The sequence below is a fragment of the Pecten maximus genome, chromosome 14 (genome assembly GCF_902652985.1).
Source record: "Pecten maximus chromosome 14, xPecMax1.1, whole genome shotgun sequence".
NCBI lineage: Eukaryota > Metazoa > Mollusca > Bivalvia > Pectinida > Pectinidae > Pecten > Pecten maximus.
Window position 1 is genome coordinate 3,749,606 of NC_047028.1, and position 127,203 is coordinate 3,876,808.

The 127,203-nt window shown below is 39.6% G+C and overlaps 3 protein-coding genes across 8 annotated transcripts in view; 1 reads left to right on the forward strand and 2 right to left on the reverse strand.

Annotated features, from left to right (window-relative positions):
- Positions 1-9,412, forward strand: part of LOC117342060 — a 13,909-nt gene extending 4,497 nt beyond the window's left edge. The window contains exons 3-7 of one of the 2 annotated variants that reach the window (XR_004535742.1): positions 2,497-2,605; positions 3,077-3,147; positions 3,609-3,680; positions 5,073-9,214; positions 9,290-9,390. Coding sequence is in view for 1 of the 2 variants with exons in the window: in XM_033904034.1 (XP_033759925.1) it covers positions 2,497-2,605; positions 3,077-3,147; positions 3,609-3,680; positions 5,073-5,383 (563 nt within the window). In the remaining variant the exon portion in view is untranslated. Of the gene's footprint in view, positions 1-2,496; positions 2,606-3,076; positions 3,148-3,608; positions 3,681-5,072 lie in introns of both variants that reach the window. The other variant, XM_033904034.1, reaches the window with a different exon arrangement.
- A 12,637-nt stretch (positions 9,413-22,049) lies between these two features.
- On the reverse strand, positions 22,050-83,249 carry LOC117341965 (nucleolar protein dao-5-like). The gene is made up of 11 exons (XM_033903862.1): positions 81,326-83,249; positions 78,431-78,523; positions 69,183-69,249; positions 67,428-67,541; positions 66,625-67,178; positions 66,194-66,412; positions 64,493-64,659; positions 41,315-41,460; positions 36,454-36,525; positions 34,468-34,618; positions 22,050-23,773 (listed from the first exon to the last, which is right to left on the reverse strand). The coding sequence occupies exons 1-11, from the start codon at positions 83,225-83,227 to the stop codon at positions 23,119-23,121; spliced, it is 4,140 nt and encodes a 1,379-aa protein (XP_033759753.1). The 5' UTR covers positions 83,228-83,249; the 3' UTR covers positions 22,050-23,118.
- Positions 83,250-83,258: 9 nt separating this feature from the next.
- LOC117341966 (bromodomain-containing protein DDB_G0280777-like) lies at positions 83,259-106,441 on the reverse strand. Of its 5 annotated transcripts, none has more exons than XM_033903863.1 (3): positions 106,301-106,441; positions 99,615-99,677; positions 83,259-85,052 (listed from the first exon to the last, which is right to left on the reverse strand). In XM_033903863.1, exon 3 carries the CDS (start codon positions 85,050-85,052, stop codon positions 83,283-83,285), a length of 1,770 nt encoding a protein of 589 aa, XP_033759754.1. In that variant the 5' UTR covers positions 99,615-99,677; positions 106,301-106,441; the 3' UTR covers positions 83,259-83,282. The 5 variants fall into 5 exon arrangements, with proteins under 5 accessions (XP_033759754.1, XP_033759757.1, XP_033759756.1 ...); XM_033903866.1 differs by lacking the exon at positions 106,301-106,441 and adding an exon at positions 105,450-106,109; XM_033903865.1 differs by lacking the exon at positions 106,301-106,441 and adding an exon at positions 105,236-105,253.
- Positions 106,442-127,203: the final 20,762 nt, after the last annotated feature.

Here is a 127,203-nt window from a genome sequence, read left to right on the forward strand (position 1 = left end):
CAGCAGGAAGGGAGAGTGGGTCGGAGTTAGTCTAGATGTTCCGGGTGTGTAAGGGTCAACAGGAAGGGAGAGTGGGTCGGAGTTAGTCTGGATGTTCCAGGTAAGTAAGGGTCAGCAGGAAGGGAGAGTGGGTCGGAGTTAGTCTGGATGTTCCAGGTGTGTAATGGTCAGCTGGAGGGGTCATTAATTTTGATATAATATTTTTGGTATCAAGGTAAGTTAGTACATTCATCTGTTGACACTTCTCTCATCTCTGTTTGCTGGGACAATGTGTCAGAGCTGTACTGTGTACATCCATGTCCTTTAGTGTCTTATATCCCAGTCGATGAGATAATCTAAAACATTATTACCTGTATTGTAATAATTACTAGTATTATATAATATTCCAGTAATTATTACCTGTATTATATAATATACCAGTAATTATTACCTGTTATATATAATATTCCAGTAATTATTACCTGTATTATATAATATTCCAGTAATTATTACCTGTATTATATATAATATACCAGTAATTATTACCTGTAGTATATAATATACCAGTAATTGTTACCTGTTATATATAATATTCCAGTAATTATTACCTGTATTATATAATATTCCAGTAATTATTACCTGTTTTATATAATATTCCAGTAATTATTACCTGTATTATATAATATACCAGTAACCATTACCTGTTTTGTATAATATACCAGTAATTATAACCTGTAGTATATAATATTCCAGTAATTATTACCTGTTTTATATAATATACCAGTAATTATTACCTGTATTATATAATATACCAGTAATTATTACCTGTATTATATAATATACCAGTAATTATTACCTGTATTATATAATATTCCAGTAATTATTACCTGTATTATATAATATACCAGTAATTATTACCTGTTATATATAATATACCAGTAATTATTACCTGTATTATATAATATTCCAGTTATTATTACCTATAGTATATAATATACCAGTAATTATTACCTGTAGTATATTATATACCAGTAATTATTACCTGTATTATATAATATACCAGTAATTATTACCTGTATTATATAATATTCCAGTAATTATTACCTGTTATATATAATAATCCAATAATTATTACCTGTATTATATAATAATCCAATAATTATTACCTGTTATATATAATATTCCAGTAATTATTACATGTATTATATAATATTCCAGTAATTATTACCTGTTTTATATAATATTCCAGTAATTATTACCTGTATTATATAATATACCAGTAATTATTACCTGTTTTATATAATTTTCCAGTAATTATTACCTGTTTTATATAATATTCCAGTAATCATTACCTGTAGTATATAATATACCAGTAATTATTGCCTGTATTATATAATATACCAGTAATTATTACCTGTAATATATAATATACCAGTAATTATTACCTGTTATATATAATATTCCAGTAATTATTACCTGTATTATATAATATTCCAGTAATTATTACCTGTTATATATAATATTCCAGTAATTATTACCTGTATTATATATATTATTCCAGTAATTATCACCTGTATTATATAATATTCCAGTAATTATTACCTGTAGTATATAATATACCAGTAATTATTACCTGTATTATATAATATTCTAGTAATTATTACCTGTATTATATAATATACCAGTAATTATTACCTGTAATATATAATATACCAGTAATTATTACCTGTTTTATATAATATTCCAGTAATTATTACCTGTATTATATAATATACCAGTAATTATTACCTGTATTATATAATATACCAGTAATTATTATCTGTTATATATAATATACCAGTAATTATTACCTGTATTATATAATATACCAGTAATTATTACTTGTATTATATAATATTCCAGTAATTATTACCTGTATTATATAAAATAACTGTAATTATTACCTGTATTATATAATATACCAGTAATTATTACCTGTTATATATAATATTCCAGTAATTATTACCTGTATTATATAATATACCAGTAATTATTACCTGTTATATATAATATACCAGTAATTATTACCTGTATTATATAATATACCAGTAATTATTACCTGTTATATATAATATTCCAGTAATTATTACCTTTATTTTTTTTTCTATTTTAACGTATTTTATTGGAAATCAAATGGATTGAACATCAGGCTAAGCCTATATTAAAGTTCTCTCCATAACATATTACATTTATTTCAAATAATTTGTATCCGGTTATTAGTCAAGAATGGAAAGTATAGTATATATATAGAAAGAGTATTTGTGAATAATATATAATGATAATCTTATGTATTTACTTTTTTTTATGATATTTTACAAATCGTTGTTAAATATATATTAGAACTCGTTTACTACGCAGGAGAGAGACATGTGCCTGATCAACAACAGAGTTTCCGATTATAAATTATTACCTTTATTCTATATACAATGTTATACAGCTTTCTGTAAATTTAAAATCTTGTGGTCAACCTACTTACAGCTGGAGACAATGATGGTATGGTGCTGGGGCGAAGATATTTCACCTGTAACAAGGACCAAGGCGTGTTTGTGAGGGCCAACTGTGTTCGTTTTATCCCTGTGGTACGGAGGTAGGTAAATCATGTTGACTTACTGATGTTCAATATAGTACACAAAAAGAACACAAACACATCAATAGAAATGTTCCTTTTCAGTGGTGTTCATATGTTATAAAAAGGAAACCGTAGCAAAAAATTACCTATCAAAAATTATAATAATAAAAAAATTTAGAGACTTTATTTCAGGTTGATAATAATTTGAGTCAGAGACCATTCTAACATGACATATATGTCACCATGAATACTGATCTTATACATGAATACCATATATATGGTCATAAAAGAGGTTTTTTTTTTTTACATTTTTGTTGCTTTGATCCATGGCTGATAATGTTACGTGCTAACATGAATTTGATTCTGTTTTTAAATTTCAACGTTTACAGTCAATTTAACATAAGGCCAGAATAGTTTACAAAAGGCGTGTCTTTACCTTGTGAGATTTTCATCAGTTAAGTATGTTAAGTGATAAAATTTTCATTGTAGATTATTTAACAAATACCACAAAGTACGAGAGAACTCCTACGTTGAAGAGCCTCTCTTTGGTCCATCTCCAGGTATGGATTCATTACATACTAACATTTAATTAATACCATAATTTAAAATAATTTCCATAATGGTATGCATAGTAAGGGGAAATAACCACACTTTCTATGTACAATAAGTGATGCTAAGAGTGCCAACTCCTCAGTTCTTTTCTTGACAGTGATTAATTTTGTTAATAAATATTCAAATTATTTATTATGCTGGTTCTTCCCTAATGACATAGGTTAGTAAAACTGCAGTCTAAATTCTACAAATGAATTATATATTATCAGAACACAATTTTTTTTTATTATTATCAGTATATTGTGTTAATTTCAGTTATCATAATCCGAAGGATTCTGACTATCCATCCCCTTAAATAATCTGTTGGCAGCGGATCATCTACTTACCAGTTGAATCTAAATGCACTCTTGTCACTTCATATAAATATGAGTGTATTGTATTGATCATCAATGTCTGAAATCTATTTCAGTCGCTTGTCAAGAACCTCCGAGAATTTCAAATCGTTATCAAGACCAGTTACAAGGCCGCCATTCTTTTGATGGTAAGACATTATTTTGTTTCCAGTTTATACACAGGTACATGTATGACATTAGTTTGTATTAGTTTATACACAGGTACATCATACAGGTACATAATACAGGTACATCATACAGGTACATCATACCAATACACCATACAGGTACATCATACAGGTACATCACACAGGTACATCATACAGGTACATCACACAGGTACGTCATACAGGTACATCATACTGGTACATCATACAGGTACATAATACAGGTACATCATACAGGTACATCATACCAATACACCATACAGGTACATCACACAGGTACATCACACAGGTACATCACACAGGTACATCACACAGGTACGTCATACAGGTACGTCATACAGGTACGTCACACAGGTACGTCATACAGGTATGTCATACAGGTACGTCATACAAGTATGTCATACAGATACATGTACATCATACAGGTACATCATATAGGTACATAATACAGGTACATCATACAGATACATCATACAGGTACATCATACAGGTATATCATACAGGTACATCATACAGATACATCATACAGATACTTCATACAGGTACATAATACAGGTACATCATACAGGTACATCATACCAATACACCATACAGGTACATCATACAGGTACATCATACAGGTGCATCATACAGGTACATCATACAGGTACACCATACAGGTACATCATACAGATACATCACACAGGTACATCATACAGGTACATAATACAGGTACACCATACAGATACATCATACAGGTACATCATACAGGTACATCATACAGGTACATAATACAGGTACACCATACATATACATTTGTACATCATACAGGTACATCATACAGTCACATCATACAAGTACATCATGCAGATAGGGACAACACAATATTTTTGCAAATAGTGTTGTCCCTACCTGCATCTCTATTCAATACTGATCTCTGTAAAAACCCTATAGACATTTATTACCATGATATATACATTTTGTAGTTATATTTCCTTAAGCAGCACTTAGATTTAATATTTTTTAATTTGACGTACATTGTCATATTTATGCATTTAAAAAAAGATTCTATGTCATGAGTTTCAGTATGAGCATTTATTTTCACATCCCATGGTGTTCTTGTGTCCCTTGGTTGTTTACCATTAACCCATAACATAACTATGAAGCTGATGCTAATTCCATGTTGTATTTCAGAGCATGTAAGGGGCATAACTCTTTTACACAACACTGTAGTTTTAAAGCTGTTCAAATGAATACAACATTTACTTTATTTCAGTGTTTTATCTTTTTAAAAAGATATTTTTTGCTTGCCCTTCACAAACCTGGTATTTTGTTGGTTGCCATGTACATGTATTTATTATTTCCTTGACCTTTATCTCCTTCTTTCTTGAACAGACCTGATGACCGGTCCAAAAAGCTACTCTCTGCGTCACTCGGTCAGTAGTAAAATTCCAGCTGCCACCATGCGACGCCCGAAAACTGCCATGTCACAGTTCTCCTACAGATCTTCACCAATCCATCGTGAATACATACCTGAGGGCGAATTCATATCCTCACCCACCATTCCAAAGACTCACATGCCTCAATCGGCTCTCCGTAACCAGGTACGGCGGGGTTGGGACGGTACTCACTACGTACGCGAGATGTCTGTTGGAACTGGTAGGGACTCCATGAAACTGTCCCAGTGGAATGATATATCGTACTGATTAGAGAAGGCCGGTATGTAGGTCTGATAGATAGTGAAGAAAGGAAAAACGATCGCACAAATCCTATATATTTATTTATTGGATATGTTAATAATTTATCTTTTACTGGTATTGTTTTCCCTTTGGAAATGATTCCAAATCTAAGGTAAATTTTTACAAGGAGTGCCTTGTAAACCTCTGTAACATTAACGAGATATTGAATCATCTAGAATTATTTTCTTGACACTATGAAAAATGCTTTTTACAAAAATTAATTTGTTGACATTATGAAATATATAGATTATAAAGGACCTTGTACTGGTATAAGTTATATTGAAGGCTTAATAACGTAGAATACTTTTTATGTAGATTAAGTTACATTGTATTATATATAGCTTTTTTGTATAGATACACAAGAAATACTATATGCTTATCATATTGGTAAGCTAGATATATACATGTTACATACAAACAAATGTATGTTTACTTATTGGAGAACAAAATCGTCAGATGTACAAAAGTGAGTAGAGTATGTTTAACATCTTATGTATTGTGAAAACACCTGTTAGGGATAGATTTTATATCCCAGAATGGATGCTCGTTAAAATCAACAGCAAATGATAACTTTATTGTCAATGCTTTGCTTTAAATATATTTGACTCTGATGTCATTTCCTGCCAGGTAATTAACATGGCCATATGTGATGGTTGTTCAGGTTATATCATGATGTATTGAGAACTGCTGTTTGAAGATGCTTGGCAATATAGAAACTATAAAAATGGTCATATTTTGCTTAAATATCTCTGAATAATTAACAAGACAACATGCATAGTGTACTTTATGTAATATATCAATAAGAGAGAGGAAATGATTTAAAATCTAATTTATTAGTGGCCTGTTGTATTTCTCAATGATTGTAGGGTGGTCTGGTGGCTGGGTAGATAGCAAACTTACCTCTCACCATGGTGACAAGGACTTGATTCCCCAAATAAATGTAAATAGGTTTTGGGTCACCTGCTGGACCACCTGGGTTTTTGTCTGGATACCCCCATTTCCTTCCACAGTAAGAATCTTTACACACTTCCATCCGGGTCAACAAAAGTGATTCATGCAAGTTTATATGACTTGTTCCTCAATTGCTTTAAACTAAATCAAGTTTGTTGGTAAACATAATTATCAAAATTAAGATCATCTACCATTTGTATAAGGTGATAACTGATACCGGAGACACAAGGCATTATTTAACCAGAAAATATCCACCTAAATTATTTTGTGATTTTTGAATTATTTCAAGTTCCTTACAAATAGATTGCTCAATTCTGTAATCATTAATGAAAATACACTTATTTTCTATTTGAAGAACTTAACATAGATAAAATGATTTTAATACACAGTGATGTATATATTTCTTATTATTTATTAAAGTTAATATACATGCCTAACAAAGAAAAATCTTTCATAGAATGTATCTTATTTCATTTATTTCTAATGCAGTTGATTTTCATATGATATTTATTTATTTTTTATTTAAATTCATATTCAACAATTATTCTACACATAGTCATTACTAGAAAGTTTCAAATATAATTGATTTTAATATATGATACCATTTACTATAAAAGAGTGGTCAATTTCTAACTAATGAGCTTGGAGTATCCCACGTTGATATATACAGGAATGTTTTGTGATAATTGCTTTAAATAATTTATTACAGAGATTGATTTTCGTAAAAACAATATGAAGAATCTTTTTAGATGCTCTATTGATTAGAGATTTATTTTTTGCTGCCATAATTTTGGTGAGTACCTGGGAAGAATTTCACTCCAGCAAATCAGAAGAGTCGAAATGCACAAATTAAAATCCAATATTTCCTCTTCTGAAATTTATTTGTCTTCAATAATTTAGAAACCTTGATTCCAAATACAGAAGACTGTGTAATGTGTGTTATGTGAAATTCTGTGTCATGATTTAGAACTTTTGTTTGTAACATTTTCATGACTGTATTGCGAACAAAACTTTTAAATACTTTTAAAGTAATAATAAGGTTAAGAGTGTTTGTGGACCAAGGTCAAGGTCGGTATATAACAGGTTATTGACCTTTATAATGTGGACGAGATTTAATTTAGCTTTGTATATTTACATATTGGTGAGATGTGTTCGGTGATGGGTGACAAACGATTGTTTTGATCCTCTTAAATATCTATGCATTAATAAATTCTGTATTTGATTTATTTTAACTTAAGTCTGTGCCACCTGTCTTGTCTGTTGTAATACTGGGCAAGTCTAACACAGGTCAATTAAAAACAGATATTTGAAACTAATCAAAACCTGCTGAACTTTTAATCTAAATTTTCCTAAATTCAATGATTTCTCTTTCATATTGTAACAGTATGTAAATGAGGGTTAAAACAGAAGAAATGTTTGATTGACACCATTAGTTTACACAAGATCAACTCTAATATGATTCACTATATACATTGTATAGTTATTCAAGAAATAGATTTCTCAGCTGCATTTTACTCCTCTATCTACATATTATCTTATATACAATGTATTATGTACTTTATATTTAGTATACAGTCATCATATCTAAGGTAGAAAAGAATTCTGTTTTTCTGACCATAGAAATCAGGGGATCACCAGACTAAAGTGATGATACACGTATAAGAAAGCTGATTGGTCAATAAAGCTGTTTTCACTAGTCTGTAACTTTAGCTGATTGGTCGATACAGCTGTTTTCACCAGACCGTTACTTGATTGGTTCAGGAGTTGGAAAGCTGATTGGTCAGTACAGCCATTACTCCTAAAGCTATGTGGTCGGTCGGTACAGCCATTTTTACCAGGTCCTAACTTAGTCGGTTTAAGAGTCATGGTGTTTTATATTAAGTTATGAAATGTGTGGCTTCCTTCTATAGTATAGAAGTTTAGTCTTTTTTTAGATACCATTATATTTATCACAAAGTGACAAATATAGTTTCACTTATTCTAATGCCATAGTTAATAGATTGTAAACAAACGGAAACTAAGCCAATGTCTCATATATACCTGTTTGTATAATGCAGTTAAATAATTCATAAGTAGACAGTTGACCTCAGATACCAAAGTTTTTCTATTTTAACCTGTTTTTACCCCAGTAAATGTAGTGTCGGTCATGTTACAGTTGATCTTATTGAAAGTCTTTGACTTGTTTATCACAGAATTAAAAAGTGATTTACATTAGTATGTGATACAAATCGGATGTCATCAGATTAAGTAATAAATTCATTAACACCTACTGTAGTATTTAAACAGACACTGTCTTGTGAAGAATGGTGGACTTCTGTACAGTATGGTGTAAATATTGTTTTCAATGGTTTCATGGTTTTAAATTTAAAGCAATAAGATTCATATTATATTAAAATTATGAAATGAACCATGTTTTTTTCATCAAAATCTGATTAAATTCATCTATTCATGTTGTTTTTCACAACATGTATAAATGAAGTAAAGAATGGATGATTTTAATCAAATTGATTGTTCTACCAATTTTACTTTCAAGGCGTCTATTATTCACGAGTCTATACTATCCTTAAAGTAAAAGAGAAAAAATAATCAGCTTGAAAATACACGTTTTCCTATAGCCCTGTAATGATGCGTATATTGTCAAAGTTAATTTTTACGCGAATCTTTCTCCTGTTGACTTGATATATAAACTGTTATATTTATTACTTTTACACTTTCATACACAAATTGTATCTGTGATACTCTTGTTTATCTGCTTATATATAACTGTGTTTTATCTGCTTGTAGTTAACTGTTGTTAAATTACTTGTAGTTAACCGTTTTTTTTATCTACTTGTAGTTTACTTGTAGGTAACTGCTGTTAATTTACTTGTAATTTACTGTTGTTTATCTACTTGTAATTTACTGTTGTTTATCTACTTGTAGTTAACTGTTGTTTATCTACTTGTAGTTAACTGTTGTTTATCTACTTGTAGTTTACTGTTGTTTATCTACTTGTAATTTACTGTTGTTTATCTACTTGTAATTTACTGTTGTTTATCTACTTGTAGTTTAACTGTTGTTAATTTACTTGTAATTACTGTTGTTTATCTACTTGTTAACTTGTAACTACTGTTTATCTCCTTGTAGTTAAGTACTGTTTATCTACTTGTAATTAACTGTTGTTTATCTACTTGTAATTAACTGTTGTTTATCTACTTGTAGTTAACTGCTGTTTATCTACTTGTAATTAACTGTTGTTTATCTACTTGTAGTTAACTGTTGTTTATCTACTTGTAGTTAACTGCTGTTTATCTCCTTGTAGTTAACTGCTGTTTATCTCCTTGTAGTTAACTACTGTTTATCTACTTGTAATTACTGTTGTATATCTACTTGTAGTTAACTGCTGTTTATCTACTTGTAGTTTACTGTTGTTTATCTACTTGTAATTAACTGTTGTTTATCTACTTGTAGTTTACTGTTGTTTACTTGTAGTTTATATAAAATTATGTAATAATTTAGTCATTTTTATACACAAAATATATCATGTACTGTTACTATTTATTATTCAGGAATTATTTGTATTCATAGAGACTTTTTGATGAATGTCTTATTTGTAATTATTGTTAACTCCCGGCATGTGGTTGGAAGACATTTTTTGGCATTCTGAGGGTCATTGATAATAAGATCTTGTGATCTATATTGGATTCCATGTCCCATCAGGTAATTAAACAATAACAACATTTTCGGTAAATATGATATAAGCCTAGTATGTAAATCCCACCACAGTTGAATTCATCATCAATCTAATATTACTGCTGTTTATGATTATCATTTGCCACTAATTTCATCATCCTGATGTCGATCAGTGTACTAGTCTGTCATGTCCAGTCTGTGCTTTAGGGGTCATCACAAATCACAACATCCCAATGTCCAGTCAGTGCTTTATTGGACATCACTGGAATGAATTTGATCTGATGGTTCATTCTTTCATTTGAATTACATTAAAAATGAATAAGAACACAGTCCTTTATTGAGGATAACATATTGTAGTTAATTAAATCTTAAAGTTTATTTATTAATTAGTAAGAAGTGGGTTTTTTAACTGTGACATACCAATAACTACCAACTCTGTTTTCTAGTTTTGCATTTCATTTCCATTGTTTGTCATATAGTGTACTTAGAGTGTACTTGTGTACTGAGTGTACATGTACTTAGTGTACTGAGTGCACATGTACTTAGTGTACTGACGGTGTACTTAGAGTGTACTTAGTCACCACATTGTTGTATAGTAACAACACAGCTTTGATGTATATTCATACCCAGAGACCTAGTAAATAATTTAATACGGTCCTGGTAGATAGATACTTGGTAGAGGAATGACTGTATCTGTCGTTCTGTGTTTTTGAGGGAACTGAACCTAGATACTATAAAATAGTCAATCTCGGGTTTCCGTTTTCTCGACTTGTGTTTTTGGGATCGGAATATCTACAACGGATGCCGTCACTATCTAGCGTCATTAGCAGCTGATTAGGCTTTACGATTATGTCTTTTTCTGTTTACGTGTACTTAAGATTGTCGATATAAAGTTCTGGTCACAGCATTAACTGGTAGAGGTAAATGTTATTGTTGTTTGCCTTTGTGATAGGTTCAGGGCCAACTTGTTTCAAATAAATATTTATTATTCTCCATAAAACCTTTCGTTCCATTCATTTGTTAAATCTGCGCTTACAACGATTGTTATTTTCTTCTAATCTCAAAAAGTCTCTTTTAGAAGGGACTTAACTCTGTATCAACATACCAAATTGGTAATATACCAGGAGTTGCTCCCCTTTGAACAAGCGAAGTATGTTATATGATAAATATGGGCGCCTTATTACCACAGGTCTTTTTATTAAAACAAAAAAAAACCCACACGAATCGTATTGAATTAATAGTAAAACGGCGCCTAATAAACCTGACCTTCATAGAGAAAAGAACGACCTCTGTACACGTGCCACCTTACTCCATGGGTTTTAAAAACAACAGGATGGGATTCAATCTCAAAATAAGCAGGGGAACCTATTCCCAGTGTCCTTGGGTGGGAGGTTAACCCCCAGCAACCTCCAGGCTTCATTTCATAAAATTTCTCTCATCGATCATATCCGAGTTGCTCTGATGAGAGAGAAATTATATTTCCATTCAGCATTGCGGCTGTTCAGGTAATTAACTTACACTGTTCCTGAAAATTGTACCATTACTAATGTACACTAGATTTAACTAAATACGTTCAATCCGTATTCCTGTTCTCATGATCAGCAACACACTACTTCCCAAATAACCGAGGTGTGAAAAACAATGGCCGCATGATAAGCCTTCTCTTGTTGAAAAGGACTGGTCAACAAGGACTAAGTCAATACAGAGAGAACGGTATATTTCTTTAAACTGAGGGTCCATACAGAGAGAACGGTACCTTTCTTTAAACTGAGGATCCATACAGAGAGAACGGTATATTTCTTTAAACTGAGGATCCATACAGAGAGAACGGTACCTTTCTTTAAACTGAGGGTCCATACAGAAAGAACGGTATATTTCTTTAAACTGAGGGTCCATACAGAGAGAACGGTACCTTTCTTTAAACTGAGGGTCCATACAGAGAGAACGGTATATTTCTTTAAACTGAGGGTCCATATAGAGAGAACGGTACCTTTCTTTAAACTGAGGGTCCATACAGAGAGAACGGTATATTTCTTTAAACTGAGGGTCCATACAGAGAGAACGGTATATTTCTTTAAACTGAGGGTCCATACAGAGAGAACGGTACCTTTCTTTAAACTGAGGGGCCATACAGAGAGAACGGTATTTTTCTTTAAACTGAGGGTCCATCCAGAGAGAACGGTACCTTTCTTTAAAATGAGGGTCAAACATAGAGGTCCATACAGAGAGAACGGTACTTTTTTTTAAACTGAGGGTCCACACAGAGAGAACGGTACCTTTCTTTAAACTGAGGGTCCATACAGAGAGAACGGTACCTTTCTTTAAACTGAGGGTCCACACAGAGAGAACGGTACCTTTCTTTAAACTGAGGGTCCATACAGAGAGAACGATACCTTTCTTTAAACTGAGGGTCCATACAGAGAGAACGGTATTTTTCTTTAAACTGAGGGTCCATCCAGAGAGAACGGTATTTTTCTTTAAAATGAGGGTCCACACAGAGAGACCGGTACCTTTCTTTAAACTGAGGGTCCATACAGAGAAAACGGTACCTTTCTTTAAACTGAGGGTCCACACAGAGAGAACGATATATTTCTTTAAACTGAGGGTCCACACAGAGACCGGTACCTTTCTTTAAACTGAGGGTCCATACAGAGAGAACGATATATTTCTTTAAACTGAGGTTTCATACTGAGAGAACGGTATATTTCTTTAAACTGAGGTTCCATACAGAGAGAACGGTACCTTTCTTTAAACTGAGGGTCCATACAGAGAGAATGGTATAATTCGTTAAATTGAGAGTCCATACAGAGAGAATGGCATATTTCTTTAAACTGAAGGTCTAACATCAAGGTCCACACAGAGAGTACGGTACCTTTCTTTAAACTGAGGGTCCATACAGAGAGAACGGTATATTTCTTTAAACTGAGGGTCCATACAGAGAGAACGGTATATTTCGTTAAACTGAGGTTCCATACCGAGAGAACGGTATATTTCGTTAAACTGAGGGTCCATACAGAGAGAACGGTACCTTTCTTTAAACTGTGGGTCCAACATCAAGGTCCACACAGAGAGAACGTTACCTTTATTCAAACTGAAGGTCAAACATAAAGGTCGACACAGAGAGAACGGTACCTTAATTTAAACTGAGGGTCCAACATAAAGGTCCATACAGAGGGTACGATACCTTTCTTTAAACTTAGGGCTCGACATCGAGGTATCTGCTTACTCCAGATTGTAGCTGTATATTGAGCTTGGCCCTACATCTAGAGAAACCCGTACACTTTTTCATGTATTTTTTCCTCCATTTTACCCAAAATGACAAAGATGAATGTATTGCTTTGTTCTGCATTCCCGATAAACGTTTAACACCCGCATCTGTAGCAGCGTCCTGAACGAGTCTCTGATTTTACCAATTAGTGGAACAGTTATCTTCCGTCGAATCAAAGTCGTGTTTTAAAAATTAGTGAAGCGGCGGTCATAAATGGAAACCATTTCGACTATTTCGGATAAAAGGTATACAAACCTTTTTTTTTTCGTTTGATACAAGACTTATAATGTTCGACCGATGTTGAAGAAGCCTTGAATGGACGGAGGAATTGAATTACTCCCGTCCGGTGTCAAATCTTCCTTTCCTACCCAATATCTTGGAGAGGTTGTGTCCCGCTCAAAGGCAAGTCAAGGTTATGAACGTTTAGAAGCTAACCCCATGAAAACCGTCTCCATGACCTCTTGCACTCAGCCCTCATATGTGTCCGCACAAGTGTAGAGTGCACGTGGTTCGGATGCTTGATCTGTCCGCTTCATCCAACTTCATTCACCATCGCATACTTTCCAAACGTCTAGAGTAATGTTATTGTGTGACTAACGATAAACTACGCTCAATTCAATCCTATTTTGGAGACTTTGGAGTTTCTTTGTGAGGTCGTATTGTAAACAAGAAAATATTGTCACAAATCAATGTTATCAGACCACAAGACAGCTGGGACACAATCTCAGAAAGCCTGCCTGGCAGACATCAGTACCCGGATGAACTCTAACATGTTAAAGTTTAATCAAGAAAAGACTGAACTGATCGTTTTTACCCATTAGAGTAGGCAGCCAAGGCTCTCCAGCTAAAGAGCGATTCCCGAGCTACTGAGGCAGACCAAGATGTGAGAAACCCAGGATTACACTTCGAACATGAAGGAACACTTTATCATTATAGCAAGTTCCTGTCGTCGCCAAATCAGAAACATTGGATATATTGGAGTTCCTCAACACAGATGCACGTAAGACACTGCTTCCTTTATTGTTACTTTGTTTGTAAGATTTCAACAGACTTTATTTACGATAACAGGTTTACAACAACTAAACAAGTCTACAAATGTACGTAACATTTAGCACAGAAAGGGTCACACAGATCCCTGTTGTAGTCGTCCCCGCTCACCAAGACCCAGAGAGGCCACCAAACGCTCCAATTCGACGTAGTTTATGACAGGGGGATTACCGCACGTCCTGCTGGTTCATAGCTTGGGTCGAAGAGCGCGAATCGCATCTCCCGCCACAGGAAAGTCCACACAGGGGGAGGTAACACTTCCGAGATCCCCAACATGTTCAAGACTTAGTTAATGCAGTTCTCTTTGTTATTTCTAGTAAGGATGAAGCACGTACTCGAAAGAAGGAGCACAGCGGTACGTCATTGCATGGTCAGTGTGATTCAGGTCACAGTGCACGATTTCTATACAAACACACAGCGTATTACTGTAAACAGATCCTCTGTAGTTTACAAGAACTTGTCACCCTCCAGCAGCCGTCACGATCACTGCGATCGGGGAAAGCATCCTTGTTACGTGCATGTTCTAAGATCCTGGCTATATGTACAAACTCTGAACTCGTTCTCCACTTTGTAATTTCTATTGCTGTTCACGTATATTACGACTTTGTATATTATAACATGTGCTAATGGGCAATATGGCCCACAGTTAATAAAGAAATGGAATTGAATGTTGAAACTCCCACACGGTGACTTATGGTAACAAGTGTTTCACAAAGGTAGGAGTTAGATTGCGAAATAGCTTCACATCTGCCAGATTCAAGGAGATTTAATCTCACTTGTTAGCACCTGCTTTATAGACTCTCACGCGGAGTTCTGTATCTATTACCGACTAATTATTGGTGTATATATAATTCTATACATTGTGTAGATATAGTTCTATACATTGTATATATAATTCTATACATTGTGTATATATAGTTCTATACATTGTGTATATATAGTTATGTACATTGTGTATATAGTTCTGTACATTGTGTATATATAATTCTATACATTGTGTATATATAGTTCTATACATTGTGTATATATAGTTCTGTACATTGTGTAAATATATCTTCTATACATTGTGTAGATATAGTTCTATACATTGTGTATATATAGTTCTGTACATTGTGTAGATATAGTTCTGTACATTGTGTATATATATGTTCTGTACATTGTGTATATATAGTTCTGTACATTGTGTATATATAGTTCTATACATTGTGTATATATAGTTCTGTACATTGTGTATATATAGTTCTGTACATTGTGTATATATCGTTCTATACATTGTATATATAGTTCTGTACATTGTGTATATATAGTTCTGTACATTGTGTATATATAGTTCTGTACATTGTGTATATATAGTTCTGTACATTGTGTATATATATGTTCTGTACATTGTGTATATATAGTTCTGTACATTGTGTATATATAGTTCTGTACATTGTGTATATATAGTTCTGTACATTGTGTATATATAGTTCTATACATTGTGTATATATAGTTCTGTACATTGTGTATATATAGTTCTATACATTGTGTATATATAGTTCTGTACATTGTGTATATATAGTTCTGTACATTGTGTATATATAGTTCTGTACATTGTGTAGATATAGTTCTGTACATTGTGTATATATAGTTCTATACATTGTGTATATATAGTTCTATACATTGTGTATATATCGTTCTATACATTGTGTATATATAGTTATGTACATTGTGTATATAGTTCTGTACATTGTGTATATATAGTTCTGTACATTGTGTATATATAGTTCTATACATTGTGTATATATAGTTCTGTACATTGTGTATATATAGTTCTATACATTGTGTATATATAGTTCTATACATTGTGTAGATATAGTTCTGTACATTGTGTATATATAGTTCTGTACATTGTGTAGATATAGTTCTGTACATTGTGTATATATAGTTCTGTACATTGTGTATATATAGTTCTGTACATTGTGTATATATAGTTCTGTACATTGTGTATATATAGTTCTATACATTGTGTATATATAGTTCTATACATTGTGTATATATAGTGATGTATATTGTGTATATATAGTTCTGTACATTGTGTATACATACTTCTATACATTGTGTATATATAGTTCTGTACATTGTGTATATATAGTTCTGTACATTGTGTAGATATAGTTCTGTACATTGTGTATATATAGTTCTGTACATTGTGTATATATAGTTCTGTACATTGTGTATATATAGTTCTGTACATTGTGTATATATAGTTCTGTACATTGTGTATATATAGTTCTATACATTGTGTATATATAGTTCTGTACATTGTGTATATATAGTTCTGTACATTGTGTATATAAAGTTCTATACATTGTGTATATATAGTTCTGTACATTGTGTATATATAGTTCTATACATTGTGTATATATAGTTCTGTACATTGTGTATATAGTTCTATACATTGTGTATATATAGTTCTGTACATTGTGTATATATAGTTCTGTACATTGTGTATATATAGTTCTGTACATTGTGTATATATAGTTCTATACATTGTGTATATATAGTTCTATACATTGTGTATATATAGTTCTGTACATTGTGTATATATAGTTCTGTACATTGTGTATATATAGTTCTGTACATTGTGTATATATAGTTCTGTACATTGTGTATATATAGTTCTATACATTGTGTATATATAGTTCTGTACATTGTGTATATATAGTTCTGTACATTGTGTATATATAGTTCTATACATTGTGTATATATAGTTCTATACATTGTGTATATATAGTTCTGTACATTGTGTATATATAGTTCTATACATTGTGTATATATAGTTCTGTACATTGTGTATATATAGTTCTGTACATTGTGTATATATAGTTCTGTACATTGTGTATATATAGTTCTGTACATTGTGTATATATAGTTCTGTACATTGTGTATATATAGTTCTGTACATTGTGTATATATAGTTCTGTACATTGTGTATATATAGTTCTGTACATTGTGTATATATAGTTCTGTACATTGTGTATATATAGTTCTGTACATTGTGTATATATAGTTCTGTACATTGTGTATATATAGTTCTGTACATTGTGTATATATAGTTCTGTACATTGTGTATATATAGTTCTATACATTGTGTATATATAGTTCTGTACATTGTGTATATATAGTTCTGTACATTGTGTATATATAGTTCTGTACATTGTGTATATATAGTTCTGTACATTGTGTATATATAGTTCTGTACATTGTGTATATATAGTTCTGTACATTGTGTATATATAGTTATATACATTGTGTATATATAGTTCTATACATTGTGTATATATAGTTCTATACATTGTGTATATATAGTTCTGTACATTGTGTATATATAGTTCTGTACATTGTGTATATATAGTTCTGTACATTGTGTATATATAGTTCTGTACATTGTGTATATATAGTTCTGTACATTGTGTATATATAGTTCTGTACATTGTGTATATATAGTTCTGTACATTGTGTATATATAGTTCTATACATTGTGTATATATAGTTCTGTACATTGTGTAACATTTTACTTCCATTACTTAGTAAACATACAATGTAAAGCTCATTAGAGTGATTTGATAATGCGTTACAATTATGTTGTATATCATTTTATTTGTATTATTATAACAACATGATCTTTCTTCTGTGTTTCAAACACCATTTAAAACAAATTTTAAAGAACTACAAATTGATTTGCTGTGACCTTACAATACAATTAATTGTAGTTATGTTGAAATACAGTTGCAACTCATTTGATATTCGCTGAATAAAATGTCTCGGCATAGAAGATTGCTATAGCTGTTAACCTTATCTAGAACCGTAAGCCATGAATGCTGGTTCACTGTATCCATGACAACCCCATTCCAATTATGGGCCGATTTTCGTTGTTTCGATTGTTGTTGTTTAACAATTATCACCTTCCCACTTCCTATTATGTTTACATGTCTGGCAAACTATACTTGTGTCATTATGGTGGTAGATATCGCCGTTTAGATTTACGTGTTATGAATTTTGCCAGTGCTCGACATTTCGTCATCTTATAATATACACTTCACTCGTCACTCTGTCCCCTGTTACACCTTTCAAACAAAACTCATCTTAAAGTTGAATATTGCGTTTTCTTCTCTCGATACTTTCATTATGTATTATTCGTCTATCCTCGGTAGTTTCTCTGGGTTACTGAAGAGAAAGACAGAGTCTTTGGCTGTATAGCATTTATGTTGACCATGAGAATTATCTTGACAATCTGTAAAATATGTTAAAATGGTTATTTGGAGGAACGAATAATGTTTTAACATGTTACATACACGGTGTATACTTGTGTTGTCAAAGTATGGTCATATTTCACTCAGTCCGCAGTTTAATGTACATGTCAACTGTAAGTTTAATCAGCGTCCATTCAAAACTAGAACTGTCGCCAGGATGGCTGACTAATACCCCCGCAATCTACACGAGTCAATGGTGAATTGGAACTGTTAATTAGAGGCCAGCTAAGATAACCCAGTAATAAAGAGACCAGTTGCCATAGCAACCATAATTTTGAGAAAAAGAAAGTGGTATGCACATCTGCACATGGTCCTCTATATTCGTGTGAAGTTTCATTGAAATCGGCCCTTCGGTTTAGGAGGAGTTGTCCGGACAAACTTTAAGTTATGCTTCTTATCAGAAAACCTGTTTAAAGTGACCAGTTGCCATAGCAACCATAATTTTGAGAAAAAGAAAGTGGCATGCACATCTGCATATGGTCCTCTATATTTGTGTGAAGTTTCATTGAAATCGGCCCTTCGGTTTAGGAGGAGTTGTCCGGACAAAATGCGTCTACAGACAGACGGACGGACGGACGGACGGACGACCTGATTCCAGTATACCCCCCTAACTTCGTTGCGTGGGTATAATAAGTTATAAATGTTCCGAACAGGAAGTTTTAACAAAGGACCATAACTCTGTCAGAACACGAAGTGTAAACAAAGGACAGCTACTCCGTAACTGAGGAGTGAAGACACGGACTTCGGTACGTCGCTCATGGTATTAGTATGACCAACGTATTCACCAAGTTTCATTAACCTAGTTTAAATGCAAGCAAAGGCATGCTCCGGACAGAAAATTTTAACAAAGGGCAATAACTCTGCTAATAAGGGGTTGCGGGCCTTCAACACTTCCGAGGAGCATCACAAGATTAACAGACAGACTGTTTCATAACATCATTTATTTCTTTAAAATTACGTCCTGAACATCTTATAACCAATCATAATTTCAACAATACATAGTACATACCCAACATAACAAGCACACATCACATTTCGCTATCACATCCGTAAACTACACTACTGTATATTAAAACGTGTTAACGTCATCAAACCAATCAATATTACATAAAATTTCTAGTGACATCATCATATCTAACGTCATCCTATGACGATCTACACACATTTCGATGACCTCATTTAACAAACTATGCAATGACGAAGCATTTTGAGCACCTTTAGAAGTGAATCTATATGCTATTCACAACAGAATAATGTTTATCTTAAACGTACAGATAACTTGTTAGCATTTTATGCAACATAAAGGTTTTTTTCTATTCAAACCTTTTTGGATCATCATTTTGTCGGTAGACAACTTATCATTGTTTATGCCACTAAATAACTATTTTAATCAAAACAAGATAAAGTAGAGAATTTGTTACACGTCTTGGCTTAGACTTGATTGTTTCACATCCCAAGAAATATTATATAACATACGAGTAATTAACATCAAATGACGCAGGCGACCGAAGCACCATACTCATCACAAGAACACCCGGTCACGTGGTTCTTACATCACAGGTCACGTGATACAATTTACATTACAATCGTAAGAAAACAATATAACAATTAACTATATAATTACACGTATTACATATGAATACGTCATACGACCCTTGTCGAAAATCACGATAAAAACACACTCCCTGGTGTGGTATCTAACTACGATAAGCATCCCAAGAAACAAGGGGCATAAACAGTATTTAACAAATTTGAATTATTACCAACACATTTCTTCAGCAATATACTGTTAATCTAGGGTACTAGGTATATATAATATTATAATATCACCACGGTCATATATCTGATTGACACAAGGACATTTACATACCCATAACATAATCCATATATAGTTCCAACACAGTAACCATAACAGTTAGGAATTCCCGAATATATATAAACAAACTGAATAAAATGTATATCCGATATATATATATATAATTATATCTGTTTATTTACTTTGTTGACTTTTAAATTGTTCATAAGAGCCTACACAGATTATTTCGATCTGGGATAACCAATCGACATGTACATGTAGACAGTGACCATACAGTATTTGATATATATATATAGACAGTGACCATACAGTCTTTGATATATATATATATAGACGGTGACCATACAGTCTTTGATATATATATATATAGACGGTGACCATACAGTCTTTGATATATATATATAGACGGTGACCATACAGTCTTTGATATATATATATAGTCAGTGACCATACAGTCTTTGATATATACATGTAGACAGTGACCATACAGTCTTTGATATATACATGTAGACAGCGACCATACAGTCTTTGATATATACATGTAGACAGCGACCATACAGTCTTTGATATATACATGTAGACAGTGACCATACAGTCTTTGATATATACATGTAGACAGCGACCATACAGTCTTTGATATATACATGTAGACAGTGACCAAACAGTCTTTGATATATACATGTAGACAGTGACCATACAGTCTTTGATATATACATGTAGACAGCGACCATACAGTCTTTGAGATATACATGTAGACAGTGACCATACAGTCTTTGATATATATATATAGACAGAGACCATACAGTCTTTGATATATACATGTAGACAGGGACCATACATTCTTTGATATATACATGTAGACAGTGACCATACAGTCTTTGATATATACATGTAGACAGTGACCATACAGTCTTTGATATATACATGTAGACAGTGACCATACAGTCTTTGATATATACATGTAGACAGTGACCATACAGTCTTTGATATATACACGTACACAGTGACCATACAGTCTTTGATATATATATATATAGACAGAGACCATACAGTCTTTGATATATACATGTAGACAGTGACCATACCGTCTTTGATATATACATGTAGACAGTGATCATACAGTCTTTGATATATACATGTAGACAGTGATCATACAGTCTTTGATATATACATGTAGACAGTGATCATACAGTCTTTGATATATACATGTAGACAGAGACCATTCAGCCTTTGATATATACATGTAGACTGTGACCATACAGTCTTTGATATATACATGTAGACAGTGACCATACAGTCTTTGATATATACATGTAGACAGTGATCATACAGTCTTTGATATATACATGTAGACGGTGACCATACAGTCTTTGATATATATATATAGACAGTGACCATACAGTCTTTGATATATACATGTAGACAGTGACCATACAGTCTTTGATATATACATGTAGACAGTGACCATACAGCCTTTGATATATACATGTAGACAGTGACCATACAGTCTTTGATATATACATGTAGACAGTGACCATACAGTCTTTGATATATACATGTAGACAGTGACCATACAGTCTTTGATATATACATGTAGACAGTGACCATACAGCCTTTGATATATACATGTAGACAGTGACCATACAGTCTTTGATATATACATGTAGACAGTGGCCATACAGTCTTTGATATATACATGAATAGCGGAGATCTATCATACGGGTACTACACAATTGACCAATCAATATAATCGTTATATACTTCCTCCATTCACGACACAAGCACTATATAGCTGAGATCATTTATGTAAAACAATGTAAAACGCACAAAACTTACATAAAACATTTACACACGACGCTGTTTAAAATCCTAAGTACGGCATTTACTTAATCACGTGACCGTATCTTATTGTCCAATGAAATTCGACAATATATTCTCAACAACCCATTCCGCTAAAATTTAAAATTTAGATACCTTGGGTACTGCAAGCACCCCGACATGGATACTGGACGTTCCTAGACTGTGTGATGTTACATGTGTACATCACACATCTTAAAACACTTTGTAAACCTCGAAAAAATTAATATCGACATCAGCCTATAATATAGTTTACACGTACCATCATCCAATAAAAAAAATCGGGACCTGTTGAAATCACTAAAACAAGCGTTGCTTCATCAAATACGATCCTTCATACCGCCGCCAAACAAAATTAAAAGTTTAATTATCCAATAATTAAAAACGTATCGTTATCTATCATTTAAAATGACGATTCCACATATCTGCTATATATCTCTCAAAATGGACTTATGATGTATAGGGCATACCATCTGTATGTGACACATCATTTAAATACAATTAAATGCTGCTTCCGCATGGGGTCTCATAATGGTCGCAGAATAAATAGGTTCCATGTAAATTTGTCAACCTATGACCAGGGTCGGTTAAACCTCCGACCATATATATATTGGCCCTGAAGCCAGTTTTGTTTTAATTATTCTTATTTCGCACTTCCAGATGGTCGTTCTGTTCCAATGACGTTTTCAACCTTCTGCACTAGTGACCAAAACGTGATATGTTTCCTAAACGGACAGTCTGAAAAATGGACTCGTCCATCCGTTTTGTCGCCTCTTCGAACAGGCGGTTGATACGGTTATAAATCAGGATCCAGACTTTGTTTACTACTGTCTGTCACACTCGGGTGGCCATTGAAAACCCGAAAGTCTTCTGGTACGGCACCTATTCTCATTGTAAAGTTATCGACAATGTCAGCAAAATCGTCGTTCATGTCATCAAAGTCGTAAACACTATCGGAAACGCTCGTGCAATCTGATGACGTGGTAGGGGTAGAAATATTCGTTTTACATCCGCGCGATGACAATATTGAATTTTTTGAACCAACTTCCTCAAAATTGCACTTTGTCAGACCGACTGGTTGGAATCGACAAGTCTCTCGCGCATGTCCACTTGTAGAAGGCATATCCAATCGAGAGTCAAATCCTCTTTGTAGCTTATAATGTTTAAACTTATGGGGGAAATTCGACTGGGCTAGGGCACTTTTCGCAGCTGCTTTCCTCTTTGAACAGATATCAAATACTTCCTTAAGATCTCGCGAGAGTATGGTTTTTCCAGAGGTGCCGGGTAAGCGTGATACGCGTTCAGGATGAGTCTGGCCGTAAGACGTCGCTGCTAGTCTAGTTTTAGAAACGCTTGAAACCATGGACTTCACTCTGCTATCATTCAGCACATCCTCGAACTGAAGTTGCAGAAAATCTGTGACGTCATTCAACAGTACTTGGTTTCCAGACCTGCAACAATTAATACATAAAGCCACTTATATAAAATAATTATCAACCGCAGAAAGAAATAGAATTTAATATCGATGAATCAGATGAGTTGGATGTTACAATGGACAAATTATTAGTGTACAAGGAACGGGTCGGTGTGGCATGTACATAGTGTTAAATTCGCATCAGAAGGTAAAACAATGGCTTAACACGCCGGAGACACAAGTTCGATTCCTGTCCGGGCACTCGGCAGGAATGAGTTTTTCCTTGTTCTATCTACAACCTTATATTATATCGTGGTCATCCTTATTCCGTTTCCCTAAACTCGACTCGTACACAGCATTATCATTCGTCACCCATGATAACGGCATTTAGTGTTCCTTCAAATCGGTATTGTCTCTAAGGCAACTAAAGCCAACTATCGGCGATGTAGGATAATACAGACATGAGTTCAATGGCCAATCTGTCCCTAGTCTAGACCCGAGAGGTTAACAGCGTTGCTCGCCGAGGTTTAACATGATAACTTCTCGTACCTTTGTCTTACACAGGACATTCACCCATGACACCACCATGGCCAATCTTTTATCGACCGATTCCTACGTCATCCACAGAATTTATATCGATCCGCCATCACACTATGTTTACTCATTACCGATCTCGTGCGAGTTCCGCGCGAACATATCGCGAGGTGATGTGACGATACATTATACATCTAGGTGATCATTTTGTGTTAGCTGTTAACACCCTCTCTACAGACGACTTGTATAGTACTTGTATGTAATGTACAGTAGGACTTCGATAACCCTCGGGCGTAACCATAAGAATATACACCAGTATTGGTAACTATCGAAGCCGCACTGTAAATTTTTCCGTTGTTTTATTTCTGTATATCTTTATTTGGAAACCTTCGCCGCTCTTCTTTATCTTATCCGTCTCAATTACATTTTTCGTCTTATTTTCAATTTGCTATCCGATATAGTCCGTGTGTACTCTTGATATTTTATTTCCTATGAGACCCATTGAGATTCCCCGTACCGTTACAAGAGTAAGGGCCATGTCGACGACATCAGTCGTGATTGCGTGCCTCGTTATATTTATAGCTTTACCGCCGGTCTCACATACTGTACGATTGTACTCTTATTGGAGTTTAAATTTACTTGACCCTTCATCCCAATGCCACGTGACTATGGCAACAGCTGCGTGTTTAATCTCGTCCTCGTATACGATATTTTAACTCGCTATATTTTGTGTCCTCTATAATAACGATAAAGCTATTCTCGACTTCCGTCTACACCACGTTTACTGTTCTGTGTTTGTCTATAATGTTTGGCTATGGGTGACTACTGTTCTGTGTTTGTCTATAACGTTTGGCTATGGGTGACTACTGTTCTGTGTTTGTCTATAACGTTTGGTTATGGGTGACTACTGTTCTGTGTTTGTCTATAATGTTTGGCTATGGGTGACTACTGTTCTGTGTTTTTCTATAACGTTTGGCTATGGGTGACTACTGTTCTGTGTTTGTCTATAACGTTTGGCTATGGGTGACTGCTGTTCTGTGTTCGTCTATAACGTTTGGCTATGGGTGACTACTGTTCTGTGTTTGTCTATACCGTTTGGCTATGTGTGACTACTGGTCTGTGTTTGTCTATAACGTTTGGCTATGGGTGACTACTGTTCTGTGTTTGTGTATACCGTTTGGCTATGGGTGACTACTGTTCTGTGTTTGTCTATAACGTTTGGCTATGGGTGACTACTGTTCTGTGTTTGTGTATAACGTTTGGCTATGGGTGACTACTGTTCTGTGTTTGTGTATAACGTTTGGCTATGGGCGACTACTGTTCTGTGTTTGTCTATAACGTTTGGCTATGGGTGACTACTGTTCTGTGTTTGTCTATAAAGTTTGGCTATGGGTGACTACTGTTCTGTGTTTGTCTATAACGTTTGGCTATGGGTGACTACTGTTTTGTGTTTGTCTATAACGTTTGGCTATGGGTGACTACTGTTCTGTGTTTTTCTATAACGTTTGGCTATGGGTGACTACTGTTCTGTGTTTGTGTATAACGTTTGGCTATGGGCGACTACTGTTCTGTGTTTGTCTATAACGTTTGGCTATGGGTGACTACTGTTCTGTGTTTGTCTATAAAGTTTGGCTATGGGTGACTACTGTTCTGTGGTTTTCTATAACGTTTGGCTATGGGTGACTACTGTTCTGTGTGTGTCTATAACGTTTGGCTATGGGTGACTAGTGTTCTGTGTTTGTCTATAACGTTTGGCTATGGGTGACTACTGTTCTGTGTTTGTCTATACCGTTTGGCTATGGGTGACTACTGTTCTGTGTTTGTCTATAACGTTTGGCTATGGGTGACTACTGTTTTGTGTTTGTCTATAACGTTTGGCTATGGGTGACTACTGTTTTGTGTTTGTCTATAACGTTTGGCTATGGGTGACTACTGTTCTGTGTTTGTCTATAACGTTTGGCTATGGGTGACTACTGTTCTGTGTTTGTCTATAACGTTTGGCTATGGGTGACTACTGTTCTGTGTTTGTCTATAACGTTTGGCTATGGGTGACTACTGTTTTGTGTTTGTCTATAACGTTTGGCTATGGGTGACTACTGTTCTGTGTTTGTGTATAACGTTTGGCTATGGGTGACTACTGTTCTGTGTTTGTGTATAACGTTTGGCTATGGGTGACTACTGTTCTGTGTTTGTCTATACAGTAACGTTTGTCTATGGGTGACTACTGTTCTGTGTTTGTGTATAACGTTTGGCTATGAGTGACTACTGTTCTGTGTTTGTCTATACAGTAACGTTTGGCTATGGATGACTACTGTTCTGTGTTTGTCTATAACGTTTGGCTATGGATGACTACTGTTCTGTGTTTTTCTATAACGTTTGGCTATGGGTGACTACTGTTCTATGGTTTTCTATAACGTTTGGCTATGGGTGACTACTGTTCTGTGTTTGTCTATAACGTTTGGCTATGGATGACTACTGTTCTGTGTGTGTCTATAACGTTTGGCTATGGGCGACTACTGTTCTGTGGTTTTCTATAACGTTTGTCTATGGGTGACTACTGTTCTGTGTTTGTGTATACAGTAACGTTTGGCTATGAGTGACTACTGTTCTGTGTTTGTGTATAACGTTTGGCTATGAGTGACTACTGTTCTGTGTTTGTCTATAACGTTTGGCTATGGGTGACTACTGTTTTGTGTTTGTCTATAACGTTTGGCTATGGGTGACTACTGTTCTGTGTGTGTCTATAACGTTTGGCTATGGGTGACTACTGTTCTGTGTTTTTCTATAACGTTTGGCTATGGGTGACTACTGTTCTGTGTTTGTCTATAACGTTTGGCTATGGGTGACTACTGTTCTGTGTTTGTCTATAACGTTTGGCTATGGGTGACTACTGTTTTGTGTTTGTCTATAACGTTTGGCTATGGGTGACTACTGTTCTGTGTGTGTCTATAACGTTTGGCTATGGGTGACTACTGTTCTGTGTTTTTCTATAACGTTTGGCTATTGGTGACTACTGTTCTGTGTTTGTCTATAACGTTTGGCTATGAGTGACTACTGTTCTGTGTTTGTCTATAACGTTTGGCTATGGGTGACTACTGTTTTGTGTTTGTCTATAACGTTTGGCTATGGGTGACTACTGTTCTGTGTGTGTCTATAACGTTTGGCTATGGGTGACTACTGTTCTGTGTTTGTCTATAACGTTTGGCTATGGGTGACTACTGTTCTGTGTTTGTGTATAACGTTTGGCTATGGGTGACTACTGTTCTGTGTTTGTGTATAACGTTTGGCTATGGGTGACTACTGTTCTGTGTTTGTGTATAACGTTTGGCTATGGGTGACTACTGTTCTGTGTTTGTCTATAACGTTTGGCTATGGGTGACTACTGTTCTGTGTGTGTCTATAACGTTTGGCTATGGGTGACTACTGTTCTGTGTTTGTGTATAACGTTTGGCTATGGGTGACTACTGTTCTGTGTTTTTCTATAACGTTTGTCTATGGGTGACTACTGTTCTGTGTTTGTCTATACAGTAACGTTTGGCTATGGGTGACTACTGTTCTGTGTTTGTGTATAACGTTTGGCTATGGGTGACTACTGTTCTGTGTTTGTGTATAACGTTTGGCTATGGGTGACTACTGTTCTGTGTTTGTCTATAACGTTTGGCTATGGGTGACTACTGTTCTGTGTGTGTCTATAACGTTTGGCTATGGGTGACTACTGTTCTGTGTTTGTCTATAACGTTTGGCTATGGGTGACTACTGTTCTGTGTGTGTCTATAACGTTTGGCTATGGGTGACTACTGTTCTGTGTTTGTCTATAACGTTTGGCTATGGGTGACTACTGTTCTGTGGTTTTCTATAACGTTTGGCTATGGGTGACTACTGTTCTGTGTTTGTCTATAATGTTTGGCTATGGATGACTACTGTTCTGTGTGTGTCTATAACGTTTGGCTATGGGTGACTACTGTTTTGTGTTTTGTGTATAACGTTTGGCTATGGGTGACTACTGATCTGTGTTTGTCTATAACGTTTGGCTATGAGTGACTACTGTTCTGTGTTTGTCTATAACGTTTGGCTATGAGTGACTACTGTTCTGTGGCTGTCTATAACGTTTGGCTATGGGTGACTACTGTTCTGTGTTTGTGTATAACGTTTGGCTATGGGTGACTACTGTTCTGTGTTTGTGTATAACGTTTGGCTATGGGTGACTACTGTTTTGTGTTTTGTCCATAACGTTTGGCTATGGGTGACTACTGTTCTATGTTTGTGTATAACGTTTGGCTATGGGTGACTACTGTTCTGTGTTTGTGGATAACGTTTGGCTATGGGTGACTACTGTTCTGTGTTTGTGTATAACGTTTGGCTATGGGTGACTACTGTTCTGTGTTTGTGTATAACGTTTGGCTAAGAGTGACTACTGTTCTGTGTTTGTGTATAACGTTTGGCTATGGGTGACTACTGTTCTGTGTTTTTCTATAACGTTTGGCTATGGGTGACTACTGTTCTGTGTTTTTCTATAACGTTTGGCTATGGATGACTACTGTTCTGTGTGTGTCTATAACGTTTGGCTATGGGTGACTATTGTTCTGTGGTTGTCTATAACGTTTGGCTATGGGTGACTACTGTTCTGTGTTTGTCTATAATGTTTGGCTATGGGTGACTACTGTTCTGTGTTTGTCTATAACGTTTGGCTATGGGTGACTACTGTTCTGTGTTTGTCTATAACGTTTGGCTATGGATGACTACTGTTCTGTGTGTGTCTATAACGTTTGGCTATGGGTGACTACTGTTTTGTGTTTGTCTATAACGTTTATCTATGGGTGACTACTGTTCTGTGTTTGTCTATAACGTTTGGCTATGGGTGACTACTGTTCTGTGTTTGTGTATAACGTTTGGCTATGGGTGACTACTGTTCTGTGTGTGTCTATAACGTTTGGCTATGGGTGACTACTGTTCTGTGTTTGTGTATAACGTTTGGCTATGGGTGACTACTGTTCTGTGTTTTTCTATAACGTTTGTCTATGGGTGACTACTGTTCTGTGTTTGTCTATACAGTAACGTTTGGCTATGGGTGACTACTGTTCTGTGTGTGTCTATAACGTTTGGCTATGGGTGACTACTGTTCTGTGTTTGTCTATAACGTTTGGCTATGGGTGACTACTGTTCTGTGTGTGTCTATAACGTTTGGCTATGGGTGACTACTGTTCTGTGTTTGTCTATAACGTTTGGCTATGGGTGACTACTGTTCTGTGTTTGTGTATAACGTTTGGCTATGGGTGACTACTGTTCTGTGTTTGTCTATAATGTTTGGCTATGGATGACTACTGTTCTGTGTTTGTCTATAACGTTTGGCTATGAGTGACTACTGTTCTGTGGCTGTCTATAACGTTTGGCTATGGGTGACTACTGTTCTGTGTTTGTGTATAACGTTTGGCTATGGGTGACTACTGTTCTGTGTTTGTGTATAACGTTTGGCTATGGGTGACTACTGTTTTGTGTTTTGTCCATAACGTTTGGCTATGGGTGACTACTGTTCTATGTTTGTGTATAACGTTTGGCTATGGGTGACTACTGTTCTGTGTTTGTGTATAACGTTTGGCTAAGAGTGACTACTGTTCTGTGTTTGTGTATAACGTTTGGCTATGGGTGACTACTGTTCTGTGTTTTTCTATAACGTTTGGCTATGGGTGACTACTGTTCTGTGTTTTTCTATAACGTTTGGCTATGGATGACTACTGTTCTGTGTGTGTCTATAACGTTTGGCTATGGGTGACTACTGTTCTGTGGTTGTCTATAACGTTTGGCTATGGGTGACTACTGTTCTGTGTTTGTCTATAATGTTTGGCTATGGGTGACTACTGTTCTGTGTTTGTGTATAACGTTTGGCTATGGGTGACTACTGTTCTGTGTTTGTCTATAACGTTTGGCTATGGATGACTACTGTTCTGTGTGTGTCTATAACGTTTGGCTATGGGTGACTACTGTTCTGTGTTTGTGTATAACGTTTGGCTATGGGTGACTACTGTTCTGTGTTTGTGTATAACGTTTGGCTAAGAGTGACTACTGTTCTGTGTTTGTGTATAACGTTTGGCTATGGGTGACTACTGTTCTGTGTTTTTCTATAACGTTTGGCTATGGGTGACTACTGTTCTGTGTTTTTCTATAACGTTTGGCTATGGATGACTACTGTTCTGTGTGTGTCTATAACGTTTGGCTATGGGTGACTACTGTTCTGTGGTTGTCTATAACGTTTGGCTATGGGTGACTACTGTTCTGTGTTTGTCTATAATGTTTGGCTATGGGTGACTACTGTTCTGTGTTTGTGTATAACGTTTGGCTATGGGTGACTACTGTTCTGTGTTTGTCTATAACGTTTGGCTATGGATGACTACTGTTCTGTGTGTGTCTATAACGTTTGGCTATGGGTGACTACTGTTTTGTGTTTGTCTATAACGTTTATCTATGGGTGACTACTGTTCTGTGTTTGTCTATAACGTTTGGCTATGGGTGACTACTGTTCTGTGTTTGTCTATAATGTTTGGCTATGGGTGACTACTGTTCTGTGTTTGTGTATAACGTTTGGCTATGGGTGACTACTGTTCTGTGTTTGTCTATACAGTAACGTTTGTCTATGGGTGACTACTGTTCTGTGTTTGTCTATACAGTAACGTTTGTCTATGGGTGACTACTGTTCATTAGATATAATCATTGTCCACTACTTATATTACTAGGTGATAACCCATTTAAGCTCTGTATATTGTGTTAAGATGATGTGTGCTTTAAATTTCACAAGTATATGTATATGTATATGCATTGAGTGTATCCAATAGAAAAATATCATCAAAAATTTCCACACAGTTAAATGTATGCTACATCATGTAGTTAATACCACGATAGCAAAACAGATGCGTAACGGGCAACGAGGTAGAAGGATTAAGTAGCGCTCTCATTAACTATATATCATCCATAAATTTCTCGCTGTCACGATCGATGGTTGAAATGTCATCCAGTCGACACTACCACGTGCTGCCGTTAATTTGTAAGTGTAGCCATTTTAGTCGTAAAACACTCGGAAGGAAGACGACAATCGTCGGCAGTTTGTGACGACATCAACATTAATGCCGGAAGTATTGTGTTGAACATAAAATCGATACCGATTCCGTGCGTTGTCTCCGGATAGGATCGGTGGCAAGCGAGTAAAGCGGATTATTGTTGTATTCTGGAGGGGTGATCCAGTACGGAAACATCTCGGAAAAAATTAAAGACGTAGTTTTTGTGGATAATCCATTTAATCATTTAAAGACAAGTTGCGTCTGGTCACGTTCCTGATAATATGACCTGGAATCCCAAGCATTATCGAATTTCGTATGCAACGCCACGCGCGGCAGTGTTCAAACTATTATGGAAATGTCGTGTTAGGGGTTTATGGAGATGAAAACACAACTAAACGCTTTCTACAAACGAGAAATCGACACGTGACCCGGTGTTTCATCAACTAACAACCTATACACCAGCTTTGTTACAATAATGCCAAGTATATGCCAGACATGGGTTCCATTCAGGACGTTCGGGCAACGCAACTTTTCTCAAAACATCAACAGGATGGTAAAATGGTTGTTTATTACTTGACCAATACGTACGACAAAATTCTCAACCGGTACACCCATGATAATTGTTAGTCAACATTGTATGATAAATAGAAACATGATTCTGCTGTACCGATCTTAACATTTTATCTTCGGCCTAATCCACTATGATACCTATACTGTTTAACCTAGACAGACGTTTCACTGTTTAACCTAGACAGACGTTTCAATGTTTAACCTAGACAGACGTTGCACTGTATAACATCGACGGACGCTTCACTGTTTAACCTAGACGGACGTTGCACTGTATAACATCGACGGACGCTTCACTGTTTAACCTAGACAGACGTTTCAATAATAAACCTAGACGGACGTTTCACTGATTAACCTAGACAGACGTTTTACTGTTTAACCTAGACGGACGCTTCACTGTTTAACCTAGACAGACGTTTCACTGTTTAACCTAGACGGACGCTTCACTGTTTAACCTAGACAGACGTTTCACTGTTTAAACTAGACGGACGTTTCACTGTTTAACCTAGACAGACGTTTCAATGTTTAATTTAGACGGACGTTTCATTGTTTAACCTAGAAAGACGTTTCAATGTTTAACCGTGACAGACGTTTCACTGTATAACATCGACTATAGAAACTGTTGTTTAACTTCGAGGTGAGTTTCTATCGACATTGTTTTAAACTATTATGTCCGTTTTATTGATTGTAGACAGAGCAATCCCGTCCATGTACTGGGGATATGCATAGTGCCTGATACAATGACGTCATCACCCGGAAGTCGTAACATTGTCTCGCTGTACCAAAAAACGCGATATACATAACTATATGTTAAATTGTTTGATATTTATAAATGAATATCTGAAGCTTCATGAATAAATGTAAACATCCTGATATCAGTGAGACATGTAAGGCATGTAATCTAACACATGTTACTATGTATGTAGCAGGTCGAGTCACCGTCACCGCCTGTTATCCATAATGCATTGCGAGGTTTAGTCAATCCTCTAAATGAGATGTGATCACATGATCTGTTTTATTACACGGTTACTACGCATCAGTCACCTGTTTCATTCAGTTGCAGAAACTGCAGTGGGTACAAAAATATGGCTTATCAACCGGTAAAAATGGTCAAAATGTTAACTATACACATAAATTCAATATTTTACCTTTGGAATTTGTATCTTGGATGTTAACAAAGACAAAAACTGGTATCCAAATTCAGTCCATTTATTCGGGAAAAATCGGGAATTGTTTGTTCATTTACCCGAACACTAGTCAAAAGTAACAGTAATATTGTTTTGCTAGCTGTTTTAATTTTCTCAACTTTCATTCTTGTCACCCATTCATCTTTTACACTTTCAGGCATCACTCTCACATTCTCGTCAATCATCGCAATCAATTCCTGTACCATTCTCAGATACGGGAATTTTCTTACTTTGATTTAAAGAATATTTTGTTATAAGTTCGAAAAACCAATTGTTTAACGCCTTTATAAAAGTAGTGATCGAGTTGTTGACACATTTCAATTTTACTATCAATCGACTTTATTTTTTCTATTAGAAACACCTAAAGGTCCATGGCATATCAAATTATTGAACGAGTTTAATAAATTCCATATGACATAGCCACTCATGTAAGATCCTCTATATATATAATACATGTACATACTAGGTTATCTATTGTAATTGGGGTCTTCTCGTGTGGGATTCCCTCGCTTCAAAATGTCACGTTACTTTAATTTATATACGGCCAATTTCTAGCTGGAACTCTGGTATTAATGGTAAAACTGCTTAATTCTCGTGATATGTGTGTTACGCGTGTTTGTACGATACACATTGACTGACACGTGTCCTAGTACAAAAATACATATATGTGAATACATTTATTTATTGATAACGATTTCGGTGTTTTATTTTCTCAGTCTTTTATAAAAACGTGTTATTCCAAAGGTGAAGTTGTTTATAATCTTGTAAACTTTACTGATACAAGATATTGAACAATAAATTACATAAATGAATTACCAAGAGCAAAAAAAAAAAACATATTTATGCACGCAACACGTATTTTTCGCATAGTAAACACGTAGTAAAACAAATCATGTGATCACATCTCATTTAGACGATTGGCTGAACCTCGCAATGCATAATGGATAACAGGCCGGTGACGTAAATCTATGTGTATGTCCTTATGTAGCGATCGACTCGACCTGTGTAGAAACCCCCAGTATAGACGTTACCACGTGACCTGTCGATACCACATCAGAGAGTGATCTTGGCACCAGGGTCGCCTAAGTACAGACAAATATTGTGGGATGATCGATGTACTTAAAATAGAGACAGACCTATCCCAACTTCCGCAGTGAATGGACGGCATCATCATCTATTGATCTGTAGATTCCGGCAGATTACAATATACTTACATTGTTGTCTGTGGATTTCGGACTAATTACAATATACTTACAATGTTATCTGTATATTTCGGACTAATTACAATATACTTACAATGTTATCTGTATATTTCGGACTAATTACAATATACTTACATTGTTGTCTACTTTCATTGTTATCTGTAGATTTCGGACTGATTACAATATACTTACATTGTTTTGTTATCTGTCTTGTTATTTGTAAAGGATGTAAATTCTGGGTCACGTGATTCATAAATATAGTCCCCTTCGTGTTCTTCCGCGGGATCAGCAGGAATGTTAGTGAAGATATCCGTTGCCGGGAATGTCTTATCGTCTGCTGCAACTAAATATCAAACAATAATCAGAATCAGTTATATATCAAACAATAATCAGAATCAGTTATATATCAAACACAGTATTAACATCTACAGTCATGATTTGGCCATATAGGTTCCATTGTTAAACGTGAAATGACAAATGGGAGTCAGTACTAAATTGAAATCCATTTATGTATATGGATAGGTCGCAGATGGAGTGTATGGTGGCTACAGTAAGTACCGGATGTTTTGTATGGTGGCTACAGTAGGTGCCGGAGGTTGTGTATGGTGGCTACAGTAGGTGCCGGATGTTGTGTATGGTGGCTACAGTAGGTGCCGGAGGTTGTGTATGGTGGCTACAGTAAGTACCGGATGTTGTGTATGGTGGCTACAGTAAGTACCGGATGTTGTGTATGGTGGCTACAGTAAGTACCGGAGGTTGTGAATGGTGGCTACAGTAAGTACCGGATGTTGTGTATGGTGGCTACAGTAAGTACCGGATGTTGTGTATGGTGGCTACAGTAAGTACCGGAGGTTGTGTATGGTGGCTACAGTAAATACCGGATGTTGTGTATGATGGCTACAGTAAGTACCGGATGTTGTGTATGATGGCTACAGTACATAATTGTAGGTGCCGGATGTTGTGTATGATGGCTACAGTAGGTGCCGGATGTTGTGTATGATGGCTACAGTACATAATTGTAGGTGCCGGATGTTGTGTATGGTAGCTACAGTAGGTGCCGACTGTTGTGCATGATGGCTACAATAGGTGCCGGATGTTGTGTATGATGGCTACAGTACATAATTGTAGGTGCCGGATGTTGTGTATGATGGCTACAATAGGTGCCGGATGTTGTGTATGATGGCTACAGTACATAATTGTAGGTGCCGGATGTTGTGTATGATGGCTACAGTACATAATTGTAGGTGCCGGATGTTGTGTATGATGGCTACAGTACATAATTGTAGGTGCCGGATGTTGTGTATGATGGCTACAATAGGTGCCGGATGTTGTGTATGCTTTGTAGAGTAGGTCCCAGATGTTGTATATGGTTGGTACATGAGGTCCCGAATGCTGTGTATGGTGGCTGCAGTAGGTCCCGGATGTTGTATAGCGGAATTGGACCGGGTCGATCATCGTCGACAAGCTCATGATGGTTACAGTTTTTCCCCGACGGAGTGTATGGTGGCTACAGTAGGTCACGGATGGAGCTTATGGTGGTTACAGTATTTCCCCGATGGAGTGTATGGTGGTTACAGTAGGTCACGGATGGAGCTTATGGTGGCCACAGTAGGTCCCGGATGGAGTGTATGGTGGTTACAGTAGGTCCCGAATGGAGCTTATGGTGGCTACAGTAGGTCCCGAATGGAGCTTATGGTGGCTACAGTAGGTCCAGAATGGAGCTTATGGTGGCTACAGTAGGTCCCGAATGGAGCTTATGGTGGCTACAGTAGGTCCCGAATGGAGTTTAGGTAGCGGATTGGAATTTATAAGCAATTCACGGTTTCTCCACCAACTGAGTGTCTAGACGTAACGCAAACACCGAAGTTACACCTACATTGTGTAAATACCGCGAAAGTACAGTGTAGGTTTTAATCATGTGTAGTGTACCTATTTATCATGACGTAGTCAACATAGCATGACCATAACGTCGTAACTAGCAGAGCATGACCATAACGACGTAATTATCAGAGCGTATATATAATGACGTAATTATCAAAGCATGGTTCGGCCATAACAATGAGACAAGAGATTGCGTTTGATCGGTGGAAAATTATGATTGGCGCAGTAAATAACATATAAGCAATTATCATTTTGCTATCTACAGTAATTATTTAAGAAATTCCATGTAGATTTTACCTCCAAAATCTGTACACGCCCATACAGAGCTGTCCCGGTCGTCTGCGAAGCCATTCAGATCTCCGAGGTGACCTAGAAAACATTAATGGCATTAGGAACATAGTAAAACAAACGATAAAAAGTAGCTTACTTATGCCATAAACTATGTGCTTTTTTTAATTAAATCACTTGTCCATAAACTATGCTAATTTTGATAAAATCACTTGTCCATAAACTATGCTAATTTTGATAAAATCACTTGTCCATAAATTATGTGATTTTTTAAAATTAAATCACTTGTCCATAAATTATGTGATTTTTTCATTTATTCAATCACTTGTCTATAAACTATGTGACTTTTTTTAATATCATTTGCACATTGTTATGAATTCTCGCCGAAAAAAAGACATCTTCCCTAAGCCTAACTTATTGTTAACGTCTAATTTATCTATTTGATGATAGTTTTGGTTGACAGTTGAATGCACTATATACATGTCCGCTGAAATGGTGTGTTGTGAATTAACTTTGTCACACGTGCACTGTCAATGTCTGCTGTTACTTGTAATAAATTCAGCCAAACACATTTCTCTCTTGTTTGTGTCTTTAGAAGTCAATGGTAATGTTTGTGTCTTTAGAAGTCAATGGTAATGTTTTTGTCTTTAGAAGTCAATGGTAATGTTTGTGTCTTTAGAAGTCAATGGTAATGTTTGTGTCTTTAGAAGTCAATGGTAATGTTCGTGTCTTTAGAAGTCAATGGTAATGTCTGTGTCTTTAGAAGTTAAGGTAATGTTTGTGTCTTTAGAAGTTAATGGTAATGTTCGTGTTTTTAGAAGTCAATGGTAATGTTCGTGTTTTTAGAAGTCAATGGTAATGTTTGTGTCTTTAGAAGTTAATGGTAATGTTCGTGTCTTTAGAAGTCAATGGTAATGTTAGTGTCTTTAGAAGTCAATGGTAATGTTTGTGTCTTTAGAAGTCAATGGTAATGTTTGTGTCTTTAGAAGTTAATTGTAATGTTTGTGTCTTTAGAAGTTAATGGTAATGTTCGTGTCTTTAGAAGTCAATGGTAATGTTTGTGTCTTTAGAAGTCAATGGTAATGTTTGTGACTTTAGAAGTTAATGGTAATGTTCGTGTCTTTAGAAGTTAATTGTAATGTTTGTGTCTTTAGAAGTTAATGGTAATGTTTGTGTCTTTAGAATTCAATGGTAATGTTTGTGTCTTTAGAAGTCAATGGTAATGTTTGTGTCTTTAGAAGTCAATGGTAATGTTTGTGTCTTTAGAAGTCAATGGTAATGTTCGTGTCTTTAGAATTCAATGGTAATGTTTGTGTCTTTAGAAGTCAATGGTAATGTTTGTGTCTTTAAAGGTTAATTGTAATGTTTGTGTCTTTAGAAGTCAATGGTAATGTCTGTGTCTTTAGAAGTCAATGGTAATGTTTGTGTCTTTAGAAGTCAATGGTAATGTTTGTGTCGTTAGAAGTCAATGGTTATGTTTGTGTCTTTAGAAGTCAATGGTAATGTTTGTGTCTTTAGAAGTCAATGGTAATGTTTGTGTCTTTAGAAGTCAATGGTAATGTTTGTGTCTTTAGAAGTCAATGGTAATGTTCGTGTCTTTAGAATTCAATGGTAATGTTCGTGTCTTTAGAATTCAATGGTAATGTTTGTGTCTTTAGAAGTCAATGGTAATATTTGTGTCTTTAGAAGTCAATGGTAATGTTTGTGTCTTTAGAAGTCAATGGTAATGTTTGTGTCTTTAGAAGTCAATGGTAATGTTCGTGTCTTTAGAAGTCAATGGTTATGTTTGTGTCTTTAGAAGTCAATGGTAATGTTTGTGTCTTTAGAAGTCAATGGTAATGTTTGTGTCTTTAGAAGTCAATGGTAATGTTCGTGTCTTTAGAATTCAATGGTAATGTTTGTGACTTTAGAAGTCAATGGTAATGTTTGTGTCTTTAGAAGTCAATGGTAATGTTCGTGTCTTTAGAAGTCAATGGTTATGTTTGTGTCTTTAGAAGTCAATGGTAATGTTTGTGTCTTTAGAAGTCAATGGTAATGTTCGTGTCTTTAGAAGTCAATGGTAATGTTTGTGTCTTTAGAAGTCAATGGTTATGTTTGTGTCTTTAGAAGTCAATGGTAATGTTTGTGTCTTTAGAGGTTAATGGTAATGTTTGTGTCTTCAGAAGTCAATGGTAATGTTTGTGTCTTTAGAAGTCAAAGGTAATGTTCGTGTTTGTAGAAGTTAATTGTAATGTTCGTGTCTTTAGAAGTCAATGGTAATGTTTGTGTCTTTAGAAGTCAATGGTAATGTTCGTGTCTTTAGAAGTCAATGGTAATGTTTGTGTCGTTAGAAGTCAATGGTTATGTTCGTGTCTTTAGAAGTCAATGGTTATGTTTGTGTCTTTAGAAGTTAATTGTGATGTTCGTGTCTTTAGAAGTCAATGGTAATGTTTGTGTCTTTAGAAGTCAATGGTAATGTTTGTGTCTTTAGAAGTGAATGGTAGTGTTCGTGTCTTTAGAAGTCAATGGTAATGTTTGTGTCTTTAGAAGTCAATGGTAATGTTTGTGTCTTTAGAAGTCAATGGTAATGTTTGTGTCTTTAGAAGTCAATGGTAATGTTTGTGCCTTTAGAAGTTAATGGTAATGTTCGTGTCTTTAGAAGTCAATGGTAATGTTTGTGTCTTTAGAAGTCAATGGTTATGTTTGTGTCTTTAGAAGTCAATGGTAATGTTTGTGCCTTTAGAAGTTAATGGTAATGTTTGTGTCTTTAGAAGTCAATGGTAATGTTTGTGCCTTTAGAAGTTAATGGTAATGTTCGTGTCTTTAGAAGTCAATAGTAATGTTCGTGTCTTTAGAAGTCAATGGTTATGTTTGTGTCTTTAGAAGTTAATTGTGATGTTCGTGTCTTTAGAAGTTAATGGTAATGTTTGTGTCTTTAGAAGTCAATGGTAATGTTTGTGTCTTTAGAAGTGAATGGTAGTGTTCGTGTCTTTAGAAGTCAATGGTAATGTTTGTGTCTTTAGAAGTCAATGGTAATGTTTGTGTCTTTAGAAGTCAATGGTAATGTTTGTGCCTTTAGAAGTCAATGGTAATGTTTGTGTCTTTAGAAGTCAATGGTAATGTTTGTGTCTTTAGAAGTCAATGGTAATGTTTGTGCCTTTAGAAGTTAATGGTAATGTTCGTGTCTTTAGAAGTCAATGGTAATGTTTGTGTCTTTAGAAGTCAATGGTTATGTTTGTGTCTTTAGAAGTCAATGGTAATGTTTGTGCCTTTAGAAGTTAATGGTAATGTTTGTGTCTTTAGAAGTCAATGGTAATGTTTGTGCCTTTAGAAGTTAATGGTAATGTTCGTGTCTTTAGAAGTCAATAGTAATGTTCGTGTCTTTAGAAGTCAATGGTTATGTTTGTGTCTTTAGAAGTTAATTGTGATGTTCGTGTCTTTAGAAGTCAATGGTAATGTTTGTGTCTTTAGAAGTCAATGGTAATGTTTGTGTCTTTAGAAGTGAATGATAGTGTTCGTGTCTTTAGAAGTCAATGGTAATGTTTGTGTCTTTAGAAGTCAATGGTTATGTTTGTGTCTTTAGAAGTCAATGGTAATGTTTGTGTCTTTAGAAGTCAATGGTAATGTTTGTGTCTTTAGAAGTCAATGGTAATGTTCGTGTTTTTAGAAGTTAATGGTAATGTTCGTGTCTTTAGAAGTCAATGGTTATGTTTGTGTCTTTAGAAGTCAATGGTAATGTTTGTGTCTTTAGAAGTCAATGGTAATGTTTGTGTCTTTAGAAGTCAATGGTAGTGTTCGTGTCTTTAGAAGTCAATGGTAATGTTTGTGTCTTTAGAAGTCAATGGTAATGTTCGTGTCTTTAGAAGTCAATGGTAATGTTCGTGTCTTTAGAAGTCAATGGTAATGTTTGTGTCTTTAGAAGTCAATGGTAATGTTTGTGACTTTAGAAGTTAATTGTAATGTTTGTGTCTTTAGAAGTTAATGGTAATATTCGTGTCTTTAGAAGTCAATGGTAATGTTCGTGTCTTTAGAAGTCAATGGTAATGTTTGTGTCTTTAGAAGTCAATGGTAATGTTTGTGTCTTTAGAAGTCAATGGTAATGTTTGTGTCTTTAGAAGTCAATGGTAATGTTTGTGCCTTTAGAAGTTAATGGTAATGTTCGTGTCTTTAGAAGTCAATGGTAATGTTTGTGTCTTTAGAAGTCAATGGTAATGTTTGTGTCTTTAGAAGTCAATGGTAATGTTTGTGTGTTTAGAAGTCAATGGTAATGTTTGTGACTTTAGAAGTCAATGGTAATGTTTGTGTCTTTAGAGGTTAATGGTAATATTCGTGTCTTTAGAAGTCAATGGTAATGTTCGTGTCTTTAGAAGTCAATGGTAATGTTTATGTCTTTAGAAGTCAATGGTAATGTTTGTGTCTTTAGAATTCAATGGTAATGTTTGTGTCTTTAGAAGTCAATGGTAATGTTTGTGTCTTTAGAAGTCAATGGTAATGTTCGTGTCTTTAGAAGTCAATGGTAATGTTTGTGTCTTTAGAAGTCAATGGTAATGTTCGTGTCTTTAGAAGTCAATGGTAATGTTTGTGTCTTTAGAAGTCAATGGTAATGTTTGTGTCTTTAGAAGTCAATGGTAATGTTCGTGTCTTTAGAAGTCAATGGTAATGTTTGTGTCTTTAGAAGTCAATGGTAATGTTTGTGTCGTTAGAAGTCAATGGTAATGTTCGTGTCTTTAGAAGTCAATGGTAATGTTCGTGTCTTTAGAAGTCAATGGTAATGTTTGTGTCTTTAGAAGTCAATGGTAATGTTTGTGTCTTTAGAAGTCAATGGTAATGTTCGTATCTTTAGAGGTTAATGGTAATGTTCGTGTCTTTAGAAGTCAATGGTAATGTTTACCGTGTAAGAGGTTCTTCATCCTGTCCGTTCGGGCGATCGTTAACGGAGTTTTCCCGCCATACGTCGACAACGTCGGGTCGGCACCGAAGGCCAACAACATACGTACAAGTCCCACATTGTCATTTTCAACCGCATCATGGATTGGTCTGAAATAAATGTTAACATATTAGACAAGGATTTTATGCTGTTTAGAGATATTTTCATAGTATTAATATATCCGTACCTTGATAAAAATAAACAAGGAGTCGAATTGAAAGTCTTGCTTTGGTTTTGGATACGAAAATGGAAGTGATATATTGGGGTATGCCGGTACAACACCACACAACGCGACATTTAATCAAGCCGGAACTGAGACGATGTAAAACTACATTACAACGGGATTATGTGTCATTCTAAACCAACTCTTAAACATCGTAAACAAACATATAATGGGTTTCTGTTTTGGAAAAACATTAAGAATTGCATGTCTCATAGTAATCATTTCAGCACCGTCTTGTCTGCAGCAGATTTATTGAGTGTCGTGAAAACCTGACGGCGATCTGCTATCTAATGTTTATGAGATGTCGGGTCGTGTGGCCGTCCAACAGATAAGCTCGCCGAGTATTAATGAAGGGTGAACGACCGAGGTATTGTTAAGAATCACATGCTCGATTTAGAAAAGTCAACAACAAACTGCCTCATAACATCGATCACACTGACGAAAAAAACACATCCAATTTAGTATCATTTCTATGCACTAAACATACAAAATAAAACCGACGTAAATAATGACAGGAATAACTTGTGTAGCGTAGATCAAATGAAACCGAACAAAACGAACCAGGCAGTACAGAGGCAGACATCACGGTATCGATTCCATTCGTTACTGGAAGACGTGATCTTAGACGAATGCTACATTGTTGAGCCCAATATCCGTGACAAACATTTCTACAGAATGCTACATTGTTGAGCCCAATATTCGCGACAAACATTTCTACAGAATGCTACATTGTTCAGCCCAATATTCGTGACAAACATTCCCACAGAATGCTACATTGTTGAGACTAATATCCGAGACAAACATTTCCACAGAATGCTACATTGTTGAGACCAATATCCGTGACAAACAATTCGACAGAATGCTACATTGTTGAGACCAATATCCGAGACAAACATTTCCACAGAATGCTTCATTGTTGAGCCCAATATTCGTGACAAACATTTCTACAGAATGCTACATTGTTCAGCCCAATATTCGTGACAAACATTCCCACACAATGTTACATTGTTGAGACTAATATCCGAGACAAACATTTCAACAGAATGCTACATTGTTGAGACCAATATCTGTGACAAACATTTCAACAGAATGCTACATTGTTGAGACCAATATCCATGAAAAACATTTCCACAGAATGCTACATTTGTTGAGACCAACATCTGAGACAAACATTTCCACAGAATGCTACATTTGTTGAGACCAACATCCGAGACAAACATTTCCACTTAGTATGGTAACGTTTCCCTGCGACATATCTACCTAGCCAAACGCCGGAAGTGTTTCCTAATCCATCAAATTACATCGTTCAAAGTACCGGTTCAAGCTGTGTAGTGTTTTAAACACCAGTATCAGATCAATAAGTGATTTTGTAATCTAAAAATAAATCAATTGTACTGCACTAAATGACGCATAACAAGGATTTTCGGTCTTTTTAATACAAACAACCAACATTTGCCATGTAACGAATTAGACTAGCTTACATCACAATAACAACACGTTCTTATCGATTTTTTGCAGACTCGATTATCTAGGAAAAGGAGTTTTCTGTTAAACGGAACTCGTTGCATATGAATACCACTTATAGTTAGTCTGCGTCAGTAAAATAATGCGGCGTGTCACGTTATCCAACAAGACGTCGCAAAACAGCAAGTTTGACTCCACGGGAAGTGATGGATTGCTGACGACGACAGCAGTAAGAGTCCGCACATTTGGGAGACGTTTCCTTAACGTATATACTTGATAATTACTTGCGCATACTGATGCAGACATTTGTTTTGATATGTTCAAATGACCACAATGCACGTAAAAAAATCAAAATTAAAAATAAAATACTAAAAGCAACTTGCTACTGCATTATTTGGAAAAAATGGGGGGAAAAACCGCGGAATAGGATAGCGATTAGACTACTAGTTAACTATAAACAAACATCACAGTACACCCAACCCGTGTTTATTTTGCTTGCTGGATTAATTGCTCCGTGAAGAGCAAGAATAAATATTTTCTTTATTGTAGCTGGTGACTACCTCACGGAAGGCCCGTCGCATGCGATCTTGAGAACAATTGTTAAAGTGTCTTTACAACTCGACACGTACCGCAACTGTCTTTGTCGTGAGGGTATCATGGATTATAATATCGTTTTTTTAAACAAATATTAAAGTAACATGTAAATGCCATTATCATTGATATAACAGGCGATTTGCTGACAGTGTATACAACTGCGTGCGGCTCACGTTTATATCTCTTAAGTTTGACAATACGTGTTATGGGAGATAAATCAGGGGTGTGATAATATTATATTTATCAGTACGTGTACGTCACTGGCGAGCACAGAACCAGCGGGAACAAACACGAGCAGGCCCGCTTGGTGTAACCTCGATACTAGCTAAAGAGACTTGTCTCTGCGCGCTTTCATTATGGAAGCTCCAGTTTTAATTTGACATCATTATGTTTGACTTCCGGTCCCGTTATAGTCTCAGCAGCTGAGCCCCAGTCTCAGGAGACTGTCGCGGGCTCCAGGAAAGCCGGGATAGAGATAACAAAGGAGACTGTCGCGGGCTCCAGGAAAGCCGGGATAGAGATAACAAAAAAAACTTTATATCTACAATGAACGTATCACTGAAGTGTTGACAAATCACAGCCATCGAGGTTCTGAAACAACGCTTCCATCTGTTTACGCCATTCTCACATGTCACGGCACGAGCCTCAATATCAGCCTCGCCTACGTCACGTCACGGCACGGCACGGCACGGCAGTCTAATCATTATCAGGACCCGCGCCTCAATATAAGTTTCTCGGTCCAATTCCCGACCGGAGGAAACCAAATTCTAGCGAGTGTCTGTATATTGACTAATGTTGTTTATACGTGTACAGTGAGATACAGTAGAAAACAGATACTATTGGAAATACGAATCAGTAGGAGAATACATATATATCTACCGTAGACGCCAGATTGTATGGTGTGTGACTGAAAAAAGACGAGCGCGTTGTTTGTAAACAGTTGCGTGTCTGACATAACTTATGTAATCATAAGACGAATGGAAGTGATACAACTAGAACTACACTCAAGTAGGCTGATGTATAGACACGTCTAGAGGAAAAAAACGTATATTGGATATATGTACGTAAGGCACGTGATATATATACGTAAAACTCGCGAGGAGTTCGTGGGGTCGAATACCTGCGTCATACCACTCTAGAGTGGAACGGATGTGCGTTCATTATTGAAAGAGGAAGAAGAACAAATATTAGTCAACATGAACCATATCACTTACGATAACTGGGAACCTATATGGTGACAAACAAACCCGGACTTAGCACTCCCGGGACACGGGGAACTCTAGGACAACCAACCTAGGATTAGTAATCTGTTGGACAAATAGACATGAAACGAAACCCTAGGGTTAACCAGACTAGAAATATATATGTAGTAACCTACCGGGCAAATAGACATGGACATGAAACCCCTGGGTTAACTAGACTGGGGATAGTAACCCACTGGGTAAAGGTTAACCAGACTGGGGGTAGTAACCCACTGGGTAAAGGTTAACCAGACTGGGGATAGTAACCCACTAGGTAAAGGTTAACCTGACTGGGGATAGTAACCCACTGGGTAAAGGTTAACCAGACTGGGGGTAGTAACCCACTGGGTAAAGGTTAACCAGACTGGGGATAGTAACCCACTAGGTAAAGGTTAACCTGACTGGGGATAGTAACCCACTGGGTAAAGGTTAACCAGACTGGGGATAGTAACCTACTGGGTAAAGGTTAACCAGACTGGGGGTAGTAACCCACTGGGTAAAGATTAACCAGACTGGGGATAGTAACCCACTAGGTAAAGGTTAACCTGACTGGGGATAGTAACCCACTGGGTAAAGGTTAACCAGACTGGGGATAGTAACCCACTGGGTAAAGGTTAACTAGACTGGGGATAGTAACCCACTGGGTAAAGGTTAACTAGACTGGGGATAGTAACCCACTGGGTAAAGGTTAACCAGACTGGGGATAGTAACCCACTGGGTAAAGGTTAACTAGACTGGGGATAGTAACCCACTGGGTAAAGGTTAACTAGACTGGGGATAGTAACCCACTGGGTAAAGGTTAACCAGACTGGGGATAGTAACCCACTGGGTAAAGGTTAACTAGACTGGGGATAGTAACCCACTGGGTAAAGGTTAACTAGACTGGGGATAGTAACCCACTGGGTAAAGGTTAACCAGACTGGGGATAGTAACCCACTGGGTAAAGGTTAACCAGACTGGGGATAGTAACCCACTGGGTAAAAATTAACCAGACTGGGGGTAGTAACCCACTGGGTAAAGGTTAACCAGACTGGGGATAGTAACCCACTAGGTAAAGGTTAACCTGACTGGGGATAGTAACCCACTGGGTAAAGGTTAACCAGACTGGGGATAGTAACCCACTGGGTAAAGGTTAACTAGACTGGGGATAGTAACCCACTGGGTAAAGGTTAACTAGACTGGGGATAGTAACCCACTGGGTAAAGGTTAACCAGACTGGGGATAGTAACCCACTGGGTAAAGGTTAACTAGACTGGGGATAGTAACCCACTGGGTAAAGGTTAACTAGACTGGGGATAGTAACCCACTGGGTAAAGGTTAACCAGACTGGGGATAGTAACCCACTGGGTAAAGGTTAACTAGACTGGGGATAGTAACCCACTGGGTAAAGGTTAACTAGACTGGGGATAGTAACCCACTGGGTAAAGGTTAACCAGACTGGGGATAGTAACCCACTGGGTAAAGGTTAACTAGACTGGGGATAGTAACCCACTGGGTAAAGGTTAACTAGACTGGGGGTAGTAACCCACTGGGTAAAGGTTAACTAGACTGGGGATAGTAACCCACTGGGTAAAGGTTAACTAGACTGGGGATAGTAACCCACTGGGTAAAGGTTAACTAGACTGGGGATAGTAACCCACTGGGTAAAGGTTAACTAGACTGGGGATAGTAACCCATTGGGTAAATGTTAACTAGACTGGGGATAGTTACCCACTGGGTAAAGGTTAACCAGACTGGGGATAGTAACCCACTGGGTAAAGGTTAACCAGACTGGGGATAGTAACCCACTGGGTAAAGGTTAACCAGACTGGGGATAGTAACCCACTGGGTAAAGGTTAACTAGACTGGGGATAGTAACCCACTGGGTAAAGGTTAACTAGACTGGGGGTAGTAACCCACTGGGTAAAGGTTAACTAGACTGGGGATAGTAACCCACTGGGTAAAGGTTAACCAGACTGGGGATAGTAACCCACTGGGTAAAGGTTAACTAGACTGGGGATAGTAACCCACTGGGTAAAGGTTAACTAGACTGGGGATAGTAACCCATTGGGTAAATGTTAACTAGACTGGGGATAGTTACCCACTGGGTAAAGGTTAACCAGACTGGGGATAGTAACCCACTGGGTAAAGGTTAACCAGACTGGGGATAGTAACCCACTGGGTAAAGGTTAACCAGACTGGGGATAGTAACCCACTGGGTAAAGGTTAACTAGACTGGGGATAGTAACCCAGTGGGTAAAGGTTAACTAGACTGGGGATAGTAACCCACTGGGTAAAGGTTAACTAGACTGGGGATAGTAACCCACTGGGTAAAGGTTAACTAGACTGGGGGTAGTAACCCACTGGGTAAAGGTTAACTAGACTGGGGATAGTAACCCACTGGGTAAAGGTTAACCAGACTGGGGATAGTAACCCACTGGGTAAAGGTTAACCAGACTGGGGATAGTAACCCACTGGGTAAAGGTTAACCAGGCTAGGGATAGTAACCCACTGGGTAAAGGTTAACTAGACTGGGGATAGTAACCCACTGGGTAAATGTTAACTAGACTGGGGATAGTAACCCACTGGGTAAAGGTTAACCAGACTGGGGATAGTAACCCACTGGGTAAAGGTTAACTAGACTGGGGATAGTTACCCACTGGGTAAAGGTTAACTAGACTGGGGATAGTAACCCACTGGGTAAAGGTTAACCAGGCTAGGGATAGTAACCCACTGGGTAAAGGTTAACTAGACTGGGGATAGTAAACCACTGGGTAAAGGTTAACCAGACTGGGGATAGTAACCCACTGGGTAAAGGTTAACCAGGCTAGGGATAGTAACCCACTGGGTAAAGGTTAACCAGGCTAGGGATAGTAACCCACTGGGTAAAGGTTAACTAGACTGGGGATAGTAACCCACTGGGTAAAGGTTAACTAGACTGGGGATAGTAACCTATTGGGTAAAGGTTAACTAGACTGGGGATAGTAACCCACTGGGTAAAGGTTAACCAGACTGGGAATATTAACCCACTGGGTAAAGGTTAACTAGACTGGGGATAGTAACCCACTGGGTAAAGGTTAACCAGACTGGGAATATTAACCCACTGGGTAAAGGTTAACCAGACTGGGGATAGTAACCCACTAGGTAAAGGTTAACTAGACTGGGGATAGTAACCCACTGGGTAAAGGTTAACCAGACTGGGGATAGTAACCCACTGGGTAAAGGTTAACCAGACTGGGGTAGTAACCCACTGGGTAAAGGTTAACTAGACTGGGGATAGTAACCCACTGTGTAAAGGTTAACCAGGCTAGGGATAGTAACCCACTAGGTAAAGGTTAACTAGACTGGGGGTAGTTACCCACTGGGTAAAGGTTAACCAGACTGGGGATAGTAACCCACTGGGTAAAGGTTAACCAGACTGGGGGTAGTAACCCACTGGGTAAAGGTTAACTAGACTGGGGATAGTAACCCACTGGGTAAAGGTTAACCAGGCTAGGGATAGTAACCCACTGGGTAAAGGTTAACTAGACTGGGGATAGTAACCCACTGGGTAAAGGTTAACCAGACTGGGGATAGTAACCCACTGGGTAAAGGTTAACCAGACTCGGGATAGTAACCCACTGGGTAAAGGTTAACCAGACTCGGGATAGTAACCCACTGGGTAAAGGTTAACTAGACTGGGGATAGTAACCCATTGGGTAAATGTTAACTAGACTGGGGATAGTTACCCACTGGGTAAAGGTTAACCAGACTGGGGATAGTAACCCACTGGGTAAAGGTTAACCAGACTGGGGATAGTAACCCACTGGGTAAAGGTTAACCAGACTGGGGATAGTAACCCACTGGGTAAAGGTTAACCAGGCTAGGGATAGTAACCCACTGGGTAAAGGTTAACTAGACTGGGGATAGTAACCCACTGGGTAAATGTTAACTAGACTGGGGATAGTAACCCACTGGGTAAAGGTTAACCAGACTGGGGATAGTAACCCACTGGGTAAAGGTTAACTAGACTGGGGATAGTTACCCACTGGGTAAAGGTTAACTAGACTGGGGATAGTAACCCACTGGGTAAAGGTTAACCAGGCTAGGGATAGTAACCCACTGGGTAAAGGTTAACTAGACTGGGGATAGTAACCCACTGGGTAAAGGTTAACCAGACTGGGGATAGTAACCCACTGGGTAAAGGTTAACCAGGCTAGGGATAGTAACCCACTGGGTAAAGGTTAACCAGGCTAGGGATAGTAACCCACTGGGTAAAGGTTAACTAGACTGGGGATAGTAACCCACTGGGTAAAGGTTAACTAGACTGGGGATAGTAACCTATTGGGTAAAGGTTAACTAGACTGGGGATAGTAACCCACTGGGTAAAGGTTAACCAGACTGGGAATATTAACCCACTGGGTAAAGGTTAACTAGACTGGGGATAGTAACCCACTGGGTAAAGGTTAACCAGACTGGGAATATTAACCCACTGGGTAAAGGTTAACCAGACTGGGGATAGTAACCCACTAGGTAAAGGTTAACTAGACTGGGGATAGTAACCCACTGGGTAAAGGTTAACCAGACTGGGGATAGTAACCCACTGGGTAAAGGTTAACCAGACTGGGGTAGTAACCCACTGGGTAAAGGTTAACTAGACTGGGGATAGTAACCCACTGTGTAAAGGTTAACCAGGCTAGGGATAGTAACCCACTAGGTAAAGGTTAACTAGACTGGGGGTAGTTACCCACTGGGTAAAGGTTAACCAGACTGGGGATAGTAACCCACTGGGTAAAGGTTAACCAGACTGGGGGTAGTAACCCACTGGGTAAATGTTAACTAGACTGGGGATAGTAACCCACTGGGTAAAGGTTAACCAGGCTAGGGATAGTAACCCACTGGGTAAAGGTTAACTAGACTGGGGGTAGTAACCCACTAGGTAAAGGTTAACTAGACTGGGGATAGTAACCCACTGGGTAAAGGTTAACTAGACTGGGGATAGTAACCCACTGGGTAAAGGTTAACTAGACTGGGGGTAGTAACCCACTGGGTAAAGGTTAACTAGACTGGGGATAGTTACCCACTGGGTAAAGGTTAACTAGACTGGGGTAGTAACCCACTGGGTAAAGGTTAACTAGACTGGGGATAGTAACCCACTGGGTAAAGGTTAACTAGACTGGGGTAGTAACCCACTGGGTAAAGGTTAACCAGACTGGGGATAGTTACCCACTGGGTAAAGGTTAACTAGACTGGGGATAGTAACCCACTGGGTAAAGGTTAACCAGACTGGGGATAGTAACCCACTGGGTAAAGGTTAACCAGACTCGGGATAGTAACCCACTGGGTAAAGGTTAACCAGACTCGGGATAGTAACCCACTGGGTAAAGGTTAACCTGACTGGGGATATTAACCCACTGCGCAAACAGTCAGGGAAACGTTTGCTGGGTGTTCAGTGTCTGCGTAACAGTTAGAGTTGTGTGAGGACGGAGTCTGAGGACCGACAGAGTCGTGTGAGGACGGAGTCTGAGGACAGACAGAGTCGTGTGAGGACGGAGTCTGAGGACAGACAGAGTTGTGTGAGGACGGAGCCTGAGGACCGACAGAGTCGTGTGAGGACGGAGTCTGAGGACAGACAGAGTCGTGTGAGGACGGAGTCTGAGGACAGACAGAGTCGTGTGAGGACGGAGTCTGAGGACAGAGTCGTGTGAGGACGGAGTCTGAGGACCGACAGAGTTGTGTGAGGACGGAGTCTGAGGACAGACAGACAGAGTCGTGTGAGGACGGAGCCTGAGGACCGACAGAGTCGTGTGAGGACAGAGTCTGAGGACCGACAGAGTCGTGTGAGGACGGAGCCTGAGGACCGACAGAGTCGTGTGAGGACGGAGTCTGAGGACAGACAGAGTCGTGTGAGGACGGAGTCTGAGGACCGACAGAGTCGTGTGAGGACGGAGTCTGAGGACAGACAGAGTCGTGTGATGACGGAGTCTGAGGACCGACAGAATTGTGTGAGGACGGAGTCTGAGGACCGACAGAGTCGTGTGAGGACGGAGTCTGAGGACAGACAGAGTCGTGTGAGGACGGAGTCTGAGGACCGACCGACAGAGTCGTGCAAAGTGGATGCCTAGGGGATAAACAGCCAGAGTCATATGAGGAAGGGGTGCCTATGGGACAAACACCCAGGGTCATATGAGGAAAGGGTGCCTATGGGACAAACACCCAGGGTCATATGAGGAAGGGTGTCTATGGGACAAACACACAGGGTCATATGAGGAAGGGTGTCTATGGGACAAACACACAGGGTCATATGAGGAAGGGTGTCTATTGGACAAACAGCCAGAGTCATATGAGGAAGGGGTGCCTATGGGACAAACACCCAGGGTCTAAGAGGCAAATAAAGACATTACCCAGAACATATAAACATACAACATCCATTTCATGCGTGTTTATTTCATTATTAACTATATCGTGCCACAAACAAACCACATATGACGACATTCTCAATACCACGTGACTGAACATATTAACGACAGCCACAGTGTCACGTGACTACACAGGTACCATGTATGTATCATTCTGACACACCGTAGGTGTCACGTGACTACACAGGTACCATGTATGTATCATTCTGACACACCGTAGGTGTCACGTGACTACACAGGTACCATGTATGTATCAGTCTGACACACCGTAGGTGTCACGTGACTACACAGGTACCCTGTATGTATCATTCTGACACACCGTAGAAATAACAGTGTTTCGGTATTGTTATTATCAGTTATTATTTATAACTGGATTAATACCCAATTAGACCCTACTTCTACACGTGTCTGTGGTGGAAACGATTAAAATTGATACTCTCTCTGAAAAAAGCACTCTAGACCGACTCGCTATGTTTAGCCGTCGATTTGGCAAAACCGCTTTCAACAGGAAGTACCACGTGCTTTAAAGTGTGGTTCCACTGTTAACAATCATAAAAAAAATCCATATGACAAAACATGAAATGTTAAAATAGATTGATTTTGTATTTAAATGAAAAAAGAGTCAATTGATGTAATCGTTTTCGTTATAGCTATGGTGAAATGGCTAGAGGAAATCCGACTGACCAACCTCTGTACTTACACGGTAAGGAAGCGCGGATGTACCCTTAAATATGTATACTACTACATGTGTACATTTATGCTACGACTTATACAAATCCGGAAACAAATTAGACACCTCACATGAATGGTAAATAATAATAATAATTATATAAATGTAATCTTTTTTTTATGAAATTCCCTTTAAATAACTCTTGTTTTTTATTGGGAAATCTTAATACAAATTTACGTAATCTGGCAACAGTTGTGAGTAGAAAGCACACTTAACATATGCTTTCAAATATCACATTATTGTCACTTCGCCTTCAATAAATGTTATTTGGATTTGCTAGAGCCCCTAAAATATTTCATTTGCGTAAAATATTCCTAATTGTGACTAATCTGTGACTTACGAAGAGTATCACTCGTACAAATATGTTATCTTCGTATCCTAACCCTAATTGTGACGAATCTGTGACTTACGAAGAGGAGCACTCGTACAAATATTTTATCATCGTACCCTTCCAGGCTCTAGCTCTGTAACTACAGTCATCTACTCGTGAAGATAAACTCTCGCACAAATATTGTATTCACGTACCCTAGCCCTACTCGTGACTAATCAGCCCATACGGTTATGACGTCAGAAATTGGCACACCGTGCGTCAACACTCGCGATTAAATTGCATTTTGTGTGCTAGCGTAACAAAGGTCAGGCTCGCCAATAGTAAGAAGGAACATTAATGGTTTTATCATAAGACGTAAACTGCCGCGACAAAACGGTCTCGATACCGCTCTGAAGCATGTCTAGTACATCAATAGCAGCTAACAGTGTTTACATAGCTAGGATTTAAAAACAGAAAAAAAAACCGACACGACATAGATATATAATCTAAGCATGAGGATACTGCATATGTTTATAAATGTATATCTTTACAGCAACTGTACGATAAACTAAAATGTTTTCTTTTATTAAATACACCTATTTGAATAGGAAACAGCCTACATATAAGCCTACTAAAGGATAGGGGAACCTATACACAAAATACGGACTAAGAACATCGGAATACGGAGTCCTCAACACAAAACATCGGAATACGGAGTCGTTAACACAAAACATCCGGATACGGAGTCGTTAACACAAAACATCGGGATACGGAGTCGTTAACATAAAATACCGGAATACGGAGTCGTTAACACAAAACATCGAGATACGGAGTCGTTAACACAAAACATCGGGATACGGAGTCGTTAACACAAAACATCGGGATACGGAGTCGTTAACACAAAACATCGGGATACGGAGTCGTTAACACAAAATATCGGAAACCGAGTCGTTAACACAAAACATCGGGATACGGAGTCCTAAACACAAAACATCGAGATACGGAGTCCTAAACACAAAACATCGGATACGGAGTCGTTAACACAAAATATCGGGATACGGAGTCGTTAACACAAAACATCGAGATACGGAGTCCTAAACACAAAATACCGGAATACGGAGTCGTTAACACAAAACATCGGGATACGGAGTCGTTAACACAAAACATCGGGATACGGAGTCCTAAACATAAAATACCGGGATACGGAGTCGTTAACACAAAACATCGGGATACGGAGTCGTTAACACAAAATATCGGGATACGGAGTCGTTAACACAAAACATCGGGATACGGAGTCCTCAACATCATTCGTCAAACTAAAATCTTCTTTATACACGTTAAATTTACCACGATGATAGATTAATTTAATAAGTTAATACACATGTAATCAGTCTATCTTTAAATACACATTAAATACACATTATTTCATCAAGCATAAATTCAAATGATTGATGTACAAAATCTCATTTCCCTAAGCAATTAAAATAATGCGTTGACATAACAAACTCCATTTATTGTTGTTTAATTTCCACATCGGTGTTTATATATAGCTTCCTTATCTGTCACAGTTCATTATTCCAGATATAAAATCACACTGAAGTGTTCCTCGCGTTTACCAATGACGTAAACGTGTGCTAAATAGGCTAATACAGCGTAACCCGAACCGGATCATTTCATTATTTTATCCCTCTCACAATGATAACTGATGACTTAATGATCTCGGTAAACGTACCTTTGTTTTACACAATAAAGCCGCCGGCGATATCAGCGTATTTACATCTCAATATATTTAAAGGAATAATCTTATTTTGACAAGATACTGCGAGATTTTCACTTATGTTTTTGTCATAAATTCCTATAGGTCTGCTTCCAAATAATTAAGAAAATATATACGTGAATCTTTCCGTTGTGGTTTTGTGCAAGACACTTCAACTGAAGACACGACCAACAATGTCCCATCTGTCATCGACTCTCAATAATGTAGATCGATACAAAACCTGCTATCTACAATCGCTTTCTCCCATATACTTCATTTGTCTATTAATCAGCTCCTCTGTTCATGCCAATTCGATAACAACTAAAACAAAGATGTTTGATAACGATTTCCGCTTCCGGTTGTATGTTCATATCTAATCAGTAAAACGTTTACAATGGTGTCTTTGTATCGATCTAGCATCGTACACAGAGCGTGTCAGGGAACGTACGGTGTCACAATGAAATAAACAGAAGATAATCCATAAACTGGCAGACAGTAGGGTCAAGTGTGTAATAGTAACCGGTCGGTGTGACTACAGTATTAAATACATGTACGTGTAATAGGGACCAGTCGGTGTGACTACAGTATTAAATACATGTACGTGTAATAGGGACCGGTCGGTGTGACTACAGTATTAAATACATGTACGTGTAATAGGGACCGGTCGGTGTGACTACAGTATTAAATACATGTACGTGTAATAGGGACCGGTCGGTGTGACTACAGTGTTAAATACGTGTAATAGGGACCGGTCGGTGTGACTACAGTGTTAAATACGTGTAATAGGGACCGGTCGGTGTGACTACAGTGTTAAATACGTGTAATAGGGACCGGTCGGTGTGACTACAGTGTTAAATACGTGTAATAGGGACCGGTCGGTGTGACTACAGTGTTAAATACGTGTAATAGGGACCGGTCGGTGTGACTACAGTGTTAAATACGTGTAATAGGGACCGGTCGGTGTGACTACAGTGTTAAATACGTGTAATAGGGACCGGTCGGTGTGACTACAGTGTTAAATACGTGTAATAGGGACCGGTCGGTGTGACTACAGTGTTAAATACGTGTAATAGGGACCGGTCGGTGTGACTACAGTGTTAAATACGTGTAATAGGGACCGGTCGGTGTGACTACAGTGTTAAATACGTGTAATAGGGACCGGTCGGTGTGACTACAGTGTTAAATACGTGTAATAGGGACCGGTCGGTGTGACTACAGTAGTTAAATACGTGTAATAGGGACCGGTCGGTGTGACTACAGTGTTAAATACGTGTAATAGGGACCGGTCGGTGTGACTACAGTGTTAAATACGTGTAATAGGGACCGGTCGGTGTGACTACAGTGTTAAATACGTGTAATAGGGACCGGTCGGTGTGACTACAGTGTTAAATACGTGTAATAGGGACCGGTCGATGTGACTACAGTGTTAAATACGTGTAATAGGGACCGGTCGGTGTGACTACAGTGTTAAATACGTGTAATAGGGACCGGTCGGTGTGACTACAGTATTAAATACGTGTAATAGGGACCGGTCGGTGTGACTACAGTGTTAAATACGTGTAATAGGGACCGGTCGGTGTGACTACAGTGTTAAATACGTGTAATAGGGACCGGTCGGTGTGACTACAGTGTTAAATACGTGTAATAGGGACCGGTCGGTGTGACTACAGTGTTAAATACGTGTAATAGGGACCGGTCGGTGTGACTACAGTGTTAAATACGTGAAATAGGGACCGGTCGATGTGACTACAGTGTTAAATACGTGTAATAGGGACCGGTCGGTGTGACTACAGTGTTAAATACGTGTAATAGGGACCGGTCGGTGTGACTACAGTATTAAATACGTGTAATAGGGACCGGTCGGTGTGACTACAGTGTTAAATACGTGTAATAGGGACCGGTCGGTGTGACTACAGTGTTAAATACGTGTAATAGGGACCGGTCGGTGTGACTACAGTGTTAAATACGTGTAATAGGGACCGGTCGGTGTGACTACAGTGTTAAATACGTGTAATAGGGACCGGTCGGTGTGACTACAGTGTTAAATACGTGTAATAGGGACCGGTCGGTGTGACTACAGTGTTAAATACGTGTAATAGGGACCGGTCGGTGTGACTACAGTGTTAAATACGTGTAATAGGGACCGGTCGGTGTGACTACAGTGTTAAATACGTGTAATAGGGACCGGTCGGTGTGACTACAGTGTTAAATACGTGTAATAGGGACCGGTCGGTGTGACTACAGTGTTAAATACGTGTAATAGGGACCGGTCGGTGTGACTACAGTGTTAAATACGTGTAATAGGGACCGGTCGGTGTGACTACAGTATTAAATACGTGTAATAGGGACCGGTCGGTGTGACTACAGTGTTTAATACGTGTAATAGGGACCGGTCGGTGTGACTACAGTGTTAAATACGTGTAATAGGGACCGGTCGGTGTGACTACAGTGTTAAATACGTGTAATAGGGACCGGTCGGTGTGACTACAGTGTTAAATACGTGTAATAGGGACCGGTCGGTGTGACTACAGTGTTAAATACGTGTAATAGGGACCGGTCGGTGTGACTACAGTGTTAAATACGTGTAATAGGGACCGGTCGGTGTGACTACAGTGTTAAATACGTGTAATAGGGACCGGTCGGTGTGACTACAGTGTTAAATACGTGTAATAGGGACCGGTCGGTGTGACTACAGTGTTAAATACGTGTAATAGGGACCGGTCGGTGTGACTACAGTGTTAAATACGTGTAATAGGGACCGGTCGGTGTGACTACAGTGTTAAATACGTGTAATAGGGACCGGTCGGTGTGACTACAGTGTTAAATACGTGTAATAGGGACCGGTCGGTGTGACTACAGTGTTAAATACGTGTAATAGGGACCGGTCGGTGTGACTACAGTGTTAAATACGTGTAATAGGGACCGGTCGGTGTGACTACAGTAGTTAAATACGTGTAATAGGGACCGGTCGGTGTGACTACAGTGTTAAATACGTGTAATAGGGACCGGTCGGTGTGACTACAGTGTTAAATACGTGTAATAGGGACCGGTCGGTGTGACTACAGTGTTAAATACGTGTAATAGGGACCGGTCGGTGTGACTACAGTGTTAAATACGTGTAATAGGGACCGGTCGGTGTGACTACAGTGTTAAATACGTGTAATAGGGACCGGTCGGTGTGACTACAGTGTTAAATACGTGTAATAGGGACCGGTCGGTGTGACTACAGTGTTAAATACGTGTAATAGGGACCGGTCGGTGTGACTACAGTGTTAAATACGTGTAATAGGGACCGGTCGGTGTGACTACAGTGTTAAATACGTGTAATAGGGACCGGTCGGTGTGACTACAGTGTTAAATACGTGTAATAGGGACCGGTCGGTGTGACTACAGTGTTAAATACGTGTAATAGGGACCGGTCGGTGTGACTACAGTGTTAAATACGTGTAATAGGGACCGGTCGGTGTGACTACAGTGTTAAATACGTGTAATAGGGACCGGTCGGTGTGACTACAGTGTTAAATACGTGTAATAGGGACCGGTCGGTGTGACTACAGTGTTAAATACGTGTAATAGGGACCGGTCGGTGTGACTACAGTGTTAAATACGTGTAATAGGGACCGGTCGGTGTGACTACAGTGTTAAATACGTGTAATAGGGACCGGTCGGTGTGACTACAGTGTTAAATACGTGTAATAGGGACCGGTCGGTGTGACTACAGTGTTAAATACGTGTAATAGGGACCGGTCGGTGTGACTACAGTGTTAAATACGTGTAATAGGGACCGGTCGGTGTGACTACAGTGTTAAATACGTGTAATAGGGACCGGTCGGTGTGACTACAGTGTTAAATACGTGTAATAGGGACCGGTCGGTGTGACTACAGTGTTAAATACGTGTAATAGGGACCGGTCGGTGTGACTACAGTATTAAATACGTGTAATAGGGACCGGTCGGTGTGACTACAGTGTTAAATACGTGTAATAGGGACCGGTCGGTGTGACTACAGTGTTAAATACGTGTAATAGGGACCGGTCGGTGTGACTACAGTATTAAATACGTGTAATAGGGACCGGTCGGTGTGACTACAGTATTAAATACGTGTAATAGGGACCGGTCGGTGTGACTACAGTGTTAAATACGTGTAATAGGGACCGGTCGGTGTGACTACAGTGTTAAATACGTGTAATAGGGACCGGTCAGGTGTGACTACAGTGTTAAATACGTGTAATAGGGACCGGTCAGGTGTGACTACAGTGTTAAATACGTGTAATAGGGACCGGTCGGTGTGACTACAGTGTTAAATACGTGTAATAGGGACCGGTCGGTGTGACTACAGTGTTAAATACGTGTAATAGGGACCGGTCGGTGTGACTACAGTGTTAAATACGTGTAATAGGGACCGGTCGGTGTGACTACAGTGTTAAATACGTGTAATAGGGACCGGTCGGTGTGACTACAGTGTTAAATACGTGTAATAGGGACCGGTCGGTGTGACTACAGTGTTAAATACGTGTAATAGGGACCGGTCGGTGTGACTACAGTATTAAATACGTGTAATAGGGACCGGTCGGTGTGACTACAGTGTTAAATACGTGTAATAGGGACCGGTCGGTGTGACTACAGTGTTAAATACGTGTAATAGGGACCGGTCGGTGTGACTACAGTGTTAAATACGTGTAATAGGGACCGGTCGGTGTGACTAGTGTTAATACGTGTAATAGGGACCGGTCGGTGTGACTACAGTGTTAAATACGTGTAATAGGGACCGGTCGGTGTGACTACAGTGTTAAATACGTGTAATAGGGACCGGTCGGTGTGACTACAGTGTTAAATACGTGTAATAGGGACCGGTCGGTGTGACTACAGTGTTAAATACGTGTAATAGGGACCGGTCGGTGTGACTACAGTGTTAAATACGTGTAATAGGGACCGGTCGGTGTGACTACAGTGTTAAATACGTGTAATAGGGACCGGTCGGTGTGACTACAGTGTTAAATACGTGTAATAGGGACCGGTCGGTGTGACTACAGTGTTAAATACGTGTAATAGGGACCGGTCGGTGTGACTACAGTGTTAAATACGTGTAATAGGGACCGGTCGGTGTGACTACAGTGTTAAATACGTGTAATAGGGACCGGTCGGTGTGACTACAGTGTTAAATACGTGTAATAGGGACCGGTCGGTGTGACTACAGTGTTAAATACGTGTAATAGGGACCGGTCGGTGTGACTACAGTGTTAAATACGTGTAATAGGGACCGGTCGGTGTGACTACAGTGTTAATACGTGTAATAGGGACCGGTCGGTGTGACTACAGTGTTAAATACGTGTAATAGGGACCGGTCGGTGTGACTACAGTGTTAATACGTGTAATAGGGACCGGTCGGTGTGACTACAGTGTTAAATACGTGTAATAGGGACCGGTCGGTGTGACTACAGTGTTTAATACGTGTAATAGGGACCGGTCGGTGTGACTACAGTGTTAAATACGTGTAATAGGGACCGGTCGGTGTGACTAGTGTTAAATACGTGTAATAGGGACCGGTCGGTGTGACTACAGTGTTAAATACGTGTAATAGGGACCGGTCGGTGTGACTACAGTGTTAAATACGTGTAATAGGGACCGGTCGGTGTGACTACAGTGTTAAATACGTGTAATAGGGACCGGTCGGTGTGACTACAGTGTTAAATACGTGTAATAGGGACCGGTCGGTGTGACTACAGTGTTAAATACGTGTAATAGGGAACCGGTCGGTGTGACTACAGTGTTAAATACGTGTAATAGGGACCGGTCAGTGTGACTACAGTGTTAAATACGTGTAATAGGGACCGGTCGGTGTGACTACAGTGTTAAATACGTGTAATAGGGACCGGTCGGTGTGACTACAGTGTTAAATACGTGTAATAGGGACCGGTCGGTGTGACTACAGTGTTAAATACGTGTAATAGGGACCGGTCGGTGTGACTACAGTGTTAAATACGTGTAATAGGGACCGGTCGGTGTGACTACAGTGTTAAATACGTGTAATAGGGACCGGTCGGTGTGACTAGTGTTAAATACGTGTAATAGGACCGGTCGGTGTGACTACAGTGTTAAATACGTGTAATAGGGACCGGTCGGTGTGACTACAGTGTTTAATACGTGTAATAGGGACCGGTCGGTGTGACTACAGTGTTAAATACGTGTAATAGGGACCGGTCGGTGTGACTACAGTGTTAAATACGTGTAATAGGGACCGGTCGGTGTGACTACAGTGTTAAATACGTGTAATAGGGACCGGTCGGTGTGACTACAGTGTTAAATACGTGTAATAGGGACCGGTCGGTGTGACTACAGTGTTAAATACGTGTAATAGGGACCGGTCGGTGTGACTACAGTGTTAAATACGTGTAATAGGGACCGGTCGGTGTGACTACAGTGTTAAATACGTGTAATAGGGACCGGTCGGTGTGACTACAGTGTTAAATACGTGTAATAGGGACCGGTCGGTGTGACTACAGTGTTAAATACGTGTAATAGGGACCGGTCGGTGTGACTACAGTGTTAAATACGTGTAATAGGGACCGGTCGGTGTGACTACAGTGTTAAATACGTGTAATAGGGACCGGTCGGTGTGACTACAGTGTTAAATACGTGTAATAGGGACCGGTCGGTGTGACTACAGTGTTAAATACGTGTAATAGGGACCGGTCGGTGTGACTACAGTGTTAAATACGTGTAATAGGGACCGGTCGGTGTGACTACAGTGTTAAATACGTGTAATAGGGACCGGTCGGTGTGACTACAGTGTTAAATACGTGTAATAGGGACCGGTCGGTGTGACTACAGTGTTAAATACGTGTAATAGGGACCGGTCGGTGTGACTACAGTGTTAAATACGTGTAATAGGGACCGGTCGGTGTGACTACAGTGTTAAATACGTGTAATAGGGACCGGTCGGTGTGACTACAGTGTTAATACGTGTAATAGGGACCGGTCGGTGTGACTACAGTGTTAAATACGTGTAATAGGGACCGGTCGGTGTGACTACAGTGTTAAATACGTGTAATAGGGACCGGTCGGTGTGACTACAGTGTTAAATACGTGTAATAGGGACCGGTCGGTGTGACTACAGTGTTAAATACGTGTAATAGGGACCGGTCGGTGTGACTACAGTGTTAAATACGTGTAATAGGGACCGGTCGGTGTGACTACAGTGTTAAATACGTGTAATAGGGACCGGTCGGTGTGACTACAGTGTTAAATACGTGTATAGGGACCGGTCGGTGTGACTACAGTGTTAAATACGTGGAATAGGGACCGGTCGGGTGACTGTTAACATACGTGTAATAGGGACGGTCGGGTGTGACTACAGTATTAAATACGTGAATAGGGACCGGTCGGTGTGACTACAGTATTAAATCGTGTAATAGGGACCGGTCGGTGTGACTACAGTATTAAATACGTGTAATAGGGACGGTCGGTGTGACTACAGTGTTAAATTACGTGTAATAGGGACCGGTCGGTGTTGACTACCGTATTAAATACGTGTAATAGGGACCGGTCGTGTGACTACAGTGTTAAATACGTGTAATAGGGACCGGTCGGTGTGACTACAGGTATTAAATACCGTGTAATAGGGACCGGTCCGGTGTGACTACAGTATTAAATACGTGTAATAGGGACCGGTCGGTGTGGACTACAGTGTTAAATACGTGTAATAGGGACGGTCGGTGTGACTACAGTGTTAATACGTGTAATAGGGGACCGGTCGGTGTGGACCTACAGTATTAAATACGTTTAGGACGGTCGGTGTGACTACAGTTTAAATACGTGTAATAAAGGGACGGCGATGTGACAGTGTAAACTGTTGGACGTTGGTTATGGCTACTTTAAACGTGAAGGACCGGTCGTTGAACTACAGTTTAAATCGTGTAATAGGGTACCGGTCGGTGTGACTAGTGATTAAATCGTGAATAGGACCAGGTCGTGTGACTACAGTAGTTAAATTACGTGTAATAGGACCGTCGGTTGACTGGTTATCTTGTAATAGGGACGGTCGGTGTACTACAGGTAATAGTTAATGGACCGGTCGTGTGATAAGTAGTAAAACGTGTGAAGGGAGGTGGTGTGTACGTAAATACGTGTAATGGGACGTCGGTGTACTACATGTAAAACGTGTATAGACGTGGTGTGATACAGTTAAATGTGGTAATGGTTATACCGTAATAGAACCTTTGAAGTAATACTAGGGTCTCATTTTATGATGGACGGTCGGTTGCTACAGTTTCGTTAAAATACGTGTAATAGTAACCGGTCGGTGTGACTACAGTGTTAAATACGTGTAATAGGGACCGGTCGGTGTGACTACAGTGTTAAATACGTGTAATAGGGACCGGTCGGTGTGACTACAGTGTTAAATACGTGTAATAGGGACCGGTCGGTGTGACTACAGTGTTAAATACGTGTAATAGGGACCGGTCGGTGTGACTACAGTGTTAAATACGTGTAATAGGGACCGGTCGGTGTGACTACAGTGTTAAATACGTGTAATAGGGACCGGTCGGTGTGACTACAGTGTTAAATACGTGTAATAGGGACCGGTCGGTGTGACTACAGTGTTAATACGTGTAATAGGGACCGGTCGGTGTGACTACAGTGTTAAATACGTGTAATAGGGACCGGTCGGTGTGACTACAGTATTAAATACGTGTAATAGGGACCGGTCGGTGTGACTACAGTGTTAAATACGTGTAATAGGGACCGGTCAGTGTGACTACAGTGTTAAATACGTGTAATAGGGACCGGTCGGTGTGACTACAGTATTAAATACGTGTAATAGTAACCGGTCGGTGTGACTACAGTGTTAAATACGTGTAATAGGGACCGGTCGGTGTGACTACAGTGTTAAATACGTGTAATAGGGACCGGTCGGTGTGACTACAGTATTAAATACGTGTAATAGGGACCGGTCGGTGTGACTACAGTGTTAAATACGTGTAATAGGGACCGGTCGGTGTGACTACAGTGTTAAATACGTGTAATAGGGACCGGTCGGTGTGACTAGTGTTAAATACGTGTAATAGGGACCGGTCGGTGTGACTACAGTGTTTAATACATGTACGTGTAATAGGGACCGGTCGGTGTGACTACAGTATTAAATACGTGTAATAGGGACCGGTCGGTGTGACTACAGTGTTAAATACGTGTAATAGGGACCGGTCGGTGTGACTAGTGTTTAATACGTGTAATAGTAACCGGTCGGTGTGACTACAGTGTTAAATACGTGTAATAGGGACCGGTCGGTGTGACTAGTGTTAAATACGTGTAATAGGGACCGATCTGTGTGACTACAGTGTTAAATACGTGTAATAGGGACCGGTCGGTGTGACTACAGTGTTAAATACGTGTAATAGGGACCGGTCGGTGTGACTACAGTGTTAAATACGTGTAATAGGGACCGGTCGGTGTGACTACAGTGTTAAATACGTGTAATAGGGACCGGTCGGTGTGACTACAGTATTAAATACGTGTAATAGGGACCGGTCGGTGTGACTACAGTGTTAAATACGTGTAATAGGGACCGGTCGGTGTGACTACAGTGTTAAATACGTGTAATAGGAACCGGTCGGTGTGACTACAGTATTAAATACGTGTAATAGGGACCGGTCGGTGTGACTACAGTGTTTAATACATGTACGTGTAATAGGGACCGGTCGGTGTGACTACAGTATTAAATACGTGTAATAGGGACCGGTCGGTGTGACTACAGTGTTAAATACGTGTAATAGGGACCGGTCGGTGTGACTACAGTGTTAAATACGTGTAATAGGGACCGGTCGGTGTGACTACAGTGTTTAATACGTGTAATAGGAAGGAGTAATGAAAAATACGCTGCCGGTGCCGGGCTTCGAACTAGCGACTTCTTGCTCCAAAAGCAAACGTCCTGCCACTAGGCTAAAGGAAAATCCCTCTAGGCTGAGCTAGTAAGGTGACCTTATACTCTCTACTTTTACACACGGTCTCTGCTACTCCGGTGACGGAGTATTCTCCTATACTATTTTTAAAAAGAGTTCAATAAATGAAGTTGTAAGATGAAAGTTTGGCTAAGTTGGTAGAGCTGATGATTCCCAGGACTGAGACGCTGTTTTGATTCCTGTTGGAGCACACGATAGGAATGTGTTTTCTCTGTTCTAGCTTAGAACGGCGTACACATAGTCTCCTGTGGCGTTCATGGTCGGAATAATTAGCCGTAATTATAACAATATCATTAACGACAGAATGTCATATCCCATTCTCCTTTATATCCTTGTATAGGTATCACTATGAGTCTTGTTACCGGAAGTTGAACCCCTAACCGGAAGTATAGAGCTTGATAATACTTTATCTTTCTATGTACGACTGTCTGCAATGTGTATGAAAGCCAGTTACTAAACGTTTCGTATAGATTTACCCCGGCTACCTACCTGATGCCGTCCTGAGAGGAACAGTTGACGTTGGCCCCGCGGGACAGGAGGAGGTGGGCGATGCTCCGGTGTCCGCTCACACAACTCTCGTGCAGTGGCGTGTACCCGGCGTTATCCCGCACGTTCACCTCCACGCGCCCGGACTGTACGCAATGGAGGGCGATCTCCTGCCAACAGTGTCCGTATACAGGTCAAGTTATAATCAAGTAAAAAAATATCAGCATGTTTACATTGGGTGAAAATTGGTTTGATTTTTTTACCCTTTGAAACGTATCTTTTAACCACAATACAATCATAATCTGGCGTTTCCTTCGTCATTTTTATGATGACATCATTCACAGGCAGGCTTTTAATGTTTACAGTTAGAAGTTGTAATTAAATAATGATTCTGATGCTTGCAATAATATGATTCATTTTAAAATAAATTACATGCACTGTATGTAATATATTTTAAACTGAATCTAATGCAAAATCATTTTTCTGACTTTTTGACCGTCAAAAATGTCACCAACATCGTCTTTGTTTATTTTGATATCCCTGTGAATGTACAGGACCGCTAACGTTGACAGACGTTCCTCTTCCATGGTTGCGCTTAAGTATAAGTGTATAAGTATAAGCATAAGCCCTTAAGTGATTTGAAAAAGGCGCAAAAACACCTTTGTGTGGAAATAAGTTTTCACACGTATATACCGACAGGTAAACACACGTATATACCGACAGGTAAACACACGTATATACCGACAGGTAAACACACGTATATACCGATAGGTAGACACACGTATATACCGACAGGTAGACACACGTATATACCGACAGGTAGACACACGTATATACCGACAGGTAGACACACGTATATACCGACAGGTAAACACACGTATATACCGACAGGTAAACGTATCACCATACAAAGTGGGGATGTCATCATGGAATATCAACCTTCAACCCACTATATTTACATTTTATACTAGATTAGCTTTGTGTTTAACCGCAAAAATGCAAGTCCCTTCACTTCTTCTTAAATGACATAACGTCAGTATTTTATTGGAGAGAGAGACTTGAATCAATGCTATATGTGACTTAGAATGTATACATGTATGTAACACTAGAATTATATATGACGCTCATAAATTACAGGCCTATACAATCATTTGTATATTGCCAATAACTATAGGTAAATTTAGAATAAAAGTAGCCATTTGACCCAGTGACTGAGAGTTGACCAGCGACTAGATCTCTTGTAATGAAGGTGGATGAGGGTGGTGGGCGGAATAAAGGAAAATGCCGGAACAATATAAAACAAAAACAAAAAAAACCCCAGTAAAACAACGTAATCCGGACAATTAGTGATTTGTAATATACGTCATCATGATAATTCATTAAGACGTTTCAATATCGGTCTTAGCGTCTCATTACACTAACATTATTATTGGATGTTTGATTATTTTTCAAAACTGATACGCACGCGACAGCGTTTTTGCGTCAATGGTAGCTACGCCACTGGTTTATAAATTACAAACGTTTTACCAAACTCGTTATGTCTTGATTAAGCCGAAGGTATCTTTTAAAGATTTTCTAAAATAATCGAACAAATCAGTATTTTCTTTCTTTCTTTCTTTCTTTCTTTCTTTCTTTCTTTCTTTCTTTCCAGTTGTGATTCTATTATAACACATCGGTTACCGACAGAGGTACTCGTGTACTTACCGTATGGCCCATACGAGCCGCTCGGTGGAGAATGGTTTCCCCTGTATCACGACATACAGCTAGCTTCTTCACCTCCACAGGAAGTGGGTAGGATCCGTCGTTAGAGAATTCGGTCTTTGTGGCAAAGGGTGTGTCTTCTAAACTTTCGTCAACTAACGGACGTGGACCATTGACAGAATTATCCACTGTATCAGTTGGTAACGAAGGACCCCGTTGTTCCTGAAGTTGAAAAAAAACATGTTTTTTATTGTTATCCTAACAACCTGACCGATAATCAGTGTGATCATATGTAGCTAATCGATATTTTCTTGTTAAAAGCACTTGATGTTGAAAACTTAAATTGCATAAATCTTTTTAAAAAATTCAAATGTATAAGTAAAAGAAAACCTTTCGTTTTGTACCAGCTGTATAGTTTTCCCTATATCACAAACCTGTTGCTCTATGCTGTGTCGTCTTCGCTGGTCGTTCAATTTCCGCCTCGCTTCCTGTCCCCGGCGCCTTGCGCCTTCGAGTTTGCTACCGAGTTCAAGGCGCTTTGAGCGTGCGCCGTTGTCATCCCTGAGCGTGTTGGTTCGTAGTTGATATCCACCGCGCCTTGGACTGTGTCTGCGCCCGAACCTTAAGTGTTTCGGTTTAAATAAAAGCGTCATCATCAAACCTCCTTTACTCCTTCCACTCCGAAGGGTTTGTTTAAGTGCAGAACTGGTGTCCCCGACTTCCCACATGCCAGAATTATCCGTTTCCGATTGCTTATTTCCATTTTCTCCGGCGACATTCCCGGATTCAGAAGAACCCAGCTTCGCAGTGGCTTCCTCTGAAGATAAGCGCCTCTCTTGTGCCAACTTTTCCTGTTTTTCACTCATTCGTCGACAAATCCGTCTCGCCGTTTGGCGTAATCGCTCGCGTCGCTTCAGAGCCTTTCGACATTCTTCTCGTGTGAGTTCCCGGTCATAGGCTGCGTTACGGTCATATATCGGCTTCTTTCCTGAAGTGATACACAAAGCAGGTATGATTGAATATAGCCTTCTGAATGTCGACATTCGGAATATTGTCCATGCCATATTAAAAACAGCATGTATGTATTTATCATTGACACTATATGTGGTGTAAGTTGTGATATAATAAAACTTTGAACGGTGGCTTTTCTTTGTATCTTTTAGACTGAAGAGAAATTTACCGGAAGTCTCCCCGCGCCTCGTTTTCGACACACTTGACCTAACACCATTATACCCACCAGCTGCCTGAGTTCGAGTCCGGGGTTCAAGCACTTTCGGTTTGAAGTCAATGAAGCCCTTGGGTTTGGCAATCTTCTTCTTCTTCTTTCTCCTGCCAATCCATTTCTGCCTCCCTACAATAATGGTAATAATTAAATCTTACCCATGACTTACCCAAAATAGATAGACAAATGGATGACTGTATTTTGTCGTTACGGGAAAAATGGGATTTAGTTGTCTTACACGTACTGTATCATATCTCCTGTTACGACGGATACAGGCGATACCAAACGTCAATGTTTATAAACAAATTCTAATATCGAGCGTCTGTCTTGTGTCATGTGTATATTGTTAATTAGTTACTAATAAAACTGAATGATAACGATCTATACCACTTAATAAATCGGCTGGTCCAATTCTAATATGTATAAAGCAGACTACGGAGGTAAAGAAAGATGATATCTGTTAAATTCTAACAACATAACCTGATGGGTTTCCAATCTGCCAGGTTAATTTGGAGAATAGACGTGGAAGACATACAATGGCCTTAACCGGAGACTCGGTACGTTAATTTATTTCATTCGCACACTTGAACACAATAACAATGCTTAATGTCATTATGTCGTAAGGCTCAGAATTTACCAAATACAAGGTATCCATAATGGCAATAACATGTCGCCAGCACGCACAACAATAGGCATGTGCATTAGTGACCTTGACATTTGACACTGTGCTGTAATAGAAAATCAATCTATTGTATGGAAGGTTTTTTTAATTCATAGCAGCAGTGTATGGGAACTCCCATGTACAACCTGGCTTCAATAACACTTTACATACGGACAGTTTTAATCCGAACATCAATAAAACGTAACTAAATAGGCATCCTAACCCGGAACACATCGTTTACAACACATCGTTTACAACACATGTTTACAACACATGTTTACAACACATGTTTATAACACATCGTTTACAACACATGTTTACAACACATCATCTACAACACACGTTTACAACACATGTTTACAACACATCGTTTACAACACATGTTTACAACACATCTACAACACACGTTTACAACACATGTTTACAACACATCGTTTACAACACATGTTTACAACACATCGTTTACAACACATGTTTACAACACATGTTTACAATAAACATCACATGTTTACAACACATCATCTACAACACATGTTTACAGCACATGTTTACATCCACAATAGAAAACTACACCCTATATTAATACAATACATGTTTATCACCATAGATATATAACAACATTTCCTCGTCAAATCTATTATTTCACATACCAGTACCATTCTCCACTAAAATATATCTACATGGTTTCAATTTCGAATTTAATTCGTCGATACGCTTTCGATTTTTTATTCGTCGATACGCTTTCGATTTTTTATTCGTCGATACGCTTTCGATTTTTTATTCGACAAAGAAACTGATGTATATTTTCCCCGAGTTCTGGATGAGTTCTGGATGACGTAATCTGTAGCAGCAGTTGTTAGCAGTAATATGAGTGACGATGACACGACTCGCCGCCTACTTCACAGTTTAATGTGATGTTAATTATGTACATTGCATACACATAGAGCTGCGCGCGTGACTGGCAGTATCAGATCGTACAATCTATTGTATGGGTAATTACCTACTTTACGACGTTCTGTAGATATGTAACACGTATTTACATGTCTGACGGACTTGAGGACGTAATAAAAACTGTTATCTTTGTTGTTTTGTTTACTTTGTATACTTACCAAGTAACCGGTCGGTCCTACTCATTCTCTGTTTAGTACCCCTGGCTTTTCTCCGAATCTCGTCAGCCTGGTAAAAATGTAAAGTATGCCATTATGTTTGACCAAAGGACATTGTTTCGATTGAGTGATTTTGACAGGGGCATACAATGTGTTTTAAACACGGATGTGATTTGTTCCAAACAAAATTCAGCTGATTAACAGTAACTCGCAATAGTCAAGATCGTATTACGACGATGCTATACAATTCGTTATCACTGTCAAATAAGACACATTTTAAACGAACGACCATCAATTCATACAAAAAAAACTACATGTTTTAAATACGACGTCTGTTCGTCAAATTATCAAGAATACTCTGTACATGTAAATTCGCCCACTCTCCATCTAAATGCAATGTATATTTATCTAAATAACCTGCAGTGTTTATTTATTCAATTATTTATTTACATATTGTATGCCGATATACACGGTGTATTTAAAATAAGTAACAAATAATATAAGCAGAATCTCTATATTACACGCAGTGTTTAATCACATACATATTACTCATTTTTAACTTTATCAAAAAAATGTGTAGATGTATATTCATATGTACTGATTATCATATCTCCGACAAGTCGTAGTCAAAGTATCATACACATAACATCTTATCAACAATTTGGGGAAGATATTTCATCCCTGTGAACATTCCCGGCCGTCACGGTACTTAGTCTAGATCTGGGTCTAAAAGTCTATGTATATATTTATGTAGTTTGTCTGGGTCTAAAAGTCTATGTATATATCTATGTAGTTTGTCTGGGTCTAAAAGTCTATGTATATATCACGGGAGTTGGTCTGGGTCTAAAAGTCTATGTATATATCACGGTACTTAGTCTAGATCTGGGTCTAAAAGTCTATGTATATATCTATGTAGTTTGTCTGGGTCTAAAAGTCTATGTATATATCACGGGAGTTGGTCTGGGTCTAAAAGTCTATGTATATATCACGGTACTTAGTCTAGATCTGGGTCTAAAAGTCTATGTATATATCACGGGAGTTGGTCTGGGTCTAAAAGTCTATGTATATATCACGGGAGTTGGTCTGGGTCTAAAAGTCTATGTATATATCACGGGAGTTGGTCTGGGTCTAAAAGTCTATGTACATATCACGGGAGTTGGTCTGGGTCTAACAGTCTATGTATATATCACGGGAGTTGGTCTGGGTCTAAAAGTCTATGTATATATCACGGGAGTTGGTCTGGGTCTAAAAGTCTATGTATATATCACGGGAGTTGGTCTGGGTCTAAAAGTCTATGTATATATCACGGGAGTAGGTCTGGGTCTAAAAGTCTATGTATATATCACGGGAGTTGGTCTGGGTCTAAAAGTCTATGTATATATCACGGGAGTTGGTCTGGGTCTAAAAGTCTATGTATATATCACGGGAGTTGGTCTGGGTCTAAAAGTCTATGTATATATCACGGGAGTTGGTCTGGGTCTAAAAGTCTATGTATATATCACGGGAGTTGGTCTGGGTCTAAAAGTCTATGTATATATCACGGGAGTTGGTCTGGGTCTAAAAGTCTATGTATATATCACGGGAGTAGGTCTGGGTCTAAAAGTCTATGTATATATCACGGGAGTTGGTCTGGGTCTAAAAGTCTATGTATATATCACGGGAGTTGGTCTGGGTCTAAAAGTCTATGTATATATCTATGTAGTTTGTCTGGGTCTAAAAGTCTATGTATATATCTATGTAGTTGGTCTGGGTCTAAAAGTCTGTGTATATATCACGGTACTTAGTCTAGATCTGGGTCTAAAAGTCTATGTATATATCTATGTAGTTTGTCTGGGTCTAAAAGTCTATGTATATATCACGGGAGTAGGTCTGGGTCTAAAAGTCTATGTATATATCACGGGAGTTGGTCTGGGTCTAAAAGTCAATGTATATATCACGGGAGTTGGTCTGGGTCTAAAAGTCAATGTATATATCACGGTACTTAGTCTAGATCTGGGTCTAAAAGTATATGTATATATCACGGGAGTTGGTCTGGGTCTAAAAGTCTATGTATATATCACGGGAGTAGGTCTGGGTCTAAAAGTCTATGTATATATCACGGGAGTAGGTCTGGGTCTAAAAGTCTATGTATATATCTATGTATTTTGTCTGGGTCTAAAAGTCTATGTATATATCACGGGAGTAGGTCTGGGTCTAAAAGTCTATGTATATATCACGGGAGTTGGTCTGGGTCTAAAAGTCAATGTATATATCACGGGAGTTGGTCTGGGTCTAAAAGTCAATGTATATATCACGGTACTTAGTCTAGATCTGGGTCTAAAAGTCTATGTATATATCACGGGAGTTGGTCTGGGTCTAAAAGTCTATGTATATATCACGGTAGTTGGTCTGGGTCTAAAAGTCTATGTATATATCACGGGAGTAGGTATGGGTCTAAAAGTCTATGTATATATCACGGGAGTAGGTCTGGGTCTAAAAGTCTATGTATATATCACGGTACTTAGTCTAGATCTGGGTCTAAAAGTATATGTATATATCTATGTAGTTTGTCTGGGTCTAAAAGTATATGTATATATCTATGTAGTTTGTCTGGGTCTAAAAGTCTGTGTATATATCACGGTAGTTTGGGTCTAAAAGTCTATGTATATATCTTAAAAGTCCATAACATTTCATAAAAGTGTAACTATATAACCTTATATCGCGTGTCTTTTACGTTATCTTGTGTTAGCTCGACTAGCATCCTGGATTTTTTCCTAATATGGACGTAACTTTGCATGACTGATATGATCTTCTGTCACAGATAGTGCATCTCTTTACGCTCGTTTTAAACGAATCCCAAATATTTAAAATGCAAAATGACAAAAAAAACGACATGAAATGAATATGGCAGGTAAAGATATGTGAAAGCTGTGATAAAATACACGATGTATGTATACAGGATACATCAAACGTGTCCTGTTGGGGTTTTATGATCAAATGTAAAATACTAGTCCATCACTTCCCCAGATGTTTTATCAATTTATGACAAAATACAACAGTTTAGTACATCCGTGTAGCATTAAATGACAAGGGTTTGTATAATAACAGACGGCCATGTATCCATATCAGTAAAATTCTTTAACCTTGGCCAAGGTACAAACTCATTTGTTTACAATCACAGAATATCGACATGAACCCGTACTTCTAACTCAAAATCCATTGAACGAGTGCGAATAAAACCAGGGTTTCCGGAAGGATAAGCGGCCTCTGCTTCACTGAAAACACCCGCCATACAAATCTAGGGCACGACGACACCCGCCATACAAATCTAGGTCACGACGACACCCGCCATACAAATCTAGGTCACGACGACACCCGCCACACAAATCTAGGTCACGACGACACCCGCCACAAATCTAGGTCACGACGACACCCGCCATACAAGTGTAGGTCTCGACGACACCCGCCATACAAATCTAGGTCATGACAACACCCGCCATACAAATCTAGGTCATGACAACACCCACCATACAAATATCACGACTGATCAAGAGACAATTCAACATGAACTGCATGTCATCCTGGAGGAAAAGGTGACGTTTTATCAAACAGGCGGATAATTATGCTTATCATAAAAAAACGTGGGTTTCCATTGTTGCGTTTAATTAAAACATATTATGATGGACAACACCTGGCGTTTAATTAAAACATATTATGATGGACTACACCTGGCGTTTAATTAAAACATATTATGACGGACAACACCTGGCGTTTAATTAAAACATATTATGATGGACTACACCTGGCGTTTAATTAAAACATATTATGACGGACTAGCTGGCGTTTAATTAAAACATATTATGATGGACTACACCTGGCGTTTAATTAAAACATATTATGACGGACTAGCTGGCGTTTAATTAAAACATATTATGATGGACTACACCTGGCGTTTAATTAAAACATATTATGATGGACTACCTGGCGTTTAATTAAAACATATTATGACGGACAACACCTGGCGTTTAATTAAAACATATTATGATGGACTAGCTGACGTTTAATTGAAACATATTATGATGGACTACCTGGCGTTTAATTAAAACATATTATGATGGACTAGATAGCTGGCGTTTAATTAAAACATATTATGATGGACTACCTGGCGTTTAATTAAAACATATTATGATGGACTGGACTACCTGGCGTTTAATTAAAACATATTATGATGGACTAGATAGCTGGCGTTTAATTAAAACATATTATGATGGACTACCTGGCGTTTAATTAAAACATATTATGATGGACAACACCTGGCGTTTAATTAAAACATATTAAGATGGACTACCTGGCGTTTAATTAAAACATATTATGATGGACTACATCTGGCGTTTCCGTCTGAACGACAAATTAATGTTCGATATATGTCGACCTTACATTTCGCGTATTTTAATGGTGCACACCGGAGATGTATATATGTTGGTACCGTATATAATTAACGTATATTTCCGCGGTAAACATTGTGTCTTTAATATCTATTTATGGAGATATTTCGAAGCACGTGACACACATTACTTTTCGTGAAAACGTCACAGATCTGCCTCATCTATCAGCGGCCTTGTCACCTTACACGAGATAATGAATTACTGTAATACATGTCTTATGTCAAAACGACGTTAACATGTCAAACACGTCTCCACATGTCTTCATCTACAAATTTATCTAGGACGACAATAAAGAGATTTCTCTACAACTAACTGTTAACGGTTCTTTGGTGTCTCATCTGTGACATTGACGAGTCTAAAAAAATCTTCTGTCCCCCTGTCCCCCCGTGTCCCCCCGTGTCCCCCCGTGTCCCCCCGTGTCCCCTCTGTACCCCCTGTCCCCCCTGTCCCCTCTGTCCCACTTTGGTTCTATCTGTCTGGTTTTTCTGTTCACTGTTCTCTTCCATTGAGTAACACTTTTACCAGAGCTGTTGGTACCCCTAGACCCGTCCTCATTGGATAAAAGCTGTTGGTACCCCTAGACCCGTTCTCACTGGACTACAGCTGTTGGTACACCTAGACCCGTCCTCACTGAACTACAGCTGTTAGTACCCCTAGACCCGTCCTCACTGGACTACAGCTGTTGGTACCCCTAGACCCGTCCTCACTGGACTACAACTGTTGGTACCCCCTAGACCCGTCCTCACTGGACTACAGCTGTTGGTACCCCTAGACCCGTCATCACTGGACTACAACTGTTGGTACCCCCTAGACCCGTCCTCACTGAACTACAGCTGTTGGTACCCCTAGACCCGTCCCCACGGGACTACAACTGTTGGTACCCCTAGACCCGTCCTCACTGGATAAAAGCGTTTGGTACCCCTAGACCCGTCCTCACTGGACTACAACTGTTGGTACCCCCCTAGACCCGTCCTCACTGGACTACAGCTGTTGGTACCCCCTAGACCCGTCCTCACTGGACTACAGCTGTTGGTACCCCTAGACCCGTCCTCACTGGACTACAACTGTTGGTACCCCCTAGACCCGTCCTCACTGGACTACAACTGTTGGTACCCCTAGACCCGTCCCCACGGGACTACAGCTGTTGGTACCCCCTAGACCCGTCATCACTGGACTACAGCTGTTGGAACCCCCTAGACCCGTCCTTACTGGACTACAGCTGTTGGTACCCCTAGACCCGTCATCACTGGACTACAACTGTTGGTACCCCCTAGACCCGTCCTCACTGAACTACAGCTGTTGGTACCCCTAGACCCGTCCCCACGGGACTACAACTGTTGGTACCCCTAGACCCGTCCTCACTGGATAAAAGCGTTTGGTACCCCTAGACCCGTCCTCACTGGACTACAACTGTTGGTACCCCCTAGACCCGTCCTCACTGGACTACAGCTGTTGGTACCCCCTAGACCCGTCCTCACTGGACTACAGCTGTTGGTACCCCTAGACCCGTCCTCACTGGACTACAACTGTTGGTACCCCCTAGACCCGTCCTCACTGGACTACAGCTGTTGGTACCCCCCTAGACCCGTCCTCACTGGACTACAGCTGTTGGTACCCCTAGACCCGTCCTCACTGGACTACAACTGTTGGTACCCCCCTAGACCCGTCCTCACTGGACTACAACTGTTGGTACCCCTAGACCCGTCCCCACGGGACTACAGCTGTTGGTACCCCTAGACCCGTCATCACTGGACTACAGCTGTTGGAACCCCCTAGACCCGTCCTTACTGGACTACAGCTGTTGGTACCCCTAGACCCGTCATCACTGGACTACAACTGTTGGTACCCCCTAGACCCGTCCTCACTGAACTACAGCTGTTGGTACCCCTAGACCCGTCCCCACGGGACTACAACTGTTGGTACCCCTAGACCGTCCTAACTGGATAAAAGCGTTTGGTACCCTAGACCCGTCCTCACTGGACTACAACTGTTGGTACCCCCTAGACCCGTCCTCACTGGACTACAGCTGTTGGTACCCCCTAGACCCGTCCTTACTGGACTATAACTGTTGGTACCCCCTAGACCCGTCCTCACTGGACTACAGCTGTTGGTACCCCCTAGCCCCGTCCTCACTGGACTACAACTGTTGGTACCCCTAGACCCGTCCTCACTGGACTACAACTGTTGGTACCCCCTAGACCCGTCCTTACTGGACTATAAACTGTTGGTACCCCCTAACCCGTCCCTCACTGGACTACGCTGTTTGGTACCCCCTTACCCTCCTAAACTGGACTACAGCTTTTTGGTACCCCTAGACCCGTCCTCACTGGACTACAACTGTTGGTACCCCCTAGCCCCGTCCTCACTGGACTACAGCTGTTGGTACCCTTAGACCCGTCCTCACTGGACTACAGCTGTTGGTACCCCTAGACCCGTCCTCACTGGACTACAACTGTTGGTACCCCTAGACCCGTCCTCACTGGACTACAACTATTTGGGAACCCCCTAACCCGTCCTCACTGGACAACTGTTGGTACCCTTAGCCCGTCCTCACTGGACTACGCTGTTGGTACCCCCTAGACCCGCCCCTCACTGGACTACAACTGTTGGTCCACCCCCCCTAGCCCCGTCCTCACTGGACTACAGCTGTTGGTACCCTTAGACCCGTCCTCAACTGGACCTACAGCTGTTGGTACCCCCTAACCCGCCCCTCACTGGACAAACAACGTTGGTACCCCCTAGACCCGTCCTTACTGGACTACAGCTGTTGGTACCCCTAGACCCGTCCTTACTGGACTACAACTGTTGGTACCCTTAGACCCGTCCTCACTGGACTACAACTGTTGGTACCCCTAGACCCGTCATCACTGGACTACAACTGTTGGTACCCCCTAGACCCGTCCTCACTGAACTACAGCTGTTGGTACCCCTAGACCCGTCCCCACGGGACTACAACTGTTGGTACCCCTAGACCCGTCCTCACTGGATAAAAGCGTTTGGTACCCCTAGACCCGTCCTCACTGGACTACAACTGTTGGTACCCCCTAGGCCCGTCCTCACTGGACTACAGCTGTTGGAACCCCCTAGACCCGTCCTTACTGGACTACAGCTGTTGGTACCCCTAGACCCGTCCCCACGGGACTACAAATGTTGGTACCACTAGACCCGTCCTCACTGGATAAAAGCGTTTGGTACCCCTAGACCCGTCCTCACTGGACTACAACTGTTGGTACCCCCTAGACCCGTCCTCACTGGACTACAACTGTTGGTACCCCTAGACCCGTCCTCACTGGACTACAGCTGTTGGTACCCCCTAGACCCGTCCTCACTGGACTACAGCTGTTGGTACCCCCTAGACCCGTCCTCACTGGACTACAACTGTTGGTACCCCCTAGACCCGTCCTTACTGGACTACAGCTGTTGGTACCCCTAGACCCGTCCTTACTGGACTACAGCTGTTGGTACCCCCTAGACCCGTCCTCACTGGACTACAACTGTTGGTACCCCCTAGACCCGTCCTCACTGGACTACAGCTGTTGGTACCCCCTAGACCCGTCCTCACTGGACTACAACTGTTGGTACCCCCTAGACACGTCCTCACTGGACTACAACTGTTGGTACCCCTAGACCCGTCCTCACTGGACTACAACTGTGGTACCCCCCTAGACCCGTCCTCACTGGACTACAGCTGTTGGTACCCCCTAGACCCGTCCTCACTGGACTACAGCTGTTGGTACCCCCTAGACCCGTCCTCACTGGACTACAACTGTTGGTACCCCCTAGACCCGTCCCCACTGGACTACAACTGTTGGTACCCCCTAGACCCGTCCTCACTGGACTACAACTGTTGGTACCCCTAGACCCGTCCCCACTGGACTACAACTGTTGGTACCCCCTAGACCCGTCCCCACTGGACTACAACTGTTGGTACCCCCTAGACCCGTCCCCACTGGACTACAACTGTTGGTACCCCCTAGACCCGTCCTCACTGGACTACAACTGTTGGTACCCCCTAGACCCGTCCTTACTGGACTACAACTGTTGGTACCCCCTAGACCCGTCCTCACTGGACTACAGCTGTTGGTACCCCCTAGACCCGTCCTCACTGGACTACAACTGTTGGTACCCCGTTATCGTATAACGTATAGCCATAGACGATACATTAGACGCCTATTGTCACATGACCAGCTATTGTCTCCCGGTACCACTATAACTTCCTGGTCCCTGAAGTCAGCTCGAGTTAAGGATCCGGAATCATAATCACAATTTCTTATTCCGGAAATAATGTCTAAATTGTCTGGTTTTGGAAACAATGTTCCCTAAATTTTAGGGTCCATAATGTAACACAGAAATGAGATCAGTATAAACATATGTGTTATGTTTATATAAGTCTGGATTATTATCATAATCACTCATTACAAACCCCTGTTCTTGCTACCTACACCGGTCTCTGACACCACGGAATCTACCACGTGGTCACATTTGTATCAGATACAACACTTGTTTTTAATCAACAATACTTCTGCGATTTCGTAAATTAATGACGTCAGTATTGTTTTCGTGGTACTTGTACAAAACGTCCGGTCAAATCAATTTTGAAAGCAATCTCAATCTGCTTAAAGTAATTTTTTTTAAAGTATGCAAATCGATTTAGTAATCAGGATATCATCAGTAATCTACAGCTTATAAATATGTATATTAATTCCGTATTAATAAACTGTCTTTCGCCAGGAAGGATGGCTCGGTCCTAACACCTTGATCACCATGTCGGTTAGCATTGTCGTCTACCTAGAGATAGGTCATGTTAATGTACTGTGTTATACATACCTTAAGTTTTGTGTTTGATTGTTTGGTTGTTTTAGGAGATGTGGGAGGTTGGTCAGTTCTTTCTTCCATTTCTTCGAATCTTTTAATAGCTCTCTACAAACAATAACAGATATTTTTTTTACCAAATAACGTAACGCTGTAATAGTTACAGACATTCTTAATATAAATATATATCTAGTGTTGTTGATAGTAACAGAAAGTCATGTAGTGTCGCTACAGGAAGTCATGTGGTGCTGCTACAGGAAGTCATAGTGGTACCGCTACAGGAAACTCAATGTGGTGCTGATACAGGAAGTCATGTGGTACCGCTACAGGAAGTCATGTAGTGTCGCTACAGGAAGTCAAGTGGTGCTGATACAGGAAGTCATGTAGTGTCGCTACAGGAAGTCAAGTGGTACCGCTACAGAAACTCATGTGGTGTCGCTACAGGAAGTCATGTGGTGCCACTACAGGAAGTCAAGTGGTGCCGCTACATGAGTCAAGTGGCGCCGCTACAGGAAGTCATGTGGTGTCCTACAGGAAGTCAAGTGGTACCGCTACAGAAACTCATGTGGTGTCGCTACAGGAAGTCATGTGGTGTCGCTGCAGGAAGTCATGTGTCGCTGCAGGAAGTCATGTGGTGTCGCTACAGAAAGTCATGTGGTGCCGCTACAGAAAGTCATGTGGTGTCGCTACAGAAAGTCATGTGGTGCCGCTACAGAAAGTCATGTGGTGTCGCTACATGAAGTCAAGTGGCGCCGCTACAGGAAGTCAAGTGGTGTCGCATGCTACTTGACCGTAAATAACAACAGTGAGATCAATGCGTTGTACTGAATAAACATTTTATATTAAATATTTGTGTTATAATGGTAGTGTCCATGATATACAGCGCTTACAGTGCTTTTAGACAGTTTTAATGACATGTAAAAAGCCAAATTATATTTAGAATAGAATTGTTGATACCTACAGAAAAGCAAAACTCAATAATAAGACGTGTTGTCGAGTTTTTTCTTTCCTCTATATAAATATGTATATTCAGATTTCTTTTTATTGGTGATGGAGTCAGTCGATAGAGACCTCGGTACTTGTTTGGCCAGAGACCCCGCCCACATGAAATGATGGCTGAGGTTTGATCATGCTACATCCTGCGCAGCGCATACCTCGTAAAGCAGTAGTTTCACGACACGACTGAGGAGGGTAATGATTTTCTCGTGCATAAAGAACATAAAAGTACATCTCATCTGAACTCTTAATGACCCATCATTCACAAATAAACGGTCATGTCTTATAAAACGGTTATCGAATATCATATTTCCTAAACACCAGACTTCTGACGTTCTGTTGGTCGATAATATGCGCTATAGTGTATACATTACATATTGATGTTTCAGTAGGAAAATACTACACAGATATAAAGCGTACACTTACTGGTGTTTAAGGGGGAGGGGGTACATATGAAGTTAGGGTTGGTCGGTAATAGTATTTCCAAGGGGGTAGTTAATATCGTGATGTGTATCACCGTTATATGTCGTCACTACCCTAGTGAGGGGAGGGGGGTAGTTAGTGTCGTGATATGAATCACCGTTATATGTCGAGTCACTACCCTAGTGAGGGGAGGGGGTAGTTAGTGTGGTGATGTGTATCACCGTTATATGTCGTCACTACCCTAGTGAGGGGAGGGGGTAGTTAGTGTCGTGATGTGTATCACCGTTATATGTCGTCACTACCCTAGTGAGGGGAGGGGGTAGTTAGTGTCGTGATATGAATCACCGTTATATGTCGAGTCACTACCCTAGTGAGGGGAGGGGGGTAGTTAGTGTGGTGATGTGTATCACCGTTATATGTCGTCACTACCCTAGTGAGGGGAGGGGGTAGTTAGTGTCGTGATGTGTATCACTGTTATATGTCGTCACTACCCTAGTGAGGGGAGGGGGTAGTTAGTGTCGTGATGTGTATCACCGTTATATGTCGTCACTACCCTAGTGAGGGGAGGGGGTAGTTAGTGTCGTGATGTGTATCACCGTTATATGTCGTCACTACCCTAGTGAGTGGAGGGGGTAGTTAGTGTCGTGATGTGTATCACCGTTATATGTCGTCACTACCCTAGTGAGGGGAGGGGGTAGTTAGTGTCGTGATGTGTATCACTGTTATATGTCGTCACTACCCTAGTGAGGGGAGGGGGTAGTTAGTGTCGTGATGTGTATCACCGTTATATGTCGTCACTACCCTAGTGAGGAGAGGGGGTAGTTAGTGTCGTGATGTGTATCACCGTTATATGTCGTCACTACCCTAGTGAGGAGAGGGGGTAGTTAGTGTCGTGATGTGTATCACCGTTATATGTCGTCACTACCCTAGTGAGTGGAGGGGGTAGTTAGTGTCGTGATGTGTATCACCGTTATATGTCGTCACTACCCTAGTGAGGGGAGGGGGTAGTTAGTGTCGTGATGTGTATCACCGTTATATGTCGTCACTACCCTAGTGAGGGGAGGGGGTAGTTAGTGTCGTGATTTGTATCACCGTTACATGTCGAGTAACTTCCAGAGGGACAGATGTGAAATCATTGACGTACCTCAGTACATATACTACAATAATTATATCCTCGATCGAATTTGTCCTATTTACCGGAATCTCCCGATATAACTCTCAATATGTTTTAATCGATCCTGATAATGAGTCACAGAATAAATTAATCCTTCTGAGTTCACAATTATCACGTGCGGTATTGTTATTCGAGCAAATATTTGACAACTTTTATTTTGTACACACACGCATGATCAGTTATTTCTCGTATTTTCTTTGTCCGTCTTAACGATTATATTAAATATATAGTCGAGATTAAAAGGCTTTTTGTTCATGACCTCTGAGTGAGAAATAGGTCTACGTTCTTAAATTACAATTTTTGTTATTAACACTTACCAATAAAGCCCTCTCCTCGCGACCAAGGTTTGCAGGGTCATCGGTCAGAAGGTCATCGGTCTTTGTCTTCACCTTTGTCTCGGCGACGTAGCCATCCGAATTGGCGATCTCTGCTAGTAAGGATCGCGACTTGTCAGCCGATGACGACCGACCTTTATCGGCCGAAGAAGACCGACTCTTGTCGGCAGAAACTGATCTTGATGTAGAGGACTTCCGCTCGCGGAATGGGTCATCCTCTTCAACACCGATGCGAAACGAGTCAGGTAGAGCGGTTTTACTCTCGCCCGTCTTTTCATCCGATATTTGTTTTTGTCGATTTAAACTTTTCACTATGCTACGTGACCTTGAAAAATTAGAGATGTGCTCTTTATCTAACACTATTAAATCATCGTCCATAAAACGTTCGTCAAACTTTAGATCACCAAACGTTTCAGTGACACTGATACTGGACGGTTTCCGATCATCTGATTGCTTGGAATCGGTGTCACATTTGGGATGATCACACGAGTCTGGTCTACTGACGTCAGATTTCGGTTTTGGTGGAGCTGTATTGTGTCCGTGTACCATCGGGGATACGTTGGCGACGGGAATGTTTTTACTATAACACGTCCATTTACTGAAGGAGTTACCTCCCATTGTGGAATGATCTGAACGACATGGACGAATATCACCATCGCTATTATTTTCCTCTGAACGACTGTCTGACTTATCACTTAACCCACTGACAGAAAACTTTCGTAGCATTGATATTTTCGACCCTTGATCATGACGCATGCGCTGTGAAGACACGTCAGGTGGGTCGAGGGTAGGCGGATCTCCGATGAGAGGAGACACCATGGCAGGAGACAGTTTCTGCTGGGGACTCAAAGTTGGCATCTTTGGGGATTCCGGGAAAGTAGGAGAAGGGTTCTGTAAACAATTCTGATTTAGATGGTGTGGATCCGATGTGGAGTATTGTACTGGTTTAGGTCTAGGTGTGCTAACAGTGTTCACAATTTTTTTCAAGCATTCATCATTGTTGACAGCATTCATGATAATTTGTTTCTTTGAATATGGTCGGGGGGCTTTTACTACAACTGTTTCCGAAGGTTTGCTTTCCTTGGCGATTGCATGGCTGGATTGATTAACTGAGGTTGCTGCTGCACTTCCAGGAATTGCGATTGTGAGAGGACAAGTGTATCTCTCAATTTCAGGCTCTTCCGTCTTCCGGATATCATTACCGTTCGATTCCACTGTTTGGATTTTATTTTCTTTTTCAGATTTGATATCGCCTGGTAATGTTTTCTCGCTATTAAAAACAGCCTTATGGACCGGAACCTGCTTTGGTACAGAAAACGGTTTTTCCTCTTTGATACATATGATTGGATCTATAGAGTCGGACGGTTTTGCAGTAACACTATTAGACGGAATCCGGTCCGTAACAGTTCGCTGCGCTGGCGAGTGTTTTAAGACCGAATTCTGTAAACCTATTTTACTATCACAGACATTAGAGTTGGAATGAACACCTTGATTGTCACTAGATGACACTTTACACACACCGCTCGTGCCCTTAATTATGGACCTCTCAATCGCACGAGACATCGGGACCACGGGTGATGACATGGCACTATGTACGAGGGGACTTAGTGAGTGGGAGAGATACATATTACGCCCGCCAGATGGCGAGCTACCTCGTGACCCCGTCTTTGAATGCACAGAATGTTGACGCTGGGCAGAAGGCGAATGACCTCTATAGGATGAAGGCGAGCCTCTTGACAGACCTCCAGGGGAACTCTCATGTGAGTATATCTGTCCATTTCCGGCAGGTGAATGAGGTTCTGTAAATGTATGTGTTGTAGGGGTGAGATGTGATGAGAAGCCCGAGCCCTGATCTAGTCTTCGCGATGTATCTGCTGTCATCATAGCCCTATGCTGCTTCGCTCTGTCATTGTAAGTCTCCGGGTCGCCATGGAACTGTTTAGGGAGAATTTGTAGATATGGTACTATCGGGACTACATCGTTGAATGGCTTCAAAGTGTGGGGAATGTCTTCTTGACATAGTACCTCCACTCATGTTATAATACTGGAGGTTGTTGGACGGACCGAACACGGGGATATTTGTCCGACCGGACTGACCAGTGTGGCCGGGATAACCTGATGGGCCAATAGGACCTGCGTGAACAATTCCGCCCGAATGTGTGGCCGAGGTCACAGACAAACAGGTGTAGCCAGAGTGACCAGCACTTGTGGAATACGTAACATTTGTTTGCTTTTCTAGTGAACCTCTCTGTAGTTCGTTTGAAAACCCCGTAGTGTCCGTTGAGCTATGCTTGACAGTGAACGGTTGACTATGAGAACCACGTGACTCCACATGTTTACTGTAACAGTGTTTACCCGTGTCTAAGTTTTGAGAAGAGTTAGCTGCCCTTGTATTGTCACATGACGTATACCCATGGAGAGCCTGCTGTTCTGCTGGTGTTCCATCAGGTTTTCTCGGTCGCTGTGGCGCGTACCCCGACAGTGTAGGAGACGCCTTTTCTGAAAGCTTAGATTGAATGTATCTCTCATGGAGAATCTCGTCGCGGTGATGTCGTTGTTGTGATTGTTGTCTCTGGAGTTGTTGTCGGTGTTTTATCTCTTGTTGGTAGAGAGTATTGGAATGATGTTCCTGTTGTGTGGTGTGACTAACTGACTTATGTTGTTGTTCCTGTTTGATATATTGGGAGAGGGTTTGGAATCCATGCTGCTGTTGTTTTAATTTCTGTTGTTGCTGTTGTTGATGATGGTTTGTAAGTTGTTGCTGAGGTGTCATTTGATGTTTCATAACTTGATGCATGGATACCTGTTGTTGCTGCTGTGATGACAACGCTTGTTGTTGTTTTGACAACTGTTGTTGTGGGGACAGCTGATGGTGTTTCGACAAAAGTTGTTGTTGTTGTTGTTGTTGTTGTTGTTGTTGTTGTTGCTGCTGCTGTTGTTGAGATAATTGCATCTGTTGCCCAAGCTGTTGCTTTCTTTGCTGCGCCAGTTGATGTTTCTGAGACAGCAACTGTTGAGGTGATAAATCTGACTGAGGTGACTGCAATGCATGTTGACGGATTTTTAACTGCTGTAAATGTTGTTGATGTTGATGTTGATGTTGCTGTTGTTGTTGCTGCTGTTGTTGTTGCTGCTGTTGTTGATGTTGTTGTTGCTGCTGCAATTGCTGATGTTGTTTCTGTTGATAATAATGATACTGGTGTTCCTGGATTTGTGAAGGGGCAGGAACTTTATCCACGGGAAATCCATTTTTTATCACGGTTGGTTTCCCCTCAAAGTCGGCACTAAGTTGTCTTTTATAGATGGCACCTTTATTTCCACTATTAGTATCCTCATATCCCGATAAATTCTGACGGAAAGCGAACGACCTGTCTAGCAGTTCTGGTGTTCCCGTCACCCCTTGACAAACTCTTTTAGAACCAGTAAACACACACAATTGTATATGATTTTCATCCGTAGAATCCGCCGTTCTTTTTCTTGTTTTTAACGACAAATCTAGAGGACTCTCGGCATTACGAGTCGGTTTTGATTGCACACTGAACACGGATAAATCCAGAGGGGCTGCTGCAATCATTTCCTCCAACTGCTCTCCGTCCATGTGCTCCGGAAGTACGAGTGTCCTCGGAGAATTGTGTACTGACCGAGATGTGCCGGAAGCGGCCCACTCGCCTCCAGCAGATATGTTGTTCGTTTTCATTTCTTTAAACATCTGAAAGAAAAAGAAATGTGAAACCAATGTTAGTATGCGTGTATGAATAGCAAATGTAACCATTTACATGTAAGTATGTACACATAACCATGTTATCATGTAATTACCTACACATAACCATGTTACCATTTAACTACCTACACATAACCATGTTACCATTTAACTACCTACACATAACCATGTTACCATTTAACCTACACATAACCATGTTACCATTTAATTACCTACACATAACCATGTTACCATTTAACTACCTAAACATAACCATGATACAATTTAACTACCTACACATAACCATGTTACAATTTAACTACCTACACATAACCATGTTACCATTTAACTACCTACACATAACCATGTTACAATTTAACTACCTACACATAACCATGTTACCATTTAACTACCTACACATAACCATGTTACCATTTAACTACCTACACATAACCATGTTACCATTTAACTACCTACACATAACCATGTTACCATTTAACTACCTACACATAACCATGTTACCATTTAACTATCTACACATAACCATGTTACCATTTAACTACCTACACATAACCATGTTACCATTTAACTACCTACACATAACCATGTTACCATTTAACTACCTACACATAACCATGTTACCATTTAACTACCTACACATAACCATGTTACCATTTAACTACCTACACATAACCATGTTACCATTTAACTACCTACACATAACCATGTTACCATTTAACTACCTACACATAACCATGTTACCATTTAACTACCTACACATAACCATGTTACCATTTAACTAACTACACATAACAGTGTTAACCATTTTCACGCGTAAACAAGACATAGTTTCTGACAACGATTAATTTACGCAGAGAAAGTACAATTACGTAATAAATACAGGAATACACGATGAATGTCACGAGCCCGGCAGCTTTAACGAACCTGTTTCCTGACGCTCAGCTGAACGTCTGGTGTATCGGTGTGGAATGCTTATATATATATGGTATGTACATAGCCGATAACTCACCATGGTGATTATAACTACTAGCACTTCCCGTCTAATGAAACAGCACATCAATAAACTTCAATGTTAACCATTAAAGACAAGTAACCCGGATGTTTTAAGCATCTATATAAATATAAATAGCCACAAACAGACTACACAAGAGGCCGAAAGCTGACCAAACTCCGACTCGGATCGATCTGACGCACGCTAGCCAAGTCAAGTCGTTTGTTACTAGCTCTGAACAAACACGCGGGCGTCCGTGTTGACAAATGTCTGTTAATACGTAAACTGTAACATAATATACACATCAATATATGTATTATCAATATATGTTTTCACTTTTAGAGGCGCTGAAAACAATATTGATATAGATTTTATAACAATACAATTCCTGGTGAGTTAAAGCTAACAGCGGGTGGCGCAGAGGTTAATACACTCGCTTTCATCCAAACGGCAGGGCCAAGGAGTTCAGTTTCAATATATCCTCAAGTGAATTGCGGGTAAACACATTTCTGTAAACGTCACACGCAATAATATTTATGATTTGACCTTCATGGCGAATGTTATAATCTGAAATCTGAAATATTCTGGTCCCCGCGTGATATTCTGGTCCTCGCGTTATATTCTGGTCCCCGCGTGATATTCTGGTCCCCGCGTTATATTCTGGTCCCCGCGCGATATTCTGGTCCCCGCGTTATATTCTGGTCCCCGCGTTACATTCTGGTCCCCGCGTTATATTCTGGTCCCCGCGTTATATTCTGGTCCCCGCGTCCCCGCGTTATATTCTGGTCCACGCGTTATATTCTGGTGCCCGCGTTATATTCTGGTCCCCGCGTTATATTCTGGTGCCCGCGTTATATTCTGGTCCCCGCGCGATATTCTGGTCCCCGCGTTATATTCTGGTCCCCGCGTTATATTCTGGTCCCCGCGTTACATTCTGGTCCCCGCGTTATATTCTGGTCCCCGCGTCCCCGCGTTATATTCTGGTCCACGCGTTATATTCTGGTGCCCGCGTTATATTCTGGTCCCCGCGTTATATTCTGGTTCCCGCGTTATATTCTGGTGCCCGCGTTATATTCTGGTCCCCGCGCGATATTCTGGTCCCCGCGTTATATTCTGGTCCCCGCGTTATATTCTGGTCCCCGCGTTATATTCTGGTCCCCGCGTTATATTGTGGAGGAGCCCGTGCATGTTCCGACCACATCCGGGCCAAGACATTAAAACTTTCAGGGTAAAGTTTAATAACAAACAAATGCATATTTCCAAAATTTTTCTGACAAGAAGTTATTTGAAACTGACCATTGTTCCTTTTATATCAACTGACCATAGTTCCTTTTATATTAATTGACCAATGTTCCTTTTATATTAATTGACCATTGTACTTTTATATTAATTGGCCATTGTACTTTTATATTACATGTAATTGACCATTGTTTCTTTTTATATTAATTGACCATTGTATTTTTATATTAATTGACCATTGTATTTTTATATTAATTGACCATTGTTCCTTTTATATTAATTGACCATTGTACTTTTATATTACATGTAATTTACCATTGTTCCTTTTATATAAATTGGCCATTGTGCCTTTTTAGAATTAAATTTCCCAATAATACGTGTAGCAATCATTTAAGAAACACCGAGGAACTAATCTACATGTTGACAATTAATTTAAAGAAATCCTTACAACTACAAATCCGGCTGGTTATATAACGCCAACGCACTCAACAATGTACCTCCAATTGTCGATATCTAAATTGATATACACGTTTTACGTGGCATTGCCACGTGACTTCTCGTGACGTTCAAACTAACTGACCATCGCTCTAAATCCGGCCAACTGTTAATGAAGGTCGTGTTAGGTTATCATCTCCACATTCGGAAGGTATAACACCAATAATCCATGGTAATAGGATCATAAACAACCAGCCTACGTGTACGTACAACACGGATAGGAAATAAAACGAAGTTCACTAAAGACAACTGCACATTTTGTCGCGTGCAAATACATTTAATCCTCGATGTACATTAGTTTTTCGCGTGTATAGGAAGTGTACATACATCCCAATGACGGATTCCCTCCTACGCTAAGTTCGGGCGACTTGTTCGTCGTTTAACAATTACGTACCATGTATTCTATGTACAACCGGAAGTGGTGCAGACGTGAAGTCACTCACGACCAAAAGCTTGTGACACACGTTAAGATGTTACTATCTAAACCATTATTTAATGACATTTGTAGTATATACAATGAATGTATCCAGCTTGTCTACATCCTTCACCATTACGGAAGTCGTACAGTAGCGGACGTATAAATCTCCAGGGCAATAACCCTGTTAGTCGATAACAGCCACAACACGTGTTCACTGAAACGCCCTAAATCCCTAACTGGGTCAGTTTATATATGCGCGAGATGTATCCAAGACGTTTTTGTTTTAGCTCGACCGATGCTCTCTAAATTGAAAATATTGTCAAGATGATTCATACACTTCGCATTTAATCATACTCAATATCTGTATTTCCATTGTGATGTCCTAACTACATATTTGATGGATAAATCTCAAATGTTTCAGCCACTGATGTAAAGACCATAACATCATTTTCACATTCATTGCTTACAATTTTAACAAATCATAACGTATTTCTGCTTTGTCGGTTTTCCCCCTACACTCTAATGCGAAATTCTTGGAACAGAAAATTCAGCGTCGTTAGAATGAGATAAATGACGTCATAATAGCGGTCAAGTGATCACAGTATATCACAATGGGAGAATGTAGATATGTTATTATACTTACAAGTACAGTTACCATGATATAGTTAATTTGCTAATGTTTTGACTATGGTTGGCTTGATTAGCAATATAGGAAAATTCAACACATCCTAAAAAAAAATCAAAATTATATGTCTTGTTTTTATTTACAGCTTTTCTAAAACAGTATTGAAAATTTCTGACGGTATAAACACTTTTCCGTTTTCATGTATTTCAATCTATAGATACCAGGAAATTGGGGAGGTGTTACACGATAAAATGATCGTAGTTATTTAATATCCTCGTGAGTTTCCACAAATGTACTAACTATCATTCGTAACGCCGTCACTCGAGGAACACATGCACAATGCACACGATCGATGTATAGCATACACAATTATGTTTAAAACATCTCTGAATCGATACAAGAATTGTAACTCCATCCTTAATTATCATGTACGGTCCGGCTCGATTGATCCTCGTTCTAATACACAAGAGCGACGTAAATCAACAATGTCTAGCTTCAGCGCATGTCTCAAAAACCTAACTTCCGGTGTCGATGTATGACAGTATCTCATAAACCTTTTATTTTATTAACATACTTTAGGAACATGGTCGACTTTATTCCACACATCCACCGAGCCTAAGGATTATTTTATTCCACACATCCACCGAACCTAAGGATTATTTTATTCCACAAATCCACCGAACCTAAGGATTATTTTATTCCACACATCCACCGAACCTAAGGATTATTTTATTCCACAAATCCACCGAACCTAAGGATTATTTTATTCCACACATCCACCGAACCTAAGGATTATTTTATTCCACACATCCACCGAACCTAAGGATTATTTTATTCAACACATCCACCGAACCTAAGGATTATTCTATTCCATACATTCCAAAGATTTATATTCCACCGATCCATTTTATTCCACACATCCACCGAACCTAAGGATTATTTTATTCAACACATCCACCGAACCTAAGGATTATTCTATTCCATACATCCACCGAACGTAAGGATTATTTTATTCCACAAATCCACCGAACCTAAGGATTATTTTATTCAACACATCCACCGGACCTAAGGATTATTTTATTCAACACATCCACCGAAACTAAGGATTATTTTATTCCACACATCCACCGAACCTAAGGATTATTTTATTCCACACATCCACCGAACCTAAGGATTATCGCAGATTAGGATGACTCGCGGAGAATGATTCTTGCTGGCACACCAAAAACAATCGCACAGACATGAATGGTAGATTACCCAATGAGGGGAACAGGTTTATATATTTATATCGCCTGGACGTGTTGTACTTGCTGACAGTTATTTAATACCATGGACACAGCTATGTTAACGTACTTAATCTGAACATATCGGAAATCGAGACCGACTCCAAATTGTAGTATTTCATATTAAGCAGCACATCACACATGTCCGCTATAGGAAACATTTGGGATGGTAGCTGTACAGAACGCATTGTTTCTTAACAAAAGACAGGTGTGTTACACTGTGGCTTAGCTGGACATTCGGGAAAGGTCAGTCTTAAGTGGGCAGTCACCCAGATAAAAATAGCCATTTCCGGTCAACGACCTTGCACATCTGTGCTAGATTGGCCTAGGCCTATGGGCATATCGAGTTCTCAATAATTCATTTGTACTCCGTATCTGGGAAGCGTGGATATGCATAATACTACCTAGTCCTACTTTACCACTTATTTCGCTGCCAGGCCGAGCGACGAACTTTAATTGTCGTACATAAATAAATATTTCGTCGGTATGTCAACCGTTAACTCCCAGTGGGGAATAAAACTGATATTAGATGCAGTGGTTGTTCAACTCGACCTACATTCTGAGTAGACGTGTGTATACAAACTAGAACAGCCGTAATACGTGTACACACTCCACAGACTAGAACAGCCGTACTACGTGTACACAGACTAGAACAGCCGTACTACGTGTACACAAACTAGAACAGCCGTACTACGCGTACACAGACTAGAAGAACCGTACTACGTGTACACAGACTAGAACAGCCGTACTACGTGTACACAGACTAGAACACCGTACTACGTGTACACAGACTAGAACAGCCGTACTACGTGTACACAGACTAGAACAGCCGTACTACGTGTACACAGACTAGAACAGCCGTACTACGTGTACACAGACTAGAACAGCCGTACTACGCGTACAGACTAGAACAGTCGTACTACGCGCACACATATTAGAACAGCCGTACTACGCGTACACAGACTAGAAGAACCGTACTACGTGTACAGACTAGAACAGCCGTACTACGTGTACAAAGACTAGAACAGCCTTACTACGTGTACACAGACTAGAACAGCCGTACTACGTGTACACAGACTAGAACAGCCGTACTACGTGTACACAGACTAGAACAGCCGTACTACGTGCAGACAAACACAATAACGACTGGATGTTGGATTTACCACATGTACTCGTACAAACATTGATAGTTCGGACACTGCGAACACAAAACATCCAAGGCTTGCATCATGGCAATAAGGGCAGACGATGTAACACTAACATGTCATTTTTCTCTGACCAAAAATATTGCATAACAATCCTATGCTACCTGTATAGTGTATGACAATATTATTGAAAACAAGATACAGCAGAAAACCCTGTTGCGTGCCTATTTGTCAAAATGTCCCGATTTGTTAAACAACTAGTTGGACGTACTTCACAAAAGCAGTTGTAACAAATTGGCAAGCACTATCATGTCGAGGACGTCCCACTTTGTTTGTTACAAAAAAACAGTAACAAATTGGGACGTTGTAACGAACTGCGGCCGCAGATCCGCGAGATCGAGAGATGTAGTGGTCGAAGGGTGGCCGTACGGCATATCCCTTTATTTTACCAGCCGTAGGGGTCGCCAGAGGAATATAACACGATGAGCTATTACAACGTTGTTCGTGGGAACATGTGTATCGGTCAGTCAAGCCACTGCTGCCGCATGGTCCCCCTGCGATTGCATTTCATTCCCGTACGGCGGCCGTGCGTCAACACTTCGAAGGCCGTTCGACAGTCGCAGATTTTCTGTCCCCGAAAATTCAATATACGCCGTGCGGCGGCCGTAATATATGTGACCGCCACAGTAGGTGACCGCCACAGTAGGTTACCGCTACATTAGGTGACCGCTACAGTAGGTAACCGCTGGAAAGCTGCGGCGCCGTGAAACTACATGTATCATTAACCGTAGGTATTTTCGACCGCGTTGCCGCCCCGGCACTGCGCTACCGACCATCCATTAGTCCGGAAGAAAACAACAAATATTGTCCACGTGCCACGTTACGTTTTACACGTTCAATGTTTAGTTTACATTTTAATGTCCTGTCAACAACAATGATAACACGTGACAACTACAAACAGAAGACGAAAGGAAAGTTTGCGTAATTTTAGATTCAAGATGTCACGTCACACTAAAATCGGGAAATAAACTGTATATTCTCAAAACATTCACCATGTTAATTTATGAAATTCATGATTTTTTTTTTTTTAATTTTAATAACTTCCGGTACAGAGTATCGGATTCATGAGCCAGGAAGCTCAACCATCGCGTGTTAACACAAACTATGGTCCGGAACTGTCATTTGTTTCGGTAATAATGGCGTGTTTCCTAAGATTACAAGTTCCATCATGCGATAAATGTTACCCGGAAGTCATTTAGAAATCTCATGTTTGAATCCGACGTCACGAAACGACTAGTATTAGTGCCTGATATCGCTAACAGCGTGACTGAACGACCTGTGGATTTAGTCGCGATAACTTAAATACGTGCTCGTGAAACTGTTCTAGTGATAACAATATCTCAAGCTGATAGGTTTATTTACAGGCGCCGGTATCGTGGGTTTGTAAAATACATTATGTCGATGTCGTTATGTACAACATATTGATCAGTAACTGTATTGTTCCACTAGTTCTATATAATATGACAAAGCTCTCGTTGTCATGCTATAGATTTCTTACCTTCAGCTTTTCGTGTTTTAAGCGAAGTATGCAGCGACCTCTAGTTGTATCTACAGCAGTCACGTGCCGGGAGAGATACTAGGTCAGCCAATTATTGATATGACCTATTTATATGACCAATATTGTCCTTTAATTAGAAGTCAATAATTTGACTTAAAGAAAATATGAATATCATCAATTATTCGGTAACCACAAAACAATATTAATATACGGGTTAGATTAACTTTTGAAACTTTAAACAACTGTTGAATGAAGTTTTGATTTAAACGTATTTTTATTTGTAGCTAAACATACAAAGGGATTGGGGATTGGTTTTTCTCTATGAAAGAGATAATTTTTATGGGTCCCTTTGAAAGGTTTCAGATATACATGTAATAACTTGTACTATAGCCACTTCGACCAAGTCAGTATCCTCCGTCTGGCTGTCGCACATTCACGCGACACAACCGACCCTAAAGTAAACAGCGCTCCCCCAATACAACCGTACCAGAAGTCGTTAGTTAGAATCTCATTAATTATACGAAGATCAAAGGCATTAAAACAATCCAAACCAAGTCCGCTGCTTGAATGGTAAAAACAAATGGGATTATAAATGTGTTTCCCGATCAGGTCGTATGCAGGTGTTACTAAAACGTGAAGCGGATAATGGAACGATATAGAGAGCGGAACGGTATAGAGAGCGGAACGGAATCGACAAGATTTACAGCGTAGGATCATTATAGCCCATTCAATCGATTAAGAAATAATGTGAACGATAAAAAGACCAAAGACATCAGTCCCGTTGAGGAATTGGACTATCTGAAGAATAATTAATGCAAAATATTGTTCCGTTCGCCGGTAAAGCATTTATTCGAGCCATGATCCGTTACGGAATGAACAGATACATACCACAATATATTGTATAAAAATGTATAGTTTTATATTCACTTACCCGTGATGATTAACCCAACATTGGAGGGTTATTTCGTCGTTTGAAAGGTTTTTTTCTCATATAAATACTTGATTATATACATGGTTATATTTGACAAAAAAATAGCTCCATGCCAGGCCGCCTTACAGTTCTGCTACTAAGATATGATCAAATTAATGTCTATATTGTCCACATCCTCCATAATATGTCTGTATCACAGGTGCCCGGTTCTACTTACTCAATGTTTTATCACAGCACGTTATGATACAACAGTACACGTGCACTGTTACACTATGTTGACAGCAAAGGAACCAAGCTATTCCTGGAATGTTGCCAGTTATCTGTCCATAATTCATCAAACAGAATTGATAGTGTGTTATGATGTGATTCCTATATGAAGTACATCTACTTCTAATTCTACCGTAAAGACGGTACCAACATGTTGTAACCGTGGTGAAAGCATGGCTATCACACATTATACGAGTAGACCTTGAACTAGAATTTATTGTCAGAAATATTAGTTTAATATTGGTTATCTGAGTTTAAATCGTGTCTTCACTTTCGTTCTGTTCAAAACATGTGTATCTGATCTCTGTCAAATCTCCGGAGGTTTCAATTTGCAGATAATTATTACTTCACAAGTGTCCCGCTTTTGGCCAGGTTCCTGTGTACTACAACATTAGTATGCTATTAACAACATTAAAACAATGGCAGTAAAAAGATTGACATAGTGTCCCCATTAAGGCAGTGATGTGGTTTTGAATTCCGCTTTCCTTATTAGAAAAAAACATCCTATTTCAGCTATTTTAGTAAGTCGTGTCTCTGTGGTGACGATAGAGACGTGTGATTAGTATGGTTGGATGATGGAATAGCACGTCAAAGAATATTTCAAAAACGTCATATGAAATATTATTTTCCGTTAAGCTTTGTTGGCAAGTGTCCAATTACAAATGTTTACATTTCGTTCCGGTAACCAAAAAGCACCAAACTATATATATACATGGACTGTCTGTACTGACTTACTCTCCAAACTATATATATACATGGACTGTCTGTACTGACTTACTCTCCAAACTATATATATATACATTGACTGTCTGTACTGACTTACTCTCCAAACTATATATATACATGGACTGTCCGTACTGACTTACTCTCCAAACTATATATATATACATGGACTGTCTGTACTGACTTACTCTCCAAACTATATATATATACATGGACTGTCTGTACTGACTTACTCTCCAAACTATATATATACATGGACTGTCTGTACTGACTTACTCTCCAAACTATATATATATACATTGACTGTCTGTACTGACTTACTCTCCAAACTATATATATACATGGACTGTCTGTACTAATGTAATCTTCGTGATTCTCGTGTAACAAACACTCAGTTGATCCACCTGCCCACGTCTTCTATATATAGTCGATTTAACAAGTTCCTAAACCGTAAATAAGGCTATATTAATACAAGACTGTCATTATACGCGGCCGTGGTAGTACTAGTATATAATTATAAATGGCGGTCGAAACCATATTAAAATAAATCGTGACCAGTAAATATGATTACAAGCTCTCCCTCGCACTAGAGAGAATGCTTCTACTTCCGGTCTATACAGTTTCGTTTAGAGTTACGTCCCCTTGTCAATGTGTTTCGGTGCCAGTCGACCCCGATTTCCTTCCACTAAATCATTCAGTGAGACAGAGAGGTGGACATATACAATAACTCTACAGACAAACGAACACAATTTTATATCAATGACTCAGCATCAATAGCTTGACAAGTGTTTGGAGCAGAGAGATAGCTGGCGAGGATGACGATTAAAAGTGAATATTGATACACGAGATTCCCATGTACACAGCCACTACTACTAACGTGATATCGGAGAATGTATCAGGTAATGATTGGAGATAAACGACAAGTAAAACAAGTAAAAATCGATAGCCGAAAACCGAAAACCTAACACCACTTGTGTAACATATTACACGATTGTATGCACAATCCATGGGCGCCATCCGGGAGGCCAGAAACAAAGGGGCTAACGTACTGTGAAAACGCTATCTCTGTGGCAACCAATGCTACCCAGAAGGTCTGGAACGGGTACAGCTTTACGTACCGGTGATCAGTCGTGGACCTGTGTATAAGTTTGTGTCTATTACATCTACATTGTAAACTAATTTAATAGCACAGCCTTGTAGGATCACAGTATATAAAAGGTAGTTTGAATTACACCTATACCACGTGATAGCTTACTTCCGGTAAAATGCATTGTAACTTCCGCTACGCACATTCATCTGGAGAATATGGTAGACATGTATCGTTTACCACCTAAACCAATCGCATTGACGAAAGGAACATTAAAGCATGTTGGTCATCCTTGTTTAATTCAGTATTAAATACCTGATAGTGGGCTGAAATGCTAGATCTAACCTTCAACAGGAAGTTTATTAACGCAAAAAGTGAATCTACACCGCAAAAAGCGAATCCACGCAGATATACCATTTAAGAAATACATCCCAAAAAGGGAATCCACTCGAATATATCATATCATAAATACACCGCAAAAAGGCAACCACTCGAATATATCATATCATAATAGAAGTGTTTTTAAGCATCAAACATATAACATGTTTTTTCATAATCCCGCCGAGCACACGTACAGCTGCATGTCTACAGGATCCCCCGAAGCACCTGCTTCCCTATCTTAAGGAGACTCCCACGATCCCACGGCCCGTCTGACTAGTAGGTATATTTAATATCAACACATTGGTGTGGAATTGATTCTTTACGTGTGATATGAACGGAATCTTGGAAATGGCATAGAGTAGTTGATGGTAAACCTTCGCTAAAAGTTACAAACGGACTGCTGGGCTTAATAGTATTTAGCCATTGCCTTGTTTAACAGTAATGACATTTACCGCACAACTTCGTTTGTATACCCAGGTTTTTTTTATAAATATAAATGTCGTTTGGAATGAATCACCAGTCTGCCTCTGGTCCGTATAGGTAATCCCTGCAGACCTAAAAGAAAACCTACTGTGACAATCATAACGAACCCCGAGGACGCATGCTTCCGTGTCGTGTCACGATTGTGGCATTCGCTCGTGCACTTTTATATTGGTAATGGCGACAGAACGAACACCACGTGACCGATAACAGTTACATGGGCGATTACATTACGCGGGTTTAATTGTTCGGAAAGTGTAGTCGTCTATTACCATGGCGCTCGCGTGACGTAATGCGATCCTCAACCCGTATCACGAGATACCTTAATGACATAGATCTGTAGACGGCAGACCGTTACGATAACAGGCCGAAATACTTATAATTCACTTTAAACCGATAAACTTATATTTAACGAGTTCTTCTTTTGAATTATAACGTTACTGACATGTAGGACGTACATACTTAGAAATGAAATTTCATTTCAATAAGGCTTTTTTTTTATGTCAGACGGATAAATTAGCAGACATTTTTTTTATTTCATATATAATTAGCATACATATATCGATTCAAAGTTATTTTTTTGTTGGGTGTGGCTTTTGAAAGGTTGGTAAGTAAAAATCATAGACAATAAGATTACCTATATTCTATGTTCACATGATTTGTAAACCATATGTTCACATCAGCAGAATATTGGTCAGGGAGGCTTCAAGTTTGTTAGAAGTAACAATGTGTGTTATAGAACCGCAACAACTTTTCCTAAAACAGTTATTGTTTAATCAAACACAGGCGTATTCCCGTGTGTCGGAATTAAACACAGGCGTATTCCCGTGTGTCGGAATTAAACACAGGCGTATTCCCGTGTCGGAATTAAACACAGGCGTATACCCGTGTCGGAATTAAACACAGGCGTATACCCGTGTGTCGGAATTAAACACAGGCGTATACCCGTGTCGGAATTAAACACAGGCGTATACCCGTGTGTCGGAATCAAACACAGGCGTATACCCGTGTCGGAATTAAACACAGGCGTATACCCGTGTCGGAATTAAACACAGGCGTATACCCGTGTGTCGGAATTAAACACAGGCGTATTCCCGTGTCGGAATTAAACACAGGCGTATACCCGTTTGTCGGAATTAAACACAGACATATTCCCGTGTGTCGGAATTAAACACAGGCGTATTCCCGTGTCGGAATTAAACACAGGCGTATACCCGTTTGTCGGAATTAAACACAGGCGTATACCCGTTTGTCGGAATTAAACACAGGCGTATACCCGTGTCGGAATTAAACACAGGCGTATACCCGTGTCGGAATTAAACACAGGCGTATACCCGTGTGTCGGAATTAAACACAGACGTATACCCGTTTGTCGGAATTAAACACAGGCGTATACCCGTGTCGGAATTAAACACAGGCGTATACCCGTTTGTCGGAATTAAACACAGGCGTATACCCGTTTGTCGGAATTAAACACAGGCGTATACCCGTGTCGGAATTAAACACAGGCGTATACCCGTGTGTCGGAATTAAACACAGGCGTATTCCCGTGTGTCGGAATTAAACACAGACGTATTCCCGTGTCGGAATTAAACACAGGCGTATACCCATGTGTCGGAATTAAACACAGGCGTATTCCCGTGTGTCGGAATTAAACACAGAATATACTCGTGTGTCGGATGAAATGTATGTGTACCAATAACATGTGTAGAGATATTTTCTTTGGCGATGCACGCAAATGTGTCATATTTTACGTGTAAATGTATCTCCTACAAAACTCTACACATTTTTTTTTTATTTAAGCTGGAACATGACTAACATTTTGATATAGAATTTTATGACGTTGAGTTATTTCAATCTTGAATACGGAATCTTACATAATGTTATTCGGGTACGAATATAAGCCAATATTACTTACATATGTATATCACAACATATACCTCCACGATATCTAGGTATACCAGGCATCCCTCGACCAACCACACAAGTACGGTATCGACATGTCTAGAGTTCACTGTACACTCTCGTAGAGCGTGCTCCGACATAAACAGTGTATGAACTCGGTTTTACTATTTTACGCACGCTACAGATTATATTGGCAGTCGTCCAACCCTGTGTCGTGATATAACATTGCACACATACTATCCGTTCAATAAAATAAACTGCAATAATATACCTCTTAACGTCACCGCAGAGACGCTCTATAGAAATGCTTAAAATTAGAATTCTCTCTGGGGAATTATTGTATACAGACAACGACAATTTTAATCAATATAAAATGAACGATTGCCGTACATGTACTTCCGGTGTAAAAATAAGAACGCTGTTCTAAGGCGTGCCGCGGATATATACAATACACCTATGTGTACTCAACAACAACACAATGTGGGCGTGACTGTTATGGTGGATTCATGTCCGCGTGTTTTATATAAGTTGTATCAATATTACTGCTGACGTCATATCTATAACTTCGATAGGCGTAGGAATCGGTACAGGATCGATTAACACGCATGATAATAAATAAAATATTCACACGATGTTCTAAAATATAAATACCGCCATTGGTACACATTTAAAGCTGAAAGTTCAACATTACCGGGTTAATACAGCTTGTTTTTTTTCAAGTAGATACAAATGCGATATACAACCGCACGAGTCTGTTAACCTATTTCTCTTAAAATCCTTTTACATCGTGACGTTGGTTAAGTTTCTTGTTTCCGAAATACACGCCGATGAGACCACAAGATATCAGAAATCGTAAGGTTCACTGAAACATACCGCCTCCCAAACACAAGGTTCATATATAAATATAGACATAAAATCTAAACTCGAACCGTTAGCAGTTGATTGGAAGACGAAGGAAGAAAGCAGCTGATATTTACCAGAAAAAAATGCAATTATGTCGCCAATCGAACAGCTGAACTTACCTTATATATCCATAGTTTCTGCTAAAAATCAGTGTCGTCTGGTCCTCAAACCGACTTCAGAATCTGAAAAAAAGAAAACATAACTTAACAAGTCAGAAGATAGACATTGCCCGACCGGATGTACGCGGGTGTGACCTTACAGTGACCTTGATGACCTGGGGTCATCAGACACCGCGGCAATCGATGATCTTCTTACCTACATCCTGTTAGATCGATTGTCGGATACAGACAGGAAGTGAAATTAGCGTAAAAACCAGACAAGTACGTTACATATTCATCTCGTCGATCAACACTCTATGACTGGGCACAATACTTTGGTACTCTGAAGTCCCACTCGACGACTGAGTGTCATTGTAACGGACAAAAAAGTCCCCAACTAGTCTGGATTTAACAACCGAGGACTGGTCGCCGTAGTTCGGGACAGAGATGTCCAAACTACTCTAAATTGAACAACCGAGGACTGGTCGCCATAGTTACACAAAGAAGTGTCCTTATCTAGTACACCACCGGAAGATAGGGTGCCATAATTACAAGTAGAAATTTACCTAACTAGTTGGGCGCCATAGCTACGAACATAAACGTCCTGAACAATTTCACCAGCCAAGGACTGGATGCCATAGTTACGATTCTAACTAACGAACATAAAAAGTCTTGAACTAGTTCACCATACGAGGACTGGATGCCATAGTTACGAACATTAAAGTTCCGAGCTAGTTCACCAGCCAAGAACTGGATGCCATAGTTACGAACATTAAAGTCCCGAGCTAGTTCACCAGCCAAGGACTGGATGCCATAGTTACGAACATAAAAAGTCTTGAACTAGTTCACCACACGAGGACTGGGCGTCACAGTTACAGAAGAAAGAGAATCCTGTTATTACACTGGCATCACTTCACTGCTCACAATCAGACATGTTGGAAGCATAACTTTAGCTATCGTTGTCGACTCTAACTAATCGTAGTGAGATATTTAACCTTTTACGCAGACAAGATAAACAAAACAATCCCATTTGAAACCTATTCATGATATAAAAAAATCTCGATCGTCATCGAGACGAGAGTTTCTGCTGACGTAAAGCCACTTTTATAGGCTGTTCCGGTTATATTTGAGTATCACCAGCCAGTTCAGGACGTACTACGAGTCACAACAGGAAGACTTAACCTGAATACCAGGAAAGTGGGAAGAGGCGAGCTAGTGAGTTGTAGAGCCTTATCACTAACCGGATGTTAATTAACATAACGCAAAAATTACCAGAATAATATTGATTCAGAATCACTTGTAGAACTGAAATTTAAACATTCACTCATTGGATGTGTTGTTTTGTCGCCCACTCGTTCAGCCCGGATGGTGACACTTTGTGGTTTTAAATTTAGATTTCAGTTTAGAAATAGTTAAGTTATCCTTCGTAACGCTGCAGCAGTAGTCGGTCTCGTGATCAGTTATCTATAATATTGTCCTATAGAATAAACAATCTATAACACTGTCCTATAGAATAAACAATCTATAATACTGTCCTATAGAATAAACAATATATAATACTGTCCTACAGAATAAACAATATATAATACTGTCCTATAGAATAAACAATCTATAATACTGTCCTATAGAATAAACAATCTATAATACTGTCCTATAGAATAAACAATATATAATACTGTCCTATAGAATAAACAATATATAATACTGTCCTATAGAATAAACAATATATAATACTGTCCTATAGAATAAACAATCTATAATACTGTCATATAGAATAAACAATCTATAATACTGTCCTATATAATAAACAATCTATGACACTGTCCTATCAGTAATAAGATATGTGCTTCAGTTGATGTTCAATCTTTCAAATGTATGTATATTCAGAATGTCCTTTATACATGTACATCCTTGATATATTATATTTATTTGTCCATTTGGTTACATTGTTTGCATTTCGATCCTTGATGTGTTCTATTTGGATGTAAAATGCAATAAAATTGAATTGAATATAATGTTAACTATTACGAACGCAGGCGAGGTACGGGTAAAGTAACTCATTCTTCGCTGCGTTTAGCTTTACTAGCTTAAACGGTACTACATTCACACCTACACCACTACTACATTTAAACGTTACGACATTCACACCTACACCACTACTACATTTAAACGTTACGACATTCACACCTACACAACTACTACATTTAAACGTTACGACGGTCACACCTACACCACTACTACATTTAAACGGTACGACATTCACACCTACACCGCTACTACATTTAAACGTTACGACATTCATACCTTTCTATCCCAAGTTCTATTTGTCAATCGTTAGTAAAATACAAACGACTCGTCCCTTCCTATTGATATGGCGCGTGTCTCGTTGACGAGCCCGCGGAGGTGATCTGTATATGTAATGAGACCGAGAACAATTAATTGGGGGAATACAATCATATCGAACAACATGAAATAGTGCACGTCTGAAATTAATTCGCGAAACGTATACACAGATCATTTACACCGTAAAAGGAAAGTGTAGTATAAAAACCAGTGTAGTGTATACTATGTACCGCCATGTAATCCCGTACGACGTCTACAGGAACAAATCCGTGCCATTTGTTCATTACCATCAAGCCTACAGAGTAACGTAAAATATTGACCTACTTTTCTGGGTGCCTGTATCTGATTAATCGGTGTCTGGCACGACAAATCTGATATCATGGTCTGGAATTAGTGTTGTCACGATTATAACACCACTTTATATATATAAGGTTAAATGTCTGTGCTTTAATATTTAATAATTCCATCGGGAATTAAGAGGTCATTCGTGCCCGCATATATCACTCCGTTTACAGGTTCATCAGAAGTAGTCGCTATAAACAGGAACCGGAAATACACTGTACCTTCTTGTCTAAATTTCGGAAACGCAAACTATGGTTGACCGGTCGTGGATCATCTAAAGGTCGGCCAGTCTGACTGGTCAGTCACCCCGACTTATCTTTCAACTCGACTGTATAACGCCAGTGGTATTCTGATTTGTGGTCAGGATTATCAAGGGTTCAGTTCCGTCTTTTTCATTTATTTGCTTGGTCCTTATGGTTCAGGGGTACACAGGTACGTGTCCGGTCCCAAGGGAGACACCATTTTATAGGTACGTGTTCGGTCCCCAGGGAGACACCATTTTATAGGTACGTGTCCGGTCCCCAGGGAGACACCATTTTATAGGTACACAGGTACTTGTCCGGTCCCCAAGGAAACACCATTTTATAGGTACACGGGTACGTGTTCGGTCCCCAGGGAGACACCATTTTATAGGTACGTGTTCGGTCCCCAGGGAGACACCATTTTTTAGGTACGTGTCCGGTCCCCAGGGAGACACCATTTTATAGGTACACGGGTACTTGTCCGGTCCCCAGGGAGACACCATTTTATAGATACACAGGTACGTGTTCGGTCCCCAGGGAGACACCATTTTATAGGTACACGGGTACGTGTTCGATCCCCAGGGAGACACCATTTTATAGGTACACGGGTACTTGTCCGGTCCCCAGGGAGACACCATTTTATAGGTACACAGATACTTGTCCGGTCCCCAGGGAGATACCATTTTATAGGTACGTGTTCGGTCCCCAGGGGGACACCATTTTTTAGGTACGTGTCCGGTCCCCAGGGAGACACCATTTTATAGATACACATGTACGTATCCGGTCCCCAGGGGGACACCATTTTATAGGTACGTGTTCGGTCCCCAGGGAGACACCATTTTATAGGTACGTGTTCGGTCCCCAGGGAGAACCATTTTATAGGTACACGGGTACGTGTCCGGTCCCCAGGGAGACACCATTTTATAGGTACACGGGTACGTGTTCGGTCCCCAGGGAGACACCATTTTATGATACACGGGTACGTGTTCGGTCCCCAGGGAGACACCATTTTATAGGTACGTGTTCGGTCCCCAGGGAGACACCATTTTATAGGTACATGGGTACGTGTTCGGTCCCCAGGGAGACACCATTTTATAGGTACACGGGTACGTGTTCGGTCCCCAGGGAGACACCATTTTATAGGTGCACGGGTACTTGTCCGGTCCCACGGAAGACACTAATATAACTAATCACACATTAGCCAGAATTATCCAATGGTATCGATTTCATATACGAAAACTGATTACACCAAGCAGGAAGCACGTGCTTATCTATCAAACTACGTGTCAATTTGGATCACACCCTGGTATCATATACACACGTGCGCTCACGGCGTTTAGGTGGTTATGTAATGTATCATGCTGTCGTGTTAACATTTCCGAAACGTTATAAACCGTCAATCATAGTCGCCATCCTCTCTTGCCAATATCGTCGTAATGTGGTTAACTTTTCGTCGGTCAGTGTAGTCGGGATGCTGTTAGATATATTATTATAGCAACTGTCTTCAGACATTCAGAAGACAAATTTATCGTTGGATAAACTGGCAATAGAGGCAGTTTGTCTAGTCGGAAGACACAGTTCTGACTGTGTCGTAAATCATAACTACGTGTGTCGTTCGATAACTTGGGTATTGCGAGTAATTCCCGTGATAGACCTCCCTATACAATGGTGTGTCCTTGGACAGTCAGATTATTTGACTATAGACTACTATCGGGTCTCCAATCCGACCATTACAACACGATACGGACATTGACAAATAGAGTCTGTGTATGATTTCGGATACTAGTATCATATCAGCTATCTGGGTACACAAACTAATGTCATACGAGTGTTCACGCAATACTGGATTTATTCAAATCGTGTAGAAATTTCACAATAAACAGGTTTAAAAAAAAACATTCCTGTGTTCCGTATTGTTCCATAAACATATTTCCAGATGTTTATGGCTATGTTATTCTTCATACCAGAGATGTATATATCTGATATACAAGTCTCTGTTTATACCGACAATGATCGACAGCAGCTTCACGGTACATACTGCGTGATTTCCTAACGCGGTTCGCGTTTTATTTTCCTGAAATACCGGGGGCGTTAATATGCCTATAACCCTAAACAGAATGAAGTTTAATGCCTACAGTTAAAATTTCCATCGCTAACCATACACGTAAAATGTAAATAAAACATCTCCAATAGCCTTTGAAATATTGAATTGGCGCAAACCTTTCTAGTGACGGAAACTTCTTACGAGCTTTCTCTTGGAACAGTGACTTTGAAATAAACTTCGTATGAAACAACTATCGTAAAAAGTGATCTTATCACGAATCAATTCCAACAATTGTATTTGTGAAGTTCCAATATCTTATTTATCTATCGTGTCAGTTTGGTGACAATGCCTGAATATTGCACATTCCGATAATCAGGGGGGGGGGGGGGGGGGGGGGGCTTACATGGCGGACAGGTAGTGAATAAAAACTTGTGCTGACGACGCTTACTTCTTTAATTTTAAAGTTAATATATGATTCTGTTGACGCCTGGCCATGACATTTATAGGTATATGAAGTGACACTGCAGCGTCAATGTAAATATACTGTTGTGTGACATATCATTGAACGGCAACATACACGACATACCGAAAACAGTACACGTATGTAGTAGCATGGTATATAGATCGATACATACATTATACAGTGACAATTTGATTAAAGTCACACTTACTCAATCCCATCACGTTCTTCGGTAGTCTTCGCCAAGGTACATCAGGAAACTAGTACTATCAATTGGGATATAATGAGAACTCTAGGTTGAGATATTGTCGAGTGCGGTGTCAATGTATTAGACAAGAGATATATCATGTTTAATTATAACGATCACAATAAATATACTGTATTGTAGGTCAGACGACAGTGTACGAGATTCGTACTAGACTCACCCAAGACGTAAGTGGTCTGTGGCTCCCGTAATAACGACACCATTAGGCCTAGCGTTATATCCACCATTACACAAACATCCGGCTGTACGACTATAGCCTGCATACTGCTTACGTCATTGTAGCGTTTTTACCTGTTGGTTCAATTAACTCCAGTCTTTCCATTACGCACGGAAAACCACAGCTAAATATAAACGTCTTTGAAATTAAAAAAAAAAAAAGCATGCACGTATATGATAGTCCCGGTATTTTTTAATACCCGGATGTAGGCAAGCCTTTTAACAGCGCATCAAACATTTACGTTCAGTTGACCTAAAAATAATCTGACCTACTTGTCGAACCAGCGATGTTACATTAGCGTCCTCACACACGAAGTACGTCTACGAGTACATGAGAGATAATATGTTCACTGAAAAAATGTCACTGTTTTTAAGTCCAAGTGATCATGAGTCGGACGACTTATGATCTACGGGAAGCTAACAATGCCGTGTGTATATCGAGCCCTAAGTCGGCCTATTGTTATGGACGGCTCGACTGGCCCATTTGTTGACATACGTACGATACCGTTACATGCATGGCGTATCTAAATTCCCTAGCGTTTCCGACATAAGGAAGCAGACGACAGTCAGTACTGCTCAGTTTGGCATCGCCTTGTGTGTTAACTAGATTTAACATGTGTACTATAAGCTAAACACCGGGCCAGTTAGATGGTCATTCACATACGTACCGTATCCTGATGACGCACGTTACACACATACACACACACAAGGTATAGTAAGATATATACAAACAAATATATCTACACCGTATACACCACGATATACATGGCACACGAATGTCTAGGTTATACTTACACAGACGAATACCGATCGGTATAATTCACCATCCCAATCACGATCACAACACAGAAACATATCCATGAACACGGTATCTATCCACGGAGTTCCAGCGACTCACACCGTCTCGCCTCCCAGAACGTAGATGTATGACTAGTGGATCGTGTGATATCGTGTATACGTGAAACGTGGCCCATTTCGTCACGGCTAGCGCGCGCTGGCGAGTCGCGAGAAGCAGACGATTTTAATGAGAAACTTTGCAGCGTAATTCCCGCGTAAAGCGCCCTGCCTTATCGATCAGATCGAATTCCTGCTTTATTTATAGGTATAAGTGTTTTTACTTCCCGTTTCTCTCTCACGTACACTCACGCTTACACGCGTGCACGTGACATATACAATGTATTATGCAGTTAACGGCACCACACCACATTCCCTCGTCGTTACATCGTCTGTAGGGGAGATCTCCTTTACTGAAATAGAATGGTTCCAATAAATCACACAACAGGACGACAGCGATAGCGTCAAAGGAAATCAATTGTTGTGGTTTTGTAAAACACTTAAAGTTACAATCTCGTTCTCCTAAACAACAACTTTATACGGTACATAATAATACCGTTTGAATCAACTAGATCATGATATATACAGACGAAACATTCCGTATATCGTGTTCCGTCACTACGCACCGACGTAACATTCCGTATATCGTGTTCCGTAAACTACGTACCAACGTAACATTCCGTATATCGTGTTCCGTCATTACGTACCGACGTAACATCCCGTATATCGTGTTCCGTCACTAGGTACCGACGTAACATTCCGTATATCGTGTTCGGTCATTACGTACCGACGTAACATTCCGTATATCGTGTTCCGTCATTACGTACCGACGTAACATCCCGTATATCGTGTTCCGTCACTAGGTACCGACGTAACATTCCGTATATCGTGTTCGGTCATTACGTACCGACGTAACATTCCGTATATCGTGTTCCGTCATTACGTACCGACGTAACATTCCGTATAGCGTGTTCCGTCACTACGTACCGACGTAACATTCCGTATATCGTGTTCCGTCATTACGTACCGACGTAACATTCCGTATATCGTGTTCCGTCAATAGGTACCGACGTAACATTCCGTATATCGTGTTCCGTTATTACGCACCGACGTAACATTCCGTATATCGTGTTCCGTCACTACGTACCGACGTAACATTCCGTATATCGTGTTCCGTCACTACGTACCGACGTAACATTCCGTATATCGTGTTCCGTCACTACGTACCGACGTAACATTCCGTATATCGTGTTCCGTCATTACGTACCGACGTAACATTACGTATATCGTGTTCCGTCACTACGTACCGACGTTACATTCCGTATATCGTGTTCCGTCATAACGTACCGACGTAACATTCCGTATATCGTGTTCCGTCATAACGTACCGACGTAACATTCCGTATATCGTGTTCCGTCATAACGTACCGACGTAACATTCCGTATATCGTGTTCCGTCAATACGTACCGACATAACATTCCATATGTCGTGTTCCGTCATAACGTACCAACTAACATTCCGTATACCGTGTTCCGTCATTACATACCGACGTAACATTCCGTATACCGTGTTCCGTCATTACGTACCGACGTAACATTCCGTATATCGTGTTCCGTCATTACATACCGACGTAACATTCCGTATGTCGTGTTCCGTCATTACGTACCGACGTAACATTCCGTATATCGTGTTCCGTCACTACGTACCGACGTAACATTCCGTATATCATGTTCCGTCATTACGTACCGACGTAACATTCCGTATATCGTGTTCCGTCACTACGTACCGACGTTACATCCCGTATATCGTGTTCCGTCATTACGTACCGACGTAACATTCCGTATATCGTGTTCCGTCATTACGTACCGACGTAACATTCCGTATATCGTGTTCCGTCACTACGTACCGACGTAACATTCCGTATATCGTGTTCCGTCACTACGTACCGACGTAACATTCCGTATATCGTGTTCCGTCACTACGTACCGACGTAACATCCCGTATATCGTGTTCCGTCACTAGGTACCGACATAACATTCCATATGTCGTGTTCCGTCATAACGTACCAACGTAACGTTCCGTATATCGTGTTCCGTCACTACGTACCGACGTAACATTCCGTATATCGTGTTCCGTCACTACGTACCGACGTTACATTCCGTATATCGTGTTCCGTCACTACGTACCGATGTAACGTTCCGTATATCGTGTTCCGTCACTACGTACCGACGTAACATTCCGTATACCGTGTTCCGTCACTACGTACCGACGTTACATTCCGTATATCGTGTTCCGTCATTACGTACCGACGTAACATTCCGTATATCGTGTTCCGTCACTACGTACCGACGTAACATTCCCTATATCGTGTTCCGTCATTACATACCGACGTAACATCCCGTATATCGTGTTCCGTCACTAGGTACCGACGTAACATTCCGTATATCGTGTTCGGTCATTACATACCGACGTAACATCCCGTATATCGTGTTCCGTCACTAGGTACCGACGTAACATTCCGTATATCGTGTTCGGTCATTACGTACCGACGTAACATTCCGTATATCGTGTTCCGTCATTACGTACCGACGTAACATTCCGTATAGCGTGTTCCGTCACTACGTACCGACGTAACATTCCGTATAGCGTGTTCCGTCACTACGTACCGACGTAACATTCCGTATATCGTGTTCCGTCATTACGTACCGACGTAACATTCCGTATATCGTGTTCCGTCAATAGGTACCGACGTAACATTCCGTATATCGTGTTCCGTTATTACGCACCGACGTAACATTCCGTATATCGTGTTCCGTCACTACGTACCGACGTAACATTCCGTATATCGTGTTCCGTCACTACGTACCGACGTAACATTCCGTACATCGTTTTCCGTCACTACGTACCGACGTAACATTCCGTATATCGTGTTCCGTCATTACGTACCGACGTAACATTACGTATATCGTGTTCCGTCACTACGTACCGACGTTACATTCCGTATATCGTTTTCCGTCATAACGTACCGACGTAACATTCCGTATATCGTGTTCCGTCCTAACGTACCGACGTAACATTCCGTATATCGTGTTCCGTCATAACGTACCGACGTAACATTCCGTATATCGTGTTCCGTCAATACGTACCGACATAACATTCCATATGTCGTGTTCCGTCATAACGTACCAACTAACATTCCGTATACCGTGTTCCGTCATTACATACCGACGTAACATTCCGTATACCGTGTTCCGTCATTACGTACCGACGTAACATTCCGTATATCGTGTTCCGTCATTACATACCGACGTAACATTCCGTATGTCGTGTTCCGTCATTACGTACCGACGTAACATTCCGTATATCGTGTTCCGTCACTACGTACCGACGTAACATTCCGTATATCGTGTTCCGTCATTACGTACCGACGTAACATTCCGTATATCGTGTTCCGTCACTACGTACCGACGTTACATCCCGTATATCGTGTTCCGTCATTACGTACCGACGTAACATTCCGTATATCGTGTTCCGTCATTACGTACCGACGTAACATTCCGTATGTCGTGTTCCGTCACTACGTACCGACGTAACATTCCGTATATCGTGTTCCGTCACTACGTACCGACGTAACATTCCTTATATCGTGTTCCGTCACTACGTACCGACGTAACATCCCGTATATCGTGTTCCGTCACTAGGTACCGACATAACATTCCATATGTCGTGTTCCGTCATAACGTACCAACGTAACGTTCCGTATATCGTGTTCCGTCACTACGTACCGACGTAACATTCCGTATATCGTGTTCCGTCACTACGTACCGACGTTACATTCCGTATATCGTGTTCCGTCACTACGTACCGATGTAACATTCCGTATATCGTGTTCCGTCACTACGTACCGACGTAACATTCCGTATACCGTGTTCCGTCATTACGTACCGACGTAACATTCCGTATATCGTGTTCCGTCATTACGTACCGACGTAACATTCCGTATATCGTGTTCCGTCACTACGTACCGACGTAACATTCCCTATATCGTGTTCCGTCATTACATACCGACGTAACATCCCGTATATCGTGTTCCGTCACTAGGTACCGACGTAACATTCCGTATATCGTGTTCGGTCATTACATACCGACGTAACATCCCGTATATCGTGTTCCGTCACTAGGTACCGACGTAACATTCCGTATATCGTGTTCGGTCATTACGTACCGACGTAACATTCCGTATATCGTGTTCCGTCATTACGTACCGACGTAACATTCCGTATATCGTGTTCCGTCACTACGTACCGACGTAACATTCCGTATATCGTGTTCCGTCATTACGTACCGACGTAACATTCCGTATATCGTGTTCCGTCAATAGGTACCGACGTAACATTCCGTATATCGTGTTCCGTTATTACGTACCGACGTAACATTCCGTATATCGTGTTCCGTCACTACGTACCGACGTAACATTCCGTATATCGTGTTCCGTCACTACGTACCGACGTAACATTCCGTATATCGTGTTCCGTCACTACGTACCGACGTAACATTCCGTATATCGTGTTCCGTCATTACGTACCGACGTAACATTACGTATATCGTGTTCCGTCACTACGTACCGACGTTACATTCCGTATATCGTGTTCCGTCATAACGTACCGACGTAACATTCCGTATATCGTGTTCCGTCATAACGTACCGACGTAACATTCCGTATATCGTGTTCCGTCATTACGTACCGACGTAACATTCCGTATATCGTGTTCCGTCACTACGTACCGACGTAACATTCCGTATATCATGTTCCGTCATAACATACCGACGTAACATTCCGTATATCGTGTTCCGTCACTACTTACCGACGTGACATCCCGTATATCGTGTTCCGTCATTACGTACCGACGTAACATTCCGTATATCGTGTTCCGTCATTACGTACCGACGTAACATCCCGTATATCGTGTTCCGTCATTACGTACCGACGTAACATTCCGTATATCGTGTTCCGTCATTACATACCGGCGTAACATTCCGTATATCGTGTTCCGTCACTACGTACCGACATAACATTCCATATGTCGTGTTCCGTCATAACGTACCAACGTAACATTCCGTATATCGTGTTCCGTCACTACGTACCGACGTAACATTCCGTATATCGTGTTCCGTCACTACGTACCGACGTAACATTCCGTATATCGTGTTCCGTCATTACGTACCGACGTAACATTCCGTATATCGTGTTCCGTCATTACGTACCGACGTAACGTTCCGTATATCGTGTTCCGTCACTACGTACCGACGTAACATTCCGTATATCGTGTTCCGTCACTACGTACCGACGTCACATTCCGTATATCGTGTTCGTCACTACGTACCGACGTAACATCCCGTATATCGTGTTCCGTCACTAGGTACCGACATAACATTCCATATGTCGTGTTCCGTCATAACGTACCAACGTAACGTTCCGTATATCGTGTTCCGTCACTACGTACCGACGTAACATTCCGTATATCGTGTTCCGTCACTACGTACCGACGTTACATTCCGTATATCGTGTTCCGTCACTACGTACCGATGTAACGTTCCGTATATCGTGTTCCGTCACTACGTACCGACGTAACATTCCGTATACCGTGTTCCGTCATTACGTACCGACGTTACATTCCGTATATCGTGTTCCGTCATTACGTACCGACGTAACATTCCGTATATCGTGTTCCGTCACTACGTACCGACGTAACATTCCCTATATCGTGTTCCGTCATTACATACCGACGTAACATCCCGTATATCGTGTTCCGTCACTAGGTACCGACGTAACATTCCGTATATCGTGTTCGGTCATTACATACCGACGTAACATCCCGTATATCGTGTTCCGTCACTAGGTACCGACGTAACATTCCGTATATCGTGTTCGGTCATTACGTACCGACGTAACATTCCGTATATCGTGTTCCGTCATTACGTACCGACGTAACATTCCGTATAGCGTGTTCCGTCACTACGCACCGACGTAACATTCCGTATATCGTGTTCCGTCATTACGTACCGACGTAACATTCCGTATATCGTGTTCCGTCAATAGGTACCGACGTAACATTCCGTATATCGTGTTCCGTTATTACGCACCGACGTAACATTCCGTATATCGTGTTCCGTCACTACGTACCGACGTAACATTCCGTATATCGTGTTCCGTCACTACGTACCGACGTAACATTCCGTATATCGTGTTCCGTCACTACGTACCGACGTAACATTCCGTATATCGTGTTCCGTCATTACGTACCGACGTAACATTCCGTATATCGTGTTCCGTCACTACGTACCGACGTTACATTCCGTATATCGTGTTCCGTCATAACGTACCGACGTAACATTCCGTATATCGTGTTCCGTCATAACGTACCGACGTAACATTCCGTATATCGTGTTCCGTCATAACGTACCGACGTAACATTCCGTATATCGTGTTCCGTCACTACGTACCGACGTAACATTCCGTATATCATGTTCCGTCATAACATACCGACGTAACATTCCGTATATCGTGTTCCGTCACTACTTACCGACGTGACATCCCGTATATCGTGTTCCGTCATTACGTACCGACGTAACATTCCGTATATCGTGTTCCGTCATTACGTACCGACGTAACATCCCGTATATCGTGTTCCGTCATTACGTACCGACGTAACATTCCGTATATCGTGTTCCGTCATTACATACCGGCGTAACATTCCGTATATCGTGTTCCGTCACTACGTACCGACATAACATTCCATATGTCGTGTTCCGTCATAACGTACCAACGTAACATTCCGTATATCGTGTTCCGTCACTACGTACCGACGTAACGTTCCGTATATCGTGTTCCGTCACTACGTACCGACGTAACATTCCGTATATCGTGTTCCGTCATTACGTACCGACGTAACATTCCGTATATCGTGTTCCGTCATTACGTACCGACGTAACGTTCCGTATATCGTGTTCCGTCACTACGTACCGACGTAACATTCCGTATATCGTGTTCCGTCACTACGTACCGACGTCACATTCCGTATATCGTGTTCGTCACTACGTACCGACGTAACATTCCGTATATCGTGTTCCGTCACTACGTACCGACGTAACATTCCGTATACCGTGTTCCGTCATTACGTACCGACGTAACGTTCCGTATATCGTGTTCCGTCACTACGTACCGACGTAACATTCCGTATGTCGTGTTCCGTCATTACATACCGACGTTACATTCCGTATATCGTGTTCCGTCACTACGTACCGACGAAACGTTCCGTATATCGTGTTCCGTCATTAACTACCGACGTAACATTCCGTATATCGTGTTCCGTCACTACGTACCGACGTAACATTCCGTATATCGTGTTCCGTCATTACGTACCGACGTAACATTCCGTATATCGTGTTCCGTCATTACGTACCGACGTAACATTCCGTATATCGTGTTCCGTCATTACGTACCGACGTAATATCCCGTATATCGTGTTCCGTCATTACGTACCGACGTAACATTCCGTATATCGTGTTCCGTCATTACATACCGGCGTAACATTCCGTATATCGTGTTCCGTCACTACGTACCGACATAACATTCCATATGTCGTGTTCCGTCATAACGTACCAACGTAACATTTCGTATATCGTGTTCCGTCACTACGTACCGACGTAACGTTCCGTATATCGTGTTCCGTCACTACGTACCGACGTAACATTCCGTATATCGTGTTACGTCACTACGTACCGACGTAACGTTCCGTATATCGTGTTCCGTCACTACGTACCGACGTAACATTCCGTATATCGTGTTCCGTCACTACGTACCGACGTAACGTTCCGTATATCGTGTTCCGTCACTACGTACCGACGTAACGTTCCGTATATCGTGTTCGTCACTACGTACCGACGTAACATTCCGTATATCGTGTTCCGTCATTACGTACCGACGTAACGTTCGTATATCGTGTTCCGTCACTACGTACCGACGTAACATTCCGTATATCGTGTTCGTCACTACGTACCGACGTAACATTCCGTATATCGTGTTCCGTCACTGCGTACCGACGTAACATCCCGTACATCGTGTTCCGTCACTACGTACCGACGTAACATTCCGTATATCGTGTTCCGTCACTACGTACCGACGTAACATTCCGTATATCGTGTTCCGTCACTACGTACCGACGTAACATTCAGTATATCGTGTTCCGTCACTACGTACTGACGTAACATTCCGTATATCGTGTTCCGTCACTAGGTTACATTTCTCATTATTGTTACATTTCTCGTTATTGTTACATTTCCAGTTATTGTTACATTGATAACGTTTAAAGACTTTTGAAATAAAACTGCATTTCAGCATTCCATCATGAAAAGTAGCGAAAAAGACTTCATTGGAAATAACAATATTTACCGTAAACTTCAGATTACGGGAACTACTGTCAGTGTCAACCAAAAATTGTCACCTGTCTGTTTGGGAATTAACAGCTGCGCGAACTTTTCATTCCAGAAAACAACAAGACAAGCTAATTTTCGGAACCAACACATAACAGCCTGGCATATCCGGAACTAAGACATTTGATGGTCGCATAAGATACATATTCAACAGAGAAGATTTGATGAAACATCACAGCATTCGCGACATCTCGGCCAATTCCCTGAAGATCCGGCTTTAAATATCGGCTGTACATGTATATTGACCCATTATTATGTAAGAAGCTAACTGGATTTTCTACGCCGAACGTGACTTATACACTCGTGCTTCTAATGAAAATGATACAGCGGATTTAAATACGTGTGTATGTCATTAAAAGGGACTTAAACTAGCGACCTCCCATCCCCTTAACGGGCACGTACCTACCACCAGGCGAAATTTCTTCGCTCTCACATCATATGGTGATCACGTGGTTGCCCGAGATGAGATTAATAGACTCCCCCCTATCTTTAGAATCTCCAATCTGAGACGGGTGTCCAAGTCTCGGGTTAGACAATCAAGAACATCATCCCGGGGGTCGGAGATTTCTCTGTCATGTCCTCAGGGTAGGGTATTTTTTTCTCCCATTAAACCTCTTTAATTATGCAGGGTCCAGTTATCACAATGCACCACAATGCTGACATGATGTGATTGAATTGTCGCCGTGATGTCATTTTATTGTTGCAAGAACGTGCGATCTGTCGTTCCCTAAGGGAGAAATCTTGAACAAGTGAAATGGGGGACAAATCTGTGAACGATGGGAGAAAACTATCTCATCTCACACAGGGTAGAGAAAAACAGCTGGTACGCTCCATGACGCCACTCACAACAGCGTGACGTCATCATTTTATGTAGCGTAACCACGTCGCAAATTATTAAAGTCATCGATTTCGACCATTTCACGGGCTATTGATGATGGTGCGGTGAAAAGGTTTCACAATAATTTACAACATGTTCCTTTATAAAATTTGTCAGAAGAAGACTCAAACATGAGCCAGTTCCATAGAGATGGATATATCAACCCTTATGCAAGCCTCGTGCTGAAAAGCCAAAGTCTTACTACACGAGGGTTGAGATTAATCTGATGTTAACAACAGTACATCTCATCATTTTATAAAACAGATGGTATTGATCACCGTATAATTTAATTTTGTATGAAACACGCATTTTCATCGGCTGAAATAATTTTGTTATACCTCCATAACAAAATTTTTGACGTTGCGAAATGTAACGTCATTTTTGATTGGCTGATGACGTTGCGTAATAATTTATCACAGAAAAGAGTTCGCCAAAGAAAGTGAAATATCTATTAAATTATAAGGATTAACATAAATTATTACACTCCAGTTTTTTATGTTATGACTGTAAAACAGAAAAAATAATTGATGTTAATCCTTAAATATTTACATTTACACTGCAGCCCCACTATATAACTTTACCAAGCTCACTTGAAGGTTATGAGTCCATAACTTCCAAATCTCTATTATGACGTCATTATTATAGTGACGTCATAATTGTAACGTCGGCGATAACGAAAGATGGCTGTTGAAAAGGCTGTTCCGTCTTTGACGATAATAATGTGTTCATTCATCGTAGAAGCCAAATTCCTGGATATAATCTTTAAAAATCGTTGTCAAATGTAAATATAAGTATTGAACTGCTTTCAGTTGAAAGTTATGGGCTGATGAATGCCAACTGGACACGCGCTTCATGTTGAATTTGCCTTTGTCCAGTTTGCATTCATCAGCCTATAACTTTCAACTGAAAGCAGTTCAATGCTTAAATAAATGCAGCCCAGATCACATGACGTCACTTCCGTCAGCGTCAAAAAATGTTTGGCAATGCGTTGCGGGTGAATCAAACCTAGCAAGGATTTCGACTTAGAACAATTGCGTAATTATGACGTCATTTTGGTGCTTTGTTGATCATAGTCACGCCAAGGCTTTGTATTTCACACCAATTTGAATGCAAACCAAGCACTACAATGAAATCGATTTCACACGTGCCGTTCTTTCAATTGAACAAACAGGTGAATAGCTGAACTTAAACCCCAGATTTAGCAAAGAGAAAGTGAAGTTTAACGTATCTTAATCTAAATTTAACAATTAAACGCTTGTTAGATTGTATTTATTGTCAAGATCAATGCAATCTGGGTGGCAGATAAATATTAACGGGCGTCATTCTATTTATTTGTCACCCAGATCTTGACAATGAATACAATCTACCAAACGTTTGATTGTTAAATAACAACGCGGGAACTATAAGTGACGTCACTCAAAAGTTACTTCCGTAAGTACTTCCGGCTTAGAAGGTTAGCGCGTGTAATCTGTCATACCCTAGGGGTTGACATGGAGATAAACCGGTGAATTGTGGGAGAAATCCCTGTCCACATACCCATGTAAGAGTCTATTATTCTCAAACCATAGTTTCCGAATCTTCGGGGGTATATGCATATATATTACTGAATTTCCAATCTGCAGGTGTTTCATCCTTTATCGAGATAGTAGGCATGCTATAGCATGGATTCCGAGGGTTATTATCGTAATTTCTTCTTGCAGATTCGGGAAATGATTAATAATAAAGAGTTGAACTTTGACCAATTGATGTAGCCTGTTGCCTTCCACAGAATTTGAGCTTTGTCAGTGATTTATCTACATGTATTGGGAATGCCGAACAGACCAAGCATTTTCCTACTGACTCCAATATAGAGTTTTCATGGCGTCTTCCCAGCCATTCTGGTAAGCCGGTGACGTAATTTGGTAATCTGATATAAGTACACATTTGTCAACATTACATACTCTATTGTGATCACATACACCTGACAGATTATCCAGTCTGAACAGGTATGTGTAAGTCTTTGTAAAACCCTCCCGTACATGTCGTTGTAGTCGATGTCCACACAGTGTTACTGAACACCTTTAGAGCCCACAGCGATATTAATCATAATTACTTACTGGTACGGTTGTAATAGATACACATGTCCTTGTTTTAGATTGCAGACATACTGAGATAGATTCATACTTATCATGTCAATCAAGTGTCATCAAACAAGCTAAAGCTAGCTTTCAACGATACGAAGACTGTGGTAGTCGCCATAAAATGATAATTATATTCAATTCAACTTTATTGCATTTTACATCCAAATAGAACACATGATGGATCGAACTGCAAACGATGTAACCAAATGGACAAACAAATATATCAGGGATGTTTACAAGACATCATAGAATATACATACATTATATAGATTGAACATACATGTATACTTATATATGACTAGAAAGGCATGTGCATGGGCTCTGGGGCATGAGGGGGTTATTTACATTAATATTTTTGAGACAAGTTTGGCTGTGCTGTAAGATGAACTTGGACAGGTAAAATTTGGTGTCTGTGAAAGTGTATACATGTACATGCTAACGTGTGATGCTTCAAGGACTACGGAAAGTGTGCCTTAAGTCCTCGAATGTAGTGCATTGTACTGCTACGGGAGGGAGGTTCCACTGTTCATTACTATGCTGTGTGTTATTTTGTAAATACTAGTAGAATTGTTGATGCATGTCTGTAACTGAACTAGTGTACGCATTTTGTAACTCGAAACTCGCATTTTGTAACTCGTAACTCGCATTTTGTAACTCGAAACTCGCATTTTTCAACTCGATCTCGCATTTTGTAACTCGAAACTCGCATTTTGTAACTCGTAACTCGCATTTTGTAACTCGAAACTCGCATTTTGCAACTCGCAACTCGCATTTTGCAACTCGATCTCGCATTTTGTAACTCGTAACTCGCATTTTGCAACTCGTAATTCACATTTTGCAACTCGAAACTCGCATTTTGTAACTCGCAACTCGCACTTTGTAACTCGCATTTTGCAACTCGCATTTTGTAACTCGCAACTCGAAGGAAAGAAAATCTCATTTGTAGGTGGGCCATTGTAGTTGGTGTATCATGTCTGTACCTGAACTAGTGTTGTGATATTTGTAGGTGGGCCATTGTAGTTGGTGTATCATGTCTGTACCTGAACTAGTGTTGTGGTATTTGTAGGTGGGCCATTGTAGTTGGTGTATCATGTCTGTACCTGAACTAGTGTTGTGGTATTTGTAGGTGGGCCATTGTAGTTGGTGTATCATGTCTGTACCTGAACTAGTGTTGTGGTATTTGTAGGTGGGCCATTGTAGTTGGTGTATCATGTCTGTACCTGAACTAGTGTTGTGGTATTTGTAGGTGAGTCATTGTAGTTGGTGTATCATGTCTGTACCTGAACTAGTGTTGTGGTATTTGTAGGTGGGCCATTGTAGTTGGTGTATCATGTCTGTACCTGAACTAGTGTTGTGGTATTTGTAGGTGGGCCATTGTAGTTGGTACATGTCTGTACCTGAACTAGTGTTGTGGTATTTGTAGGTGGGCCATTGTAGTTGGTGTATCATGTCTGTATCTGAACTAGTGTTGTGGTATTTGTAGGTGAGTCATTGTAGTTGGTGAATTATGTCTGTACCTGAACTAGTGTTGTGATATTTGTAGGTGAGCCATTGTAGCTGGTGTATCATGTCTGTACCTGAACTAGTGTTGTGGTATTTGTAGGTGGGCCATTGTAGTTGGTGTATCATGTCTGTACCTGAACTAGTGTTGTGGTATTTGTAGGTGGGCCGTTGTAGTTGGTGTATCATGTCTGTACCTGAACTAGTGTTGTGGTATTTGTAGGTGGGCCATTGTAGTTGGTGTATCATGTCTGTACCTGAACTAGTGTTGTGGTATTTGTAGGTGGGCCATTGTAGTTGGTGTATCATGTCTGTACCTGAACTAGTGTTGTGGTATTTGTAGGTGGGCCATTGTAGTTGGTGTATCATGTCTGTACCTGAACTAGTGTTGTGGTATTTGTAGGTGGGCCATTGTAGTTGGTGTATCATGTCTGTACCTGAACTAGTGTTGTGGTATTTGTAGGTGGGCCATTGTAGTTGGTGTATCATGTCTGTACCTGAACTAGTGTTGTGGTATTTGTAGGTGGGCCATTGTAGTTGGTGTATCATGTCTGTACCTGAACTAGTGTTGTGGTATTTGTAGGTGGGCCATTGTAGTTGGTGTATCATGTCTGTACCTGAACTAGTGTTGTGGTATTTGTAGGTGGGCCATTGTAGTTGGTGTATCATGTCTGTACCTGAACTAGTGTTGTGGTATTTGTAGGTGGATCATTGTAGTTGGTGTATCATGTCTGTATCTGAACTAGTGATGTGGTATTTGTAGCTGGGCCATTGTAGTTGGTACATGTCTGTACCTGAACTAGTATTGTGGTATTTGTTTGTGACATATCGTGTTCCTCTGCGTTGTACTTGTTATGTGGGTCCCATACACATGTACGCATCCTCTATAATGTGGGGTCAGCTGATTATAAAGTAGCGTTTTAAGGATCCTAATGATTTACCTGCGTCGACTGTTATGTTGTTCGTGTGTTTGTCCCATCATAAGTTGGTTTGAAGAGTTTTGCCAAGTTATTTTCTGGTTGTACATGATCTAGTTGTGACTGTGTAGTCATACTTTTTGGAACGTAAATATATTGATTGGGTGCTATTTTGAATGTATATATGACACTTATGAACGCAGTTGGCGACAAATACATTCTTTATGAAGAGCCATCTCGCACCATATAATATGTTCGTTATCATCTGCATTCATACTGACGCTTAGAATGGCAACCGTAAATAATTGTTTAATTAAATAATATCAAAGCATTGAACAGCTTATCATTATACGATACGTGTATTTATTCACCTAGTATAATTTCTATTATGTTTTTGTCCATTCGGAGACTGGCATCCTTCCCATGAGCTAAATACCATTAAGTCAATGTCCGCTACTTACGGAACCAAGCAGCAGTCATTTAGTTGTATACTTGGACACTAGCATGAAACCTCGCCCATTATACTGGTAACGAGGATGACACCTCACCCTCTCCCATTATACTGGTAACGAGGATGACACCTCACCCTCTCTCATTATACTGGTAACGAGGATGACACCTCACCCTCTCTCATAATATTGGTAACGAGGATGATACCTCACCCTCTCTTATTATATTGGTAACGAGGATGACACCTCACCCTCTCCCATTATACTGGTAACGAGGATGACACCTCACCCTCTCCCATTATACTGGTAACGAGGATGACACCTCGCCCTCTCTCATTATACTGGTAACGAGGATGACACCTCACCCTCTCCCATTATACTGGTAACGAGGATGACACCTCACCCTCTCTCATTATACTGGTAACGAGGATGACACCTCACCCTCTCTCATAATATTGGTAACGAGGATGATACCTCACCCTCTCCTATAATATTGGTAACGAGGATGACACCTCACCCTCTCCCATAATATTGGTAACGAGGATGACACCTCACCCTCTCCCATTATACTGGTAACGAGGATGATACCTCACCCTCTCACATTATACTGGTAACGAGGATGATACCTCACCCTCTCTCATAATATTGGTAACGAGGATGACACCTCACCCTCTCCCATTATACTGGTAACGAGGATGATACCTCACCCTCTCCCATTATACTGGTAACGAGGATGACACCTCACCCTCTCCCATAATATTGGTAACGAGGATGACACCTCACCCTCTCCCATTATACTGTTAACGAGGATGATACCTCACCCTCTCTCATTATACTGGTAACGAGGATGATACCTCACCCTCTCCCATAATATTGGTAACGAGGATGACACCCCACACTCTTTCATAATATTGGTAACGAGGATGATACCTCACCCTCTCCTATAATATTGGTAACGAGGATGACACCTCACCCTCTCTCATTATACTGGTAACGAGGATGACACCCCACCCTCTCTCATTATACTGGTAACGAGGATGACACCTCACCCTCTCCCATAATATTGGTAACGAGGATGACACCTCACCCTCTCTCATTATACTGGTAACGAGGATGATACCTCACCCTCTCCCATAATATTGGTAACGAGGATGACACCTCACCCTCTCCCATTATACTGGTAACGAGGATGACACCTCACCCTCTCCCATTATACTGGTAACGAGGATAACACCTCACCCTCTCTTATTATACTGGTAACGAGGATGACACTTCACCCTCTCATTATACTGGTAACGAGGATGACATCTCATCCATTATACTTGTAACGAGGATGACAAATAGAGATCAGTAAGTACCAAGGATTTAGGGCTTTACTTGGTCAAAGGATTGAACCCATAATCTTTTATACACGGGAAAACAAGGATTTGAAAAACAGAGGAGAAAGATTCCAATAGGAATATGTTTATCGTTTTTACTCTTCGTCACCCAAACCGTTGTCTCGTGATCTGTATTACAGGGGGATCATAGTACCAGCAGGTATATTCTTTATTTCCTAACTGCATTGGTGTCCTTTATACGCGGACAGGTAGGATACTGGGTTTTGAAGCTGACCGCCGTAACCGTTTCGTGTGATTTAGAATGTTACAACAACCCTTCTCACCGTGCCAGTAATGGAATACTATACTTGCTTCCGCAGAATTCGGTATGCCGGTGTTGTCCGATTTGGGAACGCAAGATTTACCAAAAATTCAACTGCTAACCACTTATCACATTTTACCTACTGTTATTTATGAACTGTACAAATACTAGAATGAACAATTTGTGTGTATATAATCTACAATAATATATTCACAACCAGGATCATTATCATAGTTATTGGAAAATTAGGTAACCAAAGCTTTCACCGACACGATGACCGAGATTCTGTGGTTACATAATCTGGTTTATATTTCTTCCTTTCTACTTTATGGTGTCTTCCCAGCCACTCTGGCTACCAGCTGACATACTTCGGTGATTACGTTTATAGATGTTTGTCAACATTACACACTCTATTGGGATCTCTGACGCCACATGTAAATACCACACCCCTCTATACATGTCCTATTAGTCTATGTTCCTTCAGTGTGACTAAACACTTTATAACCAGCCAGCCATAAGTTCATGTAGACTTTGCAGGAAATATTTTGAAATTCAATGTCATTAAATGTGTGCATTATATTTTTTGCCTGAAAAGTCTTATAATTGTGCTTTTATGGTCCATCAATAGGCAATAAAATAAACAATATCCCTTTTTTTTTTAGAAATTCTGTTAAATTGAGAGCATACACAATGTACTTTCTCCGTGGAGTGCATTGTTATGGTACATCTTTTGAACGTTTTATAAGTAATTTTGGAATATTTTGGAAGTTCAGTCCCTCCCTTGTCACATCTCTCCCCCCGAATCTTCGTCGGGATGGTTTATTCTCGAGAAGATCTGCCATTGTCACCGACAAATTAATAAATCTCAAGTTATTACAACGTTAAAGTTTCTGATAAAGCCAGAAGAGTGTGTATAGTTTCGTCACGGTCCATACGCTGCTTACCTGTGTGACATTAAGTATATTTATATACACCTGTATTAGGACACATGTCCTCATTTAAGAACTTTTTTATAACGCCACTCTGATACAGCGCGTTATGTATCAGTGATAAATTACAAAGATATGCTTAATTTAGTAGAAAAGCAGTATTTCATAATTTTACTTTAAAATGTTTTGAAAACAGGTTTCCTTTGACAAGTAAAATATTTTTTTTTATTTGTAGCAATGATATCGTCTATATGTGATATACATGTGATTTATATGTGATATACATGTGATATAGATGTGATATTTTTGTGATATACATGTGATATATATGTGATATAGATGTGATATATATGTGATATATATGTGATATATATGTGATATAGATGTGATATATATATGATATATATGTGATATATATGTGATATATATGTGATATACATGTGATATATATGTGATATATTTGTGATATATATGTGATATATATGTGATATATATGTGATATAGATGTGATATTTTTGTGATATATATGTGATATACATGTGATATTTTTGTGATATATATGTGATATATATGTGATATATATGTGATATAGATGTGATATTTTTGTGATATATATGTGATATAGATGTGATATTTTTGTGATATATATGTGATATAGATGTGATATAGATGTGATATATATATGATATATTTGTGATATATATGTGATATATATATGATATAGATGTGATATATATGTGATATATATGTGATATATATATGATATATATATGATATATATATGTGATATAGATGTGATATTTTTGTGATATATATGTGATATATATGTGATATATATGTGATATATATATGATATATATGTGATATAGATGTGATATATTTGTGATATATATGTGATATACATGTGATATATATGTGATATACATGTGATATATATGTGATATATATATGTGATATATATGTGATATATATGTGATATATATGTAATATATATGTGATATATATGTGATATACATGTGATATACATGTGATATAGATGTGATATATACGTGATATATACGTGATATACATGTGATATATATGTGATATACATGTGATATAGATGTGATATATATGTGATATATATGTGATATATATGTGATATATATGTGATATATACATGTGATATATATGTGATATATACATGTGATATACATGCGATATATGTGATATATATGTGATATATATGTGATATACATGTGATATACATGTGATATATATGTGATATAGATGTGATATAGATGTGATATACATGTGATATATATGTGATATATATGTGATACATATGTGATATATATGTGATATACATGTGATATAGATGTGATATACATGTGATATATATGTGATATACATGTGATATATATGTGATATACATGTGATATAGATGTGATATATACATGTGATATATATGTGATATATATGTGATATAGATGTGATATATATGTGATATAGATGTGATATATATGTGATATATATGTGATATACATGTGATATACATGTGATATATTTGTGATATATATGTGATATATATGTGATATACATGTGATATAGATGTGATATATATGTGATATATATGTGATATATATGTGATATAGATGTGATATAGATGTGATATATATGTGATATATTTGTGATATATATGTGATATATATGTGATATAGATGTGATATAGATGTGATATAGATGTGATATATATGTGATATAGATGTGATATATATGTGATATATATGTGATATATATGTGATATAGATGTGATATAGATGTGATATATATGTGATATTTTTGTGATATATATGTGATATATATGTGACATAGATGTGACATAGATGTGATATATATGTGATATAGATGTGATATATATGTGATATACATGTGATATATATGTGATATAGATGTGATAAAGATGTGATATAGATGTGATATATATGTGATATATATGTGATATACATGCGATATATATGTAATATACATGTGATATAGATGTGATATATATGTGATATATATGTTATATATATGTGATATATATGATATACATGTGATATATATGTGATATAGATGTGATATAGATGTGATATAGATGTGATATATATGTGATATAAATGTGATATTTTTGTGATATATATGTGATATATATGTGATATAGATGTGATATTTTTGTGATATATATGTGATATAGATGTGATATTTTTGTGATATATATGTGATATATATGTGATATAGATGTGATATTTTTGTGATATATATGTGATATACATGTGATATATATGTGATATATATGTGATATAGATGTGATATTTTTGTGATATATATGTGATATATGTGATATATGTGTGATATATATGTGATATATATGTGATATAGATGGGATATATTTATATATGTGATATATATGTGATATATTTGTGATATATATGTGATATATTTACATTTGGATGGCAAAGCCATGATATAAACAAACTAAACAAATTTGCAGTCTATGAGAGTATAACTGACACCCAAAGCGTGACACCATTCTATGCATAACTGACACCCAAATCGTGCATTCGGGTGTTATTCATACGCGACCGGATCCCCCGGAACTACTTGCAACCAATGTAAACAAATGGCATCTTATCATTGCTCATCATGCTATCGGATAGAGTACGAGACCAGAAAACAAATCTTAAAATGTAAAACGAAAATAAAGGCAAGAATGGTTAACAATCACGAAAATGGAAATAAAACAAGATTTAATAAACCATATGTTGACAGATATTTGTTCCGGGGCCAGAGTGGAAAATCATTACACACCACATTGTTTGCGCGCCACCGCCATCCAGTGTTTGAATGACAAAAATTTTGAAACCCGACACATCATGTTTATGTCAAATCATAAGAACGAGGCTTCTCTCCGGTCGTACAATAGAACAGTTTCTTCTTCACAAAAGAAAGCATCAAGTGGTGCATTATCGTGTCTAGCGCATCCTAAACTTGAAACAGCCATGGTACCCGTCACAAGCAACGTTGTCGCTGATGCTCGTCTAACTCCCTCGGCCACTGTCACTTCTCTCATTGGTCGTATCCCCGACACCGGTGCTGTTGTAGCTACTATAAACTGTAATCAGGTTCCCATGCAATCAAAGAACATGTTTACATCTGGTTTTTTGGCGAATTCCACTTTCTCCCACTGCGCATTCAACTTTCATAGCTAAACTCTGTCAATACTGTCAGCCGTTGCGTGCGCGTGGTGACGGGTGAAATTTCCATCCGCATAATTGTTCCGGATGGTAATTTTTTTTTTTAATCCGAAATCGTTAACAAACTGAATAATTCATCCGTATATTCTGAAATACTGACTACCAATATTAGTAATATTGTTATTAAAATATCTGATGATGTTTTCAGTATTTTTTTAATTATTTCCACGCACTATTTTTTTTAATTTTTTTTTGCCAATCAGCACGTGAATCACAATAGGCTGTTCAATTTGTTGACCTCTGACAATGGAAACGTCGGTAAAAGTCAGATTTCAAATTATAATGAAAATTAAAGTTGAAATAGAAAAGAAACTAATATAGAAAACGTAAATATAAGCATTAAACTGTCTTTTTATGGATTATATGGTCTATATAGATGCCAGAGCTTTGCAGACAATCATTTCATAATGCGCTAGCGCGCATTATGAAGATTGTCTGCAAAGCTCTGGCATCTATATAGACCATATAATCCATAAAAAGACAGTTTAATGCTTAAATATATGTGATATATATGTGATATATATGTGATATAGATGTGATATATGTGATATATATGTGATATATATGTGATATATATGTGATATAGATGTGATATATATGTGATATATATGTGATATAGATGTGATATATTTATATATATGTGATATATATGTGATATATATG

Bases quoted from the DNA above. Each gene is read 5' to 3' on its own strand.
- LOC117341965 (XM_033903862.1), bottom strand. From the start codon at position 83,227: ATGATGACAGCAGATACATCGCGAAGACTAGATCAGGGCTCGGGCTTC. The intron at 66,413-66,624 runs GTTTGTGATATA...TTTCAACTTCAG, and splicing joins GACACAGCATAGAGCAACAG to GAACAACGGGGTCCTTCGTT. The intron at 36,526-41,314 runs GTAAACATTACC...AATGTTTTCTAG, and splicing joins GATGAAGAACCTCTTACACG to GTCACCTCGGAGATCTGAAT.
- LOC117341966 (XM_033903863.1), bottom strand. From the start codon at position 85,052: ATGTTTAAAGAAATGAAAACGAACAACATATCTGCTGGAGGCGAGTGG.